Source organism: Erythranthe guttata, chromosome 11 (assembly GCF_056151865.1).
Source record: "Erythranthe guttata isolate IM_541 chromosome 11, IM_541, whole genome shotgun sequence".
Taxonomy (NCBI): Eukaryota; Viridiplantae; Streptophyta; class Magnoliopsida; order Lamiales; family Phrymaceae; genus Erythranthe; species Erythranthe guttata.
Window position 1 is genome coordinate 13998172 of NC_142543.1, and position 144179 is coordinate 14142350.

General features: G+C 33.2%; 11 protein-coding genes, 3 long non-coding RNA genes and 1 pseudogene across 18 annotated transcripts; 7 read left to right on the forward strand and 8 right to left on the reverse strand.

Moving 5' to 3' along the window:
• Nucleotides 1–4075: 4075 nt before the first annotated feature.
• LOC148767046 (uncharacterized) lies at nucleotides 4076–5431 on the forward strand. Its single transcript, XR_016034390.1, has 2 exons — nucleotides 4076–4456; nucleotides 5008–5431. It is a non-coding gene; the product is annotated as an uncharacterized LOC148767046 (long non-coding RNA).
• A 3066-nt stretch (nucleotides 5432–8497) lies between these two features.
• Nucleotides 8498–9769, reverse strand: LOC148767047 (uncharacterized). The gene is made up of 3 exons (XM_088825928.1): nucleotides 9752–9769; nucleotides 8697–9418; nucleotides 8498–8609 (listed from the first exon to the last, which is right to left on the reverse strand). The coding sequence occupies exons 1-3, from the start codon at nucleotides 9767–9769 to the stop codon at nucleotides 8498–8500; spliced, it is 852 nt and encodes a 283-aa protein (XP_088682054.1).
• Nucleotides 9770–12700: 2931 nt separating this feature from the next.
• On the reverse strand, nucleotides 12701–15708 carry LOC148767048 (uncharacterized). Its single transcript, XM_088825730.1, has 2 exons — nucleotides 15301–15708; nucleotides 12701–15069 (listed from the first exon to the last, which is right to left on the reverse strand). Exon 2 carries the CDS (start codon nucleotides 14508–14510, stop codon nucleotides 13572–13574), a length of 939 nt encoding a protein of 312 aa, XP_088681856.1. The 5' UTR covers nucleotides 14511–15069; nucleotides 15301–15708; the 3' UTR covers nucleotides 12701–13571.
• Nucleotides 15709–17918: 2210 nt separating this feature from the next.
• On the reverse strand, nucleotides 17919–18935 carry LOC105971090 (cytochrome P450 84A1-like). Its single transcript, XM_012995937.1, has 2 exons — nucleotides 18911–18935; nucleotides 17919–18436 (listed from the first exon to the last, which is right to left on the reverse strand). Exons 1-2 carry the CDS (start codon nucleotides 18933–18935, stop codon nucleotides 17919–17921), a joined length of 543 nt encoding a protein of 180 aa, XP_012851391.1.
• Nucleotides 18936–19713: 778 nt separating this feature from the next.
• On the reverse strand, nucleotides 19714–22760 carry LOC105971164 (cytochrome P450 71A6). The gene is made up of 2 exons (XM_012996015.2): nucleotides 21623–22760; nucleotides 19714–20386 (listed from the first exon to the last, which is right to left on the reverse strand). Exons 1-2 carry the CDS (start codon nucleotides 22520–22522, stop codon nucleotides 19778–19780), a joined length of 1509 nt encoding a protein of 502 aa, XP_012851469.1. The 5' UTR covers nucleotides 22523–22760; the 3' UTR covers nucleotides 19714–19777.
• Nucleotides 22761–33453: 10693 nt separating this feature from the next.
• LOC148767049 (uncharacterized) lies at nucleotides 33454–35157 on the forward strand. The gene is made up of 3 exons (XR_016034233.1): nucleotides 33454–33797; nucleotides 34057–34618; nucleotides 34718–35157. It is a non-coding gene; the product is annotated as an uncharacterized LOC148767049 (long non-coding RNA).
• Nucleotides 35158–35594: 437 nt separating this feature from the next.
• On the reverse strand, nucleotides 35595–40186 carry LOC105971156 (protein GET1). 3 transcript variants are annotated; one of them, XM_012996003.2, is made up of 9 exons: nucleotides 39892–40186; nucleotides 38693–38777; nucleotides 37047–37193; nucleotides 36836–36915; nucleotides 36528–36598; nucleotides 36329–36399; nucleotides 36171–36252; nucleotides 35984–36033; nucleotides 35595–35897 (listed from the first exon to the last, which is right to left on the reverse strand). In XM_012996003.2, the coding sequence occupies exons 3-9, from the start codon at nucleotides 37155–37157 to the stop codon at nucleotides 35826–35828; spliced, it is 537 nt and encodes a 178-aa protein (XP_012851457.1). In that variant the 5' UTR covers nucleotides 37158–37193; nucleotides 38693–38777; nucleotides 39892–40186; the 3' UTR covers nucleotides 35595–35825. The 3 variants fall into 3 exon arrangements, with proteins under 3 accessions (XP_012851457.1, XP_088681398.1, XP_012851458.1); XM_088825272.1 differs by having other exon boundaries at nucleotides 37047–37268; XM_012996004.2 differs by having other exon boundaries at nucleotides 37047–37334.
• Nucleotides 40187–41788: 1602 nt separating this feature from the next.
• On the reverse strand, nucleotides 41789–43669 carry LOC105971163 (uncharacterized). 2 transcript variants are annotated; one of them, XM_012996013.2, is made up of 3 exons: nucleotides 43424–43669; nucleotides 43136–43274; nucleotides 41789–42386 (listed from the first exon to the last, which is right to left on the reverse strand). In XM_012996013.2, the coding sequence occupies exons 2-3, from the start codon at nucleotides 43183–43185 to the stop codon at nucleotides 42155–42157; spliced, it is 282 nt and encodes a 93-aa protein (XP_012851467.1). In that variant the 5' UTR covers nucleotides 43186–43274; nucleotides 43424–43669; the 3' UTR covers nucleotides 41789–42154. The 2 variants fall into 2 exon arrangements, with proteins under 2 accessions (XP_012851467.1, XP_012851468.1); XM_012996014.2 differs by having other exon boundaries at nucleotides 43357–43457.
• A 2008-nt stretch (nucleotides 43670–45677) lies between these two features.
• On the forward strand, nucleotides 45678–47231 carry LOC105971123 (uncharacterized). Its single transcript, XR_001174018.2, has 2 exons — nucleotides 45678–46617; nucleotides 46868–47231. It is a non-coding gene; the product is annotated as an uncharacterized LOC105971123 (long non-coding RNA).
• Nucleotides 47232–53821: 6590 nt separating this feature from the next.
• LSM8 (Small nuclear ribonucleoprotein family protein) lies at nucleotides 53822–56409 on the reverse strand. The gene is made up of 6 exons (XM_012995971.2): nucleotides 56240–56409; nucleotides 55774–55865; nucleotides 55055–55095; nucleotides 54889–54963; nucleotides 54190–54242; nucleotides 53822–54075 (listed from the first exon to the last, which is right to left on the reverse strand). The coding sequence occupies exons 2-6, from the start codon at nucleotides 55808–55810 to the stop codon at nucleotides 53985–53987; spliced, it is 297 nt and encodes a 98-aa protein (XP_012851425.1). The 5' UTR covers nucleotides 55811–55865; nucleotides 56240–56409; the 3' UTR covers nucleotides 53822–53984.
• A 25622-nt stretch (nucleotides 56410–82031) lies between these two features.
• On the reverse strand, nucleotides 82032–82451 carry LOC148767050 (uncharacterized). The gene has a single exon (XM_088825930.1). The coding sequence runs from the start codon at nucleotides 82449–82451 to the stop codon at nucleotides 82032–82034; it is 420 nt and encodes a 139-aa protein (XP_088682056.1).
• A 6678-nt stretch (nucleotides 82452–89129) lies between these two features.
• Nucleotides 89130–90493, forward strand: LOC105971143 (putative 1-deoxy-D-xylulose-5-phosphate synthase, chloroplastic; annotated as a pseudogene). Its single transcript, XR_016034214.1, has 4 exons — nucleotides 89130–89542; nucleotides 89586–89858; nucleotides 89942–90223; nucleotides 90307–90493. The product of XR_016034214.1 is annotated as a putative 1-deoxy-D-xylulose-5-phosphate synthase, chloroplastic (transcript).
• Nucleotides 90494–93160: 2667 nt separating this feature from the next.
• LOC148767051 (uncharacterized) lies at nucleotides 93161–94730 on the forward strand. The gene is made up of 2 exons (XM_088825931.1): nucleotides 93161–93763; nucleotides 93903–94730. The coding sequence occupies exons 1-2, from the start codon at nucleotides 93161–93163 to the stop codon at nucleotides 94728–94730; spliced, it is 1431 nt and encodes a 476-aa protein (XP_088682057.1).
• Nucleotides 94731–94777: 47 nt separating this feature from the next.
• On the forward strand, nucleotides 94778–96446 carry LOC148767052 (uncharacterized). The gene is made up of 4 exons (XM_088825932.1): nucleotides 94778–95477; nucleotides 95564–95589; nucleotides 95690–95979; nucleotides 96122–96446. The coding sequence occupies exons 1-4, from the start codon at nucleotides 94778–94780 to the stop codon at nucleotides 96444–96446; spliced, it is 1341 nt and encodes a 446-aa protein (XP_088682058.1).
• A 25309-nt stretch (nucleotides 96447–121755) lies between these two features.
• LOC105971149 (nodulin MtN21 /EamA-like transporter family protein) lies at nucleotides 121756–126221 on the forward strand. Its single transcript, XM_012995994.2, has 7 exons — nucleotides 121756–122473; nucleotides 122582–122629; nucleotides 123260–123382; nucleotides 123584–123733; nucleotides 124672–124840; nucleotides 124944–125004; nucleotides 125663–126221. The coding sequence occupies exons 1-7, from the start codon at nucleotides 121874–121876 to the stop codon at nucleotides 125763–125765; spliced, it is 1254 nt and encodes a 417-aa protein (XP_012851448.1). The 5' UTR covers nucleotides 121756–121873; the 3' UTR covers nucleotides 125766–126221.
• The last annotated feature ends 17958 nt before the right edge of the window (nucleotides 126222–144179 follow it).

The window sequence follows — 144179 nt, forward strand, 5'->3', positions numbered from 1 at the left end:
GAGAAAAGGTGAAAGAGTATGAATTTATATCAAATAAAGAAATATAAATTGAGTCTCTTTTAGTTAATTAAAGATTTGAGGGGTTTTTTTTTTCAAAAAACTCCAAAAAAACCCTGAAAACTTGAAATAATTAAGCATCATAACTAAATTATCAATTTCACAAATTACCCAAAAAAAAATTTATTAATTGGTTTTTTCTCTTAAATGGTTTTTGATCCCATATTTCCTATAATATATGTGAAATGTTCAATACCCTCTACACTTTTTTTTCATGAAATATTCTTGTTAATGAAATTTAATAATGATGTATTCAGCTAATAAAACTAAGGATTAATATGCTAGAGGTTCCTTGTTGGAAACATAATTAGATGTGAGATACAACTTTAATATTTTTTCTGAACTAAATCCTTTTTACAAAACAAATATGACTCACATCCTTTACTTTTTTTTTTATCTCAAATTTTCTCTCAACCTAAATCCATAAATTCTACAGTCACGTTTCTCTCAGATCTATTTTTCTTATTTCTTCCCTCTTCTCTCTCGTTCTCTCTCAGTCACGCTCTCTCTCTCTCTCTCTCTCTCTCTCTCTCTCTCTCTCTCTCTCTCTCTCTCTCTCTCTCTCTCTCTCTCTCTCTCTCTCTCTCTCTCTCTCTCTCTCTCTCTCTCTCTCTCTCTCCATTGTTGAGGGGGCGATGACTATGGCGCAATTATGGCGGTGGAGGAGGCGACAATAAGGGAATAGTTATGGAGGCAGGAGGCGACGACGACTATGGTGACGGAGGTAAGATCTATGGCGGGTGGTGGCGGCTATGGCGGCTATGTTTAATTTGGTCGACGGCTAGGGTTTAATTTGGTCAACGACTATGGCGGCTAGGGTTTAATGTGGTCGATGGCTAGGGTTTAATTTGGTCGGCGGCTAGGGCTGGTGGACGACTAGGTTTTTGTAGATAGGGTTTGGCGGCAGCTCAAATTTGTTGGCTATTAAGATTTAACGGTGGCAGGAAGATGTTGGAAGTTAGGGTTTAGCGGTGGCTGGGAGTTGTTGAATGATAGAGTTCGGAATAGTACACCATAGTTTACCGTAGTATACCATAGCATAGCATACCATAGTATATAGTACACCATAGTATTTTTTAAAATCTGTTGTATTATTTCCAAACATCTTGTTTGGCCCAGTGGTAAGTATTGTCCACTCCTTCCATTGTCTCGAATCCGATCCCAGGCAAAAATGCTCCAATTAATATTCGGGGAGTATTTAACAAACCCCCCTCATTAGACTCCTCCAATTACAATGAGACCAAAAAAAAAATTTCATTTTGAAGTTGAATCCAAAACACTTTTAATTAATAAAAATTATTATAGTTTCAGAATTATACCTTTCTTTTTATTTGACTCTCATTTAATATTAATTTATAATAATTGAATTATAATTCCATCTAAACTCCCAAGCCTTATATCGACGAACCAACTCATTCTATTCCTTTTTTTCTCATTTCGATTTCTCCCAAACCTCTCCGCCCCTCTTTCTTCACCATCCATGGTAGCCTCCCCTCTCTCTCTCTCTCTCTCTCTCTCTCTCTCTCTCCACCGCTCACAGCGGGATCTCTACGCGGTTGTCAAAAACCCAAGCGGCAAATATATATTCTCTAATTCTTCCCCTTTTCTATTCTCCGCCGCCGCCGCTCAAATCTTAGGGGTTTTCGGTTGAACAAGCTCTTTCTTATCTTGCTTTTTCCTTAATATTGCTGCCCTACTCTCTATCTTCTTCATCACCGCCGACGAGCCTTTCTTTTCTCCCCGCCAAAAATACTCGGGTGCCCCTATTGCGGTGCAAAGTTCTTCTGGCCAGGCCCGTGGAGGACCCATGAGGTGGATATAACAGCAGCCTGTGGTGGCTGCATTGATGAGCCCAAACCAGCGGGAGAACGAAGATCGGTTCACTGCATATTCTCTAAATATATGATTTTGTCCTGTTAATTATGAGGTAAGAAATTGTTCTAATCCATGTGCCAACTTTTGTGCTGGCTAGCTTTGTGAATCGTACAACTATGTAATGACATATGCAAATTAGGTTTTATTTATTATTTGGGATTGTTGAATCCAAAAAACATAATGGGGAGAGGGAATATATGTAAATTCAAAACTAGAATTATGTAAAGCAGTTGTTTGTCTAGCTCCATTTTTCTCCAATTCGATCGTCTATTTCATCTCCTCTCTTTTTTTCTCCGCACAGCCTTTGCATCTCTTTTGTAGAAGATGCTCGTTTAAGTTTGAATTCTTTCTTTGTTTTTTTTTTCATAATTTTTTTTGTACATTTGTATTAGCTAAATGGAGTTTCTGTCCCATTTCTATTTTCTTGCGATGTGCAATGGATAATTTAATCCATTAATTGAGTGAGTGGAATTGATTTATTTTTCTATTGGATTTCGATAAGTTATAGTGGATTTAATTTTTGTTGATCTTGTGCACTTGTAAATTACATTTGTTTTTCTAGTGGATTTCGATAAGTTATAGTGGTTTTTAATAAATTATAGTGGATTTTAAGTTATTGCCTTTAAAAGAAGAAAATTTCGAATGAACTTGTTTGATTTGTTTTCTTTTATTTCACGAGCAGGGGAGTCATGTCTGCAAAAGTGGATTAGGTTAATTCCGTAGTGGTTTACATTAATTTTCTAGTGTTTTTTAATAATTCTGCATAGTGGATTAGGTTAATTCGGTAGTGGTTTACATTATATAGTTGTGTATACAAAATGATTTTCATGTTTATATAGTTGTTTATACATAGTGGTTTCCATGTTTATATAGTTGTGTATACAAAGTGGTTTTCATGTCTATATAGCTGTTATATGCAAAGTGATTTTCATATTTATATAGCTGTTTATAAAGAGTGGTTTTCATAATGTTAGGCTTTGTCTTCGATAAATTTATAGTGGGTTTCAACAAATTTATAGTGGGTTTCAACAAATTTATAGCGAATTTCGATAAGTTTATAGTGGATTCCACTTTGATAAACCTGCTGGATTTTTTTTTAAATATTAAAAAGAATTAATTGAAATAAAAAAATAATTAAACAAAACATTTTTTATTCCAAAAAAATGGAAAAAAAAATAAAAAAAAATCATTTAAAAAAATCAGAATTAAGAAAAAAAACCATTAAAAAATGAAAATAAAAATAAAACTATTTCTTAAAAAATCAAAATGAAAAACATGATATAAATAAGAACAAAATAATTTAAAATAAAAAACCGAAAAAAAAAAATAAAATTAAAAAATAACAAAAATAACCAATTTTTGTTTTGAATTGAAATGAAGAAACCCATTAAAACAAATAGAAACTGAAATGACGTGATATGGAGGATATTGAGGGGATTTGCATATTTAAAAGAAATTAATTGATTTTTCATAATAATATAATATGGTAACTTTCAGTAATATAAAATGAGGGTATTTTGGATAATTCGAGTCAGAGGAATTTATAACAAATATCAATTAATAAAAATGAATTTCTCATTAAGTAAAAGTTCAATGAAGGGTGTTTGTCATATAGCCCCTAATATCCAGTCCCGAGTCGGGTCCTCGGACATATTATAGAAGATTCTTATTAGGGCTAGTACTGATTAAATTATAAAATATCTAGTGACATAAATAAGAAGATAAGTGTTATAAAAATATGGGCTAGTACTGATTGTATATAGCCCCTAATATCCAGGCCCCGGGTCCAATCCTCGGGCATATTTTCTAGTAATTTGTTTCTAAAAAACAAAAGAAATATCAGCATATTAACAGTACAATTAGGCCATTGAATACAGAAGATTCTTATATGGGCTAGTATTCATTAAATTATAAAATATTTGATAAAGAAGAAGATAAGTGTTACAAAAATGCTATTTGCCATTTTTTAATTAAAAAGATATTTGTCACTTATGCATCGAGAATCCAAGATAAGCATCAATTCAAGTTTTCTTTAATCTGTATGTTATCTAAAGCACAAAATACATTAGTTTCAAATTTTGGCACCCCTATAAAATGGAATGATTACACCACAATTTACCTATCAAATTAAATATGCCGCGTATCTCTTGCTCAATCTTACTGATATTCTTCTTAATATTAGTTGTTTCTATTACCAATGAAGCAACAACGCCTTCAAGTGGTGGTGGTGGTGTGCGAGAATGGCCGATATGGGACCTAAAACTCCCGAAGGTGGTAGCTCTCGCAAATTTTGCATTGGCATATCGCAATGCGAAGTTCGGTAAAAGCTTTTACTTGGTGAATGTACTCGATGCAACGTATTCGGTGATTAAAGCCGAAGTTGAAACCGGCTATGAAGTCAAACTAATAATCTTAGCTAAACTTGAAATGACCGTTCGATCCAAAAAATTTAGAGCATCTATATTGTACAGACCACAAAGAAAGGAGCACCCCATGGAAGTCAAGCTCTTCGAAATATATAAAAGTAAAGTTTGTGCTTTTATATTCAAATTCATTACTATTTATAAAATAAATCATATTTTATTATATTATTTAGAATATGCAAGACTCAAGAGATGTCTAAACTAACTATATTATGTTTATGTGCGTCTATCACTCTCTCTCTCTCTCTCTCTCTCTCTCTCTCTCTCTCTCTCTCTCTCTCTCTCTCTCTCTCTCTCTCTCTCTCTCTCTCTCTCTCTATTAGAAAAAAAAAATCAGTCTTTCAACATTTAAAAAAATAAATGATTTGATAATTTGTCAAAATGAAATTGGAGTAATTGCATCATGTAAAAACTCACGCATGTCCATGACAACTTGTACACCTGGCCCATCTGGCTGATATACTTAGGCTAAGTGATGATTACCAATTAATTTCTCTTTATTTTTTTATAATGTTTGCATTAAATAATTAGAAGTTGGATTTTGAGATAATTATAATAAAAAAAAGTATATACCAATAGATGAAACTCTTATCATAATTATTTTTATTTGTATACTTGTTGACTTTTAGTATTCTCCTTTCTAATAAAATAGGATTTCTCCCAACTGGTCTAATGGCGATGCATAACCTTAAAGATCCGGCAGTTGTGTCTATCGCAAAATTTGCAGTGACAGAGTATAATAAGAATGAAGATGCACCATTGAAGTTTATAACTATTATCAAGGGAAAACAACATACAGTTTCACGCTCTGGATACCGAAGCGATTTATACCATCTAATAATTTCAGTTAAAGACAACACCATTGTAGGTCCACAAAGGTATGAAATAGTGGTTATAGACCAACCATGGGTGAAAAAACAACCAATAAAGCTCGAATCCTTTAAACAATTCCCGTATTTCATCCTCGAGTAGTACTCGAATTCTTATTCATATCAATAAAAATACCGATATTCGCTAATATGAGGTCTCGGTTTGTAGAATAAAATTCGAATGTTTATGTTTTTGAGTTTTATTAATTTTGAGTCTATGCTGCATTACGTTTTTAGTAAGTTATAGTGAATTTGTAATCATGTCCCGATAATATTGATAAGAATTTTATAGATCAACCAATAAAAATATAATATTGATGAATGATTTAATCAAAACTTTAAATTCTCAATTCCACTTATCAAAACTTTCCACACCCAATCCCAATTCTCAATTCGCGGGTTTAGACCCAACCAAAATCCTCAGCCAAAACTCCAGCTCGGCAAAACTCTAATTCTCAAATAGTGTAATACACCGCTTACAAATATAATTGAAATAAGGATAAATGAGTGAACCCCTAGTTTTGAAAATATATAGGGATAGGTCCAATGGTTTTTTCCGCCCTAGTCAAAAACTCAAATTCTGACTTAATTTGTGAGACCCCATGGGCAACTTAAAGTACCTGTTTTTCCCTTTTAATTTCAATTCAATGAATACCTTAATCCTCCTAACATTCTCTCTCTTCCTCTCACATGACCCATAACACGTAACATACTCCCTCTCGCTATCACTCTTCGTCTTTTTCTCTATATCTCTCGCTTTCCACAACCATCCGAGCGCCGACTCTGCTCCCCCACGGTCTTGTGCCGCCCGCCGCCACTGCTCCCCAACCGTCTTGCGCCGCCGTTGTTGCTCCTCAAATCGCCACCTTGAATCACCCGTCCAAATCGAGTAGACTCGATGATGCCAAAAACATTATAGATGAGGGTTTGTTTGTTTTAAAATTATTTTATATCTCTTCTACTTCTGTTTGATGCAATAGTTTCTAAGTTATTGTTTTATTTCTTGTTTTTTTTTGGTTGAAGGAGGGCTCAAATCGGATTTACTATTTCTTATAAAAAAAACTTAGATCTACTATGTTTTTGAAGATCTAGTGAACAATTAATATTAAAATCTTTTTTCTTTGATTAATTTGATTTTTGATTTTGTTTGATTCTTATCTTGTAGGGATGACTCAAACCAGATCTACTATTTCTTATAAAATAAAAAAAAGAACCCATATCTACTATGTTTTTAAAGATCAATGAACAATTAATATTAAAATCTTTTTCTTTAGATTATTTGATTTTTTTTATTCTTATCTTGTTCATTTTTGTTATAAATGATATGTAATTTATTTTTTGCATTTATTTGAAGATGATCCGAAATGCCTAAAGTGAGAGAGCTTTTTTTGTATGTATTAGAAATTTAAGTAGTGGTTACTTAGATGGGTGATTTGGATCAGGTGAATATACAGTTTATATGTAGTCTTATACAGTCATATGTTGTCATGTATAGTCATGGATACATATAACTTTACATGGCTATAGAACTTGTAGTATACAATATATAGTCATTTGTAGTCGATTTCAGTATAGTAAATTAATTAAAAAAATCATGTTTTGTTTTTGTATTTTTCATGTAATCTAACTTGCATGTTAACCCGTATTTCTTTGTCACATGTTTTGCATTTTATATATTTTTATGATATGCATAGAATAAGATGTGGTGAAGTCCCTTGTGAAGTCGGATTCATGCTGCAGTAATCTAGACTTTATGTCACTATATATAACTATAGATAATTGTAGACATTAGCATGCTCGTATAACTCAATAAGCAACTCCCCTCTCACTTGCGGCCATCTTTCTTGATCCCCGTACACGGCTTGAGCAACGCACCGGTACCCACAGTTGTCATACGCCATCACGTTAACATAATATTGAATAAGACAGACCATAAATCTGGGCACGAAAGAATAAAAGTCAATTCTTTCATGTGCATGTATTGTAGGGGCAACAGATTCTTGTGTGGGAATACGAGAACCACGACCTTTCATCTTCGATTGAGGCGTTCCATCAGTGCTTCTCTCAACCTTTGCTTTAGGAATCTTTGCACCAGATGAGGTTTGGCGACACATGGAACCACAAGACGACTTAATTGTCTCCTCATCAATATGATACTGCCTTCCGGAAGGGTCTCTCTTTGTCGAGTTATTCTTTGGTCGTCCTTTGGTCTTAACAAATGATGGCTCGGACAGATGCGACGTAGACGGATAAACGATGCCACGCAATGAGGCCACGTCATTTATTTTACTCGTGTAATTCATCTTCTTCAAATTGCAATTCAGGTCATCAATCTGTCTATCCACAATCTCCCCGCGGTTTACTTGATACTCAGGTAGCTCCGAAGGCTCAACTGCCATGGTACTCCAGAATGGATGCAAGTCTGAAATGACGAACGTGTCATTATCTTCCATTTTCTGCACAATTTTGCACGCGCATGGGAGCCCATGAGTATTCCAAAGATAGTGTGTGCAAATACTCGGATCTTGCATCGCCGGGGACTCCATCTCTTGATCCAATTTCTCTAATGCCAGATGTGTAACATAACAAACCAAACCCTGAAAACACGGTCATGCTGCAGTATTCTTCCTTATCTTGGATGATAATGAAAAATCGCACTTCAGCTGACTAATTTGGCTATAAACTTGGTCCCGAAGTTTGCCTTGCACGTTATCCAGACCTCCGGTCGAAGCATTTAACCAACCCTTCGCTGAAGAATGAGCACTCTCCACCCTATCCAATTACAACAACAATCAAATCATACAACGACTATCAAATTACAAAATAAATATTATTTTTATATAATATTTTATCATTTAAATAACTAAAACATGTAATACCTGTTGGTGCTCGTGTTGCCAAAATGATACACATTGCGGCTATAGGCTCGAACAAACTTCTCCTTGTATATCAACCACGTATCATTCAAATATTGTATCAGCCTAGGATACCCTGCATACCGTCCAACAATTTCATTGTAATTGTAATGATACTCTTCTTCGGTTTCTGATTTCACCAGCTTAGCCCACAGCACACGTCGGAATATTAGACCTTGGTCTTTGTTGCCTCCCATAAATTTCTTCGCATTTGCCTCAACATTTATGTTTATATGTAATATACACAACATATGATACGAAAATGGGAAGACATTTGACAGTGCTTTCAAAAGACCCAACTCCCTGTCTGTCAAGATCGCATCAGGTTCGACACCATCTAGCAACTCTTTTAAACAATTCAAAGTCCATTGTAGGTGTCTGCATCTTCATGCGACATAAATGCAACAGCAGTTGTAAAATTCATCTCAACTGGAGTTATCCCAATTATTTCCAAAAGAGGCATAGCATACCTACAACAATGTTGTTTTTACATATTTAAACAATACAAGACATTAAAACACAATAATCATAATTTAAACAATCGTAATTTTACTTACTTATTGGTTTTGTATCTGCAGTCCATCAATATAACATACGGGAATAGCCGTAGTAACTTAATAGATTCGAGACATGCAAACATTCGTGTTGCTCGTTTCACTATCGACGCGATGCAGTACTCGCCTTGTTGAAAGTTATGCATCATAAACTGAATAACAGTCATGCCCTCCATTTCCTTAGATTTAATCTTGGCCAACTCATTGTAAACATGCTTCATAGAGGTTTGTATCGTCGGATCATCTTTCCTCAATCTATCCATGATTAGCATTGGCTTCACGTGAGAATTTCGCAATTCTTTAATTCTTGCTTTCTGTTGTGGAGTTATACGACTAGTCGTACCTTGTCTGTGAGGAAACAAAGCCGGACGATGACTATGCCTGCCATCGCTGACAGTCAACCGCCATAATTCATCAAACCTTGACTTTTTGCTAATCAATTTGAACGGACAACCACATTTTTTTGTTCCTGTGTTTCTAGGATCTTCCACATCGATATTCGTTTGTCGGCCATGTCCGTATTTGTCACACGTCAAGTACTGTGCATTCTCCCTTCTAGACTGACAAATCAAACGGTGACAATGACTAACTGCAGTTGCTTTGGCCCAGTTGATTAATTCTTCCCTACTACCGAACACAATATCAACTTGGAAGAAGTGAGAGAAATCTTCATATTCATTTTGATCCAAAACCGAGGGATCAAAATACAAATTGTCGTCATATGGCTGCGTAAATACAAAAAAAATGTTAGATATTTGCACACACAAAAAAAAAATTACTAGGTATTTCGTGTAAAAGTACACGAAATGCATGCATACATTTCGTGTAGTACTGCACGAAATGAGTAACAAAACTGTTTACTGCTGTTTCGTGTGACTTTACACGAAATAAGACGTATAATTTCGTAGTATTGTACACGAAATGACTGGAAAACATGAATAAGGTGTTAATTTCGTGCAAAACACCACGAAACGACTTGAATAATTTCGTGATATTCTACACGAAACGACTGAAAATCGAAAAAAATCACACTAAAACGTAATTTTTTACTCATTTACGGGATCGATGTTGGCCATCTTGATAATCGTTGGCTTTTAACTGATTTTTACGAAAACAAATCACAATCTACAACCTCAAAATATTTGGAGGTTGAGAGGATTTTGTAAAAGGTTAAAGTGTTTTTTGACAAATGAATTATTTCGCACTGTAGCTGGAAAAAACCGCACTATGAATAGTAAACCCCTTTTTTAATGTACACTAATGCTTGTTCATGTTTGAAGAATATATACATGTAATAGTATTTTCTCATCTTTGTTTGTTAGTTAATTTACAATATCAAGGTCTAAATTGTGATTTTTATTGTTGGTGTAGATGAATTTTGGGATAAAAAAACAGTACATGAATACAATCATGTTTAGTAGACTTTCAGTACAGTAATTGTTAGAATTTATTTCGTGCAGATACAAATTATTTGTGTCAGATTCAGTTTTTCGTTACTGTTGCGTGAAGTGTTGTAACAGTTCGTGAAGCAGTTCGTAAAAACATAAATAAACGAGACACAAATTTTAATGTGGTTCGGATACAATTGTACCCTACATCCACGGGGACCTGCAAATAAAATTTACTAATTTTTAGTTTTATGAATACAATAATAGGACTTAATCAAAATACAAAGACTCCCTCTTTGTTGACGCCGTTCTTGTATATTACGCTGAATTATAAATCTTCAATTTGCAGCACGTCCCTTGCTCCGCACGGTTGAACTCCCTTCAACGCTGAATCCCTCAGTCGGCGGATCGATCTCCTCCCGAGATCTGTTTAAGCCCCTCTCCCGAAGAACCGATCTTCTTTTTATATAGAAGAAGCAAACTTGTGATACTCCTTGAATCTTGGTGTCTTCACCACAAAGCCTTGAAGCCGATATATTTTCTATGAAAATCACGTATCACGATGGAGCAATAAAAACGAGAGGAAAAAAATATTTTCTCTTGAACTTCTCTCGATAAACAAGACGCTAGAAGAGCAGCAAAGAAAAAGCAATATTTTTCTCTCCAGCAGACACACGAACAGACGTCTAAAGCTTTCCTTTATATAGTTGTCAGATTGAAAATTCCATGTACAAGAAAAGAGACCTATTAGGTAGGAGTTACGTACAAGAGATATATTAAATATAGAATTGTAAATCTCCAAGATATTCCTTCCTAATCTAATTCCAATTACTAACAATAAAATATATAAAAAAAAAAAGATAATTATGCTTGTATAAAGATAATTCCCATTATTAATTAATTAATGATAAAATAAAGAATTAAAACACAAGGAAACTTCCCTTCTTATATTACGACATATCTAGACTTATGGAACAAGTCTTTTACACGTTTCCTTGCGAAGTCAGAATCCAACGGATTCTACTAATCACGATCCCGTGCTGCTCTCGTATATATGCTCGCCTACATTTTTTGATTCACTGTACAACAAGGAAAACCAGAGTCCATTAGGGTTAGGAAACTCTTAATCACGTAGGAAACAATATTTTCAATACAAAGAAACTCTTTAGAAGAATAATTCCTATTATAAATCAATTAATGACAAATTAAAAGAATTAAAAGTTTCGAGGACTCTTCCCTTCTTTAGCTCATGGTATATGTAAACTTGTGGCACAAGTTTCATCTAATTCTCGTATAATTAGAATCCAAGGGATTCTAACAATCTCCCCCTTTGTCGTTTATTGATTATAATCATTTTCTCCCGTTGAGTAAAAACCTGAAAATAAAACAATCAGAGGATAGACGGAAACAATAAAACTAAAGATCATCCTCAGCATTAAAGGAACAGCTCATCATCTCCATCTCTTTCAGCAACAAGAGTGCCATGAACTGCTGCAATAGTGAGTGCCACAGTTTCAGCAACTGTTCCCACAGTAGTGGCTTCGGCAGGTGGTTCACAATGAATTCAGCTCCCCCTGCATGTGTTTCTGCCCCTGTAAATGATCCTTAGGCAGCTCCTCTTGTAAATGACTTCATTCTTGTGAAGATCTAAACCAATTAATGACAATAAACACAATATTAGAAAAAGTGAAATTCCTTCTCTTTTGAATACACACGTTCAGGTGTTAGTGTGGAGAGATAAATTATTTCTTCTCAAATTATCTAATGAGATAACTAAGGAAAATATGTTCCTCATATTAATACACATCTCCACAGAATTCCACTTGGTGTTGTGGACTAAGAATCCCACCGAGATTCTAACACTCTCCCCCTTTGGCATTGATTGGTCAGAACATTTACTCCCCCTAAATATATGATACATGCATGAACAAGGGTCAGCAAATTCAAAATAACATCTGCAAATTTAAACTGTTGCAACAGTTTATCAAACAGTTCAGCAGATAGTGTACAGCTGTTCAATTAAGCAAAGAACAATAAAAAATATGCAGTAGCAGAATCAACTTCCCTTTACAATGAATTCCTCCTTATTTGTCCTGTATTTCTGCACTATTCCAACAACTGTATGATGCATTGTCTCAACAGTTATCTGAAATCCCCCTGCATTCCTGCACTGTTCCATCAACTGTCTGATGCACTGTCGCAACAGTTGTCGGAACTCCCCCTGTGTTCATGCCATCGTTACTGTTCATTTCTCCCCCTTTCTGGGCAATCACCATGCATAGATAAAACAACATGGACTAATGATCTTGATGTGTCAAGCAATCTGTTCAAACACTTAACAAAAAGATCAAACGAAGAGAGAAACTTGAAAGTAAGTGAGAAGAATCACCATACATAACGTGCACACAAAGTCACAAACTCACAACTCAATACCACACGATAATTGCAATGCGAAAATCAAAGGATAATGATATCAAATCCAACATTAAATAACAAAGACTACAGACTTTGCCAAACTTCATACGAAACGTGGAAATGTGAGTAGTAGGCCCAATAGATCCGGTTGCAACAAAAGATCAAATTTAACCGGCACATAAACAAAAATCACGTCTCTCTCTCTTTTTTTTTTTTTTAAAATAATGCCGAATGCAAAACAAGAAGTAAACATGAGAAATAAACATGAGTGAAGAGACATATGTGAATAGGATACTGCATGTACAAACAAAACATATGGGATTTATCTTCACATTTACGACAAGTGCAATCCCCAAAAATCGGACTGCCAATGCAACCAATAAACTTAATAATCCCAAGTCAAACACAAAGATGCTCTTATTAGGTAGCGTACACACGCGTCTAATGGTAGCTTTTTCCCATGAAAAACAGAGCAATTAAAAGGAATGAGATTATGGTGGTCGTGCAATGTGTAGTCCACTGGGCTTTCTAATTGAGCCTTGTAGTGAGTGTTCGGTCAAGTGGTTTACTGGCTCGACTCAACTAGGCTTCGAACTATTCACTAACCATATGTATAATTTATATTGGCCGTGCAATGTGTAGTCCCCTGGGCTTTCTAATTGAGCCGTGTAGCGAGCTTTCGGCCACATGATTTACTGACTCGACTCAAAAAGGCTTCGAACTATTCACTGACCAAATGGTTGTAGATATATATATTAGTAACAGTAGTTCAAGAGTAGCTTTCACTCATTAAAAGAGGCAGCTTTTCCCTATAAAAACATCCAACCATGACAAGACTATTCAGAGAAATAAATAAGTTGGAGCCTTTTAAGTAATCATTTCGGGAATTGGTGAAGTTCTACCCCCACAAAGTTTAGAAGAACATGAAGTATCAAATTCACATTTGTCTCAATCATATGCAGTATGCTTAATGCAGGTCCTATATGAGATGCAAAAACATATGAAGTGTCCTACCACTAAAAGTTGCAAGTCTGGACACACAGACTGTTGCAACAGTTCATGCAACTGCATCAGATTAAGCAACATAAATTCCCAGCGATTTTCGCAAGGAATCAAATCTCTGTGCATCAAGGGTTTTTGCAAAAGCATCAGTTAATTCATTCTCCGTTGCAGCATAATCAATTGAGACAACCCCCTTTTCGACCAAGCCCCTTATGAAAAGATGACAAATATCAGTAAGCTTAGTTCTCGAATGCTGAATTGGATTCATAAACTTATTTTTCGCATACAAATTATCACAATTCAGATTACCAAGTTTTTTATTCCCCAAACTAGCTTTGTCACCAGAACTGTTGGAACAGTTAGTACTATCATCACAAGAGTTCAAAGAAGTAATGGCAGATAAACAATTAAGATCAGACTTCTTTACCCAGATTTTTTGTTGAGTTTTATTCACTAAATCAACCTTTATCTTGGGTTTTTGAGACGACACAAAAGTATGATCAATTTTAGCGGAAAGTGGTGAGCGGGCCATTATTCTTTTAACCATTTTCAAGTACTTAAAACACCTGGGTCGTATATGACCAGGAACATGACAAAAATGACAGGTAGGAACACAAAATTTTCTTTGAAATGGCTGTGTTGGTGCAACTGTCGCAGCAGTCTGTGAAACAGTGGATTGCTTAACAAAATTGGTTTTTCTTTTAGGATTTTCTTTCTGTTTCGATGCACCAGTAGATAGGTGGTTACCCCATATACCTATACGACAGTAGTTCGGCTGATTTTTGTTCAAAATTTCATTCAAAGTTACTCTACCAGTATTAAACTTAGAAATAACATCTTGGGTTTGAGCAAATTTAGCCTTCAAGCTATCTGTTTCTCTACTAGCAGAAATAACATTTTGTTCAAGAGTAGAAATTCGTACCTTCAATACTTTGTTTTCCTCAATTAGGACAAGCTTCTCTTTTTCTAAGAATTTATTTGACTCACACACCTGAAGAAATTTTTCGTACATCTTTTCATAGCATTGCTTTATTTCTTCCAAGGTTGACACGTCATCATCGCTGTTATTTTCTGAATCCCAATCATCACCTGCAAGATTTAACGGAATTGATCTTTTATCATGTATTGAATGCAAATTATCATACCTAAGGTCTCTCTGAACTGTCTGTCCAACTGTTGCAACATTTTCAGCGACAGTCTCTTTGTACTCGCTTATCTGAGTAGTTCCTTCGTAGGCCTCTTGTAGAACATCCCATGCCTCCTTTGCTTATTTGCACATTGATATCAATTTGAATTGATCGTCATCGATACAACTCAAGATAGCATTGGTTGCCTTGGAATTATAATCTGCTATCCGTACTTCTTCATCACTCCACTTCTCTTTTGGCGTTTGAATGATCTCGTGTGACTCATTCATTGAGGTAGGAGGTGTCCAACCAATTAGAATCGCGCGCCAGGCCCATTCATCAATAGATTTGATGAACATCTTCATCCTTATTTTCCAATCAGAGTAGTTCAATTCACCCAAGAGAGGTGGTAGGAATGCGCCTTCACGATGATTATTCATATCTCTGCACAAAAACATAAAAAATTAAATCCCAAAATCTCACTAAGTGTATCTAGTGATAGGCTCTTGATGCCAATTGTTAGAATTTATTTCGTGCAGATATAAATTATTTGTGTCAGATTCAGTTTTTCGTTACTGTTGCGTGAAGTGTTGCAACAGTTCGTGAAGCAGTTCGTAAAAACATAAATAAACGAGACACAAATTTTAATGTGGTTCGGATATAATTGTACCCTACATCCACGGGGACCTGCAAATAAAATTTAGTAATTTTTAGTTTTACGAATACAATAATAGGACTTAATCAAAATACAAAGACTCCCTCTTTGTTGACGCCGTTCTTGTATATTACGCTGAATTATAAATCTTCAATTTGCAGCACGTCCCTTGCTCCGCACGGTTGAACTCCCTTCAACGCTGAATCCCTCAGTCGGCGGATCGATCTCCTCCCGAGATCTGTTTAAGCCCCTCTCCCGAAGAACCGATCTTCTTTTTATATAGAAGAAGCAAACTTGTGATACTCCTTGAATCTTGGTGTCTTCACCACAAAGCCTTGAAGCCGATATATTTTCTATGAAAATCACGTATCACGATGGAGCAATAAAAACGAGAGGAAAAAAATATTTTCTCTTGAACTTCTCTCGATAAACAAGACGCTAGAAGAGCAGCAAAGAAAAAGCAATATTTTTCTCTCCAGCAGACACACGAACAGACGTCTAAAGCTTTCCTTTATATAGTTGTCAGATTGAAAATTCCCTGTACAAGAAAAGAGACCTATTAGGTAGGAGTTACGTACAAGAGATATATTAAATATAGAATTGTAAATCTCCAAGATATTCCTTCCTAATCTAATTCCAATTACTAACAATAAAATATATAAAAAAAAAAGATAATTATGCTTGTATAAAGATAATTCCCATTATTAATTAATTAATGATAAAATAAAGAATTAAAACACAAGGAAACTTCCCTTCTTATATTACGACATATCTAGACTTATGGAACAAGTCTTTTACACGTTTCCTTGCGAAGTCAGAATCCAACGGATTCTAATAATCACGATCCCGTGCTGCTCTCGTATATATGCTCGCCTACATTTTTTGATTCACTGTACAACAAGGAAAACCAGAGTCCATTAGGGTTAGGAAACTCTTAATCACGTAGGAAATAATATTTTCAATACAAAGAAACTCTTTAGAAGAATAATTCCTATTATAAATCAATTAATGACAAATTAAAAGAATTAAAAGTTTCGAGGACTCTTCCCTTCTTTAGCTCATGGTATATGTAAACTTGTGGCACAAGTTTCATCTAATTCTCGTATAATTAGAATCCAAGGGATTCTAACAGTAATTTTACCAAATTTTGAATAAATACAAAAAATACAAAAAATTAAACAAATTATAAAAAATTGAAATATAAAAAAAATTATAAAAATTACAATAATAATATTAAAAAAAAAATACAATATATATACATGAATGAAAAAAAATTATTAAAATTAAAAATTGTGATATATGTAGTACAAAAATACTAAATACAGGTTCAAAATGTTAAATGCAGTTGGTGAAAATGCTGAATGCGGTTGGAGGAAAATTGCATATGAAGGCACAATAACACTTTTGCCTCTCCAAATGATATCTCAAAAAAAGAATTTTAGGGGTGGATCTATCCCTATATATTTTCCATATGAGGGGCGTATATCTAATGTACCCTTGAAATAAATTACTTATACGCCTTGCAGCTAATCTAGAAATATTCTTTTTCAATAAAACTTAACATATGAAAAAATAAAGTAACAATAATTGCTATTTCATAATGAAAATTGTCAATCACATTCTCTATCTATTTATAATCAATAATCCAATACTTATTTTATAGAAAAAAAACCACACTTAACATGAATTTTGAATATAAAATAGAATAATCTATATCTATATAATATATAATATATAAAGACAAGGTACACAATTGATGTTTTCAAATCTCCAATTTTAACCCATATTTATTTCATTTATTTCATTTTTTGACTTATTCCCTTAATTAACATTATTACATTGTATTCTTTATTTGTTTACCTTATTTCAAAACATTTATGTATAAAATAAAATTATTTACATTTATGATCTACATGGAAATTAATATGATAACAATATAATTATTTATTTTACTATAATTTATTACAATATTGTTATTTCTAATGTTTTACATTTACAAAATATAAATATTAGTTTATGTTAAAAATTGGATATTTTTCCTAATATTTTATAATATGTTCTTTTGAATTTCAAAATTTACATTTTAATTTCTTTTATATTTAAATACACGTGTTTAAAGATTATACTTCCACCAACCACCAAATCTGCATTTTTCATTTTTTAAAATTTTTGACTTTATGTTTTTTTATGATTTTATTTCAATAATTTTGGAATATATTTATTTCTTTATTTTCATTATTTTGAAAAGAAAACTAGAAAACTCAATAATTTCAGTTTTGTTTTTGAAAAGAAAACTCGGTATACAAAAATTTGTGGGCCCTGTTCTTTTCTCCCTTTATTTTTCCTTCTCTCTTTGTCTCTCTCCCTCATACGCACACACATACAAACATTTATTCTCTAATAATTGAATCTTTCTACTCATGAAATTTAGTTTGATGCTTTCTGCAATTTGCTTTGAACTATAATTTAGTTTATCTCTAATAAGTTGACTTGGAGAACATTGTTAACAATTTCTTTTTTTAACTCCTTGTCTTTGTCAAGAATTTCTGATTTTTAAGATTGATGCTCTGTTTCTCCAAATATTACTCCAAAAAAAAGTAAAAAAGAAATACATAAAGAATTCATCATGAGCAAGAATTTATTCACATTTCTCATCACAAAGGTTATGATTCATCTGTTTCTTTACTCCTTGAATATTAAGCCCAGCAAGAAGTGGAAAGAAATCGAAAATATTCGGCTTTCCAAACAAATCAACAATCTTTGGTGCCACGACCAGAAACTCAGATGCAATTCCTTCACCCTCTTCACCTATAAACTTCCCACCCCACAACATGTTCATCATAACCTTTAGTTCGGTTCGGAAAATCAAGGGCCCCATTTCGACGGGTTTTTCATCATGGTCGTTGCGAACATTATAGAATAAGTCGAGAATTTTGATGTTCATCATCTCTTGAGCGAATACATTTCTCATCGCTCGCCACTGTGGATTGAGCTGGGAGAAAACGACGTCGTTTGCACCATAAGTGGCAACAATTGCTACAACAGGAATGTCCCGATTAGTGAAAATGGAGTCTTGATCTCGAACCACCTCTTTTACAACACACAGTTTGTTCCTAAGAGAAATCCTGAATATTGTACCATATTTGTGCCTCAAATCTAAGAAATTTTGAAATAAAATTGTTGCCGAAAAATGACAAATATCCGAGAATTGAAAGCCCAAGGGGACCTGGTGGCAAGGGAGGATTTTTTTGCTGCTTCGTTTGTAAGACTGTGCGTTTGAGAAAAAGAAAGAGAGAGAAAGAGAGGAGAGAGGAGAAAGAAAGAGAGAAAAGAACAGGGCTCACAAATTTTTGGAGTGGAAAATACAAAAAATCCTTACATTAAGCATGTGCAACGCACGTGCGCCGGAATATGAGAAGATTTGCCGGAATATTCGCCTGAGGTGGTTATGTGCGTAAAAAATGAAGGTTTTGGTGTACCCGTGCAACTTTTTTTAGTTAAGGTGGCAAAGTGCAAAAACGGAAAAAGTTCAGGTGCAAAAACGTTGAAGAAGGTAACCTGGCAACGAAATTTTCCAACTCCCAAAATCCACTCACCCTCATTGAGAACAATGACTTGAATTGGAGTTACCTGCAAATGGAAGAATCTTGCCCATATGTACCAAATAAAAGTTGCGTTGCCAATTTACAAAGGTATAAGATAATAAGGCCACCGAGATAAAATAAAAAATAAAAAAATATATGTATATGCCCACAAAGACATGAAATCTTAATAAAATTATGCGAGGAAGAAAAAAAAATAATAAGTAGCCAACAATTGTTTGACAACTTTCGTGAATGTCAAAAGGAATTTTGCCAATTTTTGGTGAAGAGAACATGATTAAAAAGAGTCGTAAATCTAAGGAATAGCCAAAAATAAGAAAAAACAAGAAGTTGTAAAGATTAAAAGTGAAGTGGTTTGTATACCTTGCATGTTGTATCAAATGCTAAATATGTATTAATATGATTTATTTATATGATTTTTTAAATGTTTGTTATTCAATAAATCGTAACTGATGAATTTAATTAATATTGGACTATAATAACTTATAAAATGTATCAACAATTTATAAATTAGTAAATAATGTTAATGAATTTACATATTTGACCTTTTATTCTTGCATGGGGTATTTTGGGAAGTAAAAAAAATGGAAGAAACATCCTACCTATTCACATTGTTATAAGTAAAAAAAAAAAAAAACAAAAAAAAAAAAGGTACAAGTATAGAGTATAAATATAGATATAGATTGTCTCAAATACCATTATTAATAATTGTATTGTTAGGTTGTTAATAAATGTTCCTTCAAAGATCCATAAAGTACGAAATGATAATAAAACATGCTTCATGGATCTTCGAAGGAAACAAAATGCGTTGTAAATATCAAACGATAACTATTAGTGAACCAGATAAGGATTTTATTTCCATGGACCCTAAGATTCTCCAATTCTAACAAAACTATCAAGTATAATGTGTCGCGACTACAAGCAAAGGAAATTTCAGATGGGCAGTTATTCCAGCGGATTCAGACACATCCAAATCATTCTTCTTCGCCTGATCGGGCAAATCAAAGTTGAATTTGTGCACCAATTTTGCTATTGCAAGCTCATTAAGTACGGTTGCATAAGCAATACCCGGGCAGCCTCTCCGACCCGCCCCAAATGGAATCAACTCAAAATGCATACCCCTGAAATCTATGTTGTTATCAAGAAATCTTTCGGGGTTGAAATCTTCTGGATTTTTCCACAACAATGGATCTCTTCCAATCGACCAAGCGTTGACTATGACTTGTGTGCCAGCTGTAACATCGTAGCCCATCACTTTTGTGTCTTGAGTTGACTCGCGAGTGACGAGCAATGGAACCGGTACATGTAGTCTTAGAGACTCTTTGAACACTGCTTTGAGATAGTGTAGTTTCTCTAAATCATCCTCTGTTATCTCTTCTTTGTTTCCGGCTGCTTCTCTCACTTCCTTTTGCAATTTTTCCATTGTATTTGGATGTTTTAGAAGTTCGGCCATCGTCCACTCCATCACAGAATATGTTGTGTCGGTTCCATCGGCAAACATGTTCTGTAAAAATTATTTGGAAGATAGTGAAACAATTAAATAAAAAAAAATTACATAAAAAAAAAAAAAAAGGAATTGTTAATTTACTAGGGAGAATCTTTCACTGGCAATGGAGCCTTATTTTTTTCGCTTAATAATAGAGTTCATGTCACAATCTCAAACAAAAGGTTTACCTATAAGATAATGTCATACCCTTTGGCCTCGTTTAATTAGTGATTAATTACTTAATAAGCAAATTATTCCATTATAAGTTGCCGGATCCTAAAATAAAGTCGGGCTTCAAACTACGACAAGAAAACCTAAATGAAATATCGGTCTCGATTAGAGATGAAAGCCGGATGGATCAGATCAAAACTATCTTTTTCATAAAAATTTTAAAAAATTTTGAAAGTACAAAATCAATTCTAATTCAAAAAAATTCGGAATCTAAAAATTTATTCTAAATCCAAAAGACCTGGAAATTTAGGAATTACGGTGAAAAAAATCATAAATCAACTAATTTTTAAAATTTCAGAACTTTGCGGAAATTTTCTAAAAAATTCATAATTTTCCAACAATAAGAGCATCCACGTGAATAAAAGTAAAACTAATAAGTTAATAACTATTAAATTTCAGTTCAAAAATAAATAAATTAATAAACCACATCATAATATCCAATAAAACATCTAAAAACAATTCAATATGTCAAAATCTTAAAACAAAACTTAATCAAAATACTGTTTCAGAAAACAAAAATAAAAAAACTTCAAATAAGTATTATATAATATATATTATTTATAGGTGTAGTTTTCGAAAGAAAATCGGAATTTTTCAGTATTAAATCGGATCGGAAATCGAAAATTCCATTTTTTTTATATATATAATTCTAATCCAAAAAAAATCGGAAGAATTTGGAAATTCGAATTTCGAAAGTCGGAATGAAAAATATTGTTCCAAAATCGGAACTTTTCAAATCGAAACCGGTGGAAATTGGAACTTCGGTTCCAACTTGCACCCCTAGTCTTGACTCTTGATTATAGGCTATAGCAATATATTAAGACCAAACAACCCTACCAAACGGGCCTTAATTTTGCCGTGTGTCGTCCCAATTTAATTTCCCGGATTTACGGTTCTTTTTCGTCTAAATTCCCAAAGGAGGCAATTTTTTTTTTTTTTTTTGTCTAAACTAATCTACATGTATCTGAATGCAGATATAAACATAGAGAGGTATAAAGTGAGAAACAGAGTATATATTCTTACAAGTAGGATAGCCTTGATAGCATCATCTCCAATCGTCGATATTCCGTCTTTTTCGTTTTCTTGCTGAATTTCGAGCAATATGTCCACAAAATCTTTACTCGTCCCTCCAACATCGATAGATCTATGCTCCTCAAGTACACTCTCCAAGAATCGGTCGAACCACTTAGCCAATTTCTCCACTTTACCATTTAAACCACTCACCCGATCGATCCACGCCAACCAAGGAATATAATCCCCGACGCAAAACGTACCCAACATCTCAACTTCTTCGGTCAACATATTCTTAAACTCTTTGCCCTTGTCACTATTGCTATATTTTCTCCCTAACGCCACCCGACAAAGCACATCATTCGCTAGCAAAGCCAACATATCGCTCAAGTTTACAACCGAATTAGAATCCGATAGTCGACCGATATTCTCAACCATGAGACAAGTTTCTTGTTCCCTCACGCTGCGAAAAGACTGAACCCTCTTCGGGCTCATAAGTTGATTGACGCATATGCCCCTCATCTTCCTCCAGTAATCTCCGTAAGGAGCGAACACCACATCCTTCGAGCCGTAGAATATTCTATTCGGAATTGCTAATTTGGGACGGTTTGAGAAGATTGAGTCCTGGTTCTTCATTATCTCACGTGCTGCATCGGCCGACGAGACGACAAGGACCGGTACACGGCCGAAACGGAGAAGCATGAGCGGGCCGTGTTTTGTAGAGAGAGATTGGAGTGATCTGTGAGGGGATGGGCCCACTTGGTGGAGATTTCCGATCACGGGGAGTTTTTTCGGAGATGGCGGTAGCCTTTTCTTGGCTTGTTGATTATTGCAACTTTGCCATTTGTAAAGGAAGATGAGGAACAAAGCTAAGGGAAAAATTGGGATCAAGAAATGGGAAAAGGAAGCCATTAAAATCAAACAAGATCACTATGTGTGGCAATGTAATATATATATATGGATAGATATGCGTTTATAAATATCTAAAGTTTGAAAATTAGTCAAGTAGATGATTTGGCACGTCGTGTAAGAGAAATAATGGAAGTCATCAAAGAGTAGTTAAAGGTTAAATCGGATACCAAATGTTAATCATTTGTTTGCAGTAGTGAATTAGATAATAGTACAATTTTTTGTAACGATAATTGGTTTCAATTACATCACGCCGATTGCAGCGCGTATATGCTGAAGTTCGGTTCGCTAACACAAAAAATTGCAAAAACCACCCCTGTATTATTATTATTATTATTATTATTATTATTATTATTATTATTATTATTATTATTATTATTATTATTATTATTATTATTATTATTATTATTATTATTATTATTATTATTATTATTATTATTATTATTATTATTATTATTATTATTATTATTATTATTATTATTATTATTATTATTATTATTATTATTATTATTATTATTATTATTATTATTATTATTATTATTATTATTATTATTATTATTATTATTATTATTATTATTATTATTATTATTATTATTATTATTATTATTATTATTATTATTATTATTATTATTATTATTATTATTATTATTATTATTATTATTATTATTATTATTATTATTATTATTATTATTATTATTATTATTATTATTATTATTATTATTATTATTATTATTATTATTATTATTATTATTATTATTATTATTATTATTATTATTATTATTATTATTATTATTATTATTATTATTATTATTATTATTATTATTATTATTATTATTATTATTATTATTATTATTATTATTATTATTATTATTATTATTATTATTATTATTATTATTATTATTATTATTATTATTATTATTATTATTATTATTATTATTATTATTATTATTATTATTATTATTATTATTATTATTATTATTATTATTATTATTATTATTATTATTATTATTATTATTATTATTATTATTATTATTATTATTATTATTATTATTATTATTATTATTATTATTATTATTATTATTATTATTATTATTATTATTATTATTATTATTATTATTATTATTATTATTATTATTATTATTATTATTATTATTATTATTATTATTATTATTATTATTATTATTATTATTATTATTATTATTATTATTATTATTATTATTATTATTATTATTATTATTATTATTATTATTATTATTATTATTATTATTATTATTATTATTATTATTATTATTATTATTATTATTATTATTATTATTATTATTATTATTATTATTATTATTATTATTATTATTATTATTATTATTATTATTATTATTATTATTATTATTATTATTATTATTATTATTATTATTATTATTATTATTATTATTATTATTATTATTATTATTATTATTATTATTATTATTATTATTATTATTATTATTATTATTATTATTATTATTATTATTATTATTATTATTATTATTATTATTATTATTATTATTATTATTATTATTATTATTATTATTATTATTATTATTATTATTATTATTATTATTATTATTATTATTATTATTATTATTATTATTATTATTATTATTATTATTATTATTATTATTATTATTATTATTATTATTATTATTATTATTATTATTATTATTATTATTATTATTATTATTATTATTATTATTATTATTATTATTATTATTATTATTATTATTATTATTATTATTATTATTATTATTATTATTATTATTATTATTATTATTATTATTATTATTATTATTATTATTATTATTATTATTATTATTATTATTATTATTATTATTATTATTATTATTATTATTATTATTATTATTATTATTATTATTATTATTATATAATAATAATAATAATAATAATAATAATAATAATAATAATAATAATAATAATAATTGAGATGATTTCACAATTGAAAACTATAGGGGCATCGACAGCATTTAATTAACTTTTTTGTTGTATTCCATTATAGCAACTCCAACCCACAAATATCAAAATGAATTATTAAATATTTATTTGATATTTTATATTTTAGTTTCATACCTAAATAATTTGCTCCAACCATAGTTATCAAATAGTTGCTAATTAAAAATAAATAACATGATTATATATTTTAATTAACACTTGTCATTTTCTAATTGGTTATTAAGGTGGTTAAGTTATGTAACTTCCAATTGATATTATTTCTTCCGGATGTATTTTTACATCCCAAAAAATAAAATATCAAAATAGAAATTTATTTGATAACTCCATTGGTGTGAAAAAATTCTAACTTAAATTATAAAAATGGTAGTTAAGAGTTTTAATACCACATTTAATAACTCCATTGAAGTTGCTCTTAGTCTATTTATCCAATTTATGTTTCCTGAAAGAGTTTTTTATTTCGAATTTATCTTTCGTCAAAGATTTGTGCAGTTGATTAACAATGATAAGGACACCGATAAATGCAAATACTATTATAGTTGCTTTCATCAGCAGTCACAAGCTAACGCGTCTTATTATCGACACATAACCTTTTAATTACATAATTACAGTATTTAGTAAATCTAATTTATATCCGACTATGGTACAATTTCTTTAGCAAATAATCCATAAGTGGTGCATGTTTAGGAATATTTTGCTAATAAAATTGAATAATCGTCAGAATTTGCTAATATTTATAACACGTGAGTTTTTTCGAAAATTAGAAAAAAAATATGTTACTAGATACAAAAAAACTCAAATTACGTAAGATGTCTTTGTTTTTTGTTTATGTTTTATTTAAGCACTAATTTATTTAGTGGCGAAGCCAGGATCTCATCACTCGAGGTAAATATATATTAAAATTATTAAACATTACAGGAGCAAAATACAAATACTATAAATTATATATACATGTATAATAGTTATGAAAAAAACAAATTGAGTGGGGGCCATGGCCATCTCTTTCTACATGGACTTCCCCACTGAATTTATTAAGTTATTTGCATTATTTCTTGGGTAAATTACAACCACCCCTGAAGTATGGTCAATTTACGAAAAAGCCCCTCTTGTTTGGATAATTATATCTACCCCTCAGCTATGATTTTTTCTTACATCACCTTATGGTGTCAAATTCAACATATCATCTAGATTTCGTGAAATATGCTCTAGTTTGTACTCGTTTTGTGTAAAAATACAGTTTCTGATGCACCACAATCTGATATATACAAGCTTAAAAACACATATTATGATCATCTTCCTTTAAAATGTGGAGTTCGGATAGGATAAAACGAGTACAAAAGTGATAATAATCCATATAATCTCGAAAATTCCATGAAATTTGAAACCGCAAGAGTGGACGTGTAAAAAGATTTGTAGTTGAGGGGTGGTTGTAATTATCCAAACAAGACGGGTTTTTTTTGTAATTACACCAGCCCTCAGGGGGTGAATGTAATTTACCCTTATTTCTTTTGAATTTAAAGTTTAAACCTATATAGAGTTTGCAGTCACTGGCTTTCATAAATATGATTTGTGTCACCACCTCCATTGGCTAAATCCAAATGAAGGCTGACAGTCATAGTACGTAACTTAGCTTTCAGTTTTACTTTATTGAAATTAATTGTGAGGTCGACTACCAACAATAGACCCCCACACTCTTTGAGAAAAAAATAGTTATATCATTTATTCAACAACAAAATTTATATGGGTAAATTACAACCACCTCCCTGAGGTATGGTCAAATTACGAAAACCCTCCTCTTGTTTGGATAATTACAACCACCCCTCAACTCCTCAAATTTGGTGGAATCTTCAAGATTATATGAAATATTATCACTTTTGTACCCGTTTTATCTCATTCGAACTCTACATTTTGAAGCAAGATAATCATAATATGTGTTTTTTTGGCTTGTATATATCAGATTGTGGTGCATCGGAAACTGTATTTTTACACAAAACGAGTACAAACTAGAGCACATTCCACGAAATCTAGATGATTATGTTGAATTTGACACCATAAGGGTGGAGGTGTAAGAAAAAATCATAGTTGAGGGGGTAGATGTAATTATCCAAACAAGAGGGTTTTTTTTTTGTAAATTGACCATACCTCAGGGGGTGTTTGTAATTTACCCAATTTATATAAGCAAGAAGTTTATTTAATTTAACAAACATAATTTGATGTGAAGAAATAAAATATCATGATGATATGCATAATTGAGCCAACTCAATGGGTCTACAATCTATTTACCAATTTATTTACTTATTGGGTCACGAGCCCAATATTGAAGACCACTACCACCGAGGCTCAATCACCTTCAAATAAGGTTTGAGCCCAACAATCACAAATAAGGTATAAATAACGATTTAATTCATTTATTAAAGGTACGCCCTATTATGTGAGTAATATGACAATTCGTAATCTCTCAATTATTTCAATATCCGCACGTCTGACCTGAGCGTCGGAGGGGTTTCCGCTGGATCAACCTCCGGCCTAGTTCACGTGTTCTCTATTCCCAAGTATCTCAGGGCCATCTAGCGCGAGCATTGATCCACCTTGCTCTCCCAGCTCCTTCTATCTCAACTACTTAAGGTGATCTATTTCTAGTATCATCATAATGGCGCCGAATGTGGGAAGGCATACAAGATCACGTAGCTCTCATGATGTCTCTGAGTCATCTACTCGGAGAGAACGTGTCAATTCTAACAACCTCCAACCTCGCGGAGGCTCTGACTTGCCACTTTCTCCTCGTAATCGAGATCCACCTCATGATGTCCAGATAAATCCCCGCACTTGGGATCCAACACAAGTTCGCCCTCGCGAGGCCCCATTGGATCCTCAATAGGATCAACTTCTACTTTGCTCCTCGAACGGTTCAGATAACCGAAGAGGAACGACCACCAAACAAGTGTGTTGTGAGCATCCACTTCGCACCATAAGTCTTGAATGCAACAACCCAAAGGGATTCACATGTCATCTCAAGAGATGAGTATAATCTCTCCACCCAAAATTAGAACATCCTCTAACGGGTGGACATTGTTGGGCTAAATACCTAACACATAAGTGCACGTATCGCAAACAAGTAGTAAAAGTGGACTCGTGAGAGTCGGATGTCGATCCCACATGGAATACTCAAATTATCTAATCCTAAGTACCAAATTCTAACAATTATGATTTTTATCCAGCCTACGCAAGGTTGTCAAATTTAATCAACTAAATAATTAAACTAATTATGAAAGCAAATAATCACGAAAAATATCAATATAAAAACGGATCTAGGATTTTATCTTCCCTCTATGCGATAATTCTTCACCTAATTAAACCTCTATCATGCAAGTTACGATTCCCGATTATTAACCCGAGACACTCAATTACTCATAACCCGCTGTCGCGTGTATTACGAGTCTATTATTTATAACCGATTCACTATATGTCTATGCAAATCAATTATGAATAAAGCATTAAATAACAAGTTTCGTAAACGGCTACCTAAGGTATTATCTATATGTCTACGAAAATACATGCAATTAACACACTCATCCGGTGAAAACTACTCGAAGGCTCTTCTTTCCCTATTCTAATTATTAAAACGATCTGTCAATCAATTCTAATAATAACATATAGCAACATAAATTAGCTAGGTTCATGCGCTAAATAAGATCAAATAGAAGAAATAATCATGGAATTTAAACTTGCATAATATTAGAAAAATAAGTTTGAATCACCACATAGGGTTCCGACGAAATCATAGATTAAAAGGTTAGCTACTCGTGTTCTCTACGAAAAACATAATAAAAATAAGAAAATTCATAAAAGTCGAAAAGAAGAGTAAAGGAAGAACTATGATGAAGATTCGTCAAGTCTTCGTCTTCGTTTTTCCGTTCTCTTGCTCCTAGATTATGTGAAAAGTACCCACAATTTGTGCTTGGTCTTTGCCCTTTTATAGATATCTCAACTTGGTAGAAGATTTAGGTTTCCTTGTATGATTAAAAGTCCAAAATTGGTGGATGCATTTCCATTCTAACTCGTACTCCTCATCGTTGGAGAATTCGGACCAAATTGGGGGCCCATCGCATAATACCTCTCCGAGTTGGTCTTTTGTTACTTCGGTTTGCAATTGTTGCCAATTGAACGCCTCATATTTGATTTTGTAGAAGGAGTTAATGGCCTTGGCACTCCAATCCACTTTATTCCCTCGAACCTTGCTCGCCATCCTATCCGAAGTTTGGTGGATACGGTGGTTGGCATAGAACTCGCGGACTAAGGACAAATTGATCGAATCCGCCGGTTCTAGCAATGAGTGCCACCCTCGTCTCACGAATTCTTGATTATATGGTTCAAATTGCGACAAGGTAACCGTGTATGCTCGCTCCGTTACAAGTTTCTTCACCGTTTGTTTGTTAAAAAGGACTTTGGAGCCTTCAACACAAAATGCATTGTCATTGGGAGTTGGAATTTGGGCGGCTTTCTTTCCCGCCTTTCGAGGTTCCTTCTCTGTCTCGTCCTCTTTTTCCCATGGTGTTGAGTATGCCTTTTGGAAGGTATTTGAGATGAATTGGTGTGTAAAATTTCCCCCAAACTTGACTCAGGCAAATCGTCGAACACCTTGTGGTCGTTCTTTGTTGAATGGGTGTTTTGAGAATTTGGCATCTTCTTGAACCCTCCCTTCTCTGCTTTCCACACGGCCGTGTGAGATTATAGTTCATTTTTCGCGCGGCCGTGCGAAAAGTGAAAATTGGGCACTAGCTTTCTCTGCTTTCCACACGACCGTGTGAGATTATAGTTCATTTTTCGCGCGGTCGTGCGAAAAGTGAAAATTGGGCAGTAGCTTTCTCTGCTTTCCACACGTCCGAGTGAGTTTTTAGTTCAATTTTCATGCGGCCATGTGGTATTCCAAATTGCATTTTTACCCCTGAAAATAAAAAAAAATTGCTTAGTTCATTAGTTTGCACACTTCAATAAAAATAAAATAAAAATAAAAACAAAAACTAACAAAAAAACTAATAAAAACAACAAAAAAAACAAAATCTCGGGTTGCCTCCCGAGAAGTGCTAAGTTTACAATCTTTAGCCAGATTTTGTCTGCTTCTTTACTCAAGCTAAAGTGACCGAAGTCACTTCGCGATTGAATTCTCCTCCCCAAGAATGCTTGAGGCGCTGCCCATTGACTTTGAAAGATTTTCCGGTTTCGGAATCCAATAACTCGACTGCGCCATGCGGAAATACTTCGAGTATAGTAAACGGTCCGGACCATCTTGACTTGAGTTTTCCCGGAAATAACTTGAGACGGGAGTTGGAAAGGACTACCAATTGACCCTTGTGAAATTCTCGATGCAATATTTTATTATCGAGCCATCTCTTGGTTTTTTCTTTGTAAACACGATTGCTTTCATAAGCATTCAATCACAATTCATCGAGCTCGTTGAGTTGCATCTTTCGTTTCTCCTTGCATGCCTCAGGATCCAAATTTAGCTTCTTAACCGCCCAAAACGCATTATGCTCCAATTCAACCACTAGATGACACGCCTTGCCACAAATCAATCGAAACGGTGTCATCCCAAGTGGAGTTTTGTAAGCTGTACGATATGCCCAAAGTGCATCGTCTAATTTTCTCGACCAATCTGTCCGGGTAGGACGCACAACTTTTTCGAGGATATTTTTTCTTTCACGATTCGTAACCTCGGCTTGCCCAGTCGTCTGTGGATGATAGGCCAATGCGACCTTATGCTTGACATTATACTTGGCCAAGAGTGCCTCGAATTGTTTGTTGCAAAAGTGGGTGCCTCCATCACTAATAATTGCTCGCGGTGTTCCAAATCGAGTGAATATCTGTCTTTTCAAGAAAGCACAAACCACTGTAGAATCATTAGTAGGAAAGGCGGCCGCCTCCACCCATTTCGATACATACTCGACGGCCACTAAGATGTATAGGTTATTGAATGATGGGACAAAGGCCCCATAAAATCTATTCCCCATACATCGAAGGGTTCTACTTCGATCATTGTATTTAATGGGAGTTCGTGCCTCCTAGAAATATTACCTACTCGCTGGCATCTATCGCAACATGATACAAATTTATAGAAATCATTAAACAGATTTGGCCAAAAGAAACCTGACTGAAGTACCTTCCTCGTTGTTCGCTCACCTCCATAATGCCCCGCATAATCCGAGCCATGGCAATGAAAAAGTATATCTCTTTGCTCGCTTTCCGGTACACATCTTCGAATGGCTAAATTGCTGCATTGTCTAAACAAAAAGGGTTCTTCCTAAAAGTAGAAATTCACATCATGTAAAAACTTTTTTCGTTGATGAAAAGTGAGCTCAGGTGGAAGTACATGGCTAACAAAATAATTCACAAAATCCACATACCATGGTACTCCTTGATTATCCACAACAAGTAATTGTTCATCCGGAAAATTTTCATTAATGCAAATTTTATCTTTTAATTCCGTTTCTAGCCTACATAAATGATCGGCCACATGGTTCTCGCTACCCTTATGATCACGAATTTCCAAATCAAGGTCTTGCAGCAGTAAGACCCACCTAATAAGTATAGGTTTTGCTTCTTTTTTTTCTATCAAATATTTCAAGGCCGAATGATCTGTAAAGACAACGACCTTTGTGCCTATAAGATATGATCTAAATTTTTCGAATGCAAAAACAACTGCTAGCAATTCTTTTTCAGTAGTGGTATAGTTCAATTGCACATCGTTTAGAGTTTTACTAACATAGTAAATTGAATGAAAATTTTTATTCTTTCTTTGGCCCAACACTGCACCTACTGCATAATCACTGGCATCACACATAAGTTCAAAGGGTTCATCCTAATCAGGCACAACAATAATAGGTGCGGTTACTAACCTTGTTTTCAATTCGTCGAAGGCTTTGAGGCATTCGTCATTAAAGTCGAATTTGATTTCCTTCTCCAACAAATTGCACAATGGTTTGGCAACCTTAGAAAAATCCTTGATGAACCGCCTATAGAAACATGCATGTCCCAAAAAACTTCGAATTCCCTTTACTGAAATTCACCTTAAGTGAATAATACTTTCGTCAGAGAAAAAACATTTCCGAATGTCAAAAAGAGCAGGAATTTACGTTTTTTGAGAAATAATTAAGATTGCTTGTATGGAAGGTCCTGAACTTCCTAAAAAATTGACCAGTTTGGCTTAATATAATTTCGTGTCCTAAAAAACAATTACGTAATGTGTTGTTATGAAAGTTTAAATATCTTGTAATAAATATTTCATTGTAAAAAATAAAAAAATAAAAAAAAATTTTTTTAATAAAATTAAATAAAATAGAACACATGAGGATTAAATTAATGTAAGAAAGGGTGGTGAATTATAAATTTGAGGGGTATTTATGACATTTTATAATCTTTGGTGGTGAATTGAGATAATTTGGAAGTGGAAATAGCACCACTCTTAAAAAATAATGTATATTTAATTTTAATATTAAAAGATATATAATATTTTTTCCATTTTCCATTAAGGGATTCTAATAATTAGGGAGTTAGTTACTCATCTTAATGACCTCCACTCTCGCTCACTCTCTCCCTCTTTATCTCTCTCTCTCTCTCTTGAAGTTTTCTGCAGACGTGCGGTTATCACTCTAAGAAGACAAGATATATATATATATATATATATATATATATATATATATATATATATATATATATATATATATATATATATATATATATATATATATATTAATCTGTTGTTTGTATTTGCTTAGATGTATGAATATGTTTGTTTTGCTTGAACGTTATGTGTTGTTTATTCGAGAAAAAAAACAAATTTATAATTATACATAGTGGTTTTCATGTTTATATAGCTGTTATACAGAGTGGTTTTCATGTTTACATAGTTGTTATACATAGTGGTTTTCATGTTACATAATTGTTATACACAGAGTGGTTTTCGATGAACATGTAGTGGATTACACACAATTTAACAGTGGATTACACTAATTTAATAGTGGACTACGTTAATATTAATGTTAATTATGCTTATTTTATAGTAAATTTTACTTTAATTTCATAGTGACTTTCGATAAATTTAGTGGTTTTCGATGATTATATAGCGGATCTCAATTTGCTTTTAAATATGAACCATTTAAAAATTTGAAGAAAGAAAAAACAATTTTTGTTTTAAATTGTAAAAAAAAAAAAACATTAAACCAAATTAGGAAAACATAAACTAAAATTACGTGAGATGAGATAGGGGAGATAATAGGGGATGGTGTGAGATGGGGGAGAGAATAGGGGGATTTGCATATCTACCAACAATTTAATGGATTTTTCCACAATAATATAATATAGTAATTTTCAATAAAAGTAAATAGGGGCATTTTGGATAATTAGAATCAATTGGATTTATAACAAATATCAATTAAATAAAATGGATTTATCAAGAAGTCAAAATTCAATGAGGGGTGTTTGTCAAATAACCCCTTAATTATATTAAGGGTAAATTACAAACACCCCCTGAGGTATGGTCAAATTACAAAAACCCCCCTCTTGTTTGGATAATTACATCTACCCCTCAACTATGATTTTTTTTTAGACCTTCACCTTTATGGTGCCAAATTCAACATAGTCATCTAGATTCCGTGAAATGTGCTCTACTTTGTACTCTTTTTGTGTAAAAAAATACAGTTTCCGATGCACCACAAACTGATATATACAAGCTAAAAATCACATATTATGGTCATCTTGCTTCATAATGTAGAGTTTGAATGGGATAAAACGGGTACAGAAGTGATAATATTCCATATAATCTCGAAGATTCCACTAAATTTGATGAATTGAGGGGGTGGTTGTAATTATCCAAACAAGAGGGGTGTTTTTGTAATTTGGCCATACCTCAAGGGGGTGTTTGTAATTTACCCTTATATTAATATATCCTTTTTCGAAGAAAAAAAAAGGGAGGGGGCGTTCACTAACAACTACAAGCATGCGGAGGAAGATGAAGCAGCTGTTTTGGCAATGGCCGCTTGCAGCTCTTATATGCTCCCGATGACTCTGAACGCCGTCGTCGAACTAGACCTATTCGAAATCATCGGGTATGTACTTATATTTATATTTGGGAAAATGCAGTTTTTATCCTTCAAGTTTGCACTGATTTCACATTTAGTCCTCCATGTTCACAAAAAATACATTTGATCCTCCAAGTTTCATAAACTCAATCCATTCCGTCAAATATCTCTTAAAACTAACGGAATCAAGCTTTCATCGAAAGGTTCTCTCTCTCTCTCTCTCTCTCTCTCTCTCTCTCTCTCTCTCTCTCTCTCTCTCTCTCTCTCTCTCTCTCTCTCTCTCTCTCTCTCTCTCTCTCTCTCTCTCTCTCTCTCTCTCTCTCTCTCTCTCTCTCTCTCTCTCTCTATATATATATATATATATGTATATATATATATATGAAACATCATAAGAAAATTGCGTTTTTTCATGCACGTTATGTAACAAAGCCTTACTATTATTTCGTTTTCTTTCGTCTGTAGGTTTAGATGAATTGATCAATGAATATCGTGTGGGCATAGCAACAAGAGACAAGCTTCAGAAAGTGGTCGGATGGCTGCTTCGAGCTAAACTTGCTCACTGTGGCAGTGTACTGAACTACTATGAAGTGAGCTAAACCTTTTCCGTTGGAAACTGCACGAAGAGATACATTCCCAAGATTGCTCATCTCTATCGGAATTATGCAAATGTGACAATTCTTGTAATGCCAATTTTCATGCGTCCGCCGTGAAATATTTATGCCGATTACTTGGGTCAATCTTCGAGAAATGGAATCTGAACGGATGTTTATTTGTAGGAGGCTGTTTACACAAGGTGACGATTGTTTGGTCGACGATTTCATCACTACTGGCTGTCAGATATGTGGTATTCCAATAAATTCAAGAATTGGGTGGCCTTTTTTTTTTTTTTTTTGTATTTTTCTCTTTGTGGGATTATATATAGCAATTTAATGGATGGGTAATAAAAGATGTTGGCAGGTCGGATGTTGAGCAAAATACGTCGAACCGTCTCCATGTAGTAGGCACCATATACAGACCTTTCTTGGTACAGATTTTCTTCTTACCATATGATTCATTGAACTATATCTCCTCTAATGTTTTTTTTGAACTCATCCGATTTAGTCTTTAATTTGCTGTTTTGCAGTTATATGTGTGGGATGACTCGAAATACCTTCCGATTTTTGTCCCAAACAAGGCAAGCTGAAATTTTGTTCGCAAACATCTCTGCTGACAAAATCTATACTTCCTATAAAAGCCAACGAAAAAATCGTACAGCATTCAAGATGACTAGTTCTGGTGAAATACAATTCGGTACATTGTTTGCTTCGAAAATGAAAGGAAAATAATTATCAAGAAACGGCAACACAAATTTCTACATGATTTGGTTGATTTTATTGAAAACGTTGTTTCAGCATGAAAAGAACAGCCCTTTGAAATTCAAAGTAACGGTCGATACAGATAAAGATTGGGAAAACGGGAGAATTGAGATGACATCAGTCTCAATTCCGATCCCCTCAGCCTAGATTTCGAATGATTTACGAAATAAATTCATCAATAAATATTAGTGTATGCAGCATTGACAAATGACAACCCCACATAATGCATCATTTATTATAGGGTAAATTACAAACACCCCCCTGAGGTATGGTCAATTTACGAAAAAACCCCTCTTATTTGGATAATTACATCTACCCCTCAACTACGATTTTTTCTTACACCTTCACCCTTATAGTGTCAAATTCAACATAATCATCTAGATTTCGTGGAATGTGCTCTAGTTTGTACTCGTTTTGTGTAAAAATACAATTTCCAATGTACCACAATCTGATATAAAAAGCCAAAAAACATATATTATGATCATCTTGCTTCAAAATGTAGAGTTCGAATGGGATAAAATGGGTACAAAAGGGATAATATTCCATATAATCTCGAAGATTCCACTAAATTTGAGGAGTTGAGGGGGTGGTTGTAATTATCCAAACAAGAGGGGGGGTTTTCGTAATTTGACTATACCTCAGGGATGGTTGTAATTTACCCTTTATTATATCATCGTACATTTAACTTAAACCACAAATACAAAAATCGAACCGCATCCACTTGGTTAGAAACATCAACATTTCCGGATGAATCCATTGCTAATAACTTTGTACATATATTTAGCTAAGACACATTAAATAAACATGTATGTATGTGTAAGAGAAGGAACTAAAAACTGGAGAACAATGATATAAGTCATCTCGCTAATCTTCGATTTATTCCATAACCTTCCTGCAAATAAATCTACTAACTCTGGTGGATACAATCAACCATGGTATGATTCCAACCTGCACATGCATATAATATCTATATCTTAGTTTTCAACAAAAATACGAAGAAACGAAAAAAAAAAATGAAGTACAGATATTATTACCACAACATTGTCTTTCAAATATGCTCCCGATCTCCAAGAAAGCAGCTTACCTGCAAAAATAAGAGGACTGTATATATAAATATGAAGCTTAATGCAATTTCAAATGTGCATTTACTGGAATTATGGAAGTGAAATTTGATTTACAGAAAAAACCGAGATGTAATAATGGGTAGACGAAAACAAGTACCAAAGGGTTGCACGAGTTGATCAGATATTGTAGTGATAGGAATCTTCCAGAACCATAAAATCAGCAAAACGTAAGTAACAACCTGTCAAAAAAAAAACAGCTTACTAACTTCCACAAACAAATTCAATACGATCCTCTCAAACATTTAAATAAATAACCTTTGATATTGTTAAGAGCTTCTCGTATGTGCCAAATGACAATTTCATATCCTTGTCGTGCATTTCTTGATCTGCGTTGAAACATCAGCAAAACATAGAAAATGAAACACTTGTTTCTAACACGTAAAAAAAACACTCTAAATAACAATTCACGCCAATATCGTTGCGCTTAAAAAAAAAAAACCAAAAAAAATCGGACTTTTTGCAAGTTCCTTCTCCTTCGCTGCGGCCATTCTTCTTAGTTTTGCAGCTTGTGCAAATGTTGAAGGTCTGAAAATAAACAAAGGAAAATCGATTCTTCAATAAATAACCAGAGGTGGTGAACTCAAGCAATCCGAAACGATTGATGTTAATAACTTTTTCCCGTCGAAAAAAATAAGCCACGATATAAAACTATATAGAATAACTTCCAACATCAGACACAGGAAGATTAAATCAGAGAGTTTTAATCTAATACATCAAAATCAAACGAAAAAAAATACGGTAATTAAATATAATCGCACTCACTGCGTTAAGGAGCTAGCTTCCTTCAAAAGCTGCTTAATTTCTGCTCGCAATTGAACGTCCAATTCACTCATCAATCCTTTCTTCACAATTTAAAACAGAAAAAAAAAAAAAACAAAATTATCAACAACAATGACCTAATTTCTGATAAATGCCGATATTTACATCGTGAAAAAACACAAATTATAACAATAATTAAAAAAAAAAAAAGAACCTTCTTTTTGTGGAATTCGAGGTATTTGGAGACGAAGTGGAGAGAGAAAACGAGGATGAAAATCGCCGGAGCTGCCAATGACTTGCCGTGCTCCGTTAGGTTTTCTTCCATCTTCTTCTTCTGTTCTTCCTTTTTCCGTTTCAATTTCTTCCCCAAAAATAAAATTAAAAAAATTGTTTATAATTTTTCTCCGTGCCGTCTGGTAAATCAATGAGTTGTAGCCTTTACGCACAGAGAGAGAAATAGGTGAAGATGCAGATTGGAACAGGGTATCCAAATTTAGGGATTCTGTGAGAAAGAAATGGTTAAATAAAGCTCCTTTGGTCTAGATGAATCCATAATTAATTAATTTTCTACTTACTATAATATTTATATAATAATATTAATAAATTAATTTCGATTGAAAAAATGGGGCGCTAGTAATTTAAGAGTAACCTTAAAAAAACTGGTGCATTAAGATATTTGGCTGAATTAAATCTCATTGTGGCTTTCACTGCCGAAATACACTGTAATTTTTATTTTGTTTTAGAAATTAATACACTGACTTCAACTTAATTTATCATTATTAAAATCAAATACAAATAGGCAACCAAAGTCCACAACTACAAATCTCGTATACATATTTCTTGAACAACAATTATTCAAGAACTAGAATACAAATAGATCAAACTCTATAAAACTTCTAAGTAACTTTATTCCTAAGAGTCTTCATCATAATCGTCCACTAAAGCACCTGTTACCGAGAATAAGATGGAAAATAAAGGAAGACTAAGTCCAAATGGACAGGAGGAGGAAGTCGAAATGGACTTAGTGAGGAGTACAAGGAAAAAACAGTGGAATCGAATAATAATCACAAGAAGAAAATAATAGAAATGTTAGACTTGGAATTGGAGTTGAAATTGGACCATCTAGAAATAACAAGTGATAATATTTTATGGTCGCGAAATCACAAGTCCAGAAAGGTACAATCAACGGTTTTGCCCACAATTCAGGATCATATAACAATTGATGAAGATGGATCTCAATCAAAAATAGTCTACGGTTAAAATTGAATCCGTAGTTGTATAGCTCGAAACACAAGTGGTTTCAAAGGATCAATGAGAAGTGAAGATATGAACGATCCATCAATTCACAGTGGGTACGAAACGAATGATTAATGGTATAAACACAATAATTCTAAGTGGTCCAAGAGTCGGGAAAAGAACGATTTACGTTCATTGAACCAGTGTAGAAACAAATCGAATGATTTAATGAATCATAATAGAAGTGGTTCCAACTAGTATACGAGTCAAGATGTGAAACGACTCAAAATTTATAAAGAATCAGATTGAAACTCGTTGATTTATTCAAGGTCAATAAACGAACTCAATTGAGTAGCCAAAGAAAATGGATGATAAATTATTGGAATAAGTTTCGAATCAAGATGAGAACTTATTTGAATAGTTCGAGAAAGGAGATACGAGAACCATCAAGAGGATTTCCGAATAAATCATTATTTTCAACAATTCAAGAATCAAAATATAATACGATAGGCAACAGGTAAGATATATCACATTTAAGTGATCAAGAAGCAATAACGGATATCTTATTCTCAGTGTGCATTTTGTTTTTCCAAGAAATAATAGTGAATAAATAGAGATACTCACCTGGAGTCCAATGCAAGGGCTATAAATTATCTTTATGCTCAAGCGACTCTCAAATCTTGAGCGAGAGCTTTACTACACTCAATACCTATAAAAATATTTATCACTTAATAAGATTCCAAATACTTATTAAATGAATTCGTATACATACGACATTTCCTAGTTTTCTTTATGTCCTTAAGGCCAAAAAAACTTACTTACTAATTCTAATTAAATTTAATCCCATAACCCGACACCTAAGCTCAACACATAATTATTTCATTTGCCGAACCGGGCCGCAAACCCATAGAATTAACTCATTTTATTCCACGAGTTTCTCAACCTAATAATAAAACTAATATGCTGCCACAGTTCACTTGAAAACCCATAACAGGTTCCACGTTAATCCAAATTGATCACATGATACGTCAAATGAAAGATAAAAAAAAACCTACGAGTTCACAAAAGGCTTTAGTCCCAAATTCTGAACCAAAAATAGCAGAAACAGCCTCAAACCAGCATTACAGAACTGCGAGAATTTTGGAAAGATTATTTCTGGTACAGCTTATTTGAAAAACCATAACAAACTGCATGTATATCGAAACAGACCAAATGATATGCCAAATTAAAGCTAACAACAAGATCTACAAGTTCACTGAAGACACCACTTTCAAATTATGAGTGAAACGTAGCTAAAACAGCCCAAGAAAATGATACCCGATTTGACAAAAATTCATTCTGGCAGTATGTTTTGAAAAATCATAATAATTCGAAATATTATCCAAATTTGACAAGTCACATACCAAATCGAACATAACGTCTTCATCTACAACTGAACAGAAGACACTGGCCTCAAATTATGACTAGAATGCATAGGACATAGTCTCGAAAGATAAGTCATATGAACTGCCAGAATTTGCAGATGGAACTACCTTTTTCCCCCCTTCAAACAAACCTTAAAACTCGATCAAAGCAGGCAAGATTCAGATTATCCTTCTACGATTTATAAGAAGGAACTGCTTTAAAATTCAAATCCCAAAATCTGCCCCGAAAACAGGAGCGGCATAAGGTTTATTAAATGCAGAAATTATTGTCACTACTGTCGGATAAAAATCAACTTTGTACAGAGGTATAAATTTGGGGAAAAATCGATATTCCTATAGTATTTAGTCTGTTCTATAACTTCCCAGAAGAAATAAATCCGAAATTCGAAGCCTAAGTACCTCAAATCGACTCTTAAAACTTGAGCTGCATGCTGGACTTCTCGTTGAACTCCGGCGACCATCACCGAAGACAATAGCCGGAAACTACCACCAAATTGAAGCTTACGTCGAGGGCTTTCCAATGATGTATCCCGATCGCTGAAACCCGGCAAGAAAATTGTCAAGTCAACATCTTTCCCTCTGTTATTTGAACCCTAGCTTATCTAGCACAAGTGAAGTTGAAGAAGATGAAGGTCTGACTCATCAATTATTCTACCGTGGCTCTCTCTAATTTCTCATTAATTGCACAATTTTCCGTTTAAGATTGATTGCCAAGTTAAAATTATTATTATATCTATACCCCAACTTTATCCCACAATAACACAACACCCCTCTAATCTTATTATTTAGTACCATAATCCCCCTCTATCATTTTTTTAATTAAGATGGGTCCAGCGCCTTTTCTTTTATTTGTGATAGATCCAACTTTTTTTTATTCTCGAATTTACCCTTTGTTCCGTATTTTTCACTCTCAACTACTTTAATGCCTATTTAATTTTTTTTAATTATAATATTCATTTATTTATTTATAAATATTTATTTTAATTTTATTTTTGATTTTAATTTTGAACTTTTTTCAGTTTTTTATTTGAAATCGATTATAAAATTTCTGAAAACAATTATATTTTTTTTAAAAATTAACTATTTTCATAATCAACTATAAATTACTGAAAAAATTACTTTTTTTGTTTGTTTATTTCCCTAATCAAATATAATATTCCCGTAAACAACTACATCATTTGCAAAATCTACTATTAATTTTTCAATTTTTCTAATTTATTTTTTCGACTTTTTTTTCCAACTGATTAACCAAATGGAAAAATTACTACATATTATTGAAAACAACTATAAAAAATTGAAATCAACTAAATAACGTCGAAAACAACTAAAAATAAATCAAGTACAATTTTTTTTTTTCATTTTTTTAATCCAATGTTTTTCAATTTAATTTTTCCAGCAGATCATATTATTGAAAAAAAACTATAAAAATATTAAAATCAACTACCAAAAAATCCAAAAATCAACTAAAAATGTCGAAAACAACTAGAATCTCTCAAAAACAACTATAAACAAAATAGCGGAATAACGAAAAACAACTATATTATTGTGTAACATACCCAACATAAAAAAATCCTCAAATAAAAAATTCAGAGAATTGCTCCTCAATTAACAAGATCCAAGCATTAGAGGATGACGAATCATTGCCAGAAAATCAATTAGAATGGCCCTCCTCACATCATCCCTTCAACTCGACAATGGAGAGAAATCCTAGAACGAATAAAAAAACAAAATATAGATTGCCACAACCTGTTAATTCAATCTTCAACCAAACGAAACCCTAAAATCGCGCGCATGGAAGATATGAGATGGCGGCAACGGTGCAGAACTGAATTGGAGGAGTGGAAGTCAGGCGGAGGTGTAATGGAGGAGTGGCGGCGTCAGTGCGGTTGTGGGGTTCTTCTCTCATCGTTGCCGAGATGTGGTGCCGCCTTCTTCCTCTGCTTGCTGCCGCCTCCGACGCTGCAGAGTTCTAGTTAGAGAAGAAGAGAAGAAGATATGGAGATAATATTTGACGATACAACGGCTGTTGAGTAAAAAAGATGTGGCTAGGGTTTTATGTGTTAATTAGGGATAATATAGGTATAACACCTAATAATTATATAAATATTAATTTAATTAAACAATTAAGGGGGGTTTCACTATTATTGGAAAAGGGAGCGATCCATCATAATATATCCTAATGTATTGGGGTTCTCACTAATAATCCCTATATAATAAGCATAAATTACAGGGTGTTACACTCATTCATTCATGTGAATCTGATGTATGCAAAAAATATTTTAAACACAACTTTCAGTCATGAAAAAAATAAGGACCAAAAAAAGAAGGGGTAAATTACAATCCATCAGAGGTAAGGTCTATTTACGAAAAACCCCTCATGTCTTCATAATTACATCCACCCCTTGCAATTTGTAGGTTTCTTACATTAACACCCTTTTGTAGGGGGTGGATGTAAGAAATTTATAAACTGCATGGGGTTGGATGTAATTTATCAAAAATAAGGGGTTTTTTCGTAATTACACTTTATTGAAATTCAGAATGGAAAATCAACATGTAAAAATCTCAATCTACAGCTTATAATCCCCGGCCATTGGTCTTTTACAACAAATTAAGACAAACTAATTTGAGGAGAATTAATTAAATTGCATATAATTTAACTTCGTCAATACTCGTCACCGTCGTTGGCTGCAGCCGAAGAAGCAGAATTTTGAGCTTCCAAAAGCTGCATTTGGCGTTCGGCGTGTTCCCTTTCACAGGCAGTAACTCCCATGATAATATCGAGCATTGTGCCAGTTGTCCCAAAGAAGACAAGTGGTGCAAGAGATTTCCGTTTAATACCAACCGGTATTGCTATCAAAGCACCAGCCACCGAAAATACCCATGTGCCCAATGCACTGCAAAACGTTCGTGTAAACAAAATCTCAGTAAAAAAAAAAACAAATCGAGTATATAACAAATACTATATTCACTCGAACAATACGGCAAATATGATTTCATTGAATATGAAAGGGAACTTCTTTTCGGTACAAAGCACGGCAAAGATAGTTTCCAACAACAAGGGTTGATGAATTTGAAATTGTTCAACACAAACATTGCGTACACAAAGTGGATTAGTAATTTCAAAATCGTAGAAAACACATTTTGCAACTCATCATGAACTAAAAAAAAAAAAAAAAAAGTAATTTCAAAATGTACAATAATAAAAGGGTAAATTACGACCATCTCTGAAGTAAGACCAAATTATAAAAAATCCCTCTTGTTTGGGTAATTACAACCATCCATCAACAACTATGAATCTTCTTACACGTCCATCCTTATGGTGTCAAATTCATTATTCCGTGCAATATTCTCTAATTTGTACTCGTTTTCTGCAAAAATGCAGTTTCTGATGCAATATTTACAAGCCTAAAGACACATTTTACGATCATATTGTTTCAAATCGTGGAGCTCGAATGGGGTAAAACGGGTACAAACTAGAGTATATTCCAACGTAATCTAGAAAATTCAACTAAATTTGACACCGCATGGTGGATGGACGCATAACAAGATTCGTAGTCGAGGGTGGTTGTAATTACCCAAAAAGGAGGGGCTTTTTCGTAATTTACACAAAATAAAACAGAGAGAGATAAAAAGGAATACCAACTTTGATACAGAGCAATCTTTCAGTTGTTTCACATCCTCGTTTCCAGACATCTTCAATTACAGTTTCACTGATTTCTTCACCTTCCCCCACCAAATCTTAATCTCATCAGCCAAAAACAAAATTACAGCCAATCCACCACCTAGAAGAAAAAAAATTAAAAAAAAAAAAAACGTAGTAACGAATCATAATTAGTTCTGTGCAATTTACAAAAACCCACATACCAAAATGTGTTCTTTTGAAGTCAATAATTCTTGGGCAGTTGAAAGAAGAAAGAAAAGGGACAAGTACCTCTCAAGTAGAGAGAGAGAGGGGGCTTCAACGACGTCGTAGTGTCTAAAAGGTGCAATTACGATTGAAAACCGGACCGGCCGGTCTGACCGGTTCAACCGGGAAAATATCAAAACCGGGATCTGAAGGATTAAAACCGGGAAACCGGTGGTTTAACCGGAAACCGGATCAATAACCGGGTTTTTGTGAAAATTGCTATTTTGTTTCAAAAATATTCATATCTGGTAAGAAGAAGAAGAGAGTGTTGTGGCCTGTGTAGTTGACGGCGGATGAAAAATAGTTGTAGGGTTTACTTTTACTTTTTTTTTGTTTGTTTTCTTAAAAGAGAATACAAAAATGGGGTAATGGCAAATAGGCCCATGACAAGGGCACTTAATTAAAAGAGGGACATCCAATTTTTTTGTCTTTCAAATAAATTCAACCCATTCAAACTTATTTGCAAATAAGGAAAATCCTTTTATATATACCAAAATTATCCCCAATTCATTGAAACTCAATTCAACTCCAATTTCATAATTTACACCACAATTTAGCCCAATTTCATCAATTAACCATTTTAACCCTAATTTCAATTTTGACCCCAATTTTAACCCTAATTCTTATCAATTCCACCCATTATGCTCTAACTTCCTTAATATTACCCATTGACCCCGGATTTAAACAAATATATCACATTAACCCCCAAATTTATTTTTTTTCAGAAAATATTTTTTTTTCTGAATTGTTTTTTTTTCCGGCCAGATTCCGGCGTTGACCGCCGGAGACCGGTCGACTTTTTTTTTTTTTTTTTATAATTTTGTTTTTTCTTAATTTTTTTTTAATTAATATTACTGTCTTGGTTGCTAAATTACTGTCTCCGGCAGTTATTTAACTGCCGGAGACAGTAATTTAGCTGTTAATTGACTTTTTTTTTTCAAAAATATTTTAATTAATATTACTGTATTCGTTGCTAAATTACTGTCTCAAGCAGTTATTTAACTGTTGGAGACACTGATTTAACTGTTAATTGACTTTTTTATTCTTAAAAAAAAATATTTTTAATTAATATTACTGTATTCGTTTGCTAAATTACTGTCTCCAGCAGTTATTTAACTGTCGGAGACAGTAATTTAACTGTTAATTGGATTTTTTTCATTTTTTTTTCTTTAAAAAAATATTTTAATTAATATTACTGCCTTAGATGCTAAATTACTGTCTTCAACAGTAATTTAACTGTCTTAGACAATAATATTAATAATATTACTGTTCGGAAAAATAATATTCATAATATTACTGTTCGGAAATAATAATATTCATAATATTACTGTCCCAAACAGTAATATTACTTTCTAAGACAGTAATTTAGTAGCTAAAACAGTAATATTAATTAAAATATTTTTTTCTTCTAAGAAAAAAAAATTCAAAAAAAAAAAAAAAAAAAGTCAACGCCGGAGACCGGCGGTCAATGGTGGTTGACCCACCGGAAAAAATTTCACGAAAAAAAAAGTTTTCAAAAAAAAAAAAAAAAAAAAAGTCAACGCCGGAATCTGGACATTTCAGAAAAAAAATTATTTTCTGAAAAAAAAAAAGTTTTGGGGGTTAATGTGATATATTTGTTTAAATCCGGGGTCAATGTGTAATATTAAGAAAGTTAGATCATAATGGGTGGAATTGATAAAAATTATATTATTGAGGGTATTTTAGACTAAAGACATGGGAATGGGCTTAATTGAGAGACTGTTTTTTTTGTGGACTAAAATACATTTAAGTCCCATGTGATGGGCCTTTTTGCCATTTGCCCTACAAAAATTAAATGTGAAAAAGTAAGTGGCAAAAAAATAGTCACAAATATATACATACAACTCATACAAATTTAGGTGGGTCTTAATGTATATTAATCAATTCTAATTTATTCCATTGGTTCCTCTTAGAAAGAAAAAATAAATTCTTCAAATGGTTTAATTAATTTACGTATAATTATTTATTTATTTTTTCCATATATTCAATGATATTTACATAATTAATAATTAAATTAAATCTTTTAGATTCATGTTAAAGATAAGTATTTTATTTTTAAAATATGTTATGATAATCACTTAAAAATTATTTATAACTAATAAAAAATACAAAATAAGTAAAAACCCGGTTGGACCCTGGTTGAACCGGTCCAACCATGACCCAGCTGACACTCTGATTTATTAGCTTTAACAGTGTTATTGAGGAGAAAACTTTGAATATGTCGCAAATTTGATATCAGAAATTTGTGAGACCCCTAGGATATATGGATTCCCTATTTTGCCCTTTTTATAAATGACCTAATCCTACGCCTCTCTAAACATCCGCCTCCATTCTTCTCTCTATCTCTCTCGCCATTCTCTATTCTGTTTTCCCCTTTTCTCCATGGAAATCTCTGAGATAATTTTTTCCTCTCCCGAACTTCTTCTCCCTCACTCACCGTCACCTCCAGTCTCTGTCCCTCCACCAAAAATTATCATGGCCGCCACCTCTTTTCGGATCTCACCGTGCTCCACCACTTTGATCGAGACAACAACGCCACCGCAACACCGCTGCACCCCGTCGCGCACATGAAACTCCGGGACCTCGACGCGGCCCTCCTCCTTCTTCTCCTATGAGAACTCTACCAACACGATCTATTGTTGTAAGTTTAATTTTTATTTGAATTTTTGTTCTTCATTTGGTAAGAAGAAGAAAAGGATGTTGTTCCACAAAAAAACCACCACTCAATTTTGAAGTGTTAATGGATGAAGGTTTGTTCAAGTTCTGCATAAAATTTCTTGATCCAATTTTTTTTTCTTATATCCCCTAATTATTATTGTTACTTGGGTGGAATTCTGTGCATTGAAGAATGACTTACAAGACCATTCCATGTTTTAATCTATTTTTTAATATGTAATTTTGGGTTGCTTGGTCTGCTAATCAACTTTATATTAGATTAATTTGGATTAGATGAGATTCGATTGATAATGACATTTTCATAGTTTCTTATTCTGTCCGATTATGTTTCTGATTCGGTTTTGAGATTGTACAGTTTCAGTGGGTGCTCCAATGCAGAAGTTTTGACCTAATTCGTTGAATGTGTGGGTCGATGCTGGAATATGGTTAATTTATTTGAAGATGATGCGAAATGCTTTAAGTGAGAGGGCTTTGTTTATCAGTAGTAGAAACTTAATCAGTAGTTGGGTGATTAGAGTCAGGTGAATGTACAATTATATGTAGTCATATACAGTCATATGTAGTCATGGCTACATATAACTATATATGACTATAGAATTTGTAGTATACTATAGTCATTTGTAGTCGATTTCAGTACAAAAAATTAACATTTTTTTTGTATTTTTCGTGTAATCTAACTCGCATGTTCCATTTTTCTCTTTAACTTGTATTTTTTTTGTCGCAAGACTTTTTGCTTTTCGTTTTCTCTAACTGGTATTTTCTTTGCTACAGGGATTGTTGTTTTTGCCACTTCTATACAGTAAGAAATGACGGGGAGAAGTGCTTTACTACATGTTACTATAGTCATCAATGGTAACATGACTATATGTTACTATAGTCATATATAGTAACATTACTACATATATGGTAACCTGACTATTTGTTACATAGTCATATATAGTAACATTACTATATGTTACTATAGTCATATATAGTAACATATAGTAACATGTAGTCATGTCTGGGTTATGTGTGTTTTTAATATTGAGTGATGATGATGATTTTGTTCTTTATTGAAGAACATATGCATGTGATTGTATATTTCGATCTATATTTGTACAATTTGATATATAATATCAATATTTATTTCGATCTATATTTGTACAAGTTGATTTATAATATCAATAATTAAATTGTGATTTTTGTTGTTGGTGTCGATGAAGTTACTTTTTGTATATAATTAGCGGTATACATAGTTGGTCGACTATATATAACTATATAATTTTGGGGTGAAAAAAGGTACATGACTAGATATAACTTTGGAGTAAAAAAAAAGGTACGTGACTATATATACTATAGGCACATGTAGTCAAGTTATGTACAGGAAATTTTATAGAAAAAATATTTTTTAAAATAAAAAAAATTTAAAAAAAAAATTAAAAAATTAAAAATTAAAAAATTAAAAAATTAAAAAAATAATTAAAAAAAGTAAATAATTAGAAAATATGAAAATTTTTAAAAATAAAAAAATTTAAAATAAATAATAAAAATAAAAAATAAAAAATGAAAAATAATAATAAAATAAAAAATTATAATTTTTTATTAAAAATTCTGAAAAATGATAAATGCAGCTCCAAAAATGCTAAATGCAGTTGGCTATTATACTGAATGCATTTGGCAAAATGCTGAATGCAGTTGGCTATTATGCTGAATGCAGTTGTCAAAATGCTGAATGCAGTTGGGCAAAAATTATAAATAAGGGCACAATAGTACTTTTGCCCCTCCAGGGGGTATCTCAAAGAAAGAATTTTAGGGGTGGACTTATCCCTATATATTTTCCATTCTAGGGGTGTATATCAAATGGACCCTTATTATTGAAGCAACAGTCAAGTTCGAATAATATGTGGTTTATGTTAATTTACTCTTTTTTTTTTTTTTGTGTAAATAGTTGAACCAAAAGTATGGAGTCAAAATGAATATAAATTTTTATATTTTATTTAGTTTATGTCTCGAGGTCTTAGTCGTTTAAATTTTTCTAAAATTGTTTAGTGTTTAAATTCAACCTTTTTTTATTTTGAATTTAAAGTTAATCTTAAATTTTTTTAAGTTTCAATTTACTTTTTTTAATTATTTGGAGAAAAAAAATTAAAAAAATCAATTTGGACCCGAACCCAACCTGGACTCGGCCCGGGTGGATACCTAGGATCCAGACCCACCTCCCCACGGGTCGGTTTCGGGTCCCCTAAAAGTCGGATCCAGACCCGGACATGATCTGACCCGTGGTCGTGTCTACCTTCAACCAGGGACGGATCCAACAACAATTTGTAGGGGGGCGAAAGTTTGGAAACAATTACCGGAGAATCTATGGGCTTCAGGGACAGCGCTCCCAATTTTTTTTCTGGAACAACTTGGAAAAATGACTATAAAATAAGTAATTATTTGAATTTGTTTTATTTAAGTGGTGTTTGCAACCACTTTACAAAGTGATTATGAGTTTTTTTGTTTCAAAATCAGTTTTTTTAAACATAAAAAAGCTCATAATCATTTTAAAAAAGCATTTGAAACACAACCTTAATATGACTTTAATATCATTACTAATACACTTAGGTCTCGTTTGGTTCAATTGATTACGATTGATTGATCTCCTAATCCACCATGTACCGGCGTTTGGTTCGTGGGTTATAAACCCGGGATAGATCCTCAGCCCGTGTTTGTATCCCTCATTTCCGTGATTCAGCATCATGCCAGGGAAGGTGGGTTGAGATAATCCCATCTGGCGTCCCCACATAATTAGAATGTGAAATGACTCTTTGCCCCCGTCTACAACTCGTAAATTGCTCAATTACCGGGTATATAACTATACCTTCTCCTCAAACTCGATTGCTGAAGCCCTAATCGTCGTTTTTTTCTTCTCTCTCGCTATGGTCGCCTCCCTCAAACATCAAATTGCTTTCCCGTAAATCAATCTACCAATCATTTTACAATTTTACTTCTTTTACGACTCTTCTAATTACATTCAATTTTCGTGTTCAAGTTGTTTAGAAATGTCTACATCCCCTCCGACGACTGGTTGACGGTCGTAGCTTGTCCGGCTAAAGTTACCCTTCGACGCGTCTGCGATTAGCTATAGTATTGGGGGTCTCCATTGTCTCTATTGCTGAGCTGCATAGGTTTGTTGAGCTTTCTCTTTTTGTATGCAAATACACGAGTATACCCACTGACATATATGTTGTTGTGATACTGTATTTGTTTCATAATTTTTTTTTGTCTGTTATAATTTTGTATAGCTGTATGCAGGTCTAACTCGTTTATTAAATAAAAGTTTGACATGTGTATAATTATTTACTCTGGATCTATTTGTTTATAATTAGTGTAATGTGACCATATGTGTGTAGTCTCATGGTCCTGTTTGAATTGCTTAATTGGTGGGCTTATTTGTTCAATTTTTCATGTGGTGACAGCTCTATTTGCCCGATTTAATGGCGAACGAAACTGAACGAGAGGTATTAGTCGTAGCAGTGTATAATGTAGTTGACCAGATGAAAACACTTCTACTGATGCTCACACAATTAATTCGTTTGCTTAGACTTCGTCGTTCTATGTCTAGTAGAATGGGTACGATTAGGTCATACAGTATGAAAAGTAGGATCCCTGACCAAATCAAAGATCTCACATACATAGTTGGGTTGAATGATTCAATCTGTCATAAAAATCTTAGGATGAATACGAACACATTTAGTCGTTTGTGCTTCCTATTAGAAAATCTTGGTTGGCCAGTTTGCATTTGTAGCCGTGAAAAATTATCCATGCTTCATGTACATGGTTTTGCAGGCTTTACATGCACGTTCAATAAATGATCCACGCTTGATATGTATAAATCTCCCGATTCATCAAAGAATAACAAAATTCGAGAAGCTAGATAAAGATATTACAACGCGTTCGTAGTAGATCACACAATACAACTTGAGGGGATTTATCACAACAACAAAGAAATAAAAAAATTAAAATGCAGGCCAACCGAATTATAAAGCATATTTCAACACACACAATGCAAGAACTGTCGAAGTACACATTGCAATGTTTTTCCATTTTTTCAAACGTTTCTTTTCAGTAGCCAATGATAATTGCAATGTGTTGATTTTGTCCAATAATCCAGGAATGATTGCTTTAGCCCTATCACAAACCTCAGAATCACACCAGTAGAAGAACTTGCATTTATTAGCCTGCAAGAGAAAAAACAAAACCGGAAACCACACCTTTTAACGATGTTTCCAAATGGAGGAGGATATATTAGATACGGAATCTAGTACTTACACCTCTGGTCGGACATGTAACAAATCGGCGGCCTGGATTCGCCACAGTCCATGAAGTTTGGACTACGACATCAAAACCGCAAAGACAGATGAGAGGATGATTATGACCGCCTCCAACACCGCATTGAGCGACGCTTCGACCACCCTAAAATGCACTTGTACTGCTGCTACTCATGTTTTTAAATGAATTAAAGTAATTTAATCGTGATTATTAAAAGACAAATAAACTTAATCGTAATTACTGGAAGCTATGGGAAGAACGGGAAAACAAATAGGGAAATTTAGACAAACAGCACAAACATAAAATGTGAAATACATTAGGAACGAAAATATTCTCCTTTTATAAAGACCAAAGCAGGGGCAAAATAGGGGTTTACTATGCCTATCCCACTCAATCTTTCGAACCAAATACCAGATTGACATAATCCGTAGAGCAATCTTCAGGGGTAAACTTCCACACCAAACATGAGGTTGGATTGATCTACCCTTATCAGTACAGTGTAATCCTATTGTGTTTATACTATCCCATCCCTTCCCGTCAGCTGAACCAAACGAGGCCTTAAACTTAAAAATAATCAATTACAAATGATTATTTTCATTTTTAGGGGAACAAATACACTAAGTACATGAATGAAAAAAAAAAAAAAGCATTAAAAAATCATTTTTTTTCTTAAAGGGGGGCTGGCATGTTCGCCCATGCCTTCAATACTTTGTTTTCTTCAGGTAGAAAATTTTCGAAGAATTTATTCAACTTACATACCTCAAATAATATAATTTTTCCGTAGCACTTTTTTACTTCTTCCAAGGTTGACTCGTCATCATCGTTGTTGCTATTCGACTCCAAAGACTCACCGAACTCTTCTACTCTACTAATATCGAATAATTGAGCTATTAAGATCATTTGGACTTTTTGTCTTTCAATTATTAGGCTCTTTGGTACAAAGTAAAAATTATGGCTACTCTTCTCCTTTTTTATCTAACCATTCTTGACTAAAGTGTTGCACTTAAGGGATTTTTTAAAAACTATTTTCTTGAATCGAGGAATATTTGATTCATCCGTAAGGACTTATAAACCTACTCGAATCTCAAGAGTTTAAAAGTCTCCACCTTTTTTCTTGAGATATGGTTCGAGATGTATTTTCTTCGAATTTTTGCTCATTCCTCTTCTTCTATTTTCTTTTTTTTTTTTTTTTTTTGAGAAGAAGGACTAAACAATTTTTTTAAACAACACTCAACGATATAATCTATCAAGAAACCTCCATCTAATATAACCACTTTAAAAGAAAGAACACCGTTTCTACAAGGCTTAATCAAAATTCAAATGATAAGAATGTTAAAATGTAGGCTTGAAAGGATTAAACTGTTCAAAGAAGGCCCAAATCAAATTTCAAATTACTCAACTCAATACTTCGCTTCGCAAATTTCTAAGTTGAGTTCTAAAACCGAACATCATATAATATAACATAAATTAACACCAAGTTTAAAACACAAAATTTTCAACAAAAGCAATGCATAATTCATGATTCCTAACAATGACTCATTCTTAAGTTACTTTAAATAGAAATCTCACCGAAAATTCAATCATGGTCAAGCCAAATCAAGTAATTCCATTATCAAACATTGACTATCTTTCATCATAAAATTTACATTGCCCTCAATGTAAGCACGAAGTTGAAGGATAGAAAACATCTGATTAGTCGAAATGTCCATCTCCGAGCCGCGGTCCTCCATCTCCTCCTCCACCTTGATTGTTGTTGCCACCACCTTCATCCCGGTCGTCAGAAAGATCAGGCACATGCTCTAGTATCGGCGCCGACAAAGGTCATGACTCTATGCAATCGGCTGTCCCGCACCCAAGTGGCGTACAATTGCCTGCAACATTTTCCCCGACCACTTTTGAAGGTCCTCGACCATACTAACTTTATGTTCCTAGGTGGCCAACTGATTGCATGTAATCACCGCCTCTCGCTCCATCCTCTTTTGAAAGCGATGATTGAAGGTGAAGCTTGTGCCTTCTCTTGCATGCCTCGGTTCTTGTTGACGTACGGCTCCCACTTCGGCTAAGGCTAGTGGCTCCTCACGGACGGCTTGTTTGAATTTTTGGGCCGCTTTGTCGTCAATCGGCTTCCGACATTTGATTTCGATATCTGTCGATTTTGTTGGTACTTTGGCTTTCTAGCACAATCCAGTTGTTGATCATGGAGGTTCGAAGTTGACCAGAAATGATAGTGTCTATATCGACCTGCTCGCCTTTGATGATATAGTAAGCGAGGGCGCATCTTTCGTGATTTACTCCGGTAAAAGACATGGTGGGGATCAAATTGGCACAAATGAAGACGATTACACGCTTTGCCTTCTTGGTTGATGTTTTTCCAACTGAGATCGTACATGTCTTTGTACGGGTACTCAATCCATGTTGGACTTCCATCACATATCACATCGCCTATTTGGTCTTTTGTGTCATGATCTCACATTCATGCCCAAGAGGTCGGTTCGGCCCGAAGGTGGTAGTAATTGTTGATGTTGTAGTGTCCCCAATCAACACGAACTCCTCGGACAATGCTCGAAAGGAGAGGCTCATCTCGTCTTTGTGGAGCCGGTTGTTGGCGTAGAACTCTCTTAACTAACGAGAGGTTGATGGTATTTTCGGCCTTCCGGTGCGCATAGGGATTGCCATCTTCTTTTGACAATCTCTCGGTTCAAATTATTGTATTGAGATAGTGTAATGTCGAGAGCCCTCTAAGTGATATCCGTCTTAAACTGATGCTTACTAAACATGGCTTTGGCCCCATCAACACAAAATCCATCCTTGTGGGGACTTGGAATTTCGGCGGTGCGTTTACCCTTTCCTTTGTCTTGGGTTGAAGATTCTCCTCTTGGTCTTTTATTGGACGACCTGGTTGGAATGTGATTGGAAGATGACTGGAGAAGACTTGGCGCGGAAATTTCCCCCAAACTTGGTTCGAGCAATTCGTCGAACATTTGGCGTGCGTACTTGGAAAAGCTAGGGTTTGATGATTTTCGTGTCTTCTTTAAGCCTCCCTGCCAAAAATCAACAACAAACTTCAATTTTATGGAGTAGGGAGTGTTCTTGTGTTATTTGAGAGTGTTTATGTGTGAATTTTGGAGAAAATATTCAAAAGAGATTTTCACTCGAAAAGAAATTTAAGGATTTGTGTGGGCTACTCTCTAAAATTTCTCCCTTTTAATACGCCGAACTTTCCTATCGGACGGCCATCCGAGTTTTCAAACCTATTTTACCATTTCTACATAATGAAATGGTAAAATATAGATGATATGGTTGGAGACTTGGTGAAAAATGGCTTGTTAAAACACTATTCAAATGCTAAAAAAAAATATAAGTCATTTTTTTAACATTTATGGTTGTAGATGCTCTTACGTTTCTAAATTAGCTGTAAATAATAAAAAATGATAAGGCAAAGCACAAAAATATAGATAGCATAGTGGTTAATTATAAGTACAAAATGTCAGAATCACTTCCTCATATTTTCTTCTCTCTCCTGCTCTCTCTAGCTAACATACAATTCTTAACAGTATTTTGTGTTCATTACAATATGCTCGTAAGACGATAGATATCAGTGGATAACCGGCTTCAAAGGATGAGCTCTAAGCGCCGACAAGTCCAAACTTGCATCTAGCTCTTCATCTAGTTCTCCAACGATGCTTCTACATATGTAAAAGAAAACCAGTCAGATTACCGAAAGCAGAATAAATCAAATATAAAAAACGAACACTCAGTTACACTGATAATTCAAAAGATACAAAATGAGAATATCATACATGTTATCACCGCGTATGATATAAAGCCCCAAGACAAGTTGCTGCACACCTTCCTAAAAAACGAGGAAAAAGATTTATCAGATAAAACATGATTGGCAAATCGAAACTAAAATTACGAGCAGCAGTCGAGTAAATGTACAAAGAACAGATGTCGGGAATTATAAGATTGAGACTTCGACTATATGAGCACAAGTACACTCTTACATTCGTCTGTCGGATTGAGTCATTTAACAAATGATTTAAAATCCATACATCTCATTTTTTAGAATTCCTTCCCATTTGGACTCATTTCAAATCCATTCATTCGAAATCCTTCAATCAAAACGCAGCCTAAAAGTTCTTTCATGGAAACTTTTTCATTTTTGCAGGGCTAGCAAAAAACTTCTTTCTAATTGCTTTCCGACTTTCAGAAATAGAGATAAAATAAACGAGGACTAAAAAAATAAGTGGCAAGTACTTCTGCTGCCATCATTTTGCTCTTGATAATCTCAACATATTCTTACGAAATGTTCGTACGGGCAAATTAACATGGTTTAATTAGGCTGATCTCCGGGTTAGTGTAGAAGATCTAACTTGATTGACGAGCGAAGACCAATATGCAGAAAAAAAGAATAAGATTGTTTACATGGATAAAGAAAAGTCGATTATATTCCTCAAGGCAAACAATCAACATATTTGATTCTTGCAAGAAAAACGAACCTTGGTGGAGTAAACCCGCTCATGAGATTCGTCGAGGATTATGTTGGTAGCCTGGTCAAATCCTTTCAGAACTCCCTGCACGATAGATCACCGTTTTTAGTGAAACATATCGTAAACGATAAAATATTAAAATTTGCTATTTGGCCCATGTATGTATAAAGCTCACCACAATATTCCGCCCGTCATTTGTGATAACTGAAATTATTTCTGTAATAACATAAACAAGAAAACTTTGTCAAGGATCGAAAACTACGCATATAATAAACATCTGGAAATTCAAGTGTACACTATTGAGACTATACAGAATCATTGTTTACTTCTTTTTTTATTTGACGAAATTTAATACATTTAATACGCTCCTATCGTGTCAGCTAAGGTATAAAATTTAAAAACATAACAACGAGATTTGGATGTTCTAGAAAATAATCGAAGCTCTAACCTTCGTATCAATACTATTGCTACGATTATATTCTCGATTGAAGTTTGTACTCACTAAACTTGATTGGCAATCGGCTACACGATTACAGAAGGTTTACCAAATCACATTTTCACTAACCAAAAAAACTGCAATATCATTTGCTTCGACAAAAATAGCATAAGTAAAAGAAAACAGCACTCCATTTCAAACGCCCGATGTTTTATTGTTCTTTTTTCGTTTACTCACTTGTTAGAACAACCCAATTCAAGAGTGCATAGTCGGGAGTGCGAAGAAGCCATCAAGGGTTTTAACAATCTTTTCACCAACATAAAAAAACCTATTCGGGCAACGTATTAAAGTTCGACTAGCATAACAATCGACTCTAAACCACGTAATTTAACGGGACTTAAGAAATTACTCAGAAAAAATGAGATAATGTATTCGAGGAGGAGAATAGAGGTGCATACGATCAACGAGATTCTCGAGTCCAGCATCAGTTGCCATCTTCTTATCAACAAGCAACCTAAGCAATTTGATGTCGGGCTGCTGCTGCGAATTTCTGTTTCAATAGAAATCGAACTATCGTTAAAACGCAATCGGTCATATTTCATACTCATACCAAAACACACAAACAACTTTAAATGAAAACAAGTGAAATATTCAATACCACAAGCATATATTAGTGCCGAAAAATGAAAACTGAAAGAGAATTAAATTTAACTATACACAAATTGCGTTTAGAGTTAACTAACAAGACGAAGAACAATTTTCTGAGATAAAAAAAGTCGAGTCGAACAATCTACGATACAGGCAAAATCAATAAACTCATCGTACATCAAAATAATTATATTTATTATTTTTTTAATGAAATCAGCAGCATATCGAATAGTAATCACAGAATCTTCTTGCAGTGGTGATGATTGTTCTACTTACCAAGAGGCGGCGGCGCGTTTCTCTACCGCTGAGGGGGAGGGATCGGGAAACTTGGTGGGGGGTGGGGGGTGGGGTGGGGGTGGGTGGGAGAGGGAACAAGGGTTTTACAAATTGAGGCAAATCTGAACCTTTTGGGTGGGATTATTTTCCGGTTTAATAAATATCTATTTGAAATTTAATGTTTTATTTTTATTTTTACGGGTATTTGAATTTGAATTTCAGATTAATTTTGCTGTGGACCCTTTTTATTCTTTTTCTTTTATATAACTGAAATGATCAGTGCATGCATCGGTTAATCGTGTAGACACTACTTTTACTATTCTTCAAAAAAAAAAAAAAACTTTTACTATTCTTCAAAAATTAAAAGGTAAATATTCTCACAAACTGTCTCAAGCTTTTGTAGTTCGATTTCACATTCCGACCGAGACGACAATAGATCGGAGGTAATTTCTACATTTTTTTTATTGTTTCGTTACGTAGATTATGATTATTGATTTTTTTTTAAACGAAGCATCTAGTAGTACTCGTGTGATTCTACACGAGTACAATGGAGTTACTCGTGTAGAACCACGCGAGAAGATGAAGATATGTTTTTTTTTATTTTTTTTTATAATTGAAAATGCGTATGTTTTTATTGAAAAAAAATTAAAAATAATGGAGCTCGTGTGTTATTAGGCGAACAGGGGGTTGTGCTCGTGTCAAGCCATGCGAGCTCATTTCATCGAACTCGCCTAAAATCACACGAGCTCTATTTATTTTAAATTTTTTTTGTTGCTCGTGTGAAAACACGCTAGCAGATCTATTGTCATCGCGTGCCTGCACAAGAGAAAAATAGATCTACTCGTTTGTTTTCACACGACAACTTTATTTTTATTTTTATTTTTAATTAAATACTAATTCAGTTTTTATGTTAAATTACAGATGGCCAGAGGCAGAAGGGAAAGTTTAATGAGTCAAGTTGCGGGAAAATGTAAGAGTTTGATGAAAGCTTTGGGTGGGAAGTCGAACAATCCGGATGATCCGGATTGTATTAGAGATCGGGGAGTTCTTGCATCCTATCATAGAAGGAAAGCGACGATAAGAGAAGAAGCGAAGAAAGCGAGAGAATAAGTTATTGCAGTCAGAGCCGGGCATTTTGTACCTATTGCCGATGATCTTCAAGTCGGTCATGTTCGTACTATGTTGCAGTATGCGTCCGATGATGACGGCAATGATGATTATGAGGGTGGTGAGCCGACATGTAAAGGTGGTCGTGGCGTAAATTTTTTGTTGTAAATCTGCTATGAACGAGAATTTTGCCGAGGCGAGTTGTCTCTGTCCTTAAGACGAAATTTCCCCGCAACGGTGCTAACGGATTAAATGGAAATCGTCTCCCAAGATACAACGGCAAAACTTGGAATAGAAGCACTCCAAATCCCAAGTACGACGAACTGTACTTTGTGTAGAACTTTTCGAGAGAATCTGAAAGGGAAGGCTTAGTATGCAGTAGGCTTGTATTTGGAGTGAAGTGAGGAATTGTGGGAATGTTAGGGTCTATTTATAAGGTTTGAAAAGTAGTGTCCTTTGGAACAAAAAGGTACCTTTTGTTTGAATGGTTGCACCTTGAGCCAATTGGGAGTAGTTGCACCATTTCGGGTTGAGCCTGAATGGTTTGCATTGGTTCGGCCGCACCAATTCAGACCAGTCAGACCAATCGAGATGGGCTTCGAGTAATAAGGGCCCAATGGGTTAAAGCCCATGACCTAATGTTTTTGGCCCAAAAATTAATGTAGTGATTTGGGCCCGAGCCCAAATCCAAATCCGATCCGTACGAACGAGCGAGCGAGCCGAGCCGGGCGGCCGGTCGGACGGCGGCGGCGCGCGCGCGTGTGGGCACGATTTGAAACACATAACATATAGGCCTTTCTCCCAAACAAAGTTGAATGCCCAAAGGGCGTGACCCTTTGTCCCAATATTTTGATATATATACAGCTCAGTACTTCTCTACTTTTCCAATGTGGGATATCTCAAAATCCCACTTTCCTTATATTTTGGACTAGTAATTTTTCATTCACCACAAAATTGGTTCTAATCCAAATTCATTTATATACTCAATTAGACCGTATAATAATATTGATAAAAAATTGTTCATGACTCAATTTTAACCAATTTTTCCCAACATTTTTCAATTTTGGATGGTCCGCGCGAAGGAAGGCCGGGGAATTTGGAATTTATGCGTTGGTTTAAGTCATATAGCGATATATGTTTGGGATGAATATGTAAATTTGTTTTTAATACGTTTTTTTATATATTTTTATAATTTTTGTTTTCGCTATCTAATATATGCAATTTAATTTAGGGACATCGTGGTATTGGACGGGTCAAGTCGAGAAATAAATCACTAAAAAACTACCTCGGTCCGCAGGATGACACGATGATTAACAGGTTGGAGGAACCGGGCTTTACTACTTACGACACTGATGGCTCCCCAATATGAATCAAAAGCTAATGTTAGCGTCCGTTGAGAGGTCGCAGCCGGAGACGAACAGCTTCCACATGCCGTGGGGAAAGATGACGAAAACAATAAACTACCTATGACTTCGCCAAATGCAAATAACAAACTAAAAAAAAATCATCATTAAAAACACCAACAAAAAACTATTTATGGAACACGTTGCAAACAACAAAAATATTAAACAAAGTGTTAGTAAAACGTAACTGAAGACATACCTTGCAAGATGCCAACTGACGCAGAACGGAAGCACGGTAAAGAATTAATTTCTACGAATTAATCCTATAGAACACGATAACTCTGGAATCCACCAGATAATTGAGAGAAAACTCAGAAATTTTATTAATAATGAAAAGATGCTGAAAAATAAACCCTAGAGCAACTATTTATACTAAAGAAAAACGAAAAACCTAATCAAACTAGGAAAACGAGAAAATTACCAAAAAAGGAAAAAAAAAACAAAATAACTCCTAAACCTAATAGAATACCGAAAGTTGGAACAACCCAACTTGCGGAATTCAAATCCGATTTTTCTAGAATTAATTATGAATTATTTAAAATTTTCCTAAAATTGCAACAACGTCGTTTTGAAGGTCTAAACGACCTCGAAACGCTAAAATCCATCGCACATCATGGCGTAACGGTGAGTTTGACTCCCCTCGTCGTTCCGGTTCGGAAAAGTTTGGCCCCACCCAATTCCGACTCCGCCACCTCTGCATCAAAACCAGTGGAATCGATGATGTTTGTTGTCCTCTTTAATTCTTTCACCAAGAAATAATCTCATAATTTAAAACATCCCTATTTTTTCTTCTCTACAATATTTCTTCATAAAAAAAATAAAAAGAAAAAGAAATAGAACAAAGAAGGGAGAGAGAGAGAGAGAGAGAGAGAGAGAGAGAGAGAGAGAGAGAGAGAGAGAGAGAGAGAGATACAAAGGGAGAGAGATGAGTAATAAATATATAGTGAGATAAACGTGAGATTAGAGAGATGATATATTAAATTTGTTTTCTTATTAATTGAGGTTGTTTATGTCTGTATACTAGGTATTTTATTTTATTTATATTATTTTTTTCGTTCATAGGACCTATACCTATATTCATCTAGTAACTAGGTTCTCTACCTATATGAATCCAAAATAAATGGTGTCTAGCAAATTTCGCTATTATTATTTTACGGATTAATATCTATTTGAAATGTTTTTATTTTTACGGGCATTTAAATTTGAATTTCAGATTAATTTTGCTATGGGCCCTTTTTTCTTTTTCTTTTATATAATCAGAAAAACCGGAATATTGCGTTAAAGCAAAACATAAAAATAAAAGAGTTACAAAACGATTTTTTTAAAAAAAGTTACAAAATTATGAGCAGCAAAATTTTGAAATTTTTAGAAGAAAAATTAGAGGATGTATGGTTGCATTTTTAATGGGATATTCCATTCAATCATAATTTCTAATAAATTTTTTGAAATATTTTAGCTTTTGTTTATAAAATAAAAAGTGTAATGGACACTTTGCCGCTAAACTATAGTGGCTTTTGCACTTTAGCCCTGAATTATTTTTTTTTTTTCCAAATTTCACCTCAACTCATAAGACACTTGCTTGATATTATTAACTTTTTTATAAAATAAAAAGGATAATAATATGATAAATCTTGATTTTATTTCCCATTTCGAGAATAAAATATTTACATGACATAATATTGTATCATAATTATTTAAATTTGCTTATTGATTTCCGAAAATGAATGATTTTTTAATATTTAATTGATTTGTGCCTTAATTATGTATTATTTACTTTAAGTCCATTTGATATACACCCCTCATATGGAAAATATAAAGGGATATGTCCACCCCTTAAAATGAGATACGCTCTGCAGAGGCGAAAATACTATTGTGCCCTTATTTGCAATTTTCGCCCAATTGCATTCAGCAATTTCACCAATTGCATTTATCATTTTGAACCTGCATTTAGTATTTTTGTACTGCATATATCATCATTTTTAATTTAATAATTTTTTTATTCATGTATATATATTGTACATTTTTTTATTATTATTTTATTTTTTTTATAAAATATTTTTTTAATATTTCGATTTTTGTTAATTTTTCGATTTTTTTTTTCAATTTTTTTGTACTTTTTTTAATTTTTTAATTTATTTAATTTTTTTTTTAGTTTTTTTATTTCTTATATAAATTCAAATTTTGGTAATATTACTGAACCGAAAGTATACTACACATGACTACAGTGTACTACAAGTTCAAAAGTCATGTATAGTTATATGTAGTCATGTATTGTCTTTTTACCCCCAAAATTCATCTACACAACAAATAAAATTCACAATTTAGATGTTGATATTATAAATCAACTAACAAACAAAAAATGAAAAAATACAAACATGCATATATTCTTCAAACATGAACAAGTATTACTGTACATTAAAAAACCTATAGCATAAATATATTGTATGTTACTATAGGTGACTATAGTTATCTACAATGATCTATAGTTATATATAGTGATATAAAGTCTAGACTACTGTAGCATGAATCCAACTTCACAAGGCACTTCATCGCATCTTATTCTGTGCATGTCATAAAATTATAATAAAAACAAAACCTGCGACAAAAAAATACGAGTTAAATAGCAAAATGGAAAATGCGAGTTAGGTTACATGAAAAATACAAAAGAAAATGATTTTTATTTTGTTGATAAATTTGCTGAACTGAAATCGACTACAAATGACTATAGTATACTACAAGTCCTATAGTCCTATATGCAACCATGATTATACATGACTAGATATGACTGTATATGTACAAGTCCTATAGTCATGTATAGTTATATGTAGCCATGACTATACATGCATGACTACATATAACTGTATATGACTAAGTAACCACTATTGATTAAATTTCTACTACAGACAAACAAAGCTCTCAACTTGAGGCATTTCGAATCATCTTCAAATAAATACAAAAAAGAATTTACATATACTTATAATAAAAAATTAAATTAATCCAAAAAATTTAAATTAAAGTAATTCAAAAACATAGTAGATCTGTTTTTTTTTTTTGATAAGCTAATCCAAAAAATTAAATTAAAAAATTAAATTAATCCAAAAAATTTAAATTAATTAAAAAACATAGGAGATCTGGGGTGTTTTTTTTTTTTTTTTGATAAATATAGTAAATATATACAAATCAAACACCACCGGTTCCAGATCTGAAATTTACCACTAGATCCGGCTACAAATTGTCGAATCGCAATTTGAAATTTTCGAATTCAGTTGGTTTTCATAAAAAAAAAACAATTAAAAAAGGTGAAATAGTAAGAATTTAGAGCTTAAAAAAATAGATTAAAAATGGATGGACATTCATAAATTAAAAAATAACTTAAAAAGGTGAAGTGGATGGTTTAATACGAAGTTCAAGGCGGTGGGAGGAGCAACGACAGCCGGCACAAGGCCGTGGCGGAGCAGCGGCGCAAGGCGGTGACGGAGTAGCCATTGGCGGAACTATTAAGGGGCTAGGGGGCTGTTGACACCCAAGATTAAAAAATAATAATTTTTTTAGGTATTTTGGTATTGTATTATTGAATGTTACTTTTGGCCCCCCAAAGTTTTTCTAAATATGTGTTTTAATCCTTAATTTTTTTTTGAATATATATATATATATATATATATATATATATATATATATATATATATATATATATATATATATATATACACTATTAAATATATATTTTTTTAAATAAAATGGTTGAAACTTCTATTATTTTAAAATTTATGAATATTTACTTATTTGTGATTTTTTTTTTATCAATGACTACAAAATAACATGAGACGATGCCATGAATTCCCATAACATTAAGTACGATACATTATTAGAATAATTTGGATTAATTTAGATTTTTTGTCATGCTTAAAATATGATAAAATTATAATATATATGTTATTTTAATTAAAAAATTTCAATATAAACTTACTTTTGCAATGTCTTGTGAATCTAATTTTTTTTTCAGGGCGCTGCCTCGAACCCCAAAATTTTAGCTAGCCCCTCCTACATTTTGATCCTGGTTCCGCCCCTGGGAGAAGCGGCGCAAGGCGGTGATGGAGCAGCGGCGGAAGGCTGTGGGCAGCCACATGGAAAGAGAGTTAGAGAGAGATGAAGAGAGAGAAAGAAAGAGAAGAGAGAGAGAGAGTTAGAAGAGATGAAGAGAGAAAAAAAATAGAGAGAATTACGGCTGGAAAAAAAATGTGTGAGGAAGTGGGAGAAAAAATTAGGGGGTTAGGGTTTTAAATTGTAATTAAAAGGGTAAAACGGTTATTTTAATTTTGCTAGGGGTTATCCCACATTTCCCCATTTACTTTTTAGCAAATTAAAGAGAAGTATAAAATCCTTTTTACACCACACTCATCACTTTCATCCATTTTCGTTCTAGAAAACTACAAATGTTCCGTAAAGTTTCATTTTTTCTGTTAATTTTTCGCATGCTTTATATTTATGTGTTTTTATTATTAATTATGTTGTATTTATACAATAATTATTTATACTTTTATTTACATATATATAAGATTGTATATCTAACATTTTATTTTGTTTGTTTACTATTGTAGATATAGTCGGCAAACGTTTGTTTTTCGTACTGACTCATTATTTTATGTTAAGATTTAACTCCATAATTGTTGGCACCGGATTTCTGTTAGTGAAGATTGAAGAAATACGCTATACGTGGAAACTAAAGATTGACAAAGATTTGTTTTCCATGTTTATTTTGGAATTAATTAGAGTCCTATTCTTGTAATATTTTTATTAGGACTTAGATTTATTTCAATGTATTATATTCTAGTTAGGTATCTTTTGTACTTATCTAGAATAGAAGTTGAAATCGACTAGGATTCTATTACCTAGTTAATCGATTTCTTAGGGCCCAAGTTAGGTTTAGGGTGGTGGATTTCGTGCCTATATAAGGCCCTCAACCTCATATGAGTCCTATGGAGCTTTAATAAGAAAAATCTTAGCATAAAGGCTTTGAAGGGTGCAGCCCGTGCTGCAGCTCTGTCGGCACATCAGGTGTCGCAACAGAACAGGTTTCTTCTACCAGGCCATAAAGAAGATCGGCGTTTCGGGAGAAGTGCTTAAAAGATATCGGGAGAGGTCGATCCGCCGTTTGAAGAATGTTCAACATTGGAGGAAGTCCAAGAGTGCGGAGTAGGAATTGCTTTGATTATCAACAAGTTCGAGTCGTGTGCAAGAACGGCATATTACATAAAGAGGGAGTCTTTAGTGTTGTTATTAAGTCCTATTAATGTACACTTAAATCTGAACTAGTTTTGCAAGTCCTCGTGGATGTAGGATACGTTTGTATCCGAACCACATTAAATTGTTGTGTTCTTTATTCTGCTTTTAGTAGATTTATTACTGTGACAACACAAGAATTCTGTTACGACACCTAATGTCGTAACACGTAGTCTGTCTCAACAGATGAGTGGACTTTGATAGGCATTTAAATTCAACAATTGGTATCAGAGCGGGTCACTAGATATAGTTAGTGTCTGATTTTTGGGTTTTGATTTATTTGCTTTGTTTATTGGATGACGTGTGTCCACAAGGACGGTTGAGACGGAAGTCTGTCACGACATTCACCCAATTCCGCTGTGTTGTAACGTGCCCCATAATGGGACACTCTGATAGAAGACCAAGACGGGTGAAGAAAAGTGACATCAATGTTGCAGGGGGAGTTCGTGTTAAACATGGATTCTAACCAATCTATGCCAAAGGGGGAGATTTTTGGCACCAGATTTCTGTTAGTGAAGATTGAAGAAATCCGCCATACGTGGAAACTAAAGATTGGCAAATATTTGTTTTCCATGTTTATTTTTGAATTAATTAGAGTCCTATTCTTGTAATATTTTTATTAGGACTTAGATTTATTTCCATGTATTATATTCTAGTTAGGTATCTTTTGTACTTATCTAGAATAGAATTAGAAATCGACTAGGATTCTATTACCTAGTTAATCGATTTCTTAGGGCCCAAGTTAGGTTTAGGGTGGTGGATTTCGTGCCTATATAAGGCCCTCAACCTCATATGAGTCCTATGGAGCTTTAATAAGAAAAATCCCAGCATAGAGGCTTTGAAGGGTGCAGCCCGTGCTGCAGCTCTGACGGCACATCAGGTGTCGCAACAGAACATGTTTCTTCTACCAGGCCATAAAGAAGATCGGCGTTTCGAGAGAAGTGCTTAAAAGATCTCGGGAGAGGTCGATCCGCCGTTTGAAGGAAGTTCAACATTGGAGGAAGTCCAAGAGTGCGGAGGAGGAATTGCTTTGATTATCAACAAGTTCGAGTCGTGTGCAAGAACGACATATTACATAAAGAGGGAGTCTTTAGTGTTTTTATTAAGTCCTATTAATGTACACTTAAATCTGAACTAGTTTTGCAAGTCCTCGTGGATGTAGGGTACGTTTGTATCCGAACCACATTAAATTGTTGTGTTCTTTTTCTGCTTTTTGTAGATTTATTACTGTGACAACACAAGAATTCTGTTACGACACCTAATGTCGTAACACGTAGTCTGTCTCAACAGATGAGTGGACTTTGATAGGCATTTAAATTCAACAATTGGTATCAGAGCGGGTCACTAGATATACTTAGTGTCTGATTTTTGGGTTTTGATTTATTTGCTTTGTTTATTGGATGACGTGTGTCCACAAGGACGGTTGAGACGGAAGTCTGTCACGACATTCACCCAATTTCGTTGTGTTGTAACGTGCCCCATAATGGGACACTCTGATAGAAGACCAAGACGGGTGAAGAAAAGTGACATCAATGTTGCAGGGGGAGTAAATATCATCTGCAGGGGGAGTTCGTGTTAAACATGGATTCTAACCAATCTATGCCAAAGGGGGAGATTGTTGGCACCAGATTTCTGTTAGTGAAGATTGAAGAAATCCGCCATACGTGGAAACTAAAGATTGGCAAAGATTTGTTTTCCATGTTTATTTTTGAATTAATTAGAGTCCTATTCTTGTAATATTTTTATTAGGACTTAGATTTATTTCCATGTATTATATTCTAGTTAGGTATCTTTTGTACTTATCTAGAATATAATTAGAAATCGACTAGGATTCTATTACCTAGTTAATCGATTTCTTAGGGCCCAAGTTAGGTTTAGGGTGGTGGATTTCATGCCTATATAAGGCCCTCAACCTCATGTGAGTCCTATGGAGCTTTAATAAGAAAAATCCCAGCATAAAGGCTTTGAAGGGTGCAGCCCGTGCTGCAGCCCTGTCGGCACATCAGGTGTCGCAACAGAACAGGTTTCTTCTACCAGGCCATAAAGAAGATCGGCGTTTCGGGAGAAGTGCTTAAAAGATCTCGGGAGAGGTCGATCCGCCGTTTGAAGGAAGTTCAACATTGGAGGAAGTCCAAGAGTGCGGAGGAGGAATTGCTTTGATTATCAACAAGTTTGAGTCGTGTGCAAGAACGACATATTACATAAAGAGGGAGTCTTTAGTGTTTTTATTAAGTCCTATTAATGTACACTTAAATCTGAACTAGTTTTGCAAGTCCTCGTGGATGTAGGGTACGTTTGTATCCGAACCACATTAAATTGTTGTGTTCTTTTTCTGTTTTTTGTAGATTTATTACTGTGACAACACAAGAATTCTGTTACGACACCTAATGTCGTAACATGTAGTCTGTCTCAACAGATAAGTGGGCTTTGATAGGCATTTAAATTCAACACATAAGTTCTTAGAAAATTTCTAAACAAATAACTATTTTGTATTATCTATAAATGAAACTGTTTGTTTTGGTTATTATAATTTTGTAAAATCTTTAATTATTAATTTAATTTATAAGTGAGCTTTTAAAACTTTAGAACTATAAGTGTGCCGAAATATTTGAACAGTTCACATAACGTTAAATATCTTAAATTATCAAACATATTGCAAGAAATATATTTTTACAGCAATATATATATATATATATATATATATATATATATATATATATATATATATATAATAAACAAAAAAATATCTTTAAGTAACTTTTAAAATAGTATATCATACTTTACCTTATTAAAATATATTTTCAATATTAATCATATTATTAATATACAATATTCGTATTATTGATAATATAACAAAATGTTTTCTAATGGGCAATTCGAGCTACTATGTAAAATATCGTGTTTAGTTTGGTTACCTACATGAATATTACTTACTAAAAAATCAAAACCCCAGCTATAAATAGGTGGTGTTTTTTATTTTTTTCTTTTTTTTTTTCTTTTTTTTTTTTAGTTTTTTTTTTCTTTTTTGTTTTTTTGCTAGATTGAGTTTCATATTAATTTTCAATTTTGATATAATTTATGTTACATGTGTAACTAATTCTTACAATAGATATAATCAAAATAAATATAAAACATAATTTTACATGACGTCGATTTATTAGAACTTTTAAATACTTTAATAACATTTAAATGAGTTTCTAAAAAAAAACATTTAAATGAGTTATTACAAGTATATGAAATATTTGAATTGTTATGTCTGATTTATATTTTTTTTGATAAGATTATGTCTGATTTATAAGTTACAAAATATTTGGTAAACATATAAATATTTCTATGGATTATTATTATACATGCATGTGGTGACTGGTGATTTATTAAAAAAACATTTTACTATTATGGACCTCACATTTCTGAAAGTTATTAACTATATATTCGTACTTACTATTTCCACAATTCCTATAGACGAAAAATAGTTACTTTTTTGCATCATCATAGTTACTAAAATATTTAATTGTAATTAGCTATTTAAATATGCCATAAATTGAAGTAATAAAATTTTTAACTTTTTTTTTTGCTTAATCTTAGAGTTCTAAACATTAGTCAAATAACATTTAACTTACTCTGTATACAGTATCACAAGTTGAGTTCCTTTTCTTGACAATTTATTTTTGATAAATTAGTAAACAAATTTGTAAAGGTTTAAATATGTAAATATATAAAATTTTACTTTTATTATCATATATTCATAAATAGTTATATAGTGAAAATATTTATATAATATAATGTAACATGTAAGGTTATATATATATATATATATATATATATATATATATATATATATATATATATATATATATATATATATATATATATATATATATATATATATATATATGTATATGTATATGTTTATGTGTGTGTGTGTGTTGATATTTTCTCGAATATTTAAAATACTGTCCAATTCATTTAATCAAATAATGAACTACGGACTATCATAATAAATAAATATTATTAAGGATTGTTGTGATGATTTTAATATAATTAATAATTTCATATCAAGTCAAATTATTTAAAAATGTAGATTGATATAAAATTAATAATATTTTAATTATACTATTTAAGTTATCATTGCTTGAGTACTCATTGCTTATCTTTTCAGTAAGGTGCAATTTTTTCTGAATTAATAATTTTTTTTCTTCTGTATTTGCAATCTCTTTAGGCATGAGATTGCCTCATGTAAATAGGTCTGATAGGTTGGTGAAGACTTCATTTCTATTTGTCATATTACTTCAATCATAATTATTCTGATGGTTATTATGTCGGCATACCATCGATAACAAGTTTATCTAAGTTGAGGAAGTACATTTTTACTTTTTGGGGGAAAATACTAAATTTCTAATATATTGTGACTCGATTTCATAAAGCATTTAAATTTTGAGTATTAGTATGGGTATGAATATTATTATTAGTATTAGTATGCGTATTAGTATTAGCATTAGTATAGCATTAATATTTGTATTAGTATTAGTATTAGTTTTAATATTAGTATTAGTAATATTAATATTAATATTAGTATTATTATTAATATTAGTATTAGTATTTGTATAAGTATTAGTATTAGTATTAGTATTAGTATTAATATTAGTATTAGTATTTGTAGTAGTATTAGTATTAGTATTACTATTAGTATTAGTATTAGTATTAGTATTAGTATTAGTATTAGTATTAGTATTCGTATTAGTATTAATAGTAGTATTAGTGTTAGTATTAGTGTTAGTAATGTGTTAGTATTGGTGTTAGTATTAGTATCAATATCACTATTAGTTGGCGGCTGCTAAAACATCGGATAAAGCAGAACACTCAGAAAGTCACGAAGACTCGGCTTAGTATTAGTATTAGTATTGGTATTAGCATTGATATATGTATTGATATTAGTATTGGTATTAATATTGGTAATAGTATGAGTATTAGTACGTGTATGTGTATGAGTATGAATATTATTATTAGTATGAGTATGAGTATGAGTATTAGTATTGGTATTGGTATCGGTATCGGTATCGATATCGGTATCGGTATGGGTATGGGTATGGGTATCGGTATTGGTATTGGTATTGGTATTGGTATTGGTATTGGTATTGGTATTGGTATTGGTATTGATATTGGTATTGGTATTAGTATTGGTATTGGTATTGGTATCTGTATTGATATTGGTATTGATATTGATATTTGTATTGGTATTGGTATTGGTATTGGTATTGGTATTGGTATTGGTATTGGTATTGGTATTGATATTGGTATTAGTATAAGTATTATTGTAGGTTCTGATATTGTTATTGATATTGATATTAATATTGATATTAGTCTTAGTAATGATTTTAGTATTAGTATTGATTTTTGTATTAATATTAGTATTAGTACTAGGATTAGATGAATATTAATATTAGAATTAGAGGTGACATGGACTATTATACGTCGCAATATGGAGAGTTAAGAGTAGAGGTGTCATGGACTATTATACGTCGTAATATGGAGAGTTAAGAGTATAGGTGGCATAAAAATGTTCATCAAGCAGGAATAGACGACTAATATTACTTGCAATATTGTCTACTAGAAAGTTTTTCAGGGAATATGAATGTACATCATAAAATTGTATATTGTGATTCAAATACACATTTGTTGTTTGTATTTTTTATATGTATAATTATTTTTTCTGTGTTAGTTTATTTGCACTTTACATGTTACTTGCAAAGAGACTTATAGGCGATGTTAATGCATGTGCTCTAAATCACTACTTTGAGAATTAAGTTTATGTTAAGGATCCGAGTGTATTGGACGAGATACTTGTACCATTTGGATCAGATAATGTATCTTAATTTTTATATCACAATTTTCGTATTTTATATTTTCTTGTTTCATGTACTTTGTTTACATTGGTACTTAAATAAAATGCAATTGCTATTGTTTTTAAACTTTTTAGATTATATCGTTGTAGCAACAAAATCTTATCTGCGATTTAGACAAACAAGAAAAACTGCACAAATATAATTTATTGAATTAAAATAATAATATTGCGGGTTACAAACTCTAATTTAATCCTCTGATTCTTCTCTCAAGAACAATATTTGTTTGACTTTGAGTTTCGGAGTCGGTTCGTTGACTTGATCTTCTCCGGATTTGATTTGGATTTGAATAACGTATTCCAAGGGTCTTGCGACTTGAATCTCGGATCGAACGCTGAACGTTGACGGGTTTTGACTTGAAGATCTTGGAGTTCTTGATGGATTTGGCCCTTCAATCTTCCTTCGATCTTGATTTGTTCTTGAAGATCTTGGAGTTCTTGATGGATTTGGCCCTTCAATCTTCCTTTGATCTTGATTTGTTGAAGAACGCCCTCGATTTGATGAAGAACGCCTTGAATTTGTTGAAGAACGCCCTCGATTTGATGAAGAACGCCTTGAATTTGTTGAAGAACGACTTGAATATTGTAGAGAGAATTTTCTCTACGGTTTTTCTCCTTCTTGAGTTGTGTTTTGAATTGTGTAGGGAGGGTCCCTATTTATAGTGGTAGAATAAGAGTCCTACTTAAAGTCTACTTGATGACGTGGCGTGATTTGATTGGCTCAATTTAAATTGATATTTATCTCTTATAACTTGGAAGAGAAGAAACAATCCTATTGGCCAATAATTAATTGATAATTATCTCCATGACTTATTTTGCAAGAAAAATTATAATCTTGGGATTCAATTTAATATAATATAAATTATATTAAATTTACGTGTCTCATAACTTCAAAGAGAAGAAGTTATGTGCTCATAAATTCTCCAAATTTAAACTTGGAACGTTTACCATACGACATAAGACACGAAAACCGAAGAGGATTTTTTAGATATCGTTGATATTTAGTGACTAGTCTTATGTTATCGCCTTCATTTATGTGGGATGTTAATATATTTTTTACTCCATTCAAACATTAAATATGATTTTTTTTGCTCTTATTTATTTATTTTAATTTTTTCACTTAGTAATTTATACATTGCAAATTAAAAACAAATATAGTTTTCCCAACGACACGAGAAATGATTTGAGAGTCATAGTTTGTGAACGGTGAATTATGAACCATATATTGACGGTTCATGACTTGTGCTCATATCTACATGCATAATACACGTCGTAATTGTTGACGAGTCAATTAAAAGTCTTATATTTTGTATCACGATCAACTCGGGATTTCACAATAATCCCAGTCCGAGAGAGGTGGTGCTCAATTATCAATGCATGTTTAACTCTATGTGTCTTTCTCTCCTCCAATCTCATCTCACACCCTCTCAATTTCTCTCTTCCTGTCCTCTCTTCTCTCTCACTCGCACTCTCATTTATTTCGCTATGTTGCTCAATATATCCCCAATCTCATTCTTTCGTCTCAACCGCTCTTTTTCTAGCTTCCTCTTCATATGCCTTAACTAACACAGCTTCCTACCAAAGCGGATATACCCACTACTACCAAAATATCAGTTATAGAAATCAAATTCAAGCTCACTGGTCATTAAACCAGAGATCGGTGAAACTAACGAAGGCAAAAACATAAAACAAATTCATATCTTTGAAACTATCACCTAATTTGATGGAAAATAGAGGAAAAATCCCCCATTTAAAAAATTGTACATTTCTGACCCCATATTCCACAACTATTGTTTAATCATGAACCTCGATCGACGTCAAAACAAAATATGTAAAAAGTTGTATTGGATCCCGACCGTCGATTATAATTTAATCGACGGTAGTAGAGATCGATCCAGATGCACTAATTTGGGTGAATCCCGCGATTTATATACGCTTTTATAAACCCCCGTAACATATACACAATTCTCATCGCACAAATTCAGTTACACAGTACAATCAAATATGCCGAACAAAAAATCAAAGCTGGCTCCAGATCTCGTGGATCAGCAACTTGAAAAATTTATGCTTGCGATCGCCGACGGTGAACCGTCGCCACCTGGAGATAAGAAGAAAGTGAAGGAATGGACGCCGGCTCGTGGCGCTGCTAACATCCTCTTCAATCAAACCATCCGCATCGACATCCTATCAAAAATGCGAGGTGTGGTAGAGCTCAAGAAGAGATATGGCTTTATAGGGAAACTGGTTTTCAGCAAAGCCATATCTCGGAAGGAACGCTCCGATATACATGCGTTTGCTTACGCGAATGGGTTGAAGTGAAGGTTGAAGCATGAGATTGATGGAGACTAGGTTAGGGCTTGGCTTTGTAATTTTGAGTTTCTGTATTTACTTTTCCTCTTTGTAAGTTTTTTAAAATTCAATGAAAGCCAATTTAGCCTCTATTAACTCTTCCTAAATCCAAACAACAGAAATAAGAAAAACATTGAAAATCCATGGCGAAGATTCTCAAACATAGATCCGCAACAAAATAATTGCAAGTGAAGTTGGCAATCCTTTCATACACATATTTCTAATATACATGTGTTACTTGTGCTGTTGGACCTGAATTTTTAATATTTTACCTGTGATGGAATTTTTAATGGACTGACATAAGAATTCAGATTGATGTTTACCCTTTTTTTTTTTTTTTTTTTTTTTTTTTTTTTTAAATATGCATAGCTTGGAAGGGGAGAATGATACTTTTGTCCCTGTCTTATTGTATATCTGAGTATTGTTGAACTTAACATTTAAGAATATGTTAATATTTGAAGTGTATGAGCTTTTTTACCAACTGTTGAGGGGACATAATCAAACATACGACCTTCATGTGGAGTTTGGCGTTGAGAATCACGGGGAAAAAGGCTGTGGTGATTGGATGGATGAGGATAAGTTTTGGCGTGCTCATTACATGGTTTCCAATCTGTTGTATGGGCTTTGCAATGCCGTGGGATCTGAACCAACTAGGTAGTTGTTTATGTTACATGTGATGGTAGATCAGTTTTTAATTGACATAAGAATTCAGATTGATGTTTACCTTTTTTTTACTCAGAGTAAGTTGTTTTTATGCTAAAATATATCACTTACTACTTGATTATCTAATGTTGGAGATACTTCCCAGGGGCTGTACTCAAGTGGATTTTGCGAAACACAGATATCATAGTGGCTTCTAGGCGAAAGTTTAGAGATGTTCGATGATAATATATCATTACATCAAATAATAATATATCATTACATCAAATAATTGTCTTATTTGAAATTGCAAGGCAAAACTCAAGACTCCGTGACATTATAGGGATTATAGGTAAGACTAAAGATTCCTCAGTCGATTTACACATGGAATACAAAAAAATATTGTATTTATCTGTTCCTAATAGAAAACTCATTCCAAATATGAACGTGACAACTTGTAAGAACATCCACGCAAAGTTTTCATCGACCAATTAGGTTGTTCAAATATATAACACAATCTTCATTGACAATACCGGAAGAAAATGGACGATTCCAAATCCGAACTCCAAATTTCAATTGAAGAGATTTATGCTCCACAAAGACTTAGACTATTGGTACGTCAAATGGAGATAAAGAAAGTACATCTGGGGAATGGATTCCTGAACCAATTCCGAAAGCAAACCCATGTTCACTCAACAAATTCACGTGCACCAAACCTCCACAAAAACCATTTATGATGCTTGACCATCACATAAATGAACGAAGGGGATATTCATACCCTATACACGTGTAAACATATCGTTTTCTTCCTAACAGAACCAGTGACCCATGCAATTAATTTACTATGTTTTTCCGTGTTTATTCATTTTCTGGTACTAGCTTATTAGGGCTGTAACAACATTTTTCAGAGTTTCTTCGAGATACTTCATATTAAATTTGGCCCTAAAATTATTGAACCAATGACCCCATGCAATATTTCAATTTATTTTTTCTAATGTATTTATATTTAATATGTAGTTTTTCTATTTTGTTTGTGAAAATTAAATACTGTTCAAGTTTTTTTTATTCATACGTAATATTATTAAAAAATAGTTACAAATAGTACTCCACATTTTTACTTATTTACTAGTCGAAAACAATTTTAAATTTGAATTTTGACTCCAAAATAGTGATTTCCGCTACTTGCTAACAGGCATGTGACAGAGTGGACTGAAAGTGTTTAAAATTGAAATTTTGAGGTGAAATTTGTTCACTTTTGAACAACAGGACCGAAAGTGGAATTGAGTCAAACATGATGGACCAAAAGTACAATTCTCCAAATTTTATCTCTAAACCCTAAATTATTTTTACTTACTTTTAATATAGACTGAATAAAACTTATAATTCATACAATTTAGTAATCTATAAATCAAATAATTTTTTATAGCAAGTATTACTTATTTTTCAACCTTTAACTAGTAATTTCACCTGTACGATGCATGGGATTGAAATAAAATTATTAAAAATATCATACAAAATAAGGTTTTAAAATTAGAATGGTTTAGCTTTAAACCATTCTAAAAGTAAAATCGGTAAACAGGAAATAAGTACTGAGATGCTCAGGTTCATATTCAATCACCATATGAACGGTGAGTTTTTTCAAAAGATCAGTGTATTCTTGGAAATCAGAATTTTGAGAGCTTGGTCTTCTACTAAACAGATTGAGTTAGGAATCTGTAAGCTTTCATAAGACGGTAAAAAATTACATGTAAAATTAAAATTGGTAGATGGCCGGATCTTATCAGCAATTGTATTAGTTCCGCGAAGTTGTTTTCAAAATTTAAATCCATATCTTGTTTCTCTGAGACTTGTATTTGTTGTACTCAACATCAAATTTCAAAAAATGTAAACATGCCTTCTTTTACCAATTCCTTAATATAATACCCTTTTCTTTAGCGGAAGCATGGATATTCACTTGGCACCTTTAAAATGTAGGATTTAATATTAATGTGTTAAACATTAATATGGTAATATTACTGTCGTAAACAGTAATATAATTAATATTACAATCTAACAACAATAATGTTACTATGTTTACCGGGAAGAAACGGTTCAGAAAAAAAAAATCCAAAACAAACAAAAAAGAATAATAATACAAAAGTCAATGTCGTTGACCAGTGGGGAAAAAATCTCAAAAAAAATTCAACTTTGTTGATCGATGTTAGCGGAAATAAAAATTAATAGCACTTCTACACGTTTCTTGTTTCCCTGGTTGTGCAAGTGAAAATGGAGGAAATGGTTTCATCTGATTACTGTCTGAAATGAGCCCATGCTCTAGATTTTTTACACGATCATATGCCTGGTGATGATGAACAACAAAAAAAATATTGAATTGGAGAAAATTTTCACAACTTATTTCTTAACCAAACAAACCAAGAAAAGTCGAATAATTTTAATTTTTATAACCCAAACAAACACACAAAATACTTGGGGAAAAGAGATATTTTTAATGTAAAAAAACAGTATAGACAAACAACCAATTTGCAACAAATTTTTGTTTCGGAAAACAAAAATATTCCATAAGCGCAATAGAGAAAAGAATTCCCACAATTTTCTCTGCGTCTTTGTAACCAAACAAACAAAATTCTTTAGCCAAAAACTTAGTGAAATAAACGTAAATGAAAATTTTGTGTTTTAAGCGCAAAAGTAAAAAAAAAAAAAAAAGTGAAATTATGCATCTAGCATATTTAGTTACTGGCACAAACTCTGTCAAATATTGTTTCAAATATTGTTTAAAAAGAACAATGTAGAGAGAAAGGCGAGAGAAGTTAGAAGTAATGGTGATGATTGAGGATTGTGGATGGTGGTTTTATATTTTCAATTGATTTCTTAAAGTTCAGATGTTTCACATTCAATTGATTTCTTAAAGTCTTCAATCTTTAATTATTAACATCAACTCTAAATTTCAGAATTTGTTCTTAGTTATGAAAGATAGGGCAATAATACAATGAAAACGAAAAAAACAATTACTACATTAAATAGAATATGGGACGGGAAATATTGTAATGACTTTTTCATTGAACTCGCACAATGAATCAAACACTGGTGTATAATAAATGAACATTACCACATACTAAATGTACACCCGAAATCGGCACCTAACATACACACGCACCAACAGTCACATAAGTTCAATGATAAGATTCCGACTTTGCAATAAGAATACAAATTAACATAGAACATAGGTACAAATATGCACACTCATTTTAGTGCCAGAAGAGGAGTTCGAGGATTTCAAGCCTCTAGAAAGAAGATAGCCAACTTCTCATGCATCTGGTTCATTGAAACTAATCAAACTTAAATACGTACCAATCGATCTCCGGTGGCTCCATTGTAATCAATCATGCGGGGAACTAGAGTGATGAGCGGGAGAGATGGTGGCCCATGAAATACACTCCAAATGGCAAAACGGTCCTCTCCAGAAGAAAAAAAAGTAGTTAAACATTCATGAAAATAATGCAATAATCTAAGAAGAATAATTTAAAGCAGCAACCTGCAACAAATAGAGAAGAGATTTTTCAAAATCCAAAAGGAAATTTTCTGAAGAGAGGGAGAGAAAGAAATAAAGAGAGATCAAAGGCCATAAGAATTGTAAATGTAAAAAGCCAAGCTATGGACATCATATTTGCCTCTCACCAGTCACATTCGAATTCCTTTTTATGTTCTGAAAGTATGTTATCGTTCATCATGACCATCATATTGCCTCTTACCAATCACATTCGAAAAAATAATTCTAAAAGGCTGACATACAATGAATTCAAATTATAGCAAAAATCAAATAAAAAAATGAAATACATGCAATTATGTTTCATCCATATATGAAGCAAGAAATCAACAATTCTTTATAGAGCAAGAAACTTAGCGACAATTTTGAAATGACTTGCAAAAACTAATAAAAAAAAAATGTTTCATACAAAAGAGAAAAGAAAATTAACCTGGCATCTCGGATTGAGACTGCTATCGATGTGATATCTAAGATATTTGGAGATTCAAATATGTTTTATAGCAGCCTAGTGTTTACAGAAAAAACACAATCCCGACGCGGATTTTTTGAAACCAATTTCGAGAATCTGCTAATATTTGCGGAAAATCTTATAACACCATTACTATTTTTTTAATGGGACTATTAGTGAGAACCCCCTCTAGCATTATTTTAATGAGCATGGGTCCAGTTCATTTTCCTTTATTAGTGAGAGACCCATCTTTTTTTTATTCTCAAATTTACCCTTCCTCTATTCACTACCTATTATACCATATTTAGATGCACTTTTTATTATTATATTTTAATTTTAATTTTCGTTTATTTATTTATTTCTTATTTAAAAAATAATATTTAAAAACAAATATTTTTTATAACTTTCTATTATATTTTAAAAAAATATTTTTTTAGTATTTTTTTTGTCTTCATCTAAAACAACTATATTTCAATAAAACAGCTATTATTAAAACGACTAATGTTAAAAACAACTATATTAACCAACTGTTATTGAAACAACTATATATCTCCAACAACTCTCATTTATCAAAATCAACTATACTATTTGTTAAATCAACTATTTATTAACATCAACTAAAAGGTTGTAAAAACAACTATATTGTTGTACGAAAACAACTATATTACTGTATGAAAACAACTATATTGTTGTACGAAAACAACTATATTGTTGTACGAAAACAACTATATGTCTGTAAATAACACCAACAAAATTTCAACAAAAAACAAACATCCATTATACTATTGATTGAACACAAAATTAGCCTTCAATATAAGAATTCAACCAAAATCTCCAACTAAGAAAATTGAGATTCGAGCATTGGGTTAAAAAAAATCAGAGAAGAAGAAGAACCACAACAATCAAATAATATTGGCGGTGGTCTCTATTGAAATCTCAAACGCAATATCAACCCTAGCGCCGCAGCGTAGTCTCGTCATTCTCCCTACCGAAAACCCTAATGCCGTCCATGACGAGAGAATTCCAGGGGTGGAGACCGCCTTCTTTTCGCGGCGGTGGAGGGAGGAACGCCGATGGGAGAGAGTAGACGACGACACAGAAAGGGAAGATGGTTGGAGATGGCGGCATCAGCAACGCAGAGATGGGGAGGGTTGGAGGCGGCGGTTTACAGAGAGAAAAGGGAGAGGGGAATAAGAGAAATAGAGAGAACGTAAAATAGGTTTGGTTATTTTAAATATAACATAGAAGGACAAATTAGGTATATTAGTAATGTTAAATACAATATTAATTAAAAAATAAATTATTTAATATAAGGTGGGGGTTCTCACTAATAATGAAAAAGAGTTATATCCACCCTAATATAAGTAAATGAATTGGGGGTTTTTCACTAATTATCCCTTTTTTAATTAGCAAAAATGTAATCAATTTCGTAGCCAGGGGATATTTATATATGTTAACAAACGGCCGGAAAATTTGCATATATTTCAAACAAATAAGTAATTAATGATAAAAAACATCGTTAATTAAATTTAAAAGAAATATTTATTTAGTTTAATAATTTTTTAACAAATTATTTATTCAATAATTTAATAAATTTATTTATTTAGTTTAATAATTTCTTTAGTAAATTATTTATTCAATAATTTAATAAATAATTTATTCAATAATTTAATAAATTATTTTATTAAATTAATAAGCTAAATGTACCCTGAAAAATAATAAGTAAGATGACTAATATAATCATCAAATGGGTGGGAAAAAAGCTTTAGGATTTACCAATAGCAACCTTACTTTTATTGATAAAAAGATATTATTATTATTATTATTATTATTATTATTATTATTATTATTATTATTATTATTATTATTATTATTATTATTATTATTATTATTATTATTATTATTATTATTATTATTATTATTATTATTATTTATTATTATTATTATTATTATTATTATTATTATTATTATTATTATTATTATTATTATTATTATTATTATTATTATTATTATTATTATTATTATTATTATTATTATTATTATTATTATTATTATTATTATTATTATTATTATTATTATTATTATTATTATTATTATTATTATTATTATTATTATTATTATTATTATTATTATTATTATTATTATTATTATTATTATTATTATTATTATTATTATTATTATTATTATTATTATTATTATTATTATTATTATTATTATTATTATTATTATTATTATTATTATTATTATTATTATTATTATTATTATTATTATTATTATTATTATTATTATTATTATTATTATTATTATTATTATTATTATTATTATTATTATTATTATTATTATTATTATTATTATTATTATTATTATTATTATTATTATTATTATTATTATTATTATTATTATTATTATTATTATTATTATTATTATTATTATTATTATTATTATTATTATTATTATTATTATTATTATTATTATTATTATTATTATTATTATTATTATTATTATTATTATTATTATTATTATTATTATTATTATTATTATTATTATTATTATTATTATTATTATTATTATTATTATTATTATTATTATTATTATTATTATTATTATTATTATTATTATTATTATTATTATTATTATTACTATTATTATTACTATTATTATTACTATTATTATTACTATTATTATTACTATTATTATTACTATTATTATTATTATTATTATTATTATTATTATTATTATTATTATTATTATTATTATTATTATTATTATTATTATTATTATTATTATTATTATTATTATTATTATTATTATTATTATTATTATTATTATTATTATTATTATTATTATTATTATTATTATTATTATTATTATTATTATTATTATTATTATTATTATTATTATTATTATTATTATTATTATTATTATTATTATTATTATTATTATTATTATTATTATTATTATTATTATTATTATTATTATTATTATTATTATTATTATTATTATTATTATTATGATTATTATTATTATTATTATTATTATTATTATTATTATTATTATTATTATTATTATTATTATTATTATTATTATTATTATTATTATTATTATTATTATTATTATTATTATGATCATTATTATTATTATTATGATCATCATCATCATCATCATTATATCTGGACGAGTGGCTGTAAGATACATCAAGTTTCCAATTAAACTTCGAAACATGGGTGTGTTCACCAATTTTTCTTCACCTTCTTTGCTTAGTTTTAAGTCCGTGATCGATGCAAGGAGTTGACACTGGATTTGAGTTCTCCGTTTTGAACTTTTTCAAAATTTCTTTTGCATATTTTTCTTGATAAATAAAAATTCGTCATTTTGATTGTTTCACATTAATACCAAGAAAATGATGCAATTCTCCTTGATCGGTCATTTCAAACTCCATCATATTAGCTTTGAATTCCGCCAACATCTCAAAATCATCACCCGTATAGATTAAATCATCGACATAAAGACTCACCACCATAAAACTGCTGTTAGGATTCCTTTTGATGTAAAGAGTATGCTAAAAAAAACAACGATCAAAACCAAATTTAATGAAAATCATTAATTCGATCATACCATGCACGGGGTGATTGCTTCAAGCCATAGAGAGTTTTCTTGAGTTTGTACACCTTTTCTTCCTCACTTTTTTTAATAAATTCGGGAGGTTGCTCGAGATAAATTTCTTCTTGAAGAAACCCGTTCAAGAATGCTGATTTGACATCCATTTGATACAACTTCCAACCATTTTGAGCCGCAAGAGAGATAATTAAGCGAATTGTATCAAGTCTTGAGACGGGAGCAAATACCTCATTGAATTCTTCTCCTTCGTTTTGCTTGTATCCTTTTGCAACAAGCCTCGCCTTATATTTGTTAATGGAACCATCAACATTCGTTTTTGTTTTGAACACCCATTTCACACCAATAGAAGATTTGTGTGAAGGTAAAGGTGTGAGCTCCCAAGTTTCATTTTTTTCAATCGCCTTGATCTCTTCTTTCATCGCTTGATTCCACTTTTCTTCTTTAGAGCCTTCTTCAAAAGAGATTGGCTCCCCGGCAAAGAATGCAAAGAAAATAAGATTTGTTGCATTTACCTCCTCCGTTTCATCATAGATTTCTCTCGAACTCCTCATTTTTCTTGACGGGGGGGGGGGGGGGGGGGGGGGGGATGGTAAATTTTGTGGAGACTCATTTTCACCATCATTTGGTTGCATTGCTTGAGAATCGCGACTTATTACAATTTTTTTCGTTTGAGGATTGTCAAGCTTGTAAGCTTTTCACCTCTGACTATACCCAATGAAAATGCATTTTTCGGCTTTATCGTCGAGCTTGGTCCTCATAGCATTTGGAATATGTGAATATGCAAGACAATCAAATGTTTTAAGATAACTAATATTTGGCTTCTTACCATACCCACACCTTATTTTGAATAGAATTCTCCAAGCTCTTCGTCGGTGATCGGTTGATCAATAAACGGCACAAGCGGCCGCTTCAGGCCAGAACTCCGATGAAATATTTTTCCTTTTCAACATACACAGAACCATATCCATGATTGTTCGTTTTTTCACTCCGCCACGCCATTTTGTTGCGGTGTATACCGGGCCGCCAATTCATGTCTAATCTCATGGATTCGACAAAATTCTTCAAATAAAGAAGATAAATATTCTCCACCACGATCACTCCTCAATTTTTTTATTTTGAAACCGGAAAAAATCTCAACATGGATTTTAAAATCTTTGAAGCATGAAAGAGTTTCGGATTTTTCTTTCACAAAATAAGCCCAAACTTTTCTTGTAAAATCATCAATAAATAACAAGAAATACCGATTACCACCGAGAGAGGGAACTTGAAATGGTCCATAAAGGTCACTATGAATGAGCTCTAATGGTGACTTTAATTTTCAATTTGACTTGGAAGGAAATGGCACTCGGTACAGTGTTGCTTCCCCAATTGGCATTTTTCACAAATTTTGTCCATATCTTCAATGTTCGGCAATCCTTGAACAATTTTCTTGTTTGATAACTCCTACAAGATTTGGAAATTAAGATGTCCAAACCGGTCATGCCACAACTTTTAAACATCGTCCTTCACAGTGAAATGGCAAGATGCTTCAAAATTATCAAGTTTGCTCGGAAAATATTATTTCCGATCATACCGATATTTGCAATGTGTTGATCCTTCTTATTCAAAATGCAAGTGAAGTCGTCGAAAAACATGTTGAAACTTTTTCCCATCAAGTGACCAACACTTAGCAAATTACTTGCCAAGTTAGGTACATAGTAAACTTCGGACATTGTTTCGACTTTTTCGGATTTTGTTTTGAAGACAATTTTTCCAACACCTTCTAATGTGTAGGTGTATCCATCTCCAAGCGTACATGTCCCATGGCTAGATTCGACAAGATTTGAGAATAACTTTTTATTCCCCGTCATGTGCTTGCTCACACCACTATCCAAATACCAAGTATTTTCAAAGTTACCGTTGGATGCAATCAATAAAGTCTCCATATTTTGAACTTTATTTTCATGCAAATAACTAACTTCTTGCTTCTTTTTTTTTCTGGATATTTTTTCCAACAATCATTGATTTTGTGTCCCGATTTATGACAATAATGACACTCAACGTAAGGCCATGTACCTTTATATGATCCTCGGCATCGGCCTCTTCCTCTTTGAAAATAATTCGGAAAATATTTCTCCTCCTCTTTCGCCTTATCATTTGATTTGGCTTGTCCACGGTAATTGTTGTAAGAGTTTCTTCCTCCTCTTATTTGGCCACGACCTCGGCCACGTCCAAGAAACGAGCCACGGCCTCTCGTGAATGTAACTTGGGATTTTAATGCTTGATCCGGAGAAGAGATTTGAGGACTTCTTTGAAGAATCCTCGCTTCGTGGGCCTCCAATCGTCCGATTCTCCAACGTCATTGATGGAAGATCTTGTGACTCTTCGATAGCCACAACAACATGATCAAATTTCACCGGCAAGCTTCGCATAATTTTTTCAACAACCCTTTGGGTTTCCATGACTTCGCCATTTGTCGCCATTTGATTTACAAGAAGGTGATTCTTGTAAAATATTCAACAATTTTTTCGTTTTCTTTCATCTCCAATTTTTCGAATTCAACCCTCAAAGATTGCACACAAACCTTCTTTACTTTATTTTTTCCGGCATAGGTTGTTTGTAGAAGTTCCTATGCCTCCATGGAACTAGTCGCCTTGGTTAGTCTTTCATAGACAGGAACTTGGATGGCTTGATATATTTGGAAAAGAGATTTTCGTTCATTTTGTCTTTCGGTTCTCAAAGTTTGCCTTTGTGCATTCGTCAATTGATCCTCGTTTTCGGGAGTCTGAACACTGTCTTCAACAACGCTCCAAATGTCTTGAGATTGAAGACAAAGCTTCATTAGATTACTCGAATAATTGAATTTTTCTCCATTTAAACGAGGTATAAGAGAAGCAAGGTTGGTGGACATTTTTTAAGATGGCTCTGATGCCAACTTGTAAGCACCAGGATGGAATAAAAATGATTAATCCTGAATTTGGATTTTAGTGATTTTGTGAAGACTTGAAAAAATAATATTTTTGGGTAGAGAGACTTGTGTTTTGTGGATTGAAAAATTACTTCTCTTTTTGTTATTGTTTTTTTTTTATTTTTTTTTTGTCTTGCTTACAATCATCTCTAGCCCTCCATAATTATAGTGAGGAGTAATTAATCCTCTAATAAATTACGAGATGACTCTTAGACTAACAACTCTTCTAATTCTAATTTAATACATAGGAAAATCAAAAGACAACTGTCTAGATACAACTAGACAATGGTGCTTCAATTTCACATTTAGAGGGTGTATGGCTAAGCTTATAAGATGTTAAAAGAAGCTTATAAGATGTTTTAGAGCTTATAAGATCTTCTAAAGTGTTTGGTAATTTTTTAAAAAAAGATCTTAATTTTTTTTAAAATAAGCTGTTGGAGACCAAATAAGATTTTTTTAAATAAGTACATATACCCCACCTTTTTATTTAAGATCTTATAATCAGTAATATTAAGAAGTAAGTTCATTATCCAAACAGTCTAAAAATTAATCTTAAAAATAAGATATAACAGCTTATCAACTCTAAAAACATCATATCAGACGTAAGAGCTTATCAGTTGTTTAAAATAAGCTTAGCCAAACACCCTCTTATTCTAAGATTCAATCCCCACTTTTTCCAACATGAATGCCCACTTCTTCCAACATTGAATTGCCACTAATTCCATTTATTCCAACAATTTGGAAAGTATTCTTCATTTCGAATTCCAAAAATTATGATTTCTGATTTTTGTGATTTTTTGGATCATAATTGGAATACATATGAAATTGGGATTTCCGACCCGATCCAATTTTAATTTCCGAAAATTTGGATTTTTATTTTTTTTCCAAAAATTATACTTATAATATCAATTTTTTTATGGATATAATATCAAATATTATTATGTATTTTATATTTTAGGTTACTCAAAAATCGAAATTTTCACTGACCCTCATTAGGAGAGTTGGTACCTAGCCTTACCAATAGGGTAAAGGTCTAGGGTTCGAGTCCCCTCTCCCCTACTTCCCCTTGTAATGGACTTGAATTTACTCAAAAAAATTAAAAAAACAAAAGGAAAAAAAAAAATCGGAATTTTCTGAATTCCGCCTATTCTTATCCAAGATTTTTCGATTGTGGAACATTTTTTTTCATTTCAATTTCCCAAATTCCAATTCCCAAATTTTCTATTTTTTTAGAACGGGGTTGGAATCAGTTTTTCACTTCTGAAAAAATCATTTTTTTCCAAATCCGACTCGATCCATCCGATTTCCACACGTGGAAGCAATGTTACCAGAATATTCATGATTTATTATGTGTTGGAACCACGGCTGCACTTTGACGATTGATCACGAAACTTGAGGCTTGGACTCCATTTGTTATCTAATTTTATAGGTAACAAGTTGCTGCAATAAAAACCACGATAATATGGAGATAGGCAAGGTGAGGCGCGGACTAGGTCGCTTTCTTAAGACGAATTTCACGACCCCTTCTCTAATGAGGTGCAAAAAGGTTCCGATCGTGTCGCCTATGGGATACAACAGCCCAGCCTATCTCTCCGCTGTAACTTCACCGAAATTGCACGTTCGAGTGAAGTAGAGGCTTACACCCGACACACAACAAGAGCTCTAAATATATGTATATAGTATAGAAGAAAAGTGTTTCTTTTTCTCTTCACTCTCATTTTTCATTCAAAGCCACAATACCCCATTTATATAATATATAATATGGCCCCATAAAACCTCAATTGAATATAGAATTTATGGTGTTTTATGTAGGAGAATAATGACTTTGAAAGTTTCAAAATAGTGGTCTAATGACCCTCATAAAAGTGGTCAAAGTCATTATTATATTTTATAATAAAATATAATATTTTTATTAAAATAACCCAACAATCCCCCACTTATTTTAATAAAAATAAGAATATAAATATACTTGAGCTCTTGCGGAGTATTATGCATAATGAAAGTGAGCAATGCCTTGAAACCTTCACTTAGTACAATATGTTTCCCGTACTAGAATCAAAGTGGACTTAGCCTTGAAACAGTGAGCCTTGGGGCACGTAGAATCATTTGCACACATAATACTCTAAGTGTCCCGATCGAAGCTTCTAAAGCCAGCACATTAACGGCCATGTGCTTTACCCCATTTCTCGTGAGAGTTCTAGAGAATAGCCTATAATTCACATAGGAAGCGGCCCCACTTCCACACTCACAAGGTGAATTCTATCAAGGATGTTTACGTAACTCCAACACCCCACCCATTCGGTCTATAGAACTCATTAAGAGATCAAAGTCTCAACCTCACAATTCATTACGAGCTTTATTAGTGCACACGCATCATAGGAATGGATAATAAAAGTGTGCACTTTTATCACTATCAAGTTGCTTTCAGATTCGTTTTTGTTCGCCTAGTTCGTAGGATCTCTAACCCCTAGGCGGTAGTATCCTCATCAACAACTTTACAAAATATATTAGGCTTTAATCCAATCCCCCTCAATGCATTTCAGATGATATCTGAAATAATATGAAATATAATTTCACAAATTTAGTAGCGCTTATCTGACATTTAGTCTCGTAGACTCAATGGTTTATTAACCATTCTCAAATAATTTTACATGTAATATCTCATAGATTTTCACGTGAATTTTCACATATATTCACAGTACTGTATTTTGTTTTAATGGTTCCGGCTCCCATTAAAAGATTCTCGCTTTTGCCAACTGCAGTTTTTCAATCACATGTATGATCTATCAATGCACAAATCATTGATTTTTCACAATCTCATTAATCAAAGCACAAAGCATTTGATTTATCACACATTAGGATTTTATATATCACATTCGGTATCAACCGGCCTCTTCACAGGCTAATGTCAAAACAATCAATCAAAATTGATATGAATTTTGACTTATAAATTATCGATATAGCTCATTCACACAAGGAAAACATGTAATCAAGTAGGAATAGAATTCCTCTTATTTAGATTTTCAATAACCAACAATATTGAAAACTTACAAAAACGTTTTACTTCACACATCACAAATTTATTTGCTAATATATTTTCAGCAAATTTTAATAATCACAATTAGGCCTTTGTAAATCACATCAGTGTCACATGTATGCAAATTTAGGCCTATGATAGTTACTTGTATAATCAAGATTGCAAATAAAGCATAATTAATTACATTATCACTATACAAATTTGCAATCATTAAGTGAGCAATTTAAACAAAGATCACGTTAAAATTAATTATAACATGGTCATATAGGTAGACACTAAAACCCCCACTATTTCTCAATATTTAAACAATACATAAAATGTTTAATCATATAATCATACTCTCTAAGACTCTCACTACATCAAATATTCAAACACATGCATCATGAATTAAATTCAAAATATAATATATCATGCTCATTTTCACAGTTAGAAAACTATAATACCCCACTATTTCTCAATCTAAATAAATTATTTATTTAATAATTTATCAGAGTTGTTCTCTGATTATAAAATATTTTATCTTCATGGAAATCAATTTGTAGTAATTCAACAATAGTATATTCCGAAAAACACATCTTAGTGTTCTAATTCCTTCCATAATGATTTCAGGAACAAAATACTCCATAGCAATTAGACAATCACAATTTTTTATAAAAAACACACAAACCACTTCATCAAAATATCAAAAAAAAACCGACTTTAGCAACGGCCAAGTTTGCTTCATATTCTTAGGAAAATGCGTTTAATGTAAGATCAAAATCACATAATTTAATAGCTATAATGCATGAATAAAAATTCATGTGATAAGTGTTGACTAATAATAAGGCGTATTGTAAACTGAAATGTATTAATAGTATATAAATGGTTTAACACATAACGGTTAAAACATGCATAACATTTCAATTGCAATTTGATCAACTGTCAAAATTCAAATATATCATCATAAATGTCAAATAACACCGTTTCTTCGTAAACATTTCACCCTCTATCTGATCAATTTTCAATAGCAAATTCTCATGCCATTACTTTCAATATAAATAGCACTTTAACATGCACAAACGGCAAAATATTAAAAAGTCTAGAGATCACGCTATTAAGTACACATTAATGAATTCATTAATAATGAATTATGCTACACTAACTATTCAAATGTAACGACTCGCCTTCTATTTTGATTTTTTAATCTGAATTCTAAATGCCAATTACATATTTTCTCTCCACTTCAACATGCAAGAAAAAAAAAATGCACATGCACACATTCAGGAAAGTTTTGCAACTCAATATATAATTGTAACAGCTTTATACATATAGTAATGCAATTAGTTCCATTTTGCAAATGGTCTGCTTTCATATAATCTTTTTCACAACTTCCATGCATTAATTTTTGCCACACAAATAGTCAATAGATTTATATAACTAACCACATAAAATAACATGCTCAAAGAAATATCATTTTTTATGCAATTATTCTTCACACAACTATCACAAACTTATTATTGTACTGCAAGGAATCATAATTAATTGGAAACGAAGAACATTCCAGATTCGATGATTTTTAATTAGAAATCTTTCGATACCTAAAAAACGCGCGCAATTGACAGCTCTGGCAGTACTTAGTATTTGGAGCATATCTCTCTCGTTCGATGTCCGATTTCAGTGAATCAATATGTTTTGAACAGCCAACACAAAGTACTATAACTTTCGTGTTTTATACTTTCTCAAATTCGGACATTATTAGGTCCCAAACTGGCCTCAAAGTATAAATTCGTGAATTGTACATAGATTCACCTACAACAAAAAATAAAATCATTAATTTTATTTCGTCAACACAATATAGTAATAAAATAAAATGAATTATCTCTCTTTTCATCATCAAGGGTTGCTCTTTTGGATCATCGTCAAAGCTCATCTTCATGGGATAAAAAAAAAAATCGTCTTAAATTGTTGGAACCACGGCTGCACTTTGACGATTGATCACGAAACTTGTGGATGAGGCTTGGACTCCATTTGTTATCTAATTTTATAGGTAACAAGTTGCTGCAATAAAAACCACGATAATATGGAGATAGGCAAGGTGAGGCGCGGACTAGGTCGCTTTCTTAAGACGAATTTCACGACCCCTTCTCTAATGAGGTGCAAAAAGGTTCCGATCGTGTCGCCTATGGGATACAACAGCCCAGCCTATCTCTCCGCTGTAACTTCACCGAAATTGCACGTTCGAGTGAAGTAGAGGCTTACACCCGACACACAACAAGAGCTCTAAATATATGTATATAGTATAGAAGAAAAGTGTTTCTTTTTTTCTTCACTCTCATTTTTCATTCAAAGCCACAATACCCCATTTATATAATATATAATATGGCCCCATAAAACCTCAATTGAATATAGAATTTATGGTGTTTTATGTAGGAGAATAATGACTTTGAAAGTTTCAAAATAGTGGTCTAATGACCCTCATAAAAGTGGTCAAAGTCATTATTATATTTTATAATAAAATATAATATTTTTATTAAACTAACCCAACATTATGTTACCAGAATATTCATGATTTATTACTCCTTACATCAGAATACACTAACTCGTGCTGATTTCCACACGTGGAAGCAATATTACCAGAATATTCATGGTTTATTATCAGTATGTTGTATTGATTGAACCAAAAAAAATTATCCGTTCTCTTACGCCAGCCAAGAAAATCGGAGGTGGAATGCACGAGTGGGCAGCCAAGATCGACGAGTACGCACGTGGCATGATGGGCCCCACAGGATCAACTCTATTCGAAGAGCTCGGATTGTACTATATCGGCCCTGTAGACGGTCACAATGTAGAAGACCTTGTATGTGTTCTTCGTGAGGTCGCATCTCTCAACTCAATGGGCCCCGTTTTGATTCATGTCATAACAAATGAACATCAAAATGTTGAAGAAGATAATTTAACGCACGAGTTACTTTCTCCGCAGGTCTAGCGTGGGTTGGATTTAAACCCTTTTGTATTATCCCATCGGCGTTCCTTCAAAGAGCATACGACCAGGTTTTCATCTCATTCCATAATTTCTTTTAATGATTTTTCAGGTAGTTTTCATGATGTGGATAGGCAGAAGATTCCGGTACGTTTTGTAATTACGAGTGCATGTCTAGTGGGGTCCGATGGGGCAACTCATTCTGGACCGTTTGATATAACGTTTATTGTTTACCGAACATGATTGTGATGGCACCGTCGGATGAGACTGAGCTTTCTCGTATGGTCAACACTGCAGTTAACATTGATGACCGGCCAGTTTGCTTTCGATATCCTAGTGGTGCCGTTGCTTTGACAAACCATAAACCATATGTCGGAGAACCCATTGAGGTAAACATACAATCTATTTTTTTTGTCCTTTTCTTTTTCTTTTTCTTTTTTTAATGTTGTTACTAAATAAACGATGGAACAAGTTGGCAAAGGGGGTACTTGTAAAAGGTAAAGATATTGCTTTGTTGGGATTTGTTTCGATGGTACAAAATTGTCTTAGTGCGCATAATATTCTTTCGAAGCTTGGTATTTAAGTTACTGTGGCTGATGCGAGATTTTGCAAGCCGCTCGTTATTAAATTAATAAGAATGTTATGCAAGAACCATAGATTCCATATCATAGTTGAGACAGGTTCCGTTGGAGAATTTGGTGATCATTTTGCTCGATTTATTTCTCTTGATGGGCTGCTCGATGCTGGAATTAAGGTAAAAGAGAAAAAAATCACTTAGTTTGTATAAATCTGGAATTAAACAATTTCTTATGTGGATTTCTTGATTTGGTTCTTCAGTGGCGGCCTATAACTTTGCTGGATAATTTGTATTGAGGGTGCATTGCCACAAGAACAACTCGCTCTTGCTGGTTTAACGGGGAATCACATAGATGCAACTGCATTGAATCTGCTTGGTCGAACTCGCGATGCTCTTCTGTTAACGTGCTAGTGAATTGACCCGATTATTGATTCGATTATTATATACAAGGTTTTGTACATGTTACGGTACTATTTCCGTGTAAAAACAGGCATATATGTGTGTTTGGTTATTGCAGAGTTTGAAATCGAATAATTTTCTTACGTGAAGGACGTGAGTTAATTGTGAAAGAGAATAGTAAATACTACTAGTTCTGAGTTTCTATTTGTTGTCTTTCTAACATAAGCTTTTTGTTTCTACATTTATGTAAGAAGATAACAGCTGTTTCGCAATTATCAATGAATGTGTTCGTTCTCTTTCCATATTTGATGCAAGCTTTCTTTATTTTCAGTTAAATCATCAAATCACAAGATTCTAGAATCTAGATATTATGTGTTTATGACTGGCAATTTGCACCCCATAATTGTGTGAAGGGTGAAAAGCGCCCCTCCTCAAGAACATGTATCATTCTGGCAAATTTCTTGATTCAATTTTGAAAATTCGATTTAGGGTACATTTTGAATGACCGTGCAATAAAAAATAAAGTTACTCTCGTAAAATTTTAAAATATTCAATTCATGGTACATTATTATAGAGAATTGAGAATGAAAATAATTAAAAACGCGCTCCCTGAAAGTTAGGAGATGAGCTTTCCGTCGCCTTAGGTTTTCAGCAGCAGGCGGTGCTTATTCGAGCCGTAACTTTTTTTCCGCTGGGCGGAATTTAACGGTGCACCCACCGTTGGATTCGTCTCAAAAAGAGCTTTCTATACGTTGTTATGTCGTTCAATTTGGATCTGTGGATCGGTTTCGGTTGACGTTCTACCGAGGACGTGCGGTTTGACGGCGAAGTTTCGGATCTGTGGCATATCTCCCTCACCGGTGGTTGGAAATCAACGGGGCTTATACCGTTGGATTCTGCTATCTTTGTGCGGTGGTTTTGCACGATTTGGATCTCTGGATTTGTTTTCGTGAGGATTCTACGGTGCGTGCGCAGTACTGCCGGCGACGGGACTTCTCGAAGGCATAACTCCCTAACCGTTGGTCAGAATTTGACGGATCTTATACCGTTGGAATCCTCTCTTCAAGAGCTTTCTTTTGGTTATAATTTCGCACGATTTGGAGCAGGAGATCTGGTTCTCTGATCGCGTTACATCAGCGTGAAGAGTCCCACGTTGCAAGGACTCCTGGTAGCGGTGGAGTTTTGAGATCTAAGGACTCTTGCTAGGGTTTTGGGCGTGAATTTGCAGCAAGAAACCTTTCCCACCGTCGCACATGGTGAGGAAAGGTGGGAGGGGCAAAGAGACGCTTGGTAAGGGAGGGGAAACGGACAAAGGCATGGCCAAACCCTTGGATGCGCAACCGGTGACGGGTTTGGCGATTGGCGCGGCGGTTCCCACCACATCGGAGCCTATTACTCCGGCCATTCCTCAAACTGAAACTTCTAAGGCAGCAGAGGAACGTGGAAGAGTTCCCACCAGCGACAAGGAAGCTCCGAAAACGTGGGCAAGTTTCTTCAAAGGAACGCGCCCACCGCCGGCAGACTTGGCTCTCCACCCGGTGGAAGGATTGGATGACTCCGATGAATTACGATTCGGAGAAGACGATGTAGTTGATTTGGATACGAGAGGTGTGTTCTTGAGTGTCGGTTATTTTCCGGGGCCATTCCCCGGAATCGATGCAATCAAGGACATCAAAGCAAGATGGGGGGTCCCGTCGAAGTACCAAATCCATCCTACCGGGTGGATTTTGTTCAAATTCGAAACGGACCAAGATAGGTTGAAGGTTATGGAGGCGGGGAAGTATAATTTTGGTACTTCCACATTGTATGTTCGCAAGATGCCAAAGTTCGTTAACTTTGACATCCGAGAGATGGTGTATGTTCTGGTTTGGGTGACTCTTCGAAACATATCCGGAGAATTGTACAACCAGAAGTCTCTTAGTATGATTGGCCAGAAGATCGGTTGCCCGGTTCAAATGGACAATAATACAAAGGAGTTGGCCAGCTTTGGCTATGCACGGATTCAGGTGGAGGTGGATGCTCCGAAACCTCTACAGAAATCGTTGACACTGATCAACTCGTTGAACCAATCTTATGAGGTTCAAATTGAGTATGGTTATGTTCCCGCCTATTGCACTAAATGCAAGACGATGTCTCACACATCAGAAAAGTGTAGGGCTGCTAAATTGAAGAAAAGACGTTGGATCCGGAAAAAGTTAGAGTTCAACGGAGCAACCGTGCCTCCACCTGAGCAACCGAAGGAAGGGGAGGATGCCATTGTTCCATGGACGGGCACCCATACGGTATTTGATGATTGGAGTGATAGCGATGCTTCGGATGAAGACATTAGGGAGGAGGATTTGGTCGAAGATGATCACTCCACGGATTGCTATGAAACGCCCGTGCGTACGGGGGAGGAGCTACCGAACTTCAACGATCTAGATACTCCTGTGGCTTCGACTCCGGGTAAGCAACCATTTATTACGCGCAAGAAGAAGGACCTCCCGGCTAATGCTATCCTTGTGCCAAAAGGGAGAGATGACGCATTCCCAGTGCGAGTGGAAGGGGCGAAGACGCCCATCAGTGCAACCGATGAAAATACGCTATTGCCGCGGAGGGGCATGGTTCCTCCTATAGTTAAACAATGATTGTCGCCTGCTGGAACGTGAGGGGATTAAACAATGCCCTCACGCAAAACGAGGTCGCGGACCTCATTAGGAGACATAAGGTGGATGTATGCGGTTATTGGAGACGAAAGTATGGGATCCAGGGGTGTTGGAAGGGATAATGTCTCGGAAATTCTGGCATTGGGGTCAGGTGAATAATTTCCAACTTCATAGAGCGGGCCGTATTCTATTGATATGGAATCCGGCAGTGGTTCAGGTGGAGACAGTGGGAATGACGGACCAACTCATTCATTGCAAAATATCTTGTCTTGTGTCGCAACGGCAAATTCAGGTGAGTTTTGTATATGGATGGTTTACAATTACTTCTCGCAGGCCGTTGTGGACGTCGCTTGCAAATTACGGTGGTGCTTCTACTTTACCGTGGCTATGCTTAGGGGATTTCAACACGGTTCGTCGACCGGTTGAAAAATCAGGTGGCAATGCTGTGACCCCTTATATGATTAATGATATCCAAGAGTGTTGCCGGGTAACCGGATTGGATGACTTAACCTCTACGGGATTTTACTATACTTGGTCAAATCATACTGTGTGGAGCAAACTTGACCGAGCAATGGTGAATCCGATTTGGCTGCAAACATATGGGAGCAGCTCGGCTACTTTCTTACCGTTCAGGAAGCACTTGGACCACTCGCCGATCTTAGTGAAGATGGGGGTGGATGGAGAGCCAATCTCTCGCCCATTCCGATTCTTCAATATGTGGACGATGCATTAGGATTTTAACAATTTTTCAAGACGTATGGACAGCGGATCGTCAAGGCAGCCGATAATGGGCGGTGATAAAAAATCTTAAGGCATTGAAATCCCCTCTCAAGAGCCTTAATCGGAAGGAATTTGGTCACATTTCGGAACGAGCTAAACGGGCATCTCTTGATCTTGAAGAGAGCCAACAACAGCTGCATGACGACCAGCATAATGCAGCCCTGCAACAAGAAGTACTTAGTCGATCGGAGAAGGCAAAATTTCTCACAAAGGCGGAACGAAGCTTCTACTACCAAAAGGCGAAGCTACATTATTTGAATAACAGCGATCGGCCGACGAAATTCTTTCATGGCATGGCTAAACGTAATGCTCAACGGAACCACGTGGCATCTATTCGCCGTGCGGACGGGACGATGACCACCTCACGTGAGGAAGTCCATGCAGAATTTTTGAAGTTCTACATGGAATTCTTAGGAACACGTCAGCCTTGCGAAGCTATTGACTTGGAGGTTCTACATTCCGGGCCAAGGATTCAGGAGGATGATGGCGCTACTCTTATGGGACCAATCCTTAACTCGAAAATAAATGATGCGTTGTTTGATATCTCGGACGACAAGGCTTCGGGACCGGACGGTTTTTCCGCCCACTTTTTCAAACACTCATGGGACACGGTTGGGCCACTCTTGACGGAAGCAGTGCATGAATTTTTTCGGAGTGGCTCTTTGGTGAAGCAATGGGATAACACGGTACTTGTCTTTATTCCGAAGAAAGTACAAGCTCAAGAAGTGGGGGATTTTCGACCAATAGCTTGTTGCAATGTGATCTATAAGGTCATTGCAAAAGTCCTCACGACCCGTTTAGGCAGCGTTCTACCAAAGATTATTGATAAAGCACAATCAACGTTCGTGGGGGGAGATTGATCACGGACAATATAGACTTGGTAGAACATCTTATTCGGCATTACGAGATGAAGCATATTTTGCCTAGGTGCTTGTTGAAGATGGACTTACGGAAAGCATATGACTCGGTTAACTGGGAATTTCTCCAAGCTATGTTGGAGGGCTTGGGTTTCCCAATTAAATTCACGGGATGGATTATGCAATGCGTAACTTCGGTATCTTATTCGATCTCGGTTAACGGTGAAACGAAGGGGTTTTTTCTAGCCATGCGTGGATTGAGGCAAGGAGATCCCTTATCGCCCTATTTGTTCGTTATATGCATGGAGTATCTCTCACGGCTACTCCATGTACGTCTGATTCAACAAGAACCCAACTACCATCCGATGTGCCATCTCCACAAGATAACACATCTGATTTTTGCGGACGATCTAATGGTATTTTCTCGAGGAGATGTGGAATCGGTCCGTATCCTCGCCAAGACGTTCTACGAATTTGGGCAGGTTTCGGAGCTCAAGGCAAATCATGCGAAGTCTAATATCTTCTTAGTAGGAGTTAAACCGGGGGACCGATTAGAGATCGAAAACGAGTTTCACTTTGCCAATGGAGAGTTTCTGTTTCGATACCTTGGGATTCCACTCGCTGCATCTAAATTACGAGTGCTCAACCATCAACCACTGCTCGACAAAATCGAGCAAGCCATAGGAGCGTGGACTCGCCAAACTCTCTCTTATGCCGGTCGGTTGGAGATTTTAAAAACCGTGGTTCAAGGTACGTGCTGCTACTGGTTATCCATATTTTCGATCCCACATGCAGTTATCGATGCTATAGAGATAATATGCAAAACGTTTTTATAGGGTGCGGCGAAAGTAACGTGGTCGAGGTTGTGCAAACCAAAAGAAGAAGGGGGTTTGGGCCTTCTTGATTTGACTGATTGGAATCGAAGCTTTCTTATGAAAAATTTGTGGGATTTTCACTTGAAGAAAGACTCTCTGTGGATACAGTGGGTGAATGAGTTCTGCCTCAAGGGACGAACCATATGGGAGTGGTCACCGCCATTTACAGCTTCAGCCTTCTTCAAGAGCATCATCCGGATCCGGGACGAACTGGTGGAGAGCGCGGGGACTACTCAATTACTTATTGCTAAGTTGAAATCTTGTACGGAGCTTGGCAAATTAAATGTGAGCAAAGTATACGACTGGATTAGGGCTAAGGCCCCGATCAAACCGTGGGGTAAACTTCTTTGGGCGTCATCTATGACTCCAAAGCACTCGTTTATCTTATGGATGGCAACCATGGATCGATTGGCCACAATGGACCGAGTGGAGAAACGCTCACGTGAAGTCGTTAACTCCAAATGCGAGTTATGTGGTGTGGAGAACGAGACTAAGAAGCACCTCTTTTTTCGCATGCAGCATGTCTCGAGAGGTGTGGACCAACATACGGATATGGTTGGGTATCCGCCGAAGACCAACCACATTGGATGCCGCACTTAAATGGCTCAAGAAGGACGTACGAGGGAAGTCGTACCGCAGCAAGACGCAGCGATGTGCACTAGCAAGTCTCGTGTACCACATTTGGGAGGCTCTGAACAAGTGGAAATTTGAGAAAATTGAAACTACTCCGAAGGACCTCACAAGGAAGATTCAGCTACATGTTTACTTGGCAATGTTCAGCCAACACCCGGAGCTAGCAATTTCAAGGACTAACGGACAACCGGGTAGCCTTATGCACCCATGAGGGCGTGATCTAGGTGCTAGGATTTCGTGGGTTTTTCCCACTTTTATTTCTGCTTTTATGTTTAGTTTATTTCTTTTTGCTTTCTGCATTAGGTTCTGCAATTTCCTCGGGTATACCCGTTGTAATTGTCTACGACTTTTTTGATTTATAATATTTACATTTTAATAAAAAAAAAAGAATGAAAATAATTATTGTGTTATTACGTAATTGAGAAGAGAGTGTATCTATAGTTTACATAACATGTAATCTATTTTAAATATATCATAACTAATAGAATCCTCAAGATCTACAAAAGAAATTACAATCGATCAAAAGAGGTAAACATGATATCCTTTCCTAAATATCTCTAACACCCCCTCGCAAGATGGAGCTCCGTGAGGAGACACCAATCTTGGTTTTCAATAGCCGAAAGCTGGCCTGAGGTAGTGGCTTGGTAAGTGCATAGGCAAGCTGATCGGCGGAGGAGACATGAGTGACACATAATGTTCCAGTTTGAACTTGCTCCCAAATAAAGTGCTAATCCAATGCTACATGTTTCATTCTCGAATGAAACACATGATTAGAGCACAAATGGGTGGCACCAACATTGTCACAGTAAATAACTGGAGGTTGAGCTATGTGAACACCAAGTTCAGTAAGTAAAGAACTAAGCCAACACAATTCCTCGGCAGTTGCAGCAACTGAGCGATATTCTGCTTTCGTAGATGAGCGTGCAACAGTTCGTTGCTTCTTGGAACGCCAAGATATAGGATTTTGACCGAGATAAACAATGTAAACACTAGTCGATGTGAAATCGTCTTTGTTGCCTGCCCAATCAGAGTTAGAAAAAGCATGAAGAGACAAAGGAGAGTGCCGATAAAAGGTAATGCCATGATCCACTGTACCACAAAGATAACGTAACAGACGCTTAACAGCATTACATTGCTCACTAGTCGGTCGATGCATAAACTGAGAAAGCTTATTTACCACAAAGGCAATATCAGGGCGAGTGAGTAACAAATATTGGAGACTTCCAACAATAGTCCGATATTCAGAAGGGTCAGAAAGTGCTGTATCCGAATGTAAAGAAAGTGGCAGCTCAGTGGCAAGGGGAGCGAGTACCGGTTTTGCTTCAATCATTTTTATTTTGGCAAGGATATCCAAAATATATTTTCGCTGAGATATAAGTAAACCGTCTTTATGAGAGACAACTTCAACACGAAGGAAATATGTTAAATTACCAATATCCTTGAGAGAAAACCGACCCGCGAAGATGGAGATAAATGTATTCACAGCCTCATGATTGTCTCCGTTGATGATTATGTCATCAACATACACCAATAAATATAACAACGCTTTTCCTGTAGTGAGAATAAATAGAGATGTGTCGGCGTGAGAGTTGATAAAGCTTGAGTGAGTAAGGAATTGCCGCAATTCATGATACCAAGCACGTGGTTCTTGCTTGAGGCCATAGATGGCTTTGCGCAACTTACACACATGGTGTGGATTGTCACCGTCAATATAGCCTTGTGGTTGTGCCATAAAGACATTCACAGTGAGAGTGTCTTGTAAAAAGGCATTATTCACTGCTAAGTGTCGAAGAGGCCATCCGCGATTAACAACAATGCTCAAGATAATGCGAACTGTGGTCGTTTTCACAACAGGACTATACGACTCATAATAGTCCACACCGGGGCGTTGATGAAATCCATTAGCAACCAAGCATGCTTTGTACCTGTCAATAGAACCATCAGGTTAACGTTTAATCCAAAAAATCCACTTGCATCCAACTATTTTTGAGTTGGATCAGGAGGAACGAGTTCCGAAGTGCCATTACTAACAAGGGAATCAGACTCTTCTGACATAGCTTGTCTCAATTTATGATTTTTAACGGCTTGGCTAACCGAAGTTGGTTCAACATCAAGGTTGGCCAATTGGGCAGTGAGGTTGAGTTTTTGAGTAGGTTTTTGAATATTGTGTTTGGATCGGGTAATGATTACTCGTGGTGTAGTGGTTGGGTCGGAGGGTGCGGACGAGGGATTTAGGGTTTCTTGATGTGGCGGTGGGATTGGTTCTAGTGGAGTGGGTGAGGCTGGTAGTGATGGAACAATGGTGGTGTTTTTAAGGTCTGATGGTGAGTTAGTCGACGTCACAGGGGCAGCAGAGCCAAGTCGAAGGATGATGCACGAGTGACCGGCAAAGAGATAAGAGAGGGAAACCACTCAGAGAAGGTCTCGTCGGTGGGATGAGGAAGATGAGACTCGATAGAATAAAAGGGAAATAATGACTCAACAAACTAGACATGACGCGATGTGTAAAGTTTGTTAGTAGATGGATCAAGACACAAGTATGCACTATGTGTTAAGGAATACCCAAGAAAGACACATGGGCAGAACGAGGTGCTAGTTTGTGAGGGGAGCACTGGCGGAGCCACGGATAGGATAGACACCCAAATATTCGTAGTTTAGAATAATTTGGTCCGGATTGAAATAGGACATGATAAGGAGAATAAAGAATAAAAGTCGGAGTGGGTAACCGGTTAATTAAATAAACAGCAGCAGCAAAGGCAGAAGACCAGTATGTAAGTGGCATAGAGGCATTGGAAAGGAGGAAGAGAACCGCTTCGACAATATCCCGATGGCGACGTTCAGAATACCCATTATCTTCGGGGGTGTGAGGTGGAGAGGTGAGATGTGAAATTCCATGTGTGGCCAAGAAGTGGGTTAGTGCTCGGTATTCATCCACATTGTTAAAATAAAGTGTAACGATTTGTCGATTAAATAATTTTTCCACAATAGCCTTGAATCAAATAAAGACATCTAGAACACCAGACTTTCTTTTTAGTGGGTAAAACCAAATATATTTGGTAAAAAAAATCAACGAAAATAGTGTAATATTTAAAACCATCAAATGAGTGCATAGGTAATGTCCATACATCAGAGAAAATAATTTGTAAAGGAGAGTTGGAAATAATCGATGAACTTGAAAATAAGAGTTTGTGACTTTTATTGCATTGACAAGCATTATAATTAAAGGACAAAGAGGAAGGACTCGACAACTCTAACTTAGAATGTGCAATAATATGCTTAAGAATTGAAAGTGATGGATGGCCTAGCCGACGGTGCAACTCGGACGAATTGGTCTTAAAGCTAGAAAAGACAACTAGTGGAGATGAGGAATTAAGAATAGCCGGCCATTCATAAACACCATCCTTATAGCGACCCTGCAGAAGTATTGTCCTTGTGCGCAGATCCTTCACATAAAAAGAATACGGGAAAAATTCAATGCTGGAGTTATTGTGTCGACAAAATTGTGAAATAGAAATTAAGTTCGTTTTCATAGATGCCACACAAAGAACATTATGCAAGGAAAAAGTATTAGTAGGTGCGGTGAGAGATATAGAACCAGTGTGGGTAATAGGATGACCCGTGCCATCGCCGATCATAGTATCGTCAGAGCTAGCATAAGGAGTATGAAGAGAATGATTGCCCAAATCACAAGTGACATGATGGGAAGCGCCACCGTCAAGAAGCCAATCAGGAGTATTAGATGAGTGGTTGCTTGCAACATGTGCACGAGGTTGCCATGGTTGGGTTGGTGATCGATGTGACCATGGTGTTTGCATAGGCGATGTCGAATGCGAGGGAGAAGTAGACACCAATCGAAACAAGAGGCACTGTTGGACTGTGTGACCTTGTGCCCGACAACCTTGGCATTTTCCAAGATATGGGCGAGAGGGAGGCCGATGTGCTGGAGGTATGGGTACATGGTGAGCGTCAGATAAAGTGTGTTGCATAGATGGTCTTTTGAAATTAGACCGATAGACAGCAGAAGTGTTGCTGCGATGAGCAACGTTGGCAGTGGCTGGAAACGGTGACGTGGAGGGTTGTTGAGTCCGAAAAGAGAGTTCCTTATTGATCAATTTTTCATGGAGTTCATCAAAGGTGATTGGTGTTTCACGACCTTCAACGACATCAACAATAGGTTTATAGTCATCATCTAGACCCTCAAGATTTTTCTCAACAAGATCTTCATGGTCCATGGGTTTGCCAAGAGCAGCCAATTCATCAGCCTGGGTTTTGATGAGTTGCATGTACGAAGTGATGCTTTGAGAAATTTTGACGGCGTTTTTAATCTGGTCTTTGATTTGTTTGATATGACCATAAGAGGGACGGGCATAGGTGTGCGCAAGTGTTGTCCAAGCGTCACTTATAGTATGCGCTTGTTGAATAAGCGGGACAAGAGGTGTTGTGAGAGAGCCAACCAAGGCGCCGAAAATTAATTTATCTTGGCGAATCCATGTAGAGAAATCTGGATTTGGCAAAGTCACATTGTTTTTCTGAATTGTCGGTGGTGGGCAGGATGTGAGCCATCAATAAATTTGTATAGATCGTAACCTATTAGAAGTGCCTCAAATTGCAGTTTCCACGAAAGATAGTTGGTGAAGGTTAATTTGATAATATTGGAGGCTGAGATATTGATGATGGTGAATGGTTTGGTGGGTTCTTGGACATTGGGAAGGATTACAGTTTCTTCACCCATGGGAAATGTGAAAAATAGAAGAAGATCTGACGTGGGAAAGAAAGAAAAGAAAAAAAAAAGAGGGTAGGTCAGGATCCCCTTGCTGATACCATGTAGAGAATTGAGAATGAGAATAATTATTGTTTTATTACGTAATTGGGAAGAGAGTGTATATATAGTTTATATAACCTCTGATCTATTCTAAATATATCCTAACTAATAGAATCCTCAAGATATACAAAAGAGATTACAAAAGATTACAATCAATCACAAGAGGTAAACGTGATCTCCATTCCTAAATATCTCTAACAATTATGAATGATTTATTATGAGGATGCACAATGTCTTTCATTTTTACTTTGCACCAAAATATTCAAAGCCATAAGTAGATCATTTTGTAGATTCACATTTTCTAGAAATAATTAAGAACTTGTCACAAAGTTGTAAAATTTTCTCAAAACTTGCCAAAAATCATTATATTCGACTTATCTTCTAAAAGTAACTCTAAGGAATTTAGAATTCTTATGAAATCTTCTATAGAATCTCTATCAACTATACGATTAAATTAATCATACAGTTAATCACAGAGATAAAGTAGTATACATAGGACTATGATCCCTGCTACTGTATTTATTACAAGCCTCCGCTGTATTGAAGAACGGCGTGACAACGCCAACCCGCTTATTGGGTTTATTATGTCGGCACCATTCACTATAAAAACTCCATTATTGTTGGTTTTGTTTATACTGGAGAGTAAAAAGTAATGTCACAAAGAAGGAATACATTTCCGGCAACAAAATTAAGTAACCATGTTCATTGATCCCAAATTGTTACTTCACACACTTGACACTTGCTCAATTAAAATTACCTAATAATCAATAATCAGATAATGCAAACTCCGTATGCTTTCTTTTCTTTTCAGGGAATTGTGTTTGTGATTGTGAAATGGATTATTTCACTATTGGCAAGAGTGTTCAACTTGAAATGTCTTATTTTGAAGAGATCAAAATAAATGGTTACTTCACACACTTCACACTTGATCAGTTGAAATTATTTGATACTAACAAGATTCAGTTCATTAATTTGTGTCTGTTTTGGACTAGTTAATGTACTTATTGAATTTATAATTTTTCACATTAGTCCGATCCTATGTAGGAACTTCCCGTAATAACGAACTTGCAAAATTGATCTGTTTATCATAAAGAGATTCGTCGTTCCTGGCCCTGCTTCACCTTAATTGTTATTTGAACAAGTAAAAGTTCTGTCTTGGCCCGAGTGGGGATAGCATTTCTCTTCTGCATGTCCATGGAGTTTTGAAAAATCCACACATCTCAGAGATAGATAGAGAGGTAGGAATTTCTCAAACGAACCGCACTCCTTCATATACGTCAGGAGTCCATTGATGAGAAGGGGCTAGGGAAAGCTTGAACCCAATTCTAACAGTAATTACTTGTTTAGATCATAAACGAAATTACTAAATCGTTTAATCAAGCAAGTACATGTGATTGTAATATAAACATAAACATTATAATTTATAAAAATCACGTAAACACTTATAATGCATAGAAATTACTAATTAATTTATGATTGTATATTCATAATTTATAATAAATGATGTTTATGAAAATGCAGGGTGTTACATGTAACATCAAAGGTAATCACATAACCAAAGTATTGATATGCTAATCTTTACCTTGTATCTACCCATAAATAATTTCACATACGACTATTATCATCTATTTGAATTTAATAAACAAACCCTTGGTTTTTTTTATTGACACTCTGTAAAATAATTATACATTATTTACGTCACATTATTTGAGAAGCTCTCTCTTTTATTTCTTATACGATTCTGAAAATTTACTAAAGCACAACAAACATTAGTACTTTCATTATATGATCTGTGACTCAATACTAACATTATCTTTATTGCACAAATTCCTATCTTGTCAAGAACATTAGAAGATTTTTTTAAGTTGGTGTGATATGTCTATGTCTTCTAAATAAGCTTGTAGTTTTTCGAGTATATATCTTATGGTTATTACCGGTAATGAACCTTGTTACCATCCACTTTTGGATACCTTGTATTTAACTCAAGCTCATCATTGCTTTATATCCTATTTTTATATTTGACTTTTTGAATTTATTTGTTTTTCTTAATCTTTGTGTTTAGGTTGTCCTTCTCTTGAGCATGCATAATCTACACCAATCAGTGACTTGTCTGACTTTGGCAACCGATTGTGCTTGAATTTTATACAGAATCCAACACGTCTTGCATGTGTTGTACAACAAGTCTTAGCATCTTCTACACTATCAAATATCATGACTTGACACATGACAATTATTCGCAGAAGATTTTTCATTATTTTCAGATATACATGTACCATCAAACGATTCGTCAGGCTGATTGGACACTGTGAATCCATGATTTTATCCAAGGGTTTTAGAAATTGAGTATAATAAAAATATAAATACCACTGAATACAAAATAATGTAATAAAAGTTTACATGGGTTCTAGGGCAGCGCCCCAGGTTCTTTTTTTACTAATGGTATACACATAAAATAATTATCTCTACTCTCTACATCTCTATCTCTATCTCTATCTCTACATCTCTATCTCTATCTCTATCTCTACAACCTTAAATGCATGAATGTTTTTTGTTTCTTAACATTTTTGTGTTTCCTATTATGCCCTTTATAACAAAGCCATACCATCAATTAGTAAGGATCAATCGTGTAATAATAAAAACAATAATAATAATAAATTAACATAGCTTAATTATGTAGTTTAAATATAAAATGTCTTTCCATGCGCTATATTTATACTAAGGTGAGAGTTTATTTTCTTCTTACTGTAATTTTTTCTACATATTGAAATTTTGAATGTAATTTAATTTGTATAAAACTACATTTGAAGAGTTTTCCAATGAGATATTATAAGCATATGTATGTAAAAAATTATTTTAAAATAAATCATTTTATTTTAAGTTAAGCATTAGATACATAAAGTAGTTTCAAATTTTAAATTAGTTCTCATATAATTTTTATGACGTAAATTCCACAAATATAAAACTATTATAATGTAAACTCAAACGAATTATTATTTACTAATACCAGTAATAATATTTATATTATGTTATATTAGAAGTATGATAATCTTTTCATATATTATAATTTATTTTCAAAGTCGACGTTTATTTTCTTAAATTCTTAAATAAAATGTATTTGATATAAAAATCATAATAAAGTTTTTCACTGACATATCATAACATGTAAGTGAACGTTATCAAGTTAATTAAGGATTATTTAAAAATGGAAAAATAAAATTAAAAATAAATATTGATATCCAATCTATAAGAAATATGTCTAGAAATAAGATGAAATGGTTGTGAATGACTAAGATTGATTTTAAAATATTGAGGTTAAATTAATTTTAAATTTTATTTACTATCGTTATTTATGCATTTTATTAAAATAAGATTTAACCAGAGTTAATTATGGAAAAAAAACATAATACTCATATATAAGAAAGGGGTTTTTGTGCATACGTCCCCAACCAAGCATCTATATTATTGTAGGTTTAGGGACTATATCTCTTTTACCAATAAGTCCATCCCTTTTATTTTAAATAAATGAAACATTCATGTATATGACAATATTACCCCCAACCTTTTATATCCAATTCTTTATTGTAACCCCAATTTAATCAATTTTGTCCACAAAAATACAATTTTGACCACAAAAATCCAATGACTTTTTTTTCAAAATTTTTTTTTTCAGATTCTTTTTTTTGCTGCCGGATTCCGGCGTTGACTTTTTTTGTTTTGTTTTGTTTTTGTCTGTTTTTTTCCTCCGCCGGATTCCAGCGTTGACTTTTTTTTTTTTTTGGTTTTTATTTTTTTTAACGTCCGCCGCTAAACGTTGACAGCAATTGTGCTGTCACTGACAGTAAATTAACGTAATTATATTGTCCATGACAGTTAATTAACGTAATTGTACTGTCGTTGACACTACATTTATGTAATTGTTCTGCCGTTGACAGTAAATTAACGTAATATTATTATTTTTTATTTTTTGTTATTTATTTTTATTTTGTTTGATTTGTTGACAACTCAATGTAATTATATTACTATCATTGACAGTAATATAACTGTAAACACAATAATATTATTGTCAACAACATCGATATTATTATTTTTTTTGGGTTTTTTTTGTTTTGTTTGAGTTAATAACGGAGTAACGTAATAATATTACCGTCTATTATTGTAATATTACTGTAAACACAATAATATTATTGTGGTTGATGGTAATATTACTGTTGTTATAGTAATATTGCTTTCAACCACATCAAAATTATTATTTTGTTTGGATTTTTTTGTTTGTTTGGGTTATTCACGGAGTAACGTAATAATATTATTGTCTATTATTGTAATATTACTATGGTTGACGGGAATATTACTGTTGTTATAGTAATATTATTGTCACTCACAGTAATATTAATTCATTTGGATTTTTATTATGTTTACATTTGTTGAACGGTCAACATAGTAATATTACTCTATTACACAATAATAATGAGTTTTGTTGTGTTAATATTAATGTGCTAGAGATTAATATAGCAATATTATTGTGTTAAACTGTAGTATAGTTAATTTTACTGTGTTTAACAGTAATATAGTTAATATTACTGTCAATCACAGCGATATTGATGTTTAAACGAAAAAAAAAAAATCAAAAAAGTCAACGCCGGAGACCGGCGTTAACCGCCAGAAACCGGTGGCGGGAAAAAAAACAAAAAAAAAAAAAAAAAAAAAAACTCTACGCCGGAGACCGGCGAAAAAAAATCGAAAAGTCAACGCCGGAATCCGGCGGCAAAAAAAATTTTGAAATAAAAAAAAAAAATTTGGGTCAAAATTGAATAGTATGTGAAATTTGGGGTCAAATTGAGGTTAAATTAAATTAATGATGAAATTGGAGCATATTAAAGTATGAGGGGCTATTTTAGTCTTTTACAAAAATCTGGATCATGTGTGCACTTATTTGTAAATGAGTTTTTTGTTTGGATCTCTTTATGAATAAGTACACATTGATGGGCTTATTTGTGAAGACCCCTGTTATGAATGTTTTGTAGTTTAGTCAAGTGTTTCGGATCATTACAACTTAAATTAAAAATATTGCATATGATACCTTTATTTGACGGTAATATTACTGTTGTTATAGTAATATTATTGCCACTCACAGTAATATTAATTCTTTTGGCTTTTTATTATGTTTGCATTTATTGTACGGTCAACATAGTAATATTATTCTATTATACAATAATAATGAGTTTTGTTGTGTTAATATTACTGTGCTAGAGATTAATATAGCAATAATGTTGTGTTAAATTGTAGTTTAGTTAATTTTAATGTGTTTAACAGTAATATAGTTAATATTACTGTCAATCACAGCAATATTGTTGTTTAAACGAAAAAAAGAATGTTACAAAAAGAAAAAAAAAAGTCAATGCCGGAGACCAGTGAAAAAATCCGGAACAAAAAAAATCGAAACGTCAATGCCGGAATCCGACGGCAAAAAAACATTTGGGTCAAAATTGAATAATTTGTGAAATTTGGGGTCAAATTGAGGTTAAATTAAATTAATGATGAAATTGGAGCATATTAAAGTATGATGGACTATTTTAGTCTTTTACAAAAATCTGGACAATGTATGGACTTCCATGTAAATGAGTTTTTTGTCTGGATCTCTTTATGAATAAGTACCCATTAATGGGCTTATTTGTAATGACCCCTATAAGAAATATGTTTAGAAATAAGAGGAAAAAAAATAGTTGTGAATAACTAAGATTATATTGATTATAATGACTGAGGTTATGATCTTAAATTTTATTTACTGTCGTTATTTATGCATTTTATTAGTATACGTGATAACATGATTTAGAGCATGTTTGGCTAAGCTTATAAGCTCCTAAAAACATCTTATAAGATGTTTAGGAGCTTATAAGTTGTTAAAAGGTGTTTGGTAAAAAAATTGCAAAAGATCTTATTTTTTTTAAAAATAAGCTGTTAGGGAGCTTATAAGATGTTTTAAAAAAAGTACCTCTACCCCACTTTTTTTCTTTAAGATCTTATTTGTTTCTTTACTAAAACACTTAAAATACAAAATTACCCTCAAATACTTTATTATATTACATGAATACTAATAGTATTTATATTTTATCAAAACAACGTATTCTTGTAATCAAGATTAATAATTAGTTAAATATAATTATCGTAATTATCATAATAATTGTAAAAAAAATTATTCTCTATTTATATTTTATATGTATATAAAAATACACGAATATTCTTATTATCTCCATAATAAATTATATTTCTTTCATCTATAAAAAAATTATATTTCTTTTACAACTTTTATTTTATATTATTATTATTATTTGAAAAAATAATTTGTAAATATTATAATAATATTTTAGGAATAAAAATATTTGAGTCAAATAAGTTTAACAATTATACTGGCGTCATGTACTTTTTTGTCATTATAGCAATAAACAGACCTTTTGTTTCCAAACACCTGAACAACTTATAAAAACAAAAAGTAACTTATAAGCTACATATCCAAACACCTTAAAAAATAATTTTTAAAATAAGATCTAACAGCTTATCAGCTCCTAAAACATCTTATCAGATGTAGGAGCTTATAAGATGTTTTAAATAAGCTTAGCCAAACGGGCTCTTGGAGGGTGTTTGGCTAAGCTTATAAGATGTTAAAAGGAGCTTATAAGATGTTTTAGAGCTTATAAGCTCTTCCAAAGTGTTTGGTAATTTTTTAAAGAAAGATCTTAATTTTTTTTTTTTAAATAAGATGTTGGAAAGCAAATAAGATCTTTTTAAATAAGTACCTCTACCCCACCTTTTTATTTAAGATCTTTTAATGAGTAAAAATATGAAATAAGCCCATTATCCAAACACTCTAAAAATTAATCCTAAAAATAAGGTGTAACAACTTATCAGCTTTTAAAACATCTTATCAGACGTAAGAGATTATCAGTTGTTTAAAATAAGCTTAGCCAAACACCGCCAAACACCCTTAATCATAGTCAATTATATAAAGAAAAAAAAGGGACATAGAAATATAATAAGTAAATAAATGACAATGTATAGTACTTATTTTTAGTAATATACAATTGTAATGTCAATGACCTACTAGTATACTATAAAATATGTTAAAAGTTATACATTTTTTTTGTTATCGTAATTATTTTTTATACAAAATTTCAACAATATTTTTTCTTTAAAGTTACATTTTAAGAGTTTTTCAATGATCATAATATCATAAATAGGAAATCACATAAAAATGACTTTCCATTTTTAAATTAAGGGCTCTTCGTTTAATGTATATTTAATCTTTAGATGTAATAATTAGTCTTATTGTTTTGGTTAAGTATACATTATAAGTATTAGATTGTAACTCAAACATCAATACAAAAATTATGAAATAAAGAAAAAAATAAATAATAAACGTGGATGATTAAAACTATTTTAAATTTTGAGGTCAAAGAAAGAATGTAAATATAAGGATGCATACCATATAATTAGACATAGTGGAGATCAACAAAAGTATACTCAAAGTTTGGTCAGGGTTAAAAAAATAATTCAAAAAAAATAAATGTTATCACATGTATCATAATATAATTATCACATGTATCGTAATATAATACAACATTATATAGGTAATATTGAAAAGAAAAAAAAATAATTGTCCATTCTAACCATTGGGCTGTAACTTAATTTTGTAAAATTATCACATGTATCATAATATAATACAACATTATATAGGTAATATTGAAAAGAAAAAAAAAAATCAAGAGTGTGCAATTGCTCACCTTTGAACAAAGCTGGATCCGCCATTGTGAATGGAGGTCCTCCTCTATGAAGAAACGTCAATTATGCCATTATCTACTTCTTTGACCATTGGACTTGCCATTACTATTCATAAAGAAATTACATAATCGAGTGGACAAACAAAGTATTACTTTAGATTATTCACTTTTAATTAAAAAAAAAAAGTTGGTAAAAGACGTAAATTAACATAATTAATTAATATTGTAAAAAAATCCACAGGTTTTGTATTGTTATTTGGATAACAATTTGCAACATATTATCTACTACGTATGGTAAAAGTAATGGAACGACCATCACTAATTTTCAAAGGGACGTAGACATTTGAGAAACATGATAATACATCCTAAGTTCCAATCATAATTTTGTTAGACGAGTACACAAGAAAAGCAATCACATGAACTAATACTCAAACAAACACAGAAGACAACAATTGTGAAAAAAGAAGAAGACAACGTGACACCAAAATTAGCTTCTAATACACCCCATTTTTTCATGTCCAAGAAAATTATCAAAGTTTGACCGTACTTAGTAAAGATCTTAATAAAAGTTTTGATATAAACTTATGGAGGAAACTGCAAAAACTACCCCTGTGTAATCTCAAAATAGCAAAAACCCCCCTGTGATAAATAAACTAACAAAAACCTCGCCTATGAAATTATTTAAATAACAAAAAGCCCCCTATGGAACTATTTGAGGGTTGACTTGATATAAAAAGACGCAAATACCCCTGGAGTCTTGCAATTAATAAATTCTTATATTTTATAAATATTTTATTTAAAAAATAATCAATTTAGTTGTTTACTATTTTTTTTTAATTTCTAAACAAACAAATTAAAAAGAATAAATATACATATAATATGTATATATATATATATATATATATATATATATATATATATATATATATATATATATATATATATATATATATATATATATATATATATATATATATATATAAATACATTTTGAGGGACAATTTTGTCATTTCAAGTCTAAAAAATCAGCTAGGGGGGATTCTGCCTTTGACTAAATTTCACAGGGGGGTTTTTGCAAGTTTATTTATCACAGGGGGGTTTCCGCTATTTCGAGATAACACAGGGGTAGTATTTGCAGTTTACTCTAAACTTATGACTTCTATTCTAGACAGCAAAGTTTCACCTCATTTATACGCAACAAAACCAAACTTGCCCGCATGGGTGTAGCTCAACTGGTTCCGGAGGTGGTAAGTTGGTACAAGGTCCTAAGATCGAATCATGGCAGCCGCAGTGTGGGAATTTCAACTCCAATGAGGGTAATTGGTTCCTTGTGGGCACCAGGTCCTGATCCGCTACCTTAACGGGCCGTCGAGTTACCATGATTTCCATTCCTCCATCAAATACTTGTCGGGCCAAGGGATGGGCGCGAGGGATTTCGCCTTTTGGTACAACAAAACCGAACTTGCACCTACCATATACACACACTTTTTTTGGTGAGATGTAAATCTTCTTAGGCCAAAGTTTTCGACAAAACTTTGTTTGGATTCAAGAAATTCTACCAAACAACTCATTAGGATAAGTACAACCTCTGCTTCTTCAATTTAAAGTCAAATCAATGAACCTATTTGAAATTTAGGTGATTTTCCTGATTTAGTTCTAAAAATTAGAAAAACCAATGTTTAAATTCAATTTTCAATGACACTAAACGTGATAAGTGTAAATGCAAGAGCGGAGTTGTAGGATTTTTATTTACAATCGGTATTGGAGGGATGATAAATTCGTAGAGTGCGTCGAAAATGGCTTGGTTCCACTTTGCACCATTGAAAAAATTTAATAGTATTTTGCATCCTTAAAAACACAATAAATCATTCACAATGCACCATGAAATGAATATTTAAAATTTAATTGGGATAATTTCATTTTTATTGGTTTTTAGTTCTAGAGTACAAAATACGAAATTAAATTGTTCTTGGTTGTTTCACCTCTAATATAATTTCGACCTTATAAAATATGAAAAAACAAAAATCACAACGAATTACTGAAAAATTATATTTTCTTACTAAAAAAAATCGCACTAAATTAAAAATGAGGAAAAATAAATTAAAAAAAGGAAAAATAAAAAAATAAATTAAAAAAAAGGAAAATTAAATTAAATATGAAAAAGAAAAATTAAATTAAAAAAAGGAAAAATAAAAAATGAGGATGGTTGTAGTGGGAAGAAGATAGTGGAAGGACAATTTTGGGATAATAAAAGAGGGAAATGAGCATGAGCTTTTCTCAAATGTTGAATGAACCTCTCCCTATTAAAAGAGGGGGTTCTTATGCATATGTTCATGACCAACCATCTTTATTATTCTAGGTTCAGTGGTTATATCTGTTTCGCAAATAAGCCCATTGATGATGCTAGAAACAAATCATCTTAAGTAGTTGACATAGAGGAAGATGGGAAAGCAAAGTGGATCACTGCTCACGTGTTGACCGTGGGATACCTGCGAACAGAGAAACGTGAACTAGGGCGGGGGTTGATCCGACGGAAATCCCTCTGACGCTCAAGTCAGACGTGCCCGTCATAGAAATAGATGAGATAATACAAAGTATAGTATTACTCAGATTATAGGACGTACATTTAATAAATGAATTAAATCATTATTTATATCTTGTCGATTGGGCTGGTGTCAATTTGTTGGGCCCAAACCTTATTCCAGGATAATTAAGTTTATTGGGCTGGCCCAATTAACCATATCATCCATCCTTTCAATATGTATTATAAATAAAGACAAAATTAATGTATATGAAAAAATTACCCCAAACCATGTAAACCCAATTCTTAATTGTGTGATCCCAATTGAACTTCAATTTCATCAATTTTGATCACAAAAATCCAATTTTGAATTTTTTTTGAACTTTTTTCCTAAACTTTTTATCCGTTTTTTTTTACCTGACGATGAATGTTGACCGTAATTGTACTGTCATTGACAATAATTATAATGCCGCTGACAGTAATTGTACTGTCGTTGACAGTACAATTACTCTAAACACAATAATATTACTGTCAACCACATCAATATTATAAAAAAATGACCTTTTTATTTTGTTTGATTTGTTGACAAGTCAACGTAATAATATTACTGTGGTTGACGGTAAATTTACTGTAAACACAATAATATTACTATTAACCACATCAGTATTTTTTTGGCCTTCATATTTTGTTTGATTTGTTGACCGATTAACGTAATAATATTACGGTAAAATGAGTTTTTTAGTCCTGCAAGTTTGCTAGTTGAGAGTTTTAGTCCACCATGTTTGAAAATAATATTTTTAGTCCTGTACCACCATGTTTGAAAATAATATTTTTAGTCCTGTAAGTTACAAAAGTTGAGAATTTTGGTCATATGACCTGCTATAACAGGTAATGTGATGGTTGGTTGAATGAGTTGGCATTTAAAATATAAAAATAAGTAGATTAAAAATAAATTAAGTGATGTGGCTAATGAGTTGAATGGTTTTGGAGAAAAAATTGATCCCCAATGTCAAATTTACCAAAATAATGAGGAAATTTTAACATATTAAATATTAATTTATATATATTTAATTTTTTTGTTATATTTTCGATAAAGAACCACAATAAATCCATTAAATAAGATCTACAACTAAAATGAAGGAAATAAAACTAACTAATGTTTAATTAATATTTAGTTTTTATTTGATAAAAATAGTAATTAAATTCATATTTATCTAACTATTTCATTTATTACAAATCTATACTTAGTGATTATAATAAAATTGAGGGGTAGTTTGCTATAGGTCCTCATATAGTATATTTTATGTCCATAAATCCAACTAATAAATTTCTATTTTTATTAAATTTATTGTTCTTATTTTGTCAAAAATACCCCTAATAATATATTGAAAAGAAAAATCCAAAATAAAAGTCTATATTTAAAAAAACTTTTTAATTCTGATTTTTATCCAAAAGATCCATAATCAACTCTTCCGCAAAATCTCCAAAATCCCAAAATCATCGAAATTTTCAATTCTCTCCCAAAAAATCACTGCAGTCTACTAACGCTAAATTTCTCCCAGAATTCACTGCAAATCGCAGGCCTAGCTACGAATTTAACCCATAAACCGTTTGTTGTTTGCTAACCCAGAAATCGTTTTATTTTGCTTTGATTTCCGTTCATTATTTGGTGTTAAAGAAGATTGTATCTACGTTTTGATGTTCGGTTTCTCAATTACCATAACACCAACAACGAAGGACCTCAATAGCAAAAAAAATGGTGCAAAAGCATAAAAGGCTTGGTAAGTAACTTTTTCGCATTTATTCCAGATAATTTGGAAGAAACAATGTTATAGGTTTTTTTTTTCTGTGTTTTTCTGTTTTTTTCGATGTTTTTGAGGTCTGCATGTTGAGTTCTTGTGTTTGAACATATTGTTTATGATAATTGGGTATGTAGATTATTGTCGTATGTAACGTTTAGGAAGTATTGCTAGTTGTTCTGTAATTTGATTATGTTCGTAATTACAGGTTGCACTTTGCATCTCTTGATTATAATTGAAGTTGTTATTTGTTGTTCGCAAATGGCAGTTTATGTTTGCATTTGATTTGCTTGTGTTATGCATTTTGTTTGCTATTAATTTGGTCTGAATTTTATCGTATCAAACATGGTGTGTACATTTTAGAAAAAAATCTCTTCCGTTTGTTGCTTGTAAAGCAAAAAGTACTTGTTTGCAACTTCAATTCGCACTTTACAAGTATTTGTAAGGCCAATTCTTGTTTGCACGTGTCATGCTCTTCTGTTATGCATTGGTATGCTTTTTTTTTTTTTGTAACCCTCGTACTGTGCGGACATTTAAATTAAAAAAAAAATCAGTTTCTACATGTTCGTAAGATGTACATGTTTACATGTTCTGTTTGCACTTTGCAGTTATTATTTTGAAATTGCAGTTATTGTTTGAAGTTTGTAATGACATTTCTTGTTTGAAATTTAATTTTATGTTTAATTTGCAATTAATAAATTGTTGTTGAAGTTTGCAATTTATTGTATGTAATTGTTGTTCTAATTGTTTTTGCAATGTGGTTTCGAAAGTTGCATTTTACTGTTGCTTATTGGTACCACGTTGCATTTTGCATCCTAAATTTACAAATAGATGTATACATCTTTTTAAGTTAAATTGGTGTGTTGTATTTATTCATTTAACAATCACTTATATAGGAGAGAATCACGAAGTAAATGAGGGCGCCATCCTCTTCGAAAAAGTGAACTAAGATTGAATCAACTAAAGACTACATACCAGCCATCGAATGATATTGCAGAAGAAGCGACAAAACATAGAGAACTTGAAACAAATATATTAATCAAATCCTTTTTTGGTTAATTACACTATTACAATTTTCAATTTGTTGTTTTTAGATTGTTGTTTCACATCGTACAATGATTTTATAATTTATTTTTTAGTTATAAGTTGTAATCTGTAATTTTCTATTTTATGTTGCAAATTTATTTTATTATTCAATTTTTGTTTTGTTTTACTATTTGCTGAAGTAAAATCAGTTAAAAAATGAAATGTAATAGAGATGAAATAAGAATTAAAATCCAAAATATATGGTTACAAAAAAGTTGGTGATTGAAGATTGCTAATAAGATACTTATGGAAACAAAATTAAAGATTTTTTTTACAAGAAATGGAGAATGAATGTTTAGAATAGTTGGAGACTAAAGAGAGAAAAAAACGTGTGTGTGTGTGTGTGAGAGAGAGAGAGAGAGAGAGAGAGAGAGAGAGAGAGAGAGAGGAGAGAGAGAGAGAGAGAGAGAGGGGCATGTGTGGGGAGAGAGAAAGGAGGGTGACCGTGTGTGTGTGTGAGAGAGAGAGAGAGAGAGAGGGGCATGTGTGGGGAGAGAGAAAGGAGGGTGACCGTGTGAAAGAGGAGAAAGAGAGAGGGGGAGTGATTTGTGGGATTTGTTCCCTTAATTTTTAAAATAATTATTTATATATAAATATTAACTGAGGATATTTATGTCTATATACTAATAATTTAATTTAATTTCTATTAATTTTATCCATCTAGGGGCTTATGCCTATATTCATCTAATATAATGGATCCCTACCTATATAAGTTCATATTAAGGGGTGTCTAGCAAATTTCCCCTAAAATTGAACAAACAATCAAATTCAACATAAAACCGAAAAAAAAAAACCTTTTATTAAACCTTGTTGTAAAGTTAAATGACATGCACAATCATAATTAGTATAAGAAATCAAATACACATTTACGAATTAACCAAAAAAATAATAAAATATATTTAAAACTCTATTAAATTAAATGTACCAAAAAGGTATTATAGAGCCTCCAAACATAAAATACATTATCAAACCAAGAGTAACAAATATCCATAACGAGTAATAAAATATAGTTAATTACTATTTTTATCAATTGAAAACTATCAAATATTAATTAAAAAATAATTACTACAAAAATGCTTATTTCATTTTAGGAGAATTAGGTTTTGGAGAAAAGAAAGAATAAATTATCTCTCACGTATATTAATCATATATATAGTTATTATGTAGGAAACCCTAATCCTAACTACACAAGGTAACCTATTATACAAGGTAACTAGAATAAATAGGAATAATAATAATATACGTAATATATATATATATATAATATATACGCTAATACACCCCCGCAGTCGAAACAGGAAAGGAGAGGACGTGGAGACTGGAGACAAATTGTTGGAACAGTTGAGTAGGGAGTCCTTTCGTGAAGATATCGGCAAACTGGTAGGCGGATGGGACGTGAAGAACTCGAACGTGTCCCAAAGCAACTTTGTCTTGGACAAAGTGGATATCGATCTCCACATGTTTCGTACGAGAGTGTTGAATAGGATTGCTGGATAGGTAGACGGCACTGACGTTGTCACAGTAGACAATAGTGGCTTTCGAAAGTGGGCAGAGCAACTCAGAAAGTAGGTTGCGTAACCAAGTCGTTTCGGCGACAGCTCGATATTCGGCCTCCGCACTCGATCGAGAAGTAGTGACCTGTCGTTTGGAGGACCAAGAGATGAGGTTGTTGCCGAGGAAAACACAATAGCCCGATGTCGAACGACGAGTGTCAGGGCAGCCACCCCAATCGGCGTCGGAGTAAGCGATAAGGGAGAGGTCCGGATTGGGGGAGAGCTGAAGGCCGTGATCGAGAGTGCCACGAATGTAGCGAAGGATACGCTTGAGAGCAGCCATATGAGGTTCCCTCGGATCATGCATGAATAGACATATTTGTTGCACAACATAGCAGATGTCGGGACGAGTAAACGTGAGGTATTGCAGTGCACCGGCAAGGCTGCGATAAAGTGTAGGGTCAGCAATGGGGGGTCCAATGGTCGAAGACAACTTGCTCTTTGTGTCAGCCGGCGTAAGACAACGGTTGCAGGAAGCCATGTGTGCACGCTCTAGTATCTCGTCGGCGTACTTGCGTTGAGAGAGAAATAGCCCATTCGACGAGCGAGTAACTGAGATGCCGAGAAAGTAGTGAAGATCGCCAAGATCCTTCATTGCGAACTCTTGATTAAGGGCAGCGATGATAGAGCGGAGAAATTCAGGTGTGGAGGCCGTAAGTACAATGTCATCGACATACAGCAGAAGGTAGGCGCATGAACTGTTGCGACAGTCGCGTGAACTGTTGTGACAGTCGCGTGAACTGTTGCGACAGTACACAAAGAGTGAAGTGTCGGACTTGCATTCTCTGAACCCCATGGTAGTAATGTGAGATGCAAAACGCTTGTACCAAGCACGTTGTGCCTGCTTGAGACCGTAGAGTGCTTTATTGAGACGACACACGTGGGTGGGGCGAGATGGATCGACGAATCCGGGAGGTTGCTCGCAGTAGGCAGTTTCAGAGAGATCGCCATGTAAGAAGGTATTTTTCACATCAAGCTGGTGGATTGGCCATGATCGTGAGAGAGCAATACTGAGAACTGTTCGAACAGTGGCTGGTTTGACAACTGGGCTAAAAGTCTCGTCAAAGTCGATGCCAGCCTGCTGGTGAAACCCACGAACAACCCACCGTGCTTTGTATCGCTCAAGAGAGCCATCAGACTTGAGTTTCTGTTTGTATATCCACTTACCAGAAATAACATTAGTGAACGGGGGGCGGGGCACAACATTCCAAGTATTGTTTTTAATTAAAGCAGTATATTCCTCAATCATGGCGTTTCGCCAGTTTTGGTCAAGAAGTGCTTGGCGATAGTTGGTTGGAATGGAAGAGGTAGAGGACGCAATGAGAGAGAAATGGACTTTGGGTTTGTGGATGCCCACTTTACTGCGAGTCACCATAGGGTGAGCAGGGGGAGGTGGGGGAGGTGTGGGAGTAGGGGAAGGAGATGTGGAAGTAATAGAAGGGGTTGTGAGCTGGCCGTGGTCGAGAGGTGGTGCTGCAGGAGAAACAGGTGTTGGCTGTGTTATAGGACTGTTGGACGAACTGTTGGAAGAGGGTGGTTCACTGTTGGAACAGTTGGATGAACTGTTGCAACAGTTAGACGAAGTCTGAGGGAGGAGGAACAGGGAGGGTGTGTTTTCGTCCAAGGCAGAAGGAGGAAGTGTGTTTTTGGGGGGAGTGGACTCCGCAAAAGGAAAGTTAGTTTCGTCGAAGGTAACATGACGAGAAATTATGATTCGGCCAGTGGATCTATCAAGGCAACGATAGCCTTTGTGAGAGGAAGGGTGATCGAGATAGACACAAGGAGTAGAACGGGGGGGCGAGTTTATGTGTTGTGGTGGCGGTGAGGTTGGGATAACAGAGACAGCCGAATACTCGAAGATGAGAGTATGTAGGTTTGATGAGGTAAAGAGCTTCGTGAGGAGTCCGGTTTTGTGTGGTTTTGGTAGGTAAGATATTGAGTAGATGTGTGGCCATATGAAGGGCTTCGACCCAATAAGTAAGAGAAAGATGAGCTTGAAAGATGAGGGATCGAATCATGTTAGTTATAGTGCGGATCATTCGTTCTGCGTGTCCGTTTTGAGGGGAGGTGTGGGGACACGAAAAACGATTTAGGATGCCGTGTTTAGTGAAGTAGTTTTGAAAATCCGCATTTTTTAATTCACGACCATTATCACTTTGTAAGGCTTTCAGGGGATGTTGGAATTGAGTTTTGAGAAGTGTATGAAAATTGACAAAGGTTGTAAAAACATCAGATTTATTTCGAAGAGGAAAAGTCCATAAATAATGGGTAAAATCATCAACTAACACAAGATAATATTTGAAACCCGTAAAACTAGAAACAGGAGAAGTCCATAAATCAGCATGAATAATTTGAAATGGAGCAACAGTAGTAGATTTTTGAGAAAAAAATGGTAGACGAAAATGTTTGCCTAATTGACAGGCATTACAAAGAGACTCCCCAGGGTCTTTATTATGGGAAAGAAAAGTGCTAGAAAATAAACGAGACATGACGTGTTTCCCGGGATGGCCTAGACGCCGATGCCAAAGAGTGCGAGATGAAGGTGTTGTGACAGTGAGGAAAGCAGCGGGAGGTGAGATGGGGGGAGGGACTTTAAATGGATATAGGTCACCGGAGCTATTGCACCTGGAAATCTCGACCCGACTCCGAAGATCCTTCACAGAAAAACCAAACGGGTCAAATTCAACCGAACATGAGTTGTCGCGGGTGAACTTTCGAACAGAGATAAGGTGTTTGACGATATTGGGTGTGACATAGACATTTGTGAGGCGGAAAGGAGTGGTGGGAAGAATTGTGTGGCCTATGTGGGTTATGGGGAGGGTGGAACCATTACAGACGACGACATGTTTGGGGAAATGACTGCCAGGATTAAAAACAAAATTGAAATTACCTGAGTGCAGTGCCATATGAGAGGTCGCCCCGCTGTCCATGAACCACTGTGACTCGGTAGGCTGCTGAAGTGTCACCGTATTCAAACGGTTTGCGAGATCCACCACGTTGGCACTGTTGCAGGAACTGTTGCAACTGTTGATGAAACTGTTAGAGTTGTGGCATGGTTGTTGCTGCGGATGAACCTGAGTAGGAGCCGAGTGGTCGGTGTAGGGTTCAGGTGGTCCAGTAAAGTAGGCTTGAGCCGCTGGAGTGGATGAGTGGCCCGATGTATTTGGAGCGGATCCCAGAATTGACGGTTGTCGGTAAGGTGCGCGCCAGAGTTGAGATGCGCCATGGGCATTATGGTAGCCATAGTGCTGCATGGGGTGACGGTTAGTGCTGCGACCTCCGCGACGGTTGGATCGGCCACCCCCGCGCTGATAACGCGAAGAACTACCTCTGCGGGAACTGTTACAGGAACCGTTGCAATTGTTGGATGGACAGTTCGCGTTGGAGGCGTAGAAAACAGCAGCGGTCTGCTCCGGTTCAGCAATTCTTGATTCTTCCATCTGAAGAAGAGATCGAGTCTGTAGAAAAGTGGGAAGGGGATTCTGAAAGGAGATTAGGTTGGCGACGGTCCCGTAATTTTTCGGAAGGCCGTGTAGGGTTTGTAGGACGAGTTGTTTGTCGGAGATTGGATTTCCGACATCGGCCAAGTTGTCCGCCGTGGTTTTGATTATTTGGCAATAATCGTGAATGGAGAGAGCGCCTTTCTTGAGGGACTTGAATTTTTCTTCAAGTTGAATGGCTCGATAGTCTTTGTTATCGGTGAAGAGAGAAGAGATGGTGGTCCATAGGTCACTGGCGGTGGAGGTTTTTGAGAGAACCATGCTGGACAGATCGTCGGAGATGGTGCCGTAGATCCAAGATTGGAGGAGATAGTCGGCGCGCTGCCATTCGTCGGCGGAAATCGAATCCGGTCGGGGTTTTCCATGTAGAAGGTTGGAGAGGCAGAAACGACCGACGGTAATCGTGAAAAAGTGGCTCCACTTTTGATAATTAGGATTTTTTAGATCTAGAGTAACGGGGATGAGAGATTTAATATTAGAGATGGCATGAGCAAGGTGAAAAGGATTGAGAGGCGCGGTGGAGGGAGAAGAAGCTTCGCCGGCCATGGAGAAGACGCCGTCTATGAAGAAGAAGAGAATAAGAGAAGAAGAGGTGGTGACGGCTAGGTTAACCTAGTGTCTGATACCATATAGGAGAATTAGGTTTTGGAGAAAAGAGAGAATAAATTATCTCTTACGTATATTAATCATATATATAGTTATTATGTAGGAAACCCTAATCCTAACTACACAAGGTAACCTATTATACAAGGTAACTAGAATAAATAGGAATAATAATAATATACGTAATATATATATAATATATACGCTAATACATTCATCAAATAAAAATAATAATTTGATGGTATATTTTATTTCCCTTCAAATTTGTCCAACTCATTAGCCACATCACCTAATTTATTTTTAATCTATTTAATTTTATATTTTAAATGCCAACTCATTCAACCAACCATCACATTATCTGTTATAGCAGGTCATAAGACCAAAATTCTCAACTTTTGTAACTCTAAAACTCTGATTTTCAAATATGGTGGACTAAAACTCTCAATTAGCAAACTTACAGGACTAAAAAACTCATTTTGCCTAATATTGCTGTCTACTGTTTTAATATTACTGTAAATACAATAATATTACTGTGGTTGACGGTAATATTATTGTGGTTGGTAGTAATATTATTGTCAACCTCATCAATATTAATTATTTTGGCCTTTTATTATGTTTGCCATTGTTGAACAATCAACATATTAATATTACTCTATTACACAATAATAGTGGATTTTGTTGTGTTACTTTTATTGTGTTTGAGAGTAATATAACAATATTACTGTGTTAAACAGTAATATAGTTAATATAACTGTCAACCACATCAATATTACTGTTTAAACAGAAAAAAAAAAAAAAAAAAAAAGTTAACGCCGGAGACCGGCTGTCAACGGCGATGACTATTGAAATTGTAGTCTAAATTGGGATATGTGTCAAAATTGAATAATTAATAAAATTTAGTGTCAAATTGAGATTATATTGAGTTAAATGATGAAAATGGAGCATAATAAAATATAATAGGGTATTATAGTCTTATTTGTAATATCTTATACATAAAAGAAAGAAACGCTGCGCAACCCTAAAAAACCCTAATGGTATTATTTTAATTATTTATTTTTAATATTTTTTTCTCTACTAATTTTCAACAATTATCAATCTCCTATTTTTCATCAATATATCTCAAATCTTAAGAGATAAAGATAGAAATTCAATTTGTAAACTCTAAATCTATATATTTTGGATTATAAATCTTAATATGTAAAATTTAAACAAACTAATGTTATATAAAATATGAATAATACTACATTATTAAATTTTACTATGTGCGTATATTTTCTTATTATGTATTAAATTGATTATTTTTTTTACTCTTGAAATAATATCCCGTGCATCGCACGGGGAAAAATGCTAGTACTCTTAAAAGGAATTATAGAGGGATCTCACAAATAGCCCCTTTATTGTATTTAGAGGGTGTTTAGCTAAGCTTATTTTAAACAGCTGATAAGCTCTTACGTCTGATAAGTTGTTTTAAGAGTTGATAAGCTGTTACATCTTATTTTTAGAATTAATTTTTAGAGTGTTTGGATATGGACTTATTTCCTATTTTTACTCATTAAAAGATCTTAAATAAAAATAAAAAGGTGGGGTATATGTACTTATTTAAAAAGATCTTATTTGCTCTCCAACAGCTTATTTAAAAAAAAAATAAGATATTTTTTTAAAAATTTACCAAACACTTTGGAAGAGGTTATAAGCTCTAAAACATCTTATAAGCTCCTTTTAACATCTTATATGCTGAGCCAAACACCCTCTTAGTTAGTAGATGTAAAATTGAGATTAAGCCGTCAAAAATTAAAATTAATAAAATATCGTGCATTACCGTTCACGTAATCACATCCTTTATCATATACCACCGGACAAATTAGACGACTGTGGATACTTTATCACCACAGAATACTTTATAATTTTTTACGCATTTATAATTACAATTATCATTTAAATTTCATGAAATAAAATTCAATTCAGTATATTTATCAGAAAACATGGCGTGGAATTGCTGCTCCTGCTCTTCCTCTCCGGCAACCACTTCTCCGGTTGCAGTTCCCGCCATTTACACCACCGGCAGAACTCGTAACCGTTTCACCACCACTCTCAGTAAGCAGAAGAATCTCTCCTCACAATTCCAATCCACCAGAAATGGCGTCGTTTTGTCAAATTTCAGAGCTAGGAGCAAATCCACGGAAGCGGAGCTCGGAATCGACCCTTCGCCGCCGTCCGATGAGATTGAGTGTATAGGCACTGGATTTGACGTCGAATGCGTTTACCCTCCCGCCGATGATTTTTCAGAAAACCAGACAAAAAAATTGAGCCAGGAATCCGGCAAAACGACGTCGGATTGGGTTTTATTGGCATTGGAATTAGGGCTTTTGATATCGCCGTTCTTCTTCTGGGGCACGGCGATGGTGGCGATGAAGGAAGTTCTCCCCAAAACGGGGCCCTTCTTCATGTCGGCGTTTCGGCTAATTCCAGCCGGCTTCCTATTGGTCGGCTTCGCGGCTTCCAAAGGGCGGCGTTTGCCTTCGGGTTTCAATGCGTGGCTGTCGATCTCGGCATTCGCTCTCGTCGATGCTTCGTGTTTTCAGGTCCCTCTAGTTTAGTAGTAGTAGTACGTGTACTTAAGTTTGTTGTTAGTGTATCAAATCAATCAAGGACACGTGTCATTTCGTCCTCATTTGGCTGATGGTGATCAGGGCTTTCTGGCTGAAGGATTGGACCGGACTACAGCTGGTTTGGGCAGTGTATGTTTCGCTATACTTTTTCTGGACTTAGCTTTTTTTTGCCGATAATTGTGACTGTGATTGTAGTTTGTTCGTATAGTATTCGTAGTTTATTCGTATACGAGAATCCCATATTTTCTGATGGTTTAATTAATTCATAAGTTGTATTGTTTAGCCTGGATTCCATAGGGTTGCATTTTGGATGTAAGGATTATGAGCGAAGGAATTCAAATCCATACTAACTATTTCTTGTAAACTTGTTTGTATGGGTTCGTTTTATAATGTATTTTAAATCCGTAACTCTCAGATTGAATAGTTTTTGAATTATTGTGGTCGAAATCTGCTCTATATGAAGTCATTTGAAATCATTTCTCTAATCCTCTCGTCAAAACCAAATCTTTTCTCCGTATCGTTACTATGTTAGTTGTTATTCTCCATCAGGTTGTTGGTTGTTACTATTTGTGGTGGTTTAATTGTTCATAAAGTGGAGATAAGAGTACATGTGCGATGGCTTCTAACTATATTACTATGTTGCAGTTTTTGATGTTTTCTTTTATGTAATTATTCAGAAGAGCTGATATTTTCTTGCTTTCGATATTGAAATCGCATTGGTTAACTTGCTTTGAAAAGATACTGTACAAAACGCTGCAGGTAATAATTGATTCGCAGCCTCTGACTGTGGCTATTCTGGCATCGTTATTCTTTGGGGAGTCGATAGGGTACGTTGGAGCTGCTGGACTAATACTTGGTGTTGTAGGACTTTTACTTCTTGAGGTAATAATCTTGTAAGTTTTCAACTCTTACATGTACAGCAATGAATTCCCAAGAATGCTGAAAAATCACAATTGCAGAGAATCTGATATTCAAATATTTCTATTCCTCAAAAAAAAAAAAAAATAATAATAAAATAAAATAAATAAAAATAATAATAAATAAATAAATAAATAAAATAAAATATTTGCTGATACTTGGCAGGTACCCGCTCTTGCTTTTGACGCGAACAACTTTTCATTGTGGGAAAGTGGAGAATGGTGGATGCTTCTTGCAGCACAAAGTATGGCAGTTGGTACTGTAATGGTCCGTTGGGTGTCCAAATACTCGGATCCTGTTATGGCTACTGGATGGGTAAGATGCTCTGTTATTTATGATTAATTATCAATACCGAATTTTCACGTCCACCTCAAAAAAGAATTTATATTATTGAGTATTGTTACTTAATTCCTCTTCAGCAGTCCATAAATACCGTTGTTATTACAGTACATTACTAATAAGAGACGAATACAAAGTCCTAGCTGGTTTCTTTGTCGTGGTAAGATATATGGGGTGATGGACCATTGTGACTGTATCTCAACAAACCAGTAATTAATGTAAACTGAATAGCCGAAATCTTTACTGGGTGTCAAAGATGTTTGAATATGGTAAAGTTCCAGAAAATTTGTTTTACGAGGGAACTCTTTGTACTGTATACTGACATGTGATTTACCAACAATACAAATCACTGAATTTATACATGGAATTAAAGTATAGAAATTTATTGATGTTGAATATTTTAGGTAACATAACTTGTGTTATATGAGCCAGAGAGAAATTAGTCCATAACTTGTGTTATATGAGCACTTATTGTATCTTATCTCGTTGGTTTGGGTACAGCACAGTAATGCATAAACAATTTTTTTCAAAATTTGAAATTCTTTTTTTTTTTCTTTTTTCCCGGCAATTTGGTGGTGTGGAGTGAGTCTTGAAATTCTTGCACTGCAGTGCCATTTTCTCGTGTCTTGGTCAATCTTATGCTGCACTGCAGCCATTTGTCATGCTGTAGCTCTGAACTCTCCACTCAAAAGTTCGGCATTTTCTCACCTTTCATTTTCCAAACCCACTTTTTTCGAATTTCAAAATAATAATAGCACAAAGGAGACAATATCTTTATTTGTGCAATTTAGGGTGTCGGGAATTGTTGAATTTATGAGCTTCTCATTGTAAGCTAATAAAACTACGAGACTGTCCAGTTGTTATTGTTCATGCATTGATCTGAACGAATTAAGCTAAAGTAAATATCGTTGCAGCACATGGTTATTGGTGGTCTCCCTCTTATGGCAATCTCCATTCTTAAACATGATCCCGCCCTCTCGAGTTTTGATGAGCTTACGACAAATGACGTTTTAGCCCTTCTTTATACCTCAATATTTGGAAGTGCCATCAGCTATGGTGTCTACTTCTACAATGCTACAAGAGGTAAGCTTTCATTTTGAAATTTTCTTTTTTTTTTTTGTGGTAATTTTTCTTGTTTCATTGTTTCTTCCATTGTGCTTAAAATTGTTTCATTAATGCCATTCAGGAAGCTTGACAAAGCTGAGCTCCCTTACCTTTCTCACTCCAATGTTTGCATCTGTTTTCGGGTAAGAAATCTAATCGGAATAATTTTATTTATACTTTCTTTTTTCCATTAAATTTATTTCTTCCAGTTTTGCATTCAAACCAAGTTAGAACAATGTCTTTTGTTAAACGTCTTTCGGAATTCCTGGTGAAAATGAATCTTGGTATTAGTAGAACTAGCATTTTCCCGGAATAGTATTTCAAAAGTGAAAATAATGATTAGTTTAATACATGATAATTAACAATTATACTACAGTTTATTAGTGATATTGGTAACGTCAACATTTATACTAATAGAATAATACAAACTCGTTCAATTTTTTCTTTATATAAACTTAATAGTGATAATACGAAATTGAAATTGATCATTAAATAAATGAAACAAAGAAGAATTAGACAAAATCGGCTGGAAAATAGGAGAGGAAAATAATAATAATAATAATAATAACAATTAGAAAGAATTATATAAACTTATTTTAGGGTTGTGCTAGTCGAGATTCGATGTGAAAGTAATTAGAAAAAAATGGCTGCAAAATATAATATATATATATATATATATATACTTCATTAGGATTTCTTAAATTGCCGTAGCGTTTCTTTCTTTTATATATAAAGATCTTTTGATGAATCTCACTTATAATTGGGCATTGGCTAAAATTGTGAAAGGGGTTTGAACTGCAGGTTCATCTATCTCGGTGAGACCTTCAGCCCACTGCAACTGGTTGGAGCATTCATAACCGTTGCAGCAATATATATGGTCAACTACAAAACCGAGGCCCAATGAAGTGCTATCGATCAGTACACACACACACATATGAAGTTACCTAATGTGGACTATCCAAAAATAGTGCATACCAGAAAAAAGAGGAGAGATCTCCAAATATACCAACGATGAAAGTTTGTTGGAACGAAAACTCGATACGAAATATTCATCAAACTTTTATCAGCATTTAGATAGGTTCCCCCGGGTTGTCAGCTCCAAAGATGAAGGCCGAGAGAAAATGATCTCATCAAATGGTGAAAAGGTTACTAAGAAATGAACAGTGGGAGACGTCGTCAAGAAGTTAATCGTTATAACCGAAAACGTTATATATATTATTTTGATTAATGTTATTGATAATTTTGATTTTTTAGTGATTTAAATTTTTTATTTATTAATGATAGTAAACTTGGACACTATGTAAGACGATTTTCTTGTTAGAAAATTTGTATATTAATCAAGTTTATAATGACGGTTAAACTCCGACCTTTGTAGCAACAGTAGATTAAAATAGAAGAATGTGAGATACCCCTTAGCATTGATGTGGTTGACATTAATTGATTGTTAACGACAGTATAATTACCTAAATATAGTGTCAATGACAGTATAATTACTTAAATGTATTGTCAACGACGATACAATTACGCAAATGTAATGTCAACGACAGTTAAAATTACTGTCAGCGACAGTTAATTACTATTAATGACATACTATAGGACTCCCGACCCAACTGTTTCGAGAGTTTGTCTCCAGTTCTTCACGTCCTCTCCATTTTCGTTTATTATTTTATGATATTATTCTTGTAGATATATCTTGTATAATCTTGGCATGTATATCTCCTCTTAGTTACCTTGTATAATAGCTTAGAGTTTTCTACATGTAACTATATATATCAATAATATGTGTGAGAGACACAATTCTCTCTTTCTCCAATTTTATTCTTCATATACATACAATTACGGACAACGTTCAGCAACCAACATAAAAAAAACGGATAAAAATTTTAGGAAAAAAAAATGTCAACGCTGGAGACCGGTGGAAAAAGCAGACAGAAAAAAATAAAAAAATTACCGCCAGAAACCGGCGGCAAAGCAAAATTCAGAAAAAAAATAGAAAAATAAAAGGTTAAAATTGGATTTTTGTGGTCAAAATTGATTAAATTGAAGTTAAATTGGGGTTACAACTAGGAATTGAGTTTAAATGGTTGGGGGTAATTTTATCATATACATTAATTTTGCCTTTATTTATTATACATATTAAAGGGATAGACTTATTGGCGAAAAATATATAACCCATGAATCTAGAATGATAAAAATGGTTGGTGAGAGACTTATGCATAAAAACCCTAATTCGTTAAATATAGTGAGTTATAGGTGGCCAATATATGGGTGAATTGCGTTTTGCACCCCAATATTAATGTGGTATTTTATCCAAAAAATAATATATATATATATATATATATATATATATATATATATATATATATATATATATATATATATATATATATATATATATATATATATATATATATATATATATATATATATATATTATGTTTTTTAGCGTTTTTTTCTGATATTGTTTTTAATTAATTTACTTTCAATATAAATTTAAGAAAACATACCTGATGATTTATTTTATATGTTTCTCATCCAAGTAAAAAATCTATATATAATTTAAAAAGAGGATCTATGCCCTATATGAATGAAATGTGGCAAATGTCTATGTCTTTCATCAAAATTGCTTAGTTGGAATTCAATTGTGAGGTGGATTCCTCAATTGGTGAGTTGTCATTTTTAATTTGGTATGTATTTAAGTTATTTCATATTTAACATTTGTACACTCATTTAAACATTTACCACATGTATATATATTATTTTCAAATTTAATATTCTATAAATACGAGAAAAAAAATATCTTATTTATATCGGCAATATTTCAAAATATATTTATTGAAAAAATTCACGATACTCAAATTTTTTTACGAATATTCAAATAATTTTCAGAAAAAAACATATTTTTAATATTAAAATGTTAAAATAAAGGAATACGGTAGTTTGTTTTTCTCAATATTTTGGAATATTCGAATATCCATTCAATAAAAAAATTGAGATTTCTGTATAAAATTAATTTATGAATAAATTAATATATATAAAAACTAATATATATATATATATATATATATATATATATATATATATATATATATATATATATATATATATATATATATATATATATATATATATATATATATATATGTGTATATGAAATTGACAGTAATATATATACATAAATGTTTTCTAATTTTAATTAATATATTAATTAATAATTCAAATGAATATATTAATAAATTAATTTATCAATATACATGGAAATAACTATATATGAACTATATCATTGACTGATATAGATTATATCAATCATATTAATGAATCAATTAAAAGTAGACATGCCGTATACTTTGATGTCATACTAATTTGGATTTATTTTATTTCCTTTTGCAAATATAGTATATTTATGGACTTTTGAATTTAATTAATATTTTTTTTAAGATACTATGAAATTTATATTTTTATTATTATAATACGAAAAAAACAAAAAAAATATAGTGTGTATATTTCACACATTTTGATTTTTATTAAAATTAATTCGGATATGGATTTATTATCTAAATAATATATATATATATATATATATATATATATATATATATATATATATATATATATATATATATATATATATATATATATATATATATATATATATATATATATATATATATATATATATATATATATATATATATATATATATATATATATATATATATATATAATATCAAAATATATGTATAATTTATGTATAACTTATATAAATAATATCAAAATATTTAATTTTAATTTATGGAAAGTTTGACTTTCAATTATTAATTATTAATAAATTATGTGAATTTGCATCAAATAAAATTAATCGCCGGATTTGTTGTCAATCGTATCTATTTTTTATTTTATGAAATAAAATTACATTTATTTTAATTATGTCCAATCATAGTGAAATATATATGTATACATATATGCATTTATATAGACATTAGCTAATATAAACAATATATATTTCCTTAAAATCGTTTTATTTACTTATTTAGTGTGTGATAATTAGGTATAAATACCCCCAATCTCAACCCCAACTCATTCATCTCACTCTTCATCTACATATTTTGTTATAATCATGCTAAACTAAGGTTCTCATCCTAAAACTCTTTTTTTATTCCTTTTGTTTTGTAAATTTATAATGCAATTAGTATTTATCGATGTGTTCGCTTGAAACATTTATTTGTCGTTGAATATTTATGATGTTATTCATTTATTATGTATGTGTACATATAACAATCTAACTTATGTTTGTTTTGCTTTTTTTTTTTTTTTTTTTTTTTTTTTTTTGCAGATCCATGGATAACATCGTTTGTGTTACACGCGGCGATATTAGCAAGAGAGAAGCCATGTGACGTCGTATAACACGCATAAATATGATCGGAGTATATTGTAAGGATGGATTTAGAAAAAAAAAATAGTTATGCATTTCCATCTTTTGATTACAAGTGAGATGATTGTAAGCTTGGTTTCGATGAAAAAGAAATTGAGATTAATGAATTTGATTGAGCATGTAATAGATTATTTAGCGTTTACATATTTTTGTAACAATATTAATTTTAGTGTCCATTAATAATGCTTATTATTATCTATTTTGTTCATATGTACATACATTATTATTAATTTGTACGTTCATACTAGTTTCTATGATTTTATTTCAATAAATTTGGATCATATTTATTTGTTTATTTTTATTATATTGTACATAAAACTGTATTTACCATCTATATATAATATAAAAAGATGATCTATGCACCTATTTAAGACATGTGGCAAATGTCTATGTCATATCTCCAAATTGCTTAGTTGGAGTTCAATTAATGATATTGATTAGTTGACATTTTGATTTTGGTACGTATTTAAGTTCTTACATATTTAACATTTCTACACTCATTTAAATATTTAGCACATGTATAATTTTAATTTTAATTCGAAAGATATTATCTTAGTTATAATTAATTTTCCGAAAAATGTAATATTTTGACTCTTTTTTTTAGTATTATTTTTATTTAATTTTTTAACTAAATAGTTGTGTTTATAATTTCGTAATTTATATATACATTTGAATAATTTATGAAATTTTAATGTATTTGAATGATTTGAATAAATATATTCATTTCGTTTTAATTATTTTCAACATTTTGGGATATCTGTATAAAATTTGAATATTTATATTTTTTAATTCAATTATATTTGAATATTTATCGTCTTAAACTAGTACATTACAATTAAAACTACAATGTTGTTTTAACAGTTTTAAAACTACAATTAAAACTACAAGTATCAGTATCAGTATCAATAGTAATATTAGTATTAGTATTCATATTAGTATTAGTATTAGTATTAGTATTAGTATTAGTCTCAATATCAATATCAATATTAGTATCAGTATTAATAACAATATCAGTATCACTATGAGTATGAGTATGAGTATCAATATCGGTATCGGTATCGATATCAGTATTAATATCAGTATCAATATGTGTATGTGTATCAGTATGTGTATTAATATTAGTATCAATATTAATATCATTATCAGTATCAATATCAATATCAATATTATTATCATTATTATTATTTATCATTATTAGTATTCGAATTCGTATCAGTCTTCGCGTATTAGCATTAACATTAACATTAGCATTAGTGTTAGTATTAGTATTAGTATTAGTCAAGGTTCTAAATATCGGTTATCGGGTCCGAGGTGGTTAGGGACCGCCACACGATAAATCGGCGCGGCGGTGATTAATCGGAGATATATCGGCAATAAATCGGTTTTTAAATTTAGTGTAATATATTTCTAAATATTATTTGTAAATACATAAAAACGTATAAAAAAAATTGTACATGATTCTCTCCTCATCGTTTATATATTCTAATCACATAACAAAAGTTTAATAATAGTGAGATAAAGAATGCCGCCGCGGTGTGTGGATTGTTTTGTGTTTTTTTTTTCAAGGTCAGGTTCTTCTTACGGGGTCGGTAATTTTGGGTTTGATTGAAAGAGATAATGAATTAGAATTAAAAAAATAAAAAAATAAAAAAATAAACCCCCTATTTTCCTTCTAATAAAAAAAATAAAAAAAAAATAAAAAAAAAAATATATTTTTCCGATATATCGTTCGATGTTTGACCCGATATATCGGTTTGACCCGCCATAGACCGCCACAGACTGCCTCGGACCGCCTCACCGTCAAAAATCGATTTTCAAAACCGCCACACATATATCGTAAAGGTTTATGTCCGCCACCGATATGGCGGCCGATATATCGGCCGCCACGACCGATATTTAGAACACTGGTATTAGTATTAGTATTAGTATTAGTATTAGTATTAGTATTAGTATTAGTATTAGTATTAGTATTAGTATTAGTATTAGTATTAGTATTAGTATTAGTACTAGTATTAGTATTAGTATTAGTATTGGCGTATTAGTTTAAACATTAAACATTCTTATTAAAATTGGCGTATTATTATTAATATTAGTGTTGATATTAATATTAGTATTACACTATTAGTATTAATCATCATATTTATATTATGATTAGTATTAATATTAGTATTATTAGTGTTGATTTTAGTATTAATATTAGTATTGGTATTAGTATTATCAATGTTGGTTTTAATATTAGTAATAGTAGTTGTTGTTAGTGTTATATTAGTGTTAATATTAGGGTGTCATAGGCAATTATACGACGCAAATGTCCAGAGTTAAAAGTAGATTTGAGATAAAGATATTTTATCGACTCAGAATCGGGCGATATAACTAAAATAACGAGCAATGTTGTGTGCACAAAAGATTTTCAGCGAATATGAAGGTAAATTACAAACAAATGTATATTTTGATTCATTAAAAGATTTTTTTTTGATATTATTTACATGTATGTCAACTGTTCAAAGTTTTCGTTCGTTTTATTTTATCCAAAATAATAAAAAAAAAAAAATTGATCTCGTGCATCGCACGGGTAAATTACTAGTGTATATAAATCTATAATTTTGCTCAATTTTACTTTTCAAAATAATTCAAAAATCCTAAATTTCTGTAAAATTAATATATTATAAATTTAAATTAGAATGGGGATGAGAATTGTAGGACATTTTAAAAAATAAGTCTTTTAGAATGTGTAGTTGATTGAAATTAAATGGGTTAATTAGAACAAGTCTTTTAAAATATTATGTTTTTAGATGTGATACATGATATCCAACTTTTACTTCACCGAAAACCTAAATATCTATTTTTTTATTTAAAAAGTTTTGAATATCCGGAGTTTTCAAAAACAATTTTACCTTGTTAAATTTGATATATATATTTTTTTCAAACTGTTTCCATTTATTTTAAAATAACGTAGTTTTTTTTTTTTTTAGTAAATTCAAGTCCATTACAAGATAAAGTAGGGGAAAAGGGACTCGAACGCTAGACCATTACCCTATTGGTAAATGCTAGGTACCAAGTCTCCTAATATATATCAACGCAGTTGATATATATTATAAATAATAATGTATGCTTTGTTTTTTAAAAATATGATATATATTTTCTTTGTATAAATTTCAAAAATTGAAAGGATAAACAAATCATATGTTTATGTATTTTATATGTTAATTCAAAAAACTAAAAATTTGTCCGCATGGGTGTAGCTCAACTGGTTCCGAAGGTGGTAAGTTGGTACAAGGTCCTATGATCGAATCCTGGCAGCCGCAGTGTGGGAATTTCAACTTCAATGAGGGTTGGTTCCTTGTGGGCACCAGGTCCGGGTCCGTTGAGTTACCATTATTATTTTTTTTAATAAACCTTTTTGTTAAATTTATATATATTTATTATTTAATTTTTTTTTGATTTTTTTTTTCAATTCTCTTTCAATTTTTTTTTTAATTTTTTTTTAATTTTTTAAGGGTAAATTACACCCACACCCCTGAGGTATGCTTAAATAACTGTAAGGTCCCTGTGGTATCGATAATTATACTCACCCCCTGAAAGGTAGTTAAAAACTCTAACGGGATAATGCATTGGATACATTATTCCGATAGGGTTCTAATGGACTATTACTTTTAGCTAGTTGTGGAGATAACATAGAGTTATGGCGAGTTATGGGGTGACATAGCTCCCCCAATATTTTTTAAATCACCCATAACTCTTTGTTGTCTTCACCACTTCCTGAAACCAATAGTCCGTTAGAACTCTATCGTAATAACGCATCCAATGCATTATACCATTGGAGTTTATAACTACGTCTCAAGGGGGTGATTGTAATTATCGATACCACAGGGACCTTAAAATTATTCAAGTATACCTCAGGGGTGTGGGTGTAATTTACCCTTTTTTTAAATCAATATGTTTACTATACCGAAAATAACTTAATGTAACTATATGTTACTGTAGTAAATGGAGGCGACATTTGAATCTGAGATTTGAGAGAGGTAGAGAGAGACAACTGTGAGTGGCTAGGGTTTAAAATTGATTTTAAAACTGATTTTAAAAGGGCATTATAGGTACTTCAGGGTGGTCGAAGGGGTATGTCAAAATATTTTCGAAATGATCAGGGGTTCCCCTAGAGTGTAATCCCTTTAATTTGAAAATGAGGGGGGTATGCAAAATAATCACATCTTGAAATGTTAGGTTGTAAAGTGCAAATGAGGGTTACTTATAGGGTGCAAACCGCAATTCACCCCAATATATTGGTTAATTTCATTTAATTTATAGTGTATTTTTATTTTTGGTTATTTTTCTTTATGAGTATGTCTTTTTTTTTTTCATTTTTTTTCATTTTAAGACTTCATTTGTTTTATTAACATATCATCTTTAATTTGCATATATTCATCACAAACATCAAGTCTAGGTTGCATTCAAAATTTAAAATTATAGATTATAATTTTTTTTGGTTCAACTTCATTTACTACATTTTCTATTGTATTTTCTTCTCAATAAATAAATTTGAAAAGAACAATTTGTATTCTTTAGTGGTTGAAATATTATAGTTTGTTTTGATAATTTGTTTTCCTTCGAATAATCATCAATGTTAAGAATGTGATTCATATGAAAATTGAGAGATGGTTCCTAGTGAGAATTTTTATGAATAAAAATAAACAAGAAAAAAGAAAGAAAAAGAAGATACATAAGATAATAAAAAAGAAATTGCTGCACGGTGGTATATTTTACAAATATTCTCCACCCAAAAGTTTATAACATAAATGAATTCATTAATTATACGATTTTCAAATCACAATACTCATTTCTATTTAAATATAGCAAAGTGGCATATCATTAGTGGGATCCTTTTTTGTTGGATTTTTTCATTTTTACAATTATGGCCGTCCTAAATTTGAATTCTTAGTGCCACCCCATGTTAATGGCCCAACATTAAGGTTCAAGTGAGTTACTTATTGATCTGCGGTCAATTACTTTACCACTAACTTTTTAAAATATTTTGGGGATATTTTCCCTCATTTTCATCATTCATTCAACTTGCTCCATTTAGAAAACAATTTAAAGGATAAGTTGAAGAGAGTGACTCCTAATAATCAGGATATGTTAGTTTAACACCTAATACTATATGCATGCAATTGAACTTGAGAATAGGTGGTCATGAGATTCCGGAGGCCCTATGTGTACTTTAGAAAGATACCTAAAGTATGGGTTTTATATTTACTCTTACAAATATTATTTGTTTATAAATGTTGTTCGGTTGATTTACAAATTAAATCCTACTCCTATTTATATTTCTCAACCTCTCCAAGGGATGGTCCGGGAATTCATGTAATCCTACCGTTGTGAGTAGCTATGAAGAGCATTACATAAATGTTCTAGGTAGGAAATACTTAAAAACTTCTATAACATGATCACAACTTCCTACATATGCAAAAAAAAAAAAATCTATTTTCAAGTGGCCTACTTTCGAAATTGTCTTTGTGTTAGCTTTCTAGACTCGGTGAGAACATCTTTGACAAAAAATATCATAACACTTTGGTCGAAAGTAGATCGTATGTGGCACTTTCATGCATCCGCATTTCATATTATTTGAAAAATTTCAAAATCACAAGGCGGTTATGTGCCTTATTTCATACCATAAGGGGATTATGTGCAAAATGTCAAAACCACAAGGGGGTTATGTGCCTAAATTTATACCGGGGTCATGTGCAAAATGTCCAAAATACAAGGGGGTTAAGTGCTATTTACCCAATAATAAATGGTGATATGTCCAACCTTTAAATCTCCCTTTGTGATAACCCCTTAAATATTTAAATTCCAATACAACCTTTCTGAAATTATAAATCTCCTACCCAATAATTCCTCCCACTTTCCTTAAAAATGACGATATAATAGGTAAGGCGGTCATACTTCCTTCACCTAAACTAAAACTTGATTTAGCGGCTCTTTCCAAAAAGCGTGAATGCAAATAAAAAACATCCCCCTGGATAAGCTGCGCGGCCGGGTGGTCTTCGTAATAGAAGAGACATTTGCCGATAAGCTTGGGCTTGTTTGGAGGGATCATCATTTTCGCCTTCCACCTAAGCTGCACAGGAAAGGCCCAAACCCAATCCCAGGGAACAGTCAAGCTTCATAGGGTCCTTTTGTCCAGGTGCAGGTAGTTCGCATCTTCACTATTTCACCTAGCCTCTCTCCGAGACAGTGCCCAGATCGTTACGCCTTTCGTGCGGGTCAGAACTTACCCGACAAGGAATTTCGCTACCTTAGGACCGTTAAAATCAAGCTGCCTGCTATATCTTTTCCCTTTTCTTTTAATCTCGATTTTTTCCCCTTTCTCCTCTTTTCCTTCTACCGCCGCAATTGCTGACCGCCGCTCCGCCATCCCCCTCTTTTTCTCCACTCACTGTTATTCTATGGTTCAAGTTCCGACGGAGCTCTCGTTCTAGCAAACCCTTTACGAGCGCGGTCCGGCCGTTCGTGGGGCCCTGATTTATGCTTTTCTTTTCAGAAGTTCGTCAGCCAAGTTTCTTCTCGCTCTTCAATCCCCCTTTTCTCTCTGCCTTCGCTCTGTTTTTCTTACACGGATGGACCTATTTCCGAATCTCTTCATCTAAATTTCCAAACCCTGACTCTATCCCAGCTCTGTTAAATCAGCCAACAAATTAAAAAAAAATAAACTCCTCAATATCCGAGATCCGTAAAATCAACCAACAAACTAAAAAAAAAGAATTTGCTTCGTCACATAGAAAATCAAAAGGTATGTTTTTTTTAATACTTTTTAAATAAAATTTTTTATAATTCTTTTTAAAGGAAAAATTGATTTTTTTCGCCAGATAAATTTAATACTCCGAATATGACTATAGTAGAATATATATGTGAATATATCAACCGTAGTCAAATTCTTTCTTTATATGGCCGTTTTTTACATACTTTTTCAACTTAACAATTCAAATTATATAGTGTATTACAATCATGTTTAACAAATTATATAAAAAAACGAAGATTGTCTATTATTTACGAAAACAATCCAATCAACATGAACATAAAAAATCACAATTAATTTGAATCTTGTTATTATAAGTCAAGTTGAAACGAGAAGATGGTTTGCAAATTGGGGTGAGAAACGTGACGAGCATAGTTCAATATGACTATAGTCATATTAAAAAATAGTCATATTCACAATAGCTTCATGAGTAACAGGGAACGGGCGGTGACGGACAATCAATGCAGGATGACCTGTCAAAGGATGCGCAACAATTTCAAAATTATTTATAAAAAAAAAATATCGAACTTAATTCGCAATGTGATCCGATAAAACAAATTTTCATTCTTCTGTATGATAAAATGAGAAGTTTAGCTACCTCTTCTTTGGTTGTACAATGGACCCTCCTCTGTGAAAAGAACTCGTATTGGTTTTGAATGGCATCTTCCTTCTTCAAATTCGTGTATTTCGTGAAAACTCTGTTATTCGTGATTCGCGCAACAAACAAAGAAATTCATAAATCACTAATCGAGTGAATCAACAATAGTCCTATTCGAATACGATTATAGTCACTTTACTGTTGCTGCTTCAGATTTGGAGAATTGTTTTTGAAACATAGAGATAGAAAGATAACGAAAGAGAGGGAGGGGGAGGCGACGGCAATGGTGGTGAATGAAAGAGAGAGTGATGGAGGCGGCTACGGTGGTGTTGGTGTACATATGTGGAAATAAAGAGAGAGAAATCGAGAGAGAGATAACGAACAAGAGAGAAAGAGATTTAAGTAGAGAGAAAGAGGCAGAGGTGGTGGTGCGGCGATGGAGGAAGATCGGATTTTTCGTAGAGAGGGTTGAGGGATTTAAATGGAGAGGCGGAGAAGAGATGAAAGTGATAGAGGTGGAGACAAATAATTAGTATTTAGGGTTATAGTGATTGAGGGTATTTTTGCCTTCTCAGTATAAAGGGGTCTCACTAATTTAATATGTGATTTTAGTGTAGACCAAAGTCTTTAAAATAGATTGGGTTAAGTTCAAAATATTTTTCTATTGCATATTTCCCCATAAAAATATTATGCCATTATTACTCTAGTATTTTATGGAATAAGATTATGAATTACGCTATTGTTATCAATTTAAACTTCAAAAAGTAAAAACTTATATTATGTGTGTATTAGGAGAACAAAGTTGAAATATGGGCTTTATGAACTGAAAATTTGAAAGTTGAGTTCTCGTATGTTGAATTTAAATGGGATAATTGGTTGCATTTCATGTTTGTTTTTGTTGAGAAAAACGAAGAACTTTATTCAAATCTTTGAATCATCTTATACAATAGCTTGGATTGTTAAAGGTAAAACATCACAAATAAATGGATTTGTGAAAGATAATCTAGCTAGTTCATGTGCAATCTTATTGCCGTTTCTTCTAACGTGGCATGCAGAGAAGGACTTGAAAGAGCACACAAGACCCTAGATGTCTGAAATGATATGTCCATATGCTGATTGTTCCTCTTCATGGCTGCAAATCACTGTAATAATCCGACTAGAATCTCACTCAATAATCACTTTGTTCCATGACTTATCTCGTCGTACTTCACTGCTAATAGAGCGGCTTTGGCTTCAGCTGAGGTGGGGTCCAAAGGTTGCCTTATACAAGTCGAAGACCATCCAACACATACACCAGCATGTGTTCTGGCAATAATTCATATGCCAATAATGTATCCAATCTTTTGTATTCACAGCCGCATCGAAATTTAATTTTAATGTCATTCGAGTTCGGCGGTTGCCACCTTCAATCCGATTCACCCCTGAAAATCCGAGTGTGCAGAATGCTAGCAGTAGGATCGCGTAGTTGAGATTCAAATTTTTGCTTCCTTAAACTCGTCTTTGAAAACTAACCTGTTCCGAGCATACCAATGGGATCAACAAATCAATACACACTTTTGGAAAACTAATTAGTACCACGTGCAATGCACGTAATTCTTACTACTTTAGTCAATAATTTACACTGTTAAAGATTTAATTGATTAAGATTGCACATTATTAATTGATTTATAAATAAATCAAATTATATATGATTAATTGTATATTAAATAAATTGCTAGTCATTACGTAATATGAATGATCAAATAAAATGTTGGAATAAAATTCAATAAAACTTTAAATGTTTACCCACTAATATAATATTTCTATGGGTTCTTGTCCACGTTAATTGTTAGAGTGATCTTCTTTATGTTAAACTCTTACAAGTATAATAGAAAATTTCAAGATATTAATAAATTATTAAGTTTAAATTAAATTATCCTTAATTAACTCTAAAAATTTATTATTTGTATATTATGTCTACAAAAATGTACATTAATATAAAATGTTTAATATATATTTCAAATAAAAAATTTATAAAATAAAAAAAAAGATAAATGGATAATATTGAGTTTAGTAAATTAATTAGGTGATTTGTTCATTATTTAAATATTTAATACACTAAAGATTCAGCAGTTAATTAACTTGATTTGATGATAAGCTAGTATGAACAATCTTAATACATTTATAATTAACATCATTAAACACTATTTTAATAATATATTTTAATAATTTTGAAATCATGACACATATAACGATCAAAAAAACATCATCATACATATGTCTCATAGAATAAAATAAAGGAAAAAGAAAAGTAAAAACTGCAATGTGGTTAGGGATGTCGGAGTTAAATTTTGGACTTTGCCAATTTTTATTCGAAAATATCTGAATTTTTGAACCGTATTTTTCTTTCAAATTTCAGATTTTTTTTCCAATTTTTTTGCCACATAATCGGAATTGTATATAAAATTACCGAACCCGACCTGATTTTAGTTACGAATATTTTGATTGTTTTTCGACATACATAATATAATTTTATGATATATAACTCAGATTTCAGCTTCTCGCTGATATCATTAATCTCCCCCTTGGACTTGCTTGCAATGAGCATGTCATCCACATACTGCAACAAGTATGCTCTTTCTCTTTGTTATGCTTTTCTTACATACAAACAAGAGTCAAAACTGCATCTGTCGAAACCAATTGACAACACAAAGTCATCAAATCTTTTATACCACTGCCTTGGACTTTGCTTGAGTCTATGCAGTGCTTTCCTCAACAAACAGACCTTTTCTTGGCTAGATTCCTCAATGAATCCCTCTAGCTGGTCCATATGAATCTTTTCCTCAAAGTCACCATGTAAGAAAGCTGTTGTCACATCCATCTGTTCCAACTCAAGGTCATACTGAGCTACTACTGCCAACACGATTCTGATTGAGCAATGCTTAACCATCGGTGAAAAAATTTCATTGAACTCTACCCTTTTCACTTGTGAGAATCCCCTAGCAACCAATCTAGCATTGTAACTAGGCTTCTCCACCCCGGGGATTCCCTTCTTCTTCTAGAAGAGCCATCGACAACTCACCGGCTTATTCTCACTTGGTCTCTCCACCAAGACCCAAGTGCCATTCTTCTTCAATGAAGCTATCTCTTCCTTCATAGGTTCAATCCACTTCCACCTTCCCTTCCCATTAATTGTTTCCTAGTAAGTGACTGACTCAGCTTCTTCAATCTCAGAAGCAACATTGAGTGCATAGGATATCATATCAGCTTGTCCAAAACTTGTAGGTGAATTAATTTGCCTACTGGTTCTATCTCTGGCCAAATGGTAATCCTTCAGATCCTCCTCTTATTCAGAACTCTCACTGTGATCAGATTCTTCCTGAGCATCTGTGGTCACAACTTGCTCAGTTGTGGTCTCTTTTGGAAACTCCACCTCAATATGAATACCATCACTTGAAGTTCCTTGAGTAGACTGATATCCAATCTTCTTTGCCATCTTCGATTCATCAAAGATTACATCCCTACTCACAATACACTTTCCTTGAACATGTTCTAGACACCATAACTTAAACCCCTTAACCCCGGTTGGATAACCAATAAAGGCACATTTGAGGGCTCTTGCTTCAAGTTTATCACCTTCAATATGGGCATAGAGTAAACAACCAAAGACCTTCAAATTACTGAAATTAGGAGGCTTACCATACTATTTCTCATATGGAGTTTGTACTCAATTGCTTTTGAGGGACTTCTGTTGATGAGATATGTTGTTGTTGCCACAGCTTCTCCCCAGAACTTCTTTGGCAAACCAGCACCAATAATCATGCACCTTACTCTCTCCAGAATGGTTCTATTCATTCTCTCATCCACTCCATTTTACTGAGGAGTGTGTGCTACTGTCCTGTGCCTTGCGATGCCCTTAGCTTTGCAAAAATCATTGAATTCACCAAAAACAAATTCCGAGCCATTATCAGTCCTCACATGCTTCAGTTTGTTTCCTGATTGATTCTCCACTTCCACTAGCCAATCCTTGAACCTCTGAAATGCTTCATCCTTCGATTTCAGAACAAAAGTCCACAACCTCCTTGAGTAATCATTTACGATTGAAAGAAAATACTTGCCACCACCAAGAGTGTATGTCCTAGCTGGTCCCCACAAGTCAATGTGAACATAATCCAAATTCCCATTTGAAGTGTGTGATCCAGTACCAAAACTGATTCTCTTAGCCTTTCCAAGAACACGTAACTCAATGAACTCCAGCTTATCCACCTTATCTTGTCCCAACAACAGTTGTTTTGACAAATAGTGTAGACCCCTCTCACTAATATGACCAAGTCTCAGATGCCAGAGCTTAGTCTTATCATCCTTGTGGTTTTCAATACTAGAAACACTACCAATAAGCGGTTGTCCAAACATATGGTATATTCCATTGTTTATGTATGCCTTCATCACAACCATAGACCCCTTAGACACCTTCAGAATGCCATTGCCCCCACTGAACGTGTGGCCACTCTTGTCTAAGACTCCAAGAGATATCAAGTTCCTCTTGACCTGAGGAACAAACCTCACTTCCAGAAGACCCTCTTAATTCCATCAAACAACTTGATTCTTACAGAACCAATCCCTAGCACATAGGAATCATCTTTATTCCCCAATAAGATCAAACATCTTGATTCTTACAGAACCAATCCCCAGCACATAGGAAGCGTCATTATTCCCCAATAAGATTGTACCCCTCTCATTTAACTCGAGAGGTTCAAACCAGTCTTTATTTGATGTCATGTGAAAAGAACACCCTGAATCCAATATGCAATCCTTCTTAACATCACCATCAGTGACAAGAAGGACATTATAGGATTCAAATTCCTCACCTATAATACCAGCTTCTCCATTGTTCTGCCTCTGATTTTGTGTTTTCATCTCCGCGCAATCCTTCTTAAAGTGACCAGGTTTCTTACACCTATAACACTTCCATTTACCCCTTTCTAGTGGAGTCTTCTTGCCCTTTACTAACTTAGATCAGTAGTTCGATTTCTTCTCCTTAAAGTCTCTCTTCTCAGATCTGCCCCTAACACTGAGTCCCTCTCCTGATTCAAGAGCTTTCCCATCAAGCTTCTTTTGCAATTCTTTAGCCTTGATTGCAGATTGCACCTCTTCCACCGATATGGTTTGCTCCCTCTATACACCAGTGCATCCTTGAAATGCTCATAAGACTTTGGAATAGTATTGAGTAGCATCAAATTTTTATCCCCTCATCCTCAAGCTTCACCTCGATATTTTCAAGGTCATCAAGAATCTTGTTGAACTCATCTATCTGTTCTGACTGAGCCTTGTCATCACTTATATTGAAGGAATACATTCTCTGTTTCATGTAGAGTCTGTTTGTGAGAGATTTGGTCATATACAGTTGTTTCAACTTCAACCAAACACCTTGTGCAGTGGTTTCTCTAGCTACATCCCTCAGAGCCTTATCACCTAGGCTCAAAATGATTGAGCTATGAGCTCTATCCATCAAGTCATTCTTCTCCTTTTTTTGTCAAGGAATCTGAAAGCTCTTTGGCACCCTTCAATGCATCTATCAACCCCTGTTGCACCAACATGACTCTCATCTTCACCCTCCAAAGACCAAAGACACTGGATCCAGAGAACTTCTCCACCTCAAACTTGGTAGATCCCATATTATGTGGCTTAGATCTTCCTACAGAAGGCGCCAATTGTTGTGGATTCAGGTCCACAGGTAATAACAAGCCACACAAAATAAATCAAACTAGGAAAGAACACACATATATCATTGTGTTGACTCAACCGACTCGTGACACCGTTGCAGATAACACAACTACAGTTACCACATATCTAAAACTGAAAGCTATAGAACAGATAAAGACCACAATATTTAAAGTTGTTTGACCTGTATCCCCACTGGCCTACATCCAGTGTGAAGAGAGAACAAAATCCACTAGATCAAGAAGGGTACAAATTACAAGATAGTGATTACACTCAAGCTCTCAACAGTTATTTCACCTAAGCTGTTTAAACGCTCCCCTATGTACACCTCACTGTTTCTCTCTTGTTACCCAACCCCAAATCTCACAAAACCTGTGAAGATTTCCTTCTTGCTTTCCTTCTGGCTTATTCATTTGTTCTTGAGTTTCCTCTATTTCCAGCCCTTCACGCCTTATCCCCTTGACGAGACTTGGCCGCCCAGCCTCTCCTCCAAGTGTTATATGGAGTTAACTCTAGCATAAAGCAACTTGGTCCCCAATCAAACCACTGTGACCTGGACATGTGTCTTATCTCTATATTGCTATCTCAATTCCTCTTTGCTTTCTTCGTTCTGTATTAGTTTCTCAGCACGTTAGCAACACGATTGTTCTATTCTAATTTCCGAGTAATGATAATCCAAAGAAGATAACATCGCAGGCCATATATGAAGAAAAGGAATTTGTTTTTAAATATGTTATTCTTGTTTTGAGTTGACGAAAAATTAACAATTCTATTTTTATTGTAGGTGAATTGTCGCACAATTCAATAGGTCAGAATTTGAGTTATGTTTCGGACCTGATAATGTCCGAATTTCAGAAAGTGTAAAATATAAAAGTTGTAGGAATTTCTGTTGTCTATTTGTAACATCTACAATATCTGAAATCAGATCACAAACAGGAGAGATACACTCCAATTACTCAGCCGTGCTAGAGCTACTCCTTGTGCGCATTTTTTGGATGGACATTAAGTTTTAAAAACAAAAGTGACGATTATAGGCCTAGAGCCTAGATTTAAGAAGAGATTAGAAATCTCGATTGAATATATTAGACATTAAGTATAAATGATAAGACTCTTGAAAATTTGAGTTAATGGGTATTCCCATTTATACATGGTACTATTTGTTTCATGCTTAAGTACCAATTATAAATGCTTGAGGCCTAAATCGAGTACATAAATTCAAGGTATAAAACTCAAACCTTGATATATGAGTAGTATATAAGTACTCGAATGAATTGCTCACTTTGTGTTTCAACGATATGAGAAATATCACAAAGTTTGAAATTATTTATAGTCGATAGTTCAAGAACAAACGTAACTATGAGTTATGGATCATTGAAGTTGAAGATCCGTCTATGTGTTTTATAAATACAAGCCAAATATTTCATAATGAAATGTGTGTAGAAGACAACGAGCAAAATATTATTATTTTATTTTCAAGAAACGAGTAAATAACTTGGGGTATGTGTCTTGTGAACACATACGTATAAGTAACATAAAATAAAGTTACTAATGGAGATATATGGGATAAAATATTAACTAAGATTGTTACTTGAAATGCTACTGCATTAGCAATATTTTGGATGTATATATATCATGATCAAGAAGTAGCTATATAAAAACTCAGGTTGCACTCGTAATAGGAAAAACAAGAAAATTTGATAGCATGTCGTACTATAATACGAGTTGTGAGCTATAACTGAAATAATACAAAGCTCGTTCTATTGTTGTTATTCTTTGACAGTGAAAACAATAAAAT

Bases quoted from the DNA above. Each gene is read 5' to 3' on its own strand.
- LOC148767047 (XM_088825928.1), bottom strand. The intron at 8,610-8,696 runs GTAAGTAAAATT...ACATTGTTGTAG, and splicing joins TGCAGATACAAAACCAATAA to GTATGCTATGCCTCTTTTGG.
- LOC148767048 (XM_088825730.1), bottom strand. From the start codon at position 14,510: ATGTACGAAAAATTTCTTCAGGTGTGTGAGTCAAATAAATTCTTAGAA.
- LOC105971090 (XM_012995937.1), bottom strand. From the start codon at position 18,935: ATGGGCAAGATTCTTCCATTTGCAG. The intron at 18,437-18,910 runs GTAACTCCAATT...AAAATTTCTTAG, and splicing joins CAAGATTCTTCCATTTGCAG to ATTTGAGGCACAAATATGGT.
- LOC105971164 (XM_012996015.2), bottom strand. From the start codon at position 22,522: ATGGCTTCCTTTTCCCATTTCTTGATCCCAATTTTTCCCTTAGCTTTG. The intron at 20,387-21,622 runs GTAAGAATATAT...TAATTTTTACAG, and splicing joins CTATCAAGGCTATCCTACTT to AACATGTTTGCCGATGGAAC.
- LOC105971156 (XM_012996003.2), bottom strand. From the start codon at position 37,157: ATGGAAGAAAACCTAACGGAGCACGGCAAGTCATTGGCAGCTCCGGCG. The intron at 36,916-37,046 runs GTTCTTTTTTTT...TAAATTGTGAAG, and splicing joins TCGAATTCCACAAAAAGAAG to AAAGGATTGATGAGTGAATT. The intron at 36,253-36,328 runs GTTATTTATTTA...TTTTTTTGACAG, and splicing joins AGCTCTTAACAATATCAAAG to GTTGTTACTTACGTTTTGCT.
- LOC105971163 (XM_012996013.2), bottom strand. From the start codon at position 43,185: ATGTCTGGAAACGAGGATGTGAAACAACTGAAAGATTGCTCTGTATCA. The intron at 42,387-43,135 runs GTTGGTATTCCT...AACGTTTTGCAG, and splicing joins AAAGATTGCTCTGTATCAAA to TGCATTGGGCACATGGGTAT.
- LSM8 (XM_012995971.2), bottom strand. From the start codon at position 55,810: ATGGCAACTGATGCTGGACTCGAGAATCTCGTTGATC. The intron at 55,096-55,773 runs GTATGCACCTCT...ATGTTATTACAG, and splicing joins ACTCGAGAATCTCGTTGATC to AAATAATTTCAGTTATCACA. The intron at 54,964-55,054 runs GTGAGCTTTATA...TCTATCGTGCAG, and splicing joins ATGACGGGCGGAATATTGTG to GGAGTTCTGAAAGGATTTGA.
- LOC148767050 (XM_088825930.1), bottom strand. From the start codon at position 82,451: ATGGAGACTTTATTGATTGCATCCAACGGTAACTTTGAAAATACTTGG.
- LOC148767051 (XM_088825931.1), top strand. From the start codon at position 93,161: ATGCGGTTATTGGAGACGAAAGTATGGGATCCAGGGGTGTTGGAAGGG. The intron at 93,764-93,902 runs GTGGATGGAGAG...AAAAATCTTAAG, and splicing joins CGATCTTAGTGAAGATGGGG to GCATTGAAATCCCCTCTCAA.
- LOC148767052 (XM_088825932.1), top strand. From the start codon at position 94,778: ATGAAGCATATTTTGCCTAGGTGCTTGTTGAAGATGGACTTACGGAAA. The intron at 95,590-95,689 runs GTTGTGCAAACC...TTTCACTTGAAG, and splicing joins GCGAAAGTAACGTGGTCGAG to AAAGACTCTCTGTGGATACA. The intron at 95,980-96,121 runs GTTTATCTTATG...TTTCGCATGCAG, and splicing joins TCTATGACTCCAAAGCACTC to CATGTCTCGAGAGGTGTGGA.
- LOC105971149 (XM_012995994.2), top strand. From the start codon at position 121,874: ATGGCGTGGAATTGCTGCTCCTGCTCTTCCTCTCCGGCAACCACTTCT. The intron at 122,474-122,581 runs GTCCCTCTAGTT...GATGGTGATCAG, and splicing joins TCGATGCTTCGTGTTTTCAG to GGCTTTCTGGCTGAAGGATT. The intron at 125,005-125,662 runs GTAAGAAATCTA...TTTGAACTGCAG, and splicing joins ATGTTTGCATCTGTTTTCGG to GTTCATCTATCTCGGTGAGA.